The following is a 144,179-nucleotide window of genomic DNA, read 5'->3' on the forward strand; positions in this document are numbered from 1 at the left end:
CTAAGTGGAAGAAGCCAGTCTCAAAAAGGTTATATATTGTGGATTTCCACTTAGGTAACATTTTGGAAAAGACAAAACTGTAGTAATAGAAAACAGATCAGTGGTTGCCAGGGGTTAGAGATGGGGACAGAGATTGTTTAAAGAGTGTTAGAGTTGTTCTGTCACCTGTGGTGGTGGTTATAAGAATCTGTGCATTGTTAAAACTCATAGAACTATAAAAAAAATTAATCTTGTTGTATATAAATTTTAAAATAATAACTAAACTGAAATATATAAGTGGTTAGACTCTCATCTTGGGTCAAACTGAAGGTCTTTACAGCCTAGATTTCTGTGGCTAGTAGTTCCATAAAATAGGATGGTTGCTATCCTCTCTGGCCACATATACACCAGCATATTTTAATTGTCATCTTTGGTTATATTACTCATAATTGGCTTATTTTCACTATGTTGGTTTGAGTCTTTTGTGAACCCCAGAAAATTATTTTCTTATTTGAACCTATTGTGAACCCTTAATTAGATTAGATCAATTAAGGGCCATTTGAGTATATTGCTCCAGTAGAGTTTAGCCCAGGGTAGGTCTTAATCCTGTTACTGCAGTAATAAGAGCCACAGACACAGAAAAAAGCTACAGAGATAGAGAAGAACCCAGAAGCTGAGAGAGAAAAACCACAGTTGGAGTAGCCCAAGGCTGAAGTAATGAGGCCTGAGAGGAGGGGAGAGACAACCATGTACCTGATCACCATAGCTTGGGGAGAAAATGAGCTGGAGGAGAAGGCAGAGACTGACAGTCTCCACTGTGCCTTGCCACATGGCAGGAGTCCAGAATTGCCAGTAGCTGACCTTTGGGGAGAGAGCTTCACATGATGCCTTGATTTGGACACTCTTCTCAGCCTCAGAACTGTAAGCTTATAAGTAAATAAATCCCATTGTAGAAGCCAACTAATTTCTGGTATATAGCATTGAAAACTGAAACACTCACTTTGAAAATAACATTTATTTTACCCTTTTAAATATAAAAGTAGTCTACGATATATGTAACTGTAGCAGTTTGATATTATTGATGAATTCCAAAAAGAAATATTGCATTATGTTTGCAAACTGGTCTTTTCCTCTGGGCGTATCAGAGTGTATTGGATTTAGAAGTTTTACTTTCACTTGATTAAATAATGATTAAGGTTTTGATTGGGCCATGTCAGTAGGGGGTGGGGACTCACAGAGAAAATGACATGGCAAAATAGTTGGGGTTTTTGGGCTGGAGCCCAGTAAGTGAACACACAGGAGAACACAGAGGAATAGAGATGATTCCTTAGACATAGCAGAAGCTCTGGGGAGAAAGAAAGAGCTGTTGTTCACTTGATAGTCTATAGCAGGCCTTGTGGAGGGAGCACAGCAGCTGAGCCCAGAAAGAAACAGAGCCCAAGGAAGAAGGAACCCAAGAAGCCTGAACTCTTGGCAGATGTCAGCAGCCATCTTGCCCCAATATGTGGCAATAGACTTTGGTGAGGGAAGTAACTTATACTCTATTGCCCAATAACTGTAACCTTCCACCCCAAATAAATACCCTTTATAAAAGCCAACAGGTTTCTGGTATTTTGCATCAGTACCCCTTTGGCTGACTAATATAATGACTAACTACATAGATCTGCATAACCATATATCGAAGATCCTGTCCTATGCAATAACCCTTTTTGTTTGTGTTTTTTAAATAACATTTTTTAAAGTTGAAAGGAACAATAAAAAATGTCACAATTTGTAGGCATTAATAAAATTTAAAAATCCCAAATGGCTAAGCAACTGAATAATATTTTAGTTCTGGGTGCCAAAGCAAATACCTTGCAATGGGTTGGCTTAAAACAATGGGAATTTATTGGCTTACAGTTTTGAGGCCAGGAGAAGTCCAAAATCAAGCCACCGTCAAGACAATGCTTTCTCTGTGAAGACTGTGGTTTGTAGGACTGGCTGCCAGTGATCCCTGATCCTTGGCTTTTCTGTCACATAGCAATGCACATGGCTGCCTCTCCTGGCTTCTCTTTTCTCTTCCGGGTTCTGTTGACTTCCAACTTCTGGCTGCTCTTGTGTTTTTTCCTTTCTCTGTGGCTTTTCCTATTAATGCCTTCAGTAGTAGAATTAAGACCATTCTGAGTCAGTCGGGTCATACACTAATTGAAGTAACCTCATCAAAAGGTCCTATTTACAATGGGTTCACACACACAGGAATGGATTAAGTTTAAGAAGATGTTATCCTGGAGTACACACCTCCAAGTCACCACATTTTTAATACTAAAAAAAGAGTTCAATAAAGAGGTAGACCAGAAGATCAACATATACAAATGAATAATTTTCCTAAATACCAATCAGAAAAAAATAATAGAATAAAGGGGCCCATTAACAATAGCAATAAAATCTACAAATTTACTAAAAATAAGTAAAAACTAACAAGTAAAACTTATATGAAGAAAGCAGTGAAGTTTGACTAAAAGATATAAATGAATTAATATCATGTCCCAAATGAGGAATGTTAGGATTGTAAAGATTATCAAGTCTTCCAGTGTTAATTAAAAATGTCAAGGCAATCCCAATCAAAACTCCAGTTGTTTTTTTTATGGAACTTGAAAATTTGATTCTCAAACTGATTTGAAAAGTGGAAAAGAAAAGGTGTTAATAAAACTTGAAGGTAAAAAAATTGAAAAGAAAGATCTCAAAACAAACTAGAAGTTTTAATGATTTAAACCATTGGTATTGGTATGTCGATCTATTTGCCTTTTTTTCATAACAGTCAGCAACAGACCTATGTATGCAAAGGAATTTAGTTTGCAATAAAGGTAATTTTTCAAATAATTGGGGGAAAGATAAATGATCAGTAAGTGATGTTTGTTATCTATTTGGGGGAATATTTAAAGTAGATCTTGACCTCACACTCTATAGAAAAACAAATTCCAGGGACAAATGTGAAAAATAAAACTGGAGAGAAATGAGAAGAAAATATAGGAAAATATTTTCTAATATTGGATATAAAAAGGACTTTCTAAGAGACAAAATCCAACAGCTATGAAGGGAAAGTCTGACACATGGAAATTCAGAATGTCTACACGTAAATAAAACAAAACAAGGAATAAAGAGAAGCTATAGGCAGGAAAGCATATTGCAACATATTCAACAAAAAAATTAAAATAAAAACGGTATGAGGTGCTTCCACACATTATAAGAAAAAAGACAAAAAATACAATAGAAAAATCAGCAAAGGAAATGAACAGGTCATTCAAAAATGGGGAAATACAAATGGCCTAAAAGTTTGTGAAAAGATCTTCAGTCAGATATGTAATAAAAGAAATTTTAGATAATGAGTATCTCTTTTTCTTATCAGATTGGATTAAAAAAAGATTATTGATAATTCTGGAGATTGATAAGGTTTATTCATATACTGTTGGTGGAAGGTAAGTTGCTTGCCTTCCTCAAAGAAATCAAAACTGTCTTCAAAAACCTCCCCCAAATGAAAAGTCCAGGACCAGATGGTTCTACAGGTTAATTCTACCAATCATTTAAAGAAGATCTAATGCCAGTCTTGCCCATACTCTTCCAAAAACTTGAACAGGAACACTACCAGTCTCATTCTATGAAGCCAACATCATCCTATTACCAAAGCCAAATAAACCATATTATGAAAATAGAAAATTATAGAGCCATTTCTCTACTGAATATAGATGGAACAATCCTTAACAAAATACTTGCAAACCGAACCCAAAAGCCAAAAATTATACACTGTGATCAGTGGGTTTTATACCAGGTATGCAAGAGTGGTTCAACATAAGAAAATCAATCAGTGTAATACTGATTTATTACACACATTAATATCACATTAATAAATTGAAGAAGAAAAATATCATGATCACCTTGATTAATGCAGAAAATGCATTGGACAAAAAACCGCATCCTCTCTAGAAAAAACATTCTGAAAGATAGGAATAGAAGGAAACTTTCTCAGTATGATAAAGTACATATATGAAAAACCTACAACTGGCATTGCACTCAACAGTGAAAAACTAAAATCTTTTCCACTGAGATCAGGAACAAGATAATGATGTTCATTGTCTCCACTGTTATTCAATACTGTGCTAGAAGTTCTAGCTAGAACAATTAGGCAAGAAAAAGAAATAAAAGACACTCAAGAAGGAAAGGAAGAAGTAAAACTGTCACTATTCACTGATGATATGATCCTATACTTCGAAAATCCTGAAAAATCCTCAACAAAACTATTAGAACCAATAGATGATTTCAGCAAAGTGGTGGGAAAAGGATTAATATGCCAAAATCAATAGTGTTTCTATACACTAATAAGCAAACTGAGGAGGAAGTCAGAAAAAACTCCATTTACAATTGCAACTTAAAAAATCAAATATTTAGTTATGAACTTAACCAAGGACATAAAGAACCTGTATTCATAAAACTATAAAACATTGAAAAAAGAAACCAAGAAGACCTAAATAAATAGAAGGACATTCTGTATTCATGGGTTGGAAGACTAAATATCATTAAGATGTCATTTCTACCCAAACTGATCTACAGATTTAATGCAATCCCAATAAAAATTCCAATGGCCTTCTCTATAGAATTGGAAAAGCAAATGATCAAATTTATCTGAAAGGTAAGGGATCCCAAATTGTCAAAACATCCTAAAAAGAAGAGCAAAGTCAGAGGACTATTGCTTCCTGATCTTATAGCCAAAAATATCTTGAAAAAGAATAAAAAAGTTGGAGGACTCCTACTTCCTAACTTTAAAGCATATGATTTAGCTAGAATGATGGGGAAAAAAACAAACAGAAAAAACGCAGCATGATACTGGCATAAAGATAGACATCTTGACCAATGGAATCAAATTAAGAGTTTGGAAAGAGACCCTCACATCTATAGCCAAGTGAATTTTTACTTGGCTGCTAAGCCCATCCAGCTGGGTCAGAATAGTCTGTTCAACAAATGGTGTTATGGATGTGGTGATATCCATATCCAAAAGAAAGAGCACCCTTATCTCATGTCTTGTACAAATATTAACTCAAAATAGATCAAAAACCTAAATACAGAAAGCTAGAACCATTAAAAATCCTAAAAGAAAATGTAGGGAAACTTCAAGATCTTGTGGTAGGTGGCAGTTTCTTGAACCTTACATGGAAAACATGAGCAATGAAAGAAAAAAATAGATAAATGGGACTTTCTCACAATAAAATACTTTTGTGTTTCAAACAATTTTGTTAAGGTGAAAAAGCAGCCTACTAAATAGGGGAAAATCTTTGGAAACCACGTATCTGATAAGGGTTTGAATTTCCATGTTATAGAAAGATATCACACAACTCAAAAGACAAAAAGACAAGCAACCCAATTAAAAAATGTGCAAAAGACTTGAACAGACATCTCTCTAAAGAGGAAATACAAATGGCCAAAAAGCAGATGAAAAGATGCTCAACATCACTAGTTATTAGGGAAGTGCAGATCAAAACTACAATGAGGAAGCAGATTTGGCTCAACTGATAGAGTGCCCACCTACCATATAAGAGGTCCAGGGTCTCCTGACCTGTGTGGTGAACTGGCCCATGCACAGTGCTGATGCACACAAGGAGTGCTGTGCAATGCAGGGGTGTCTCCCGCATACGGGAGCCCCATGTGCAAAGAGTGCACCCTGCAAGGAGAAACGTCCCACGAGAACAAAGTGCAGCCTGCCCAGGAGTGGTGCCGTACACACAGAGAGCTGACATAGCAAGATGATGCAATGTGCTCCTGGTGCTGCTGACAGTAATGTGAGTGGACACAGAAGAACACACACAGCAAATGGACACAGAGAGCAGACAACGGGGAGTGGGGAGAGGTGAAGGGGAGAGAAATAAAAAAAAAAATCTTAAAAAAAATACAATGAGATATCATTTCACGCCTTATAGAATGACCAGTATTAAAACAAAACAAAACAAAAACAACAGAAAACTACAAGTGCTGGGGAGGATGTGAATATTCCTTCACTGTCAGTGGAAGTGTACAATGGTGCAGCCTCTGTGGAAAACAGCTTGGGGATTCAGCAGGAAGCTCAGTATAGAACTGCCATATGATCTGGCAATTTTGCTACTAGGAACATATTCAGAACTGAAAGGTAGGACATGAACAGATATTTGTATACCAGTTTTCGTAGCAGCATTATTCGCTATTGCTAAGAGATGGAAACCTCTGTCAACCAATGTGCTTATCAACTGATGAATGGATAAATAAAATGTGATATATATGTATGATGGAATACTATTCAGCTGTAATGTGATATATATGTATGATGGAATACTATTCAGCTGTAAGAAGAAACGAACTGGGGATGTACATCACAACATGGAAATAAGCCAGGCCGCAAAAGGACAAATATTGTATGGTCTCACTGACATGAGCTAAGTATGATGAGTAAACTTATGGAGTTAAACTACAGAGTATAGGTTACTAGGAGACAAAATGTGGGTTGAGAAGGGGGAGCTGATGCTGAATGTACATAGAATGTTTAATACGGTCAATTATAAATATGTGGTAATGGATAGCATTGATGGTAGCATAATGAGTATAACAAATATTGCTGACTAATAAATAAGATTGTGGCTGAAAAAGGTAGTCTAGGGAGGTTAATATCAATTGAGAGACAGCTAAAGGATAATCTAGGGACTGTATAAAAGGGATTTTCATGGTTTGATGAGGATTGTGGTCAATAATAAAAAAAAAGTTAGGAAAGGTATTAACCAACATGACCCATTTCAGTTTGGACAGTCTCATGGCAGAGTAGAAACAACTAAACAAACACATTTCAAGCTTTCAGTACATATACTCTGGTACATCATGTCCATTTATATATACCTGCCAAAGCAAACTGTGTGGAAAAGTATACTGTCTATTGGGAGGTACTGGAAGTCACATGGCTAAGGGTATGAATGTAATCATCTTATAGGGGAGAGAGCAGATAGTTGGGAATGATAATACTACCTACCAATGCTGACTATCCATGACCCAGCCATTGAGTAGATATCCCACAGTGTGTGTGGTATGAGAGATGTTTTCCATGTTTACTGTCAGAACCTGTATCTATGGCCCACCCATATGGGGAAAACATTATGGAACATTTGCTGTGAATCCCCAACCAAATAATGTTACTATGGAACCTCAACAGTGAGAGATAACTCCCAGTTTTTGAGGTACATATTTTTGGGTGATCACTAGACTCATTCTTGACTAAAATGTTTTGATCCTTCACAATATCCTAGATATCCAAAATACCTTAGTTTTTATTTTTTTTTAAATGTTTTATTTAATCCTTACAACTGCATTATAGGAAGCAATTAGTGTCCTCATTATAAATTAATACATGTCATGGGCCTCCCAGAAGCACTCTGTGAAACTGTGAAGGTGAATTGCACATACCAATTTTGGGCAGTTTTGAAGGTTGGAAATGAGGAAACTGTCTTGCATCAAAGCTGCAACTGTGCCTGTGGGAATGCAAATGTGCGCACAAGAAGTGTACCCATTATTAAACCTGAGGCCAAGTTTTGTGGGGTTAGGTCAAGATGGGCTCTGGGCTCTTGTCAACCAATGCAGGTGGAAAGTCACAGGGAATTCTTAGGATTGTAGGCTTTAGGTGGTATGATCACATTGTCTCAAGATATTTTAGTGCAGGCTGAGTTTGTTTTTTAAAAAAATTTATTGAAGTATATCACTTATATATAAACATACATGAACAATAAGTGTATAGTAAAAGTTGTGAACTAACAAAACAAACATATATAACACCATAAAGTGCTCTCATACCTCACCCTACCACCAATACCTTGCATCGTTGTTAAATATTTTTAAGCATTAAAGAGCATCCTTAAAATATTACTACTAACCAAAGTATTTTCTCCCAACCCACCCTGTTATTATTTTTATATCATTTACACATGAACATACATAAACAATAAGTATATAGTAAAAGTTGTGAACATTTTCTTCTAGAAGCTTTATGGTTCTTGCTTTTATATTTAGATTTTTTATTCATTTTGAGTTAGGGATCCTCTTTCCTTCTTTTGGCTATGGATATCCAGGTCTCTCAGCACCATTCGTTGAATGGACTGTTCTGCCCAAGTTGGGTGGGCTTGACAGGCTAGTCAAAAATCAGTTGACCATACATGCGAGGGTCTGCTTCTGAACCATCAACTCCATCAACTCCATTGGTCTATATGTCTGTCTTTATGCCAGTATCATGCTGTTGTTGTTTTTTTAGTCCCCCTGCCTTGTGGCTTTTTGTGTGCTGTCCGTTCTCTGTGTTAATTCACTGTATGTTCTTCTGTGTCTGTATTTATTTATTTCCCCTTCCCCTTGCTGCTTGCTTGTTGTCTGCTCTCTGTCCATTCACTGTGGGCTCTTCTGTGTTCTCGCTGTCTCCCTTCTTTTTATTGCATCACCTTGCTGAGTCGGCTCTCTGCAGCATCTGTAGTCGGGGGCACTCCATGGTGTCTGCGGGCTGGGCAGCACTCTGCAGCATATGAGCCTGCCTTCACAAGGAGCCTGCCTTCACAAGGTTCATGTCCCAAGGGCCTCCCATATGGTAGACAGGAGCTCATCTGATTGAGCCACAGCCACTTCCCTAGCATGCTGTTTTTACCACTGTAGCTAGGCAATGTGATTTAAAGTCTGGAAATGAGAGTCCTCCACCTTTGCTTTTTCCTTTTTAAGATGTTTCTGGCTATTCAGGACAACTTACCCTTCCAAATAAATTTGATAATCATGTTTTCCATTTACTTAAAAAAATGCTGGTGGAGTTTTTATCAGGATTGCATTGAATCTGTATATCAATTTGTTATGTATTGCTTTTCTCTTGCTGTTCTCAGAATTCTCTCTTGTCTTTGGCATTTGACATTCTGATTAGTATGTGTCTTGGAGTTGGTCTACTCAGATTTTTTTTTGGATGGGAGTATGTTGTGCTCCTTGGACATGGATATCTGTCCTTCAATAGGGCTAGGAAATTTTCTACCATTATTTCTTCAGATATTCCTTTTGCCCCTTTTTCCTTCTCTTCTCCTTCTGGGACACCCATGACATGTAGGTTTGCACACACTTTGCTGTCATTTAGTTCCCTGAGACCTTGTTCAATTTTTCCATTCTTCTCTTCATCTGTTCTTTTGTATGTTTCCTTTCAGAGGCCATTTTTTCAAGCTCACCAGTTCTTTCTTCTGCCTTCTCAAATATGCTATTATATGATTCAAGTGTACTTTTTATTTCATTAATTGCACCTTTCATTCTCATAAGATCTGATATTTTTTCTATGTATTCTTTCAAATTCGTCTTTGTGCTCATCCAATGTCTTCTTAATATTCTTAATCTCTTTAGCCATCTCATTGAATTTATTAAGAATATATGTTAGAATATTTACAATTAGTCGTCTCTAATCCTTTATGTTTTCAGGAGGCTTACCTTGTTTCTTTAACTGGGCCGTATCTTTTTATTTCTTGGTGTGGATTGTAATTGTTTGTTGGCTCTTGGCATCTGGCTTACTAGATTTTTTATTTTGGGTGCAATTTCTCTCTTTAATTTAGGAATTTCTTGTCCTTTCTCTCTTGCTGGTTGTGTAGTAGGAGCCAAGGATGTAGCTGATGCTTCCAGCTGTGGAGGCTTATGCTGCCCTCATTTCCCCTTGGACCAATGAAGCTTCTCCCACCTTTCTCATTTTCCAGGGGTAGGGACAGAGGCACAGATGTGTGGAATAATCCAAGTTGTGCAGGCTTAGACTATAGTTACCCAGAGAGACTGATGATGCTTCATGCCCTTTTCTCCCTTGTCTGGTGCTGGGAAGGAGCTGCAGGTGTGGGCAGCAATCTATGCAGTGTGGATCCAAGATGACCACAGTTGCCCCAGTAGACTTCCAATTATTCAGTCTGTGCCAGCCAAAGGTACCTACAGTTACCTGCATAGTCTGGTGTAGGGCACTCCAGCCTCCTCCTGATAGACATGACTGAAGCTAGGCTAGGGTTTCAGGTCAATCTGGGTGAAAGAAACTCGCCCCTACAGTCACTGTGATTTTTGATCAGCCTGGCCTCCCCTCATGCTGGAGCTGGAGTCAAAATGGTGGCTACTGGCCTCTTTCTGACTTGGACAGGTTCAAACTTCAGCTGTTCTTAGGGTTATTCTTTAGTCAGCTGAGTTTACTAATCAATAGCTAAAGTTGGTGGTCAACTGACTCTTCCTCCCCTGTTTTTGGAAAATGGAGTTTCCAACTCCAGCCTCAGAATAGCTCTTGAGGTGGCTTGCACTGCCAGAGTAGGATAATCACTGGTCTATGGGGTGTGCCTGTATTCTTCCAGAGAGGGTGCTATTGGTCCTCCCAGCTTCTCCATGCCAGACGTGAGGCTAGGGCTTAGGCTAGAGCTGCAATCTGACCTGGGTGGAAAGAAGCCAGTCCCCACCAGCACTGTGATTTTCAGTCCATCCCACTTCCCCTTATGCCAGGTGTGGAGTTAAGATAGTGGCTACTGGCCTCTTTCTGACGTGGACAGGTTCAAACTTTAGCTGTTCTTAGGATTATACTTTAACCCACAAATTTACTAATCTATAGCTGAATTTGGTGCCCAATTGTCCCTTACTATCCCATTTTTGGGAAGTGGAGTTTCCAATTCCAGCCACAGAATAGCTCCCAATGTGGCTTGTGCTTCCAGTGGAGGATGGACACTGGCCTCCTGGTGTGGAGTGCTCTGCAGATGGGCCGTCCCTGCTTCCATTCTTTCAAGGATGTTGCAGGATGCTCTTCTGGTCTCTGGAGTCCCCAAACAGGTGCTTTAGATACCTCTGGGTATAACAGGAGCTGATTCTAGGAGCTCCTTACTCTGCCACCATCTTGCTGGTTGTCCCAGGCTGAGTTTAAAGAAATATTTTGGCTTCATACTGTTTTATTATTGAGACATCTTGTTACTTTAGTGGAAATACTGAGAGATTAAATTCTAGAGTTGGCAAACTCAAAAGGTTTCAGGCACCCCCTGGGTAGACTGCACAACAGTTAGATAACTAGTTGGATTGCAGAAGTAATACACTGGTAGGTGGAGAATAACAATGCAATTGGGGAAACGGACTTGGCCCAGTGGTTAGGGCGTCTGTCTACCACATGGGAGGTCCGCAGTTCAAACCCCAGGCCTCCTTGTCCCGTGTGGGGCTGGCCCATGCGCAGTGCTGATGCGCGCAAGGAGTGCCCTGCCACGCAGGGGTGTCCCCGCGTACAGGAGCCCCACACGCAAGGAGTGTGCCCGTAAGGAGAGCCGCCCAGCGAGAAAGAAAGTGCAGCCTGCCCAGGAATGGCGCCGCCCACACTTCCCCTGCCGCTGACGACAACAGAAGCGGACAAAGAAACAAGACGCAGCAAATAGACACAGAGAACAGACAACCGGGGGGGGGGGGGAATTAAATAAATAAATCTTTAAAAAAAAACCAATGCAATTGCTTGTGACTAATATGCTGACAGGGCATGGCAGTCAATGGTGTCAAACAGAAAGGAAAACAAAGACTGTCCTGGTAAACAAAAGACATGCGGGTAAATTTTAGTGCATGGTTGCCAATTTACCATCTGGACTATGTGACCAAGACTTTTTTGGGAATATTCCAGTGTTAATAATCATACCTATGTTGTTAAAGGAGAGTGTCAATTTTCTAAAGTGTCTGTACAAGAGTCCTATAAAGCAGACTTACTTTGTTGCTATACTAAAATTTGCATAGTCTTTTAGTATTTTCTCTGTCTTTGTATGTTCTAAAGTTACTATGTGTTATTTGATACCAAAGATGCATCATTATATCAGAAGTCAAAATATAATTTTTCCTTTCTTGGAAAAAAGGAAATCCAAGTCTCCTTTATCCCAGTCTAGTGTTTATTCTACTCTAAAGCACTGACATAATCCTAAATTGTTCCAAATGTCCTAAATCCATATATTCAAGAAGGAGTACAGTACAAATATTAACCCATGGCTACATCTTTTACCTAAGCTCCACATCTGACTCATTAGCTGGCTCACAGATAGTGTCCTGCTGATTATATAGCAAGGCCACAATGACCAGGAATCACAGATTGTTGTTAAACTTTGCACGATCATATTTGCCGTGGTAGAGTTGGCACATGCTAAAGTCCACCACTGGCATGATTTGATTACCTTTAATCTAGTTGGGTTGCTGTTGACAGAGGATAATACTCTCTCTATGGAAGAAGAAAATGTGAAATTAATATGAATTCCATGATTATATAACCTGAGCAATGAATGAAAAAGGATTTGGGACTAGACTTTATTCTGGCTGTTAACACTGACTCATGAGAAAATACTGCCCAAGTTGCCTAAACTTTCTGTGCCTAAGTTTGCCCATCTGTAAAATGTCCTCTCTGTGCCTCAAGGTTATGAAAATCATAGGTCCTGGAACTTTACAGTTGCCCCACAGGCACGTCATCCAAACATTCAACAATACTGAGTGCATAGATATGCCATGAAAAAGGATATTCACTTATGTTATCACCTTAAATATAGTTATCAAATTCAAGAAATTTAAATTGAAATAAAGCTTACAGTCTATATTCCAGTTTTTTTGTAAGTCCCAATAATGTCTTTTTGGTCTTTTTCTCCTCCATTATTAGATCTTGTCAAGGATTATATATTGCATTAATTGTCATTTTCTCTTCAGTCATTCTTTTTTTAAACTGTGAGAACATATATACAATGTGAACTTTCCCATCCTAACCACTCCATAGTGGGATTAATCACTTTACAATGTTGTGCTACGATCATCACTCCTTTATCAGAACTTTCCCATCACTTGAAACTTATGCATGAACTCCCCATTTCTCCTTCCTCCCTGCAAAGAAGGCTATTGAACTGTTCATTGGGAGTGCATTAAATCTGTAAATTGCTTTGAGTAGTATTGATATCTTAATGGTATCAAGTCTTCCTATGCATGAATATGAAATGGCTTTCCATTTATTTAGGTTATTTAATTTCTTTCAGTAATGATTTGTAGTTTTCTGTGTACAAGTCCTTTACATCCTTGGTTAAATTTATTTCTAGAGATTTTATTCTTTTAGTGCTATTTTAAATGGAATTTTAATCTTAATTTCCTTTTCAGATTATTCATTTCTGGTTATAGAAACTACTGATTTTTGTGTATTGATCTTGTATTCCAGCACTTAGTTGAATCAAATGAGAATCACTGGGGAGCAGGTGTGACTCAAGCGATTGAGTGCCTGCTTCCCACACGGGAGGTTCCAGGTTAGGTTGTCACCTAAGAACAGCAACAACAAAAAGCAAACAACAAGCAAACAAATGAAAAAACCAACTCAGGGGATCCCATGTTGCTCAGTGGCTGAGTGCCAGCTTCCACATAGGAGATGCCAGGTTCAATCCCCAGTCTCGGTACCTCAAAAAAAAAAAAGAAAAGAAAAAAAAAGTGAATTATTGATGTTCATTAAACCTTCTCATTCCCAGTTTTCTTCCCCCCATAAATAGCAACTCCATTCTATCAATTGTTCAATCGAAATCCATAGAATCATCCTTTACTCCCTTTCTCTCACATGCTCACTCAGTGAACCATAAAGGCTCTACATTCTCAACATATCTAGTAGCTGACCAGTACTAACCACTCCACTGCCACCATGCTAGTTCAACGACCATCACTTGTTGCCCAGATTATGGCAATAGTCTCCTCCTTGGTCCCCCAGCTTCTGCTCTGTCCCCTTTACAGGCTTTTTTCCTATAGCATCCAGGATGAACCTTTTACATGTATCACCTCACCAACAGACTCGGAGTCTCTCAGTTATCTTTCTTACTGGTATTTTAGATGTCAGATTAACATACCAATAGTCAGCCTACAGCTAGGACCCTATCTCTGGTATTATGCTAAAACAAAAACACATTAAATTAAAAATAACGAGGGAGCCCATGTGGCTCAGTTGTTGAGGGCTGGCTTCCCACATATGAGGTCCTGGTTTCAACTGCTGACCCTGGTAACTCAAAACAAAAAAATAAACAAAAAAAAACAACACTCGTTTAAGTGACAGGTGATTGATAATGCGACTTTAGAGGATAAGTCCACCCACAGAGCTTCTAGGGTGGAAATAATTTAAATAGGCCTCTAGAGAAGTCAGTAAAGGATTCAAGTCTATCTTAAGGTTTTGATAAACACCTGAGTAGGAATGCTGCTGTACAAAGTCAGTGAATGACTGTTCTACTTTCATATTAACACCAGTCATTACCTGATTTTTGTTTGCTTGCTGCCTGTCTCCTCCCTGAGATTAGTGATCATTATTTCCAGTACCCTACAGAGTGTTTGGCACATACCCTACAGAGTGTTTGGCACATGTTCAACCAGTATTTATTGGATGACTTAAAACAAAATTTTAACTTCCTAAAACAGGTCCCTGAAAGAAATAAGGCCTGACGAAGACAGGACAGAGAAGCCATATGCTTAATTACCCAGAGCTGAGCTCCTGGAGAAAGTAAACCTAGTAGAAAAGGCAGAGCCACCATTGTCTTGCCACATGGCATGAGTCTAGGAACGCCAGGAGCCAACCTTTGGTGAGACAGTCTCTGATGATTTGCCCTACTTTGAACATTTTCACAGCCTCAGAATCATAAGCGTTAACCTAATAAATTCCCATTTTGTAAAAGCGAACCCATTTCTGCTATATTGCTCCCAGCAGCATTCAGCAAACAAAAACGTACTAATAAATCATGAAGAGAGTAAGTAAGGGGATTTCTGGGGTAAACCAAGTTATTTCCAGTGGAAAGTGAACTATCCCTTACAATCTTGCAGTGAATCGCTGGAGAGCAGGAACGGTGTTTCACTGAATTCTGTACCCCCAGAACACAGCAGAGGCCTGGCCCAGGACAGTCAATGATTAAATGAGGCACAAGCTGAGGCTCTCACGAGGATTTCAGGGAATCCCACGTCTTGAGCGCGCATAAGCACAACCAGCAGCACAAAAGAGTGAGAACCGAGATGCTTGAAGGGCACCCGGCGCTATAAGAAGTTCCTCACCTAGCAGCAGAGTAGCTCAGCGCCCCACGCGCGCACAGCCCTGGCCAGCAACCCGCGCACGTGGCGCCCTCTAGCGGCGGCTGCGCCCGCGGGGCCCGCCCCCAGGTTTCGCGGGCGAGCGGGTTGGGCAGAGCAGCGCGCAGGGCCGCGCGGGGCGGGGCCTCCCGAGGCCAAGGAGCGCGCGGGGCGGGGCCTCCCGAGACCATGGCGCGCGCGGGCGCTGGGGCCCGCGAGGGCGAGCTCCCCGGCTTCTTACTGGCTCTTGAGACTAAGTGCCGAGCCGAGGCGACTCGGTCGCGGGTGGAGGAGCAGGACTTACGGCAGTGGGGCCTGACAGGTCGGTGGCCAGGCGGGCAAACTCACTGGGATTGGCCTTTCCGGGCCCGGAAGCGCCGCGCCAGGACGCTCCTGTGGCGCCTCAGGTTGTCGCGTGGACCTACCTGACCTGCTGGAGCCTTTCCGCCCCGCGATGGGGCAGAGATGCGCGCGGGCCGAGGCCCGGCAGGGGAGGACTCAGGGTGGGGAGCGAGGCCCGGCCCTCGTCCCCGGGCGCCGGGGATGCCGGCCTGTGGGAGGGCGACTTCCTACAGCAGCGCCGAGTGCAGGCCCCTTAGGAAGAAGATGAGGCGCCCGAAGATGTGGGTTTAAAGCCCTGTTCCGGTCGCTTTGGCGGCCTGGTCTGGGGTTTTTCATTAGTTCTTTCTGTGAAACTGCCAAACTTATGTCCCGGCTTCGGTTTGCGTTCTTGGTTTACTAGGCACGCGCAATTCTTTGATAATTCCACACTGATTAACTCTCCCCCAATGCTGTATTTTGAAGTGTAACGAGCAAAGAATATTTGCTCGTTCCGCCACGTAAGTCTGTTTCATTTACACTAGCTCTTCCCTAGAGTCTGAAAGGCGAAACTTGCATTCCCCTGTTCTCTGCAGGTCCCGAGTCTGATCGTTTTTTCTGTTTTTCTAGAGAAACAGACTATTCCCCGAGTCTGCGCTTAATTCACCACTTGGCCTCCCTGAACCTAGTTTTTTTTTGTTTTTGTTTTTTTAAATCAACGTACTCACCTTTTTTTTTTCTTTTCTGGTTACAAAAGTAGTACATTTTCTTTGTAGAACACTTAGGGGAATATCATACACATAAAAGAAAAACATTTGTAGTCTCCATAATTCTGTTAGTTTAACACTCTATTATATATCCAGTCAGTCTTTGGTCTATGCACGTAAGTGTGTGTGTATATAATGTCCTTTTATTCTTTTTCTGGTGAGTGGTGGGACAGAAATGGGGTTTCACGTACATACTTTCTGGAACCAACTTTGTTTTTTCCTTACTGTCATTAGTTTTAATTCTTCTGGAGTATTTTAATGTTTTGATATACCATAATTCCTTTTAGATATTATTTTCTTACCTTTTTGCACTTACAAATAATAAATGACCTTGTTATCAAATATTTATTGTAGATATGAGTTTTTAATTTCTCAAAGGTAGCATTTCTTAAAGAATATACAAAAGTTTTTGCTCATTTCACCGTAGTTTTACCAACACTGGTATTTTCTAATATTAAAACCTAAAAAGTGCGTTTTTACTGTTTTTGTTTACTGGTGTTTGCTAAAAGCTGCCAATGCAATACACCAGAAATGGGTTGGCTTTTATAATAGGAATTTATTAGGGTAGAAACTTATATTTCCAAGGCTGTGAAAATGTCCAAATCAAGCCATCATCTAAGGATGCTGTCTCACTAAGTTGCAGCTGTGGCATACAGTGGCGTCATCTAACAGTAATTTTTCTCAGAGCTCGCTGTGGGTGATCAAGGATATGGCAGTGCATAAAGGCAACCAGCTTGTCTCCCCTCTCCTCTCTACCTGTAGCTAGTTCTGCTTCTGGCTGCCCTGCCTGTAGTTTCTCTCTGTGGGTTGTTCTGTCTTTCAGCTGCTGCAGGGAATCCTGGAGTCCTCTCTCACATAGTAGGGTAAAATGGCGGCTTTTCCTCTATCCTCTACTTCGTTTATATAGGACTCCAGTAAATGATTAACACCCAACCCGTTAGATGAGATGGGTCACATCTTAAGTTAGGATCCTATTTATAATTAGTCCATACCCACAGGATTAGATTAACTTTAAGAACATACTTTTCTGGGGTCCACACAAGATTAAACCAGCACATTTGGTTACTAGTATTGATAGATAATTAGATATTCAATTTTCTTTTGTTCTTTGCCTGTTTATGCTCCTTACCCATTTTTAAACTATAGTATTTGACTTTTCCATTGCTTTGTAGGATCTTCCTTGCACTGAAGGTATTAAATTTGTTACATGTATTGGGATTATGTTATTTCCTTTTTGATTTTGTGTGTGCGTATGTATTTCAGTGATGAAGTTTAAAAAATCTATGTCATCAAATCATCCAGACTTTTCCTGCGTTTTTTTAAACCTGCTTAAAAGGGATTTTACTTCTTTTGTTTTATAATTATTGGCCTAATATTTGTCTTCCAGGACAATTATAATTACCATATTTTATATTTAAATCTTTATTTCCCCAGGAATTTGTGAGGAAGAAATTTCATTCTCCAAAATATGGAACAAATTATCCACTTTTTGGAAACTGATGATTTAATTATTTTTTTCCACAGTATTTTTCCCAGTGATTAAAAAGCTTTCTGGTAGGTCTTCCTACTCTTAGTAGTGTCAGGGATGTGTCTATACATTCCAGTGAATTTCAGAAACTCAAAATACAATATATCATAAAGATATCTTAGGATTACTTTGCTTTTAGAATTTAAAGACCTATTACTTTTTGTTGCTTTTGCTTGTTCTTTCACTCCTGTCTTTACTTCTTGCTGTTTTTGCTTGTGCTTTCATTACTTGTCATCCAATCTAGGTATGACAATGACAATTCAAATATGAATATTGCAGATTACTGTCCTCAACTTTATTCAGTGTAAGTCTGAAGGGACATAAATACATTGACCTGAATAAAAATGAAAATACAATATATCAAAATTTGTGGGACAAAAAATAAGTCAAAGTAGATCTAGACTTAAATGAAAACTATAAAAACTTTCAGAGAAAAATCAAGAAAATCTTCAGGATCTAGGGGTAAGCAGTGAGTTCTCAATATGGGTTCAGCAACTATAACAAATGTACCATACTAATGAAGGATATTAATGGGAGAAAGTGTGGGAGGGGAAGGGGGGGGATATGGAAACCTCATAATTTTTATGTGACATTTACGTAATCTAGAGCTTCTTTAAAAATTACAAAAAGAAGAAAAAAAATATTAAAGGTTTGTTTTATGTTACAGGGTGTGGTTGCTTTTAGAATATGTTCCATGGCACTTGAAAAGAATATATTTCACAGTTGTGGGGTGGAGTGCTCAATAAATGTAGATTAGATGCTGTTGTTGAATGGTGTTGTTGGGTTCTTACATCCCTGCTGATTTTCTGTCTAACTCTTCTATCTGTTGTTGTGAGGTGGGTGTTGAATTCTTCAACAGTGATTGTGGATTTCTCTCCCTTTTTAAGTTCTACCAGTTTTTGCATCACATATTTTGCACATCTGTGTTTTGGTGCATTCACATTTAGGTTTGCTATGTTTTGGTGGATTGACACAGCATTATGTAATGGCCTTCTCTATCTGGTAATTTTTTTGCTTTGACCATCTACTTATCTGATATTGATATAGCCACTCCTGCTTTCCTTTAATTAATGTTTGCATTATCTATCCTTATCAGTCTTATTAGTTTTCTATTGCTGCCATAACAAATCACCATAAACTTAGCTTAAAATAAAACAAATTTATCATCTTATAGTTCTATAGGTCAAATGTTATGAGTCTCACTGGGATAATATCAAGTTATCAGCAGGGGTGTATTCGAGTCTCTAAGGGAGAATATGTGTCCAGCTTCTAGAAACTGCCCACATTTCTTGAATAATGGCCCCTTCTTCCATCTTCAACATCAGCGACATTGTATCTCTTTGACCCTTCTTCTGTAGTCATCTTCTTCTCTAACTAAAGTCAGGAAAGATTTTCCTCTTCTCAAGAATCATGTGATTAGATTGGCCCTACTTGGATAATCCAGGATAATAGCCCCATTTTAAGATCCTGTACCTTAATCTTATCTGCAAAGTCCCTTCTGTCAGATAAAGTAATATACTAATTAATTCCAGGGATCAGGACTTTGACGTTTTGGAGGGATCACAATTTTGCCCAGCACACAATCTTTTTACTTTTACCCTGCTGACATATGCATTTGAAATGAGTTTCTTATAGACCCATAGAATTGGTTCACGTGTTTTAATCCAGTCTGCCAATCTCTGTCTTTTAATTGATTATTCATATCATTTATGTTTAATATAATTATTACTGTTAGGGCTTAAGTCTACCATTTTATTTTATATTTTAGTGCTCTGGTTTTTTGTTTGTTTGTTTCTCTGTTTTCATTTTCCTGCCTTTCTGTGGGTTACTTGAACATGATTTAGAATTCCATTGTGATTTATTTATTTTGTTTTTTAGTATACCTCTTTGTAGAGCTTTTTTAAGGCACTGTATATTTTATATACATAACTTAATTACAGACTCCTGCAATTGTCAGTTTGAGTAAAGTAAAGAAACTTTATTTCTCTTCATGTCCCTTTACCTTCCTCTGTCTATAATGTAATTGTCTTAAATATTTCCTTTATATAATTTAAAACCACATCAAACAATTTTATAATTTTTGCTTCAACTGTCAAAATTTAGAAAACTTAAGAGCTGGAAGGAAAGCCTGTGGTATTTACTCTTGCTCTTTCTTTATTCCTTCTTGATGTTCCAAGGTCCTGTCTTTTATCAGTTGCTGTCTTTTTTCAACAGTTTCCTTTAGTCATTCTTATAGGGTAGGTTTGCTGATGACAAATTCTCTTCTTTTTCCTTCATCCGAGAATGTCTTAACTTCCCCTTCATTCCAGAAGAATATTTTGTAGGATATTTTGTAGGGTTCTGCGTTGACAGTTACTTTCTTTCAGTACTTGAAAAATGTATGCTACTTCCTTCTGGCCTCAAGAATTTCTGATGAGAATTCCCCTGTCATATGAATTGTTTTTCCCCTGTAGGTAAGGTGTTGTTTTTCTCTGGCTGCTTTCAACACATTTTCTTTGCCTTTAGTTTTCAGCAGTTTAATTATGATGTATCTTGGCATGGATTTCTTTAGGTTTATCTTGTTTGAACTTCACTTATTTTCTTGAATCTATAGGGTTATGTCTTTTGCCAAATTTGGGTTTTTTTTAAGCCATTATTTCTTCAAGTACTTTTTCAATTTCCCCACTTGTTAATCCTTTCTTTTATGGACTCCAGTGACACAAGTGTTATCTCTCTTGTTATAGTACCACAGTTCTCAAGGCTCTGTTTATTTTATTTCAGTCTGTTTTCTCTCTTTTGTTCTGATTGGGTAATTTCTATTGTTCTATCTTTCAGTTTACTGATTCTTTCCTGTTTTCCCTCCATTCTGCAGTTGAGTACATCCACTGAACTTTTTATTATGGTAATTGTATTTTTCAGTTTTAAAACTTCATTGGGTTCTTCTATATTCTCTTTCTTTGCTGAGGTCTTCTAGTTTTCTACTTGTTTCAAGGGTGTTCATAATTGCTCGTTAAAGTAGTTTTTATCTTTGCTGCTTTAAAATCTTTGTCAGATAATTCTACAATCTGTATCATCTTCTGTTGGCATCTATTCATTTTCTCATTGCTTGGAATCTTTCTGGGTTCTTGGTATGATGTATGTTTTTTAAAATGAAGCCTGGACATTATTGTATCATAAGTCTGGATTTTTATAAATATTCTGGTTTTTTTATGGTCTTATATATATTTTCCATTTTAAAAACAATTTACTAAAGTATGCCATTCATACATGAACATATATAAATAATAATTGTATAGTAAAAGCTGTGGAATTACAAAACAAACATGCATAACAACATACAGGACACGCATTCATCATTCTACCACAAATACCTTGCATTGTTATGAAACAGTTGTAACAAATTATAAAAGAGCATCCTCAAAGTATTACTGCTAACTATAGTCCATAACTTACATTTGGTATATTTACCCCCAACCCACACTATTATTATTTTTGTTCATAGACCAAATAATTTATCAAAAGCATACAAGTAATGGCATTTGGTATAATCATTGAGTTGCATGTTCATCACTTCAAACAATATTAAAGCATTTTCATTGTCCCCCCCACAAAAAAACCCACAGAAAAACAACAACAAAAACCACTATCACACCCATATGTTAGTGCTACTAATTACAAATTCTATGATGTGTTTTTATCATTTCTATTCATTTCCAAAAAACTTTTTACCAATTCTGCAGATTAAACCTCAGCTTTCCTTTCTCTAACTGTATTTTCTTTTTTGAGCTATATTCTAGCTATTAACTATGAGTTTGCTAATTATACTTAATTCATAATACCAAAATTATCCAATATTTGTCCTTGTATGTTTGGCTTGTTTCATTCTACATATGCCCTCCAGGTTCATCTATATTATTATATGCTTTATGACTTCATTTCTTCTTACAACTGAAGAATATTCCATTGTGTGTAAATATCACAGTTTATTTACCCATTTGCCAATTGATGGATACCTAGATTGTTTCCATCTTTTGGCAACATGAATAGTATTACTGTGAACATTAGTGTGCAGCTGTCTGTTCATGTCACTACCCTCGGTTCTTCTGGGTATATATACCTAGTAGTGGTATTGCCAGGTCACATGGTAGATCTATATCTAACTTCTTTAGGAACCACCAAACAGACTTCCACAGTGGCTGTACCTTTCTACATTCCCACCTACAGTGAATAAGCATTCCTATCTCTCCATATCCTCTCCAACACTTGTAGTTATGTGTTGTTAATAGGGGCCTCTTAACACTTGCAGTTATGTGTTGTTAATAGTAGGTGTGAAATGATAGCTCATTGTGGCTTTGATTTCCATTACTCCATAGGTCGTGGTGTCAAACTTTTTTTTTTTCATGTATTTTCTCACTATTCGTATTTCTTCTTTACAAAAATGTCTGTTCAGGTCTTTTGCCCATTTTTAAATTAGGTCATTTGTCTTTTTGTTGTTGAGTTGAAGGATTGCTTTATATGTCATAGATATTAGACCCTTGTCAGATATGTGATTTCCAAATATTTTTCCCATTGTGTAGGCTATCTTTTTATCCTATTCACAAAGTCTTTGAGGTGCCAAAGTGTTTAATTTTGAGACGGTCCCATACATCTTTTTTGCGCTTGTGTCGCTTGTGGTTTAGGTGTGAGGTTTAAGAGACTCTCATGTACTACAAGGTCTTGTAGATGTTTCCCTTCAATATCTTCTAGTTTTATTGTTCTGGCTTTTATGTTTAGGTCTTTGATCCATTTGAGTTGATTCTTGTATAGGGAGTGAGATAGGGTCCTTTTTCATTCTTTTGATTTTGGATATTCAGTTTTCCCAGGACCATTTGTTGAAAAGATGGGCTGTCCCAGAAAAGTGGACTTGGTAGGCTTATTGAAAATCACTTGACTATAGAGGGGATTGTCTATTTCTGAACTCTCAATTCAATTCCATTGATCGGTGTATTAGTCAGCCAAGGGGGTGCTGAGGCAAAATACCAGAAATTGGCTGACTTTTATAAAGGGTATTTATTTGGGATAGGAGCCCACAGATACCAGGACATTAGGCATAAGTTACTTCCCTCACCAAAGTCTATTTGGAACAAGATGGCTGCCAGCGTCTGCGAGGGTTCAGGCTTCCTGGGTTCCTACGTTCCTGGGGCTTGATTTACTCTGGCTTCAGGATTCCTTCCTTCCTGGTGCTGGCTTCTCTTTCCTCTGGGTGCTGACTTCCCAGGTCTTCAGCATCAAACTCTAACATCAGAAATCTCCAACTCTGTCCTTTGCCATGCCTTTTATCTATGAGTCCCCATCCACCAAGGGGTGGGGATGCAACACCCTAATCATAACTCAATTATGCGCAGGTCAGATCAGATTATAAGCATAATCCAGTATTTCTTTTTGGAATTCAATTATATCAAACTGCTACAATCAGTGTGTCTATCTTTATTACGATGCTGTTTTGACTACTGTAGCTTTATAATCCATTTCAAGGTCAGGGTGCTTGAGTCCTCCGACTTCTTTTTTAGGATATTTTCAGCTATTTGGGATCCCTTTCCCTTCGAAATTAATTTGGAGTTTGACTTTTCTATTTCTGTAAAGTAAGCTGTTGGAATTTTGATTTGTATCATGTGAATTTATAAATCAATTTGGCTAGAATTGAAGTCTTCATGATGTTTAGTTTTCCAATCCATGAACACAGTGTCCTTCCATTTCTTTAGGACTTTGATTGCTTATAGCAGTGTTTTGTAGTTTTCTTAATACAGGTCCTTTACATTCCTGTTTGAACTAATTCCTAGATATTTGAGTCTTTATTGCTATTGTAAATGGATTTTTTTCCCTTGATTTCCTCTTTAGTTTGCTCATTAGTAGTGTATAGAAATGCTACTAATTTTTGTGTGATAATCTTGTTTCCTGCCACTTTTCTGAACTCATCTATTAGCTCTAATATCTTTGTTGTAGATATTTCAGGGTTTTCTAAATGTAGGATCATGTCATCTGCAAATAGTGAGAGTTTTACTTCTTCTTTTCCAATTTGGATGCTTTTTATTTATTTATTTTATTGCCTAATTGCTCTTGCTAGAAATTCTAGCACAGTGTTGAATAACAGTGGTGACAGTGGACTTCCTTGTTCTTGTTCCTCATCTTAGAGGGAAATCTTTCAGTCTTCATCATTGAGTATTATGTTACCTGTGGGTTATGCATCCCTTATCACCTTTTTTGCATTCAGAGTCTGTTTGTCTGGCATCAGTATAGCTACTCCTGCTTTCTTTTGGTTACTATTTGTGTGAAATATCTTTTCCAACATTTCACTTTCAGTCTCTTGGCATTGTTGGGCCAAGGTGCATCTCCTGCCAATAGCATATGGATGGCTCATGTTTTCTTATCCATTCTGTCAGCTTATGTCTTTTGATTGGGAAGTTTACTCCATTGACATACACTGTTATTACTGTAAAGGCATTACTCTTCTCTTTTCTGGCTGCAGAGCTCCCTTTAGTGTTTCCTGCAGAGTTGGATTCTTGATTACAAATTCTCTTAGTTTCTGTTTATCTGTTAATATTGTTAGCTCACTGTTTTATATGAAGGACAGTTTTGCCAGGTAAAGAATTCTTGGCTGACAGTTTTTCTCTTTCATTACTTTAATTATATCATACCACTGCCATCTTGCCTCCATGGTTTCTGAAGAGAAATCTGCACTGTCTTACTGGATGTCCCTTGTATGTGATATCCTGCTTTTTCCCTTGCTGCTTTCACAATGTTCTCTTCATTTTTGGCATTTTGCAATCTGAATATTATGTGTCGTGGGGTGGATCTTTTTGGATTTAATTTACTTGGAGTACACTCTGCTTCCTAGACATGAATATTCATGTCTTTCATGAGAGTTGGGAAATTTTCAGTCATTTTTTCCTCAAATACTCCTTCATCCCCTTTTCTCGTCTCCTTCTAGAACTCACAAAACACGTATGTTGGTTTGCTTCATAGTATCATTCACCTTGCTGAGCCCTTGCTCAATTTTTTCCATTCTTTTCTCTCTCTGTTCTTTTCAATTTCAGTTGTCCTTTCTTCTGTGTCATTGAGTCTTTTCTCCATGATTTCAAATCTGCTGTCATGTGCCTCTTGTATTTTTAATCTCACTTACTATGTCTCTTTTTCCCTTAAGTTCTGTTATTTTTCTATCCAAAGCTTCAAATTTTTATTTGTGCTCATTCAGTATTTTTTTAATATCTATTATTTCTTTAGCCATGTTGTCCTTCAACTCCTTGATTTGATTTAGGGGATTTTATGAATCTCCTTGATTAGCTGTTTCAAGTTCTGTGTCTTGTCTGGAGCTTTGATTTGTTCCTTTGCCTCAGTCATAGCTTCCTTTTCCTTTGCATGGCTTGTAATTTTTGCTGATATTTAGGCAGCTGATTCTGATGCTGAATTTACTTTGATGTTCAGTTTCTCTCTCTTGCATAGGGATTTACTGTTAAGTAACTGCGTGCTACCCACTTTTGTTTGAGTTTTCTTTTCCATGCACTTTTTTGATCTGGCCAGCAGATGGCACCCTTTGGCAGCCCTCTCAGCTCAGACCCTAGGTGCTGGGGTGGAATGCATTCAGAGGAACTCTGGTGGGTAGGCCGTGCAGAAGCAGTGTCCTCAGAGCTGGCCAAGTCTCTTAAGCAGACTTTCTCAGAAGCTGTTCTCCACCCTTGGCCAGCCACACATTCCCTCCCTTTCTTTGCCGCCTCAGCCACCAGGCTGGGCAGTGGGAGGGTATTTGAGCAGGCAGCTTATCTTTAGCGCCCAGCCTGCTCTCAGTGCAAACAATGTCATGGCCAACCCACCTGGAAGTTTGTGACCCTGCAATTCAGCAGACCCGGTTGGCTGGCCAAAACTTGAATTTGCTTTATGCTGTGCTCCTCCCTCTCCCCTTTCTGGGGAAGGTGACCCCTGTAATTCCCAGGCCACAGCTGCTGCAGTCCTCAGACTGCCAGCTACTCTGTAGGTAGGGGGAATGGGTGCCTGCTGCACCTTTCCTTTTTCTCTCTTCTGGGTTCTGTCTCTCCTTCCCCTGGTGTCCTGAGCCCAGAGTAGCCCTCCAGACTGTCTCTGCCTGTCCTCTAGCTATTTTTTCTGGGAGAGAAGTGATCCCTCTGCCTGTCTACCCCTTCATCTTCCTGGAAGCCCCTCATTTTGTTTTAACTTTCTGCCTGACACTGTTCTGGCAGAGGGTTTGCCACCTTGCCACACTGCCAGGTGGAGTCCAGGCTTCCCTCTCAGACTCTTGAGACCTGTGGATGTGGAGGGGAATCCTCATTACTGCTGTGTGAGAGTGGGAGTTCTAGCTCCTTCTTTGGTCTCCATTGAGTCTGTGGTGTACCACTGGTGGATGGTAAAAGTACCAACTCTCCACAAGGCCTCCTGACACCATCCAAGGGTAGGGAGCAAAGAGGGGGCTTGTTACTACCAAGTAACAGGTGGAATTCCATGCTCCCCATGTGTCCTCCACTGACACTATGCCAACGAGTGGAGATGAAAATCCCTACTTTGGCCTTCTCCCATATCATCCCAAGGGAGGTGTTGGGGTGCCTCATTCTGACTTCATGACTTGAAAGTCTGCACTTCCACTTGGCCTTTGTGGGTCTGGGTGGAGCCACAGTTTTTGTTTTTATTTTTCCCTCTTTGATGTTTGGCTGGAATAGAGTGGTTATTGTCCAACAGTTACATGTCTTGGTAGACTGCCCCTTTCCTGGTACTTTTGCTTGTGCAAACAGGCTTTGCTGGTCTATGTTCATTGGCATTTCCGGATTCTTTAGTTCTATGTGTGGGATAAATGAAGCAAAAAGAAAATCCAAGGAATTTATCACCTTGTCATTTCCTTGGGTTCTGGGCTCTCCCTAGCTAGTTTGCCTTCTTTGTTCTACCCTCAGTCTTCCTATGTTTGTTTTACATGTAATGTCCAGGGGTTTTACTTATACTTAGTGGGTACGAGTAAATATGGAAAAGTACATCTACTCCTTTTTCATAAAAGTGGAGGTCTCTGAATGTCACATTTTAATCTTTTTTGATTATTTGAATTTTCTAATCTTTAATTTGGGGATAATATCTATCACATAGGACTTATGTGAAGATTAAATTAGATGATTTATGTAAATTGTTTACTACTTTCTTTGGTATATACTGAGTGCTAAATAAGTAGTAATGACTTAATTTTTCTAATGTTCTGCCTCTATGTGTTGTATAGTTCCTTTTTAAAGATCATGAGTCCAAACCAGAAAGTTACATTTTTCTTAGTAGTTTTTGTATAAAGTATGTTTGGAGGTGTCTTCTTCCCTAAGATATAGCTATTCTATAAAATTGTTTTTTTTTCCCCAAGGGAGAAAGGAAAGAGAGGCAGCAAAAGCTCCATGTGAATTTCAGACATCCTCTGCTGACCTTGTACTCTGTTAATACCCTTAATGTAGCATGATTTCAATTCTTAATGCTGCCTCTTTGTTGAAGCATTTTAGTTTCCTTCTGTCTCAATTTTTTCCTTTAGCCCAAATGACAGATTTAAACAAGCAGACATGCATACAAGTCAGGTTTGTTTGCTATGTTTCATCAGTAATGCTTCACTTCCTAGAATGGACACTGGAATGAGACTTAGGCAGTATGTAGACCAAATCCCAGGTTGACTTTTTCCCGCCATTTCTCCCCCTAGATTCCTATTTTGTGAGGTTTTTTTTTTCTTCATAGTTAATTTTTTTTTAGAGAAGTAGTATAGCAGTTTGATATGGTTCATGAATTGCAAAAATAGATATTGGATTATGTTTGTTTGTAAACTGATCTGTACCTGGGTGTGACTAAATTATGATTAGGGCTTTGATTGGGCCACATCAGTAGGGTGTTGAGTGGTGGGTGGGGACTCACAGATAAAAGACATGGCAAAGGACAGAGCTGAAGTTTTCATGTTGGAGTTTTGAGCTGGAGCCCCGGGAAGTAAGCACACAAAGGAGCTTGGTCGTGAGGAAAGAGAAAAGGCCCCGGGCTGCTTGCCTTATAGTTTGCAGCAGCAGAGACTAGAGAATGAGTAGCTGAGCCCATAGAGAGGCAAGCCACCGGAAGAGAGGAACCTAGAAAGCCTGAACCCATGCAGACATCGCCAGCCATCTTGCTCCCAACATGTGGCAGTAGACTGGTGAGGGAAGTAACTTACACTTTATGGCCTGGTAACTGTAAGCTTCTAGCCCAAATATCCTTTATAAAAGCCAACCAATATCTGGTATTTTGCATCAGCACCCTTTTGGCTGACTAATACAAATAGGTTTACATAAAAATCATTTAAAAATTGCAGCATTCCCATGTACTGCACCCCCCTTTTATTTTTTTAATAATAATCTTTTAAAAATTCACCAGGGCACTTTTTTGTTTGGTTGATTTTTTTGAGGTACTGGGGATTGAACCAAGGCCCTCATACAGAGGAAGCAGGTGCTCAACCACTGAACTACATCTGCTCCTCAATGAGAGCTGGTTTTATCACTTGCTGTTTGTTTTCAGGAGGTACCAGAGATCAAACCCTGGGCTTCATACATGGGAAACAGGTGCTCAATCACTTGAGCGCCCCCCCCCCTTTATTTTTAAATCTGCCGCCCCCCTTTTATTTTTAAAGAAGTTTTACTGAAACATGTTCACAAACCATACAGTCTATCTGAAGTGTACATTCAGTGGCTTTTGGAATAATCAATATGTAGTGCTTTGTGTCTGGTTTCTTTCACTTCACGTAATTCTTTTTCTTTTTTAATTGATGGAAAAATATTAAACTGTTACTATTCCCTACCCTTCATAGTTTGCTTTAGGTGTTTTTGCCCACATAAACATCCTATCATGAACATCTTGTAGTATTGATGTACATTTATTTGTGCTGTTTCATGGAAAACCATTTTATTTTATTTTTTTATTTTTTAAAGATTTATTTTTATTTCTCTCCCTTTCCCCTCCCCCCCCAACTTGTCTGCTCTCTGTGTCCACTCTCTGTGTGTTCTTCTGAAACTGCTTCTATTGTTACCAGTGGCACCGGGAATCTGTGTTTCTTTTGTTGCGTAATCTTGTTGTGTCAGCTCTCCGTGTGTGCAGCGCCATTCTTGGGCAGGCTGCACTTTCTTTTGCGCTGGGCGGCTCTCCTTACGGGGTGCACTCCTTGCGTGTGGGCTCCCCTACGTGGGGGACACCCCTGCGTGGCAGGGCACTCCTTGTGCACATCAGCACTGTGCATGGGCCAGCTCCACATCGGTCAAGGAGGCCTGGGGTTTGAACTGTGGACTTCCCATGTGGTAGGTGGACACCCTATCCATTGGGCCAAGTCCGCTTCCCAAAAACCGTTTTATATTTGTACTATTAGCCACACTCATTGTTCACAAGAGGGTTCACTATGTTATACAGTCCCATGTTTCATTCTTTAACTTTCCTTCTAGGGACATACATAACCTTAAACTTTTCTTTTCAGCCACTGTGATACTCAAATATTAGTGCCACTAGTCACAATCACTGTAATATACTATTATTGCCTCTGTCCATTTCCAAACATTTACAATCAACCTTATTACAAATTCTGTACATATTAAGCATCAGCTCCCCATTCTTTATGCTCATTTAATCTTCTGGTGACCTATATTCTAGCTATTAATGCTATGAGTTTGTTCATACAGTATTTGTCCTGTTGTGTCTGGCTTGCTTCACTCAACATAATGTCCTCTAGGTTCATCCATGTCGTCATATGCTTCACAACTTCATTTCTTCTTACAGCTGAATACTATTCCATCATATGTGTATACCACAATTTGTTTATCCATACATCAGTTGATGGATGCATGGGTGTTTCCATCATTTGGCAACTGTGAATAATGCTGTTATGAACATCAGTGTGCAGGTGTCTGTTCATGCCCCTGCTTTCAGTTCTTCTGGGTACATACCTAGTAGTGGGATTGCCAGATCATATGGCAGATCTATATTTAACATCCTTAGGAACCACCAAAAAGTCCTACACAGTGGCTGCAATTTCCCACCAATTAATAAGCATTCCTATTTCTCCATATCCTCTCCAATACTTGTAGTTTTCTTTTTTTTTTTTTTTTTTTTGATAGTTAGGCCATTCTAATAGGTGTGAAATGTTATCTCATTGTAGTTTTTTTTTTTTTTTTTAGATTTATTTACTTTTTAAAAAAAAATCCCCCTCTCCCAGATGGGTCTCTTGTCTGTCTGCTCATTCAATCTTCTGGTTCCAGGAGGCACTGGGAACCAAACCTAGGACCTTCTCCGTGGGAGGCAAATACCCAATGGCCTGAGCCACATCCCTTCTCCGCGGGCTGTGGTGTCTGCTGGCCGTGGCATCTGCTCATAGCAGCAGGTGCTGTGTCTGCTCATCTTCTTTAGGAAGCTCCTGTTGGTAGGCAGTCACCCAACTGGTCGAGTCACATCTGCATCCCTCTCATTGTAGTTTTTTTTTTTTTTAAGATTTATTTATTTATTTAATCCCCCTCCCTCCCCTGGTTGTCTGTTCTCTGTGTCTATTTGCTGCGTTGTTTCTTTGTCCGTTTCTGTTGTCGTCAGCGGCACAGGAAGTGCAGGCTGCACTTTCCTTCGCGCTGGGCGGCTCTCCTTACGGGGCGCACTCCTTGCGCATGGGGCTCCCCCACGCGGGGGACACCCCTGTGTGGCAGGGCACTCCTTGCGCGCATCAGCACTGCACGTGGGCCAGCGCCACACAGGTCAAGGAGGCTGGGATTTGAACCCTGGACCTCCCATGTGGTAGACGGACGCCCTAACCACTGGGCCAAGTCCGTTTCCCCTCATTGTAGTTTTGATTTGCATTTCCCTAATAGCTAGTAATGTTGAACATCTTTTCATGTATGTTTGTTTTTTGTTTTGATTTTTTGCCATTTGTATGTCTTCTTTGGAAAAATGTTTATTCAAGTCTTTTGCCCATTTTTAAAAATTGGGTCATTTGTCTTCTAATTTGTTGAGTTGTAGGATCTCCTTATATATCATGGATATTAAACCCTTATCAGATATCCCACCCCCCATTTATTAATACTGTGTATTAGTGTGGTATCTTTGTTACAATTAATGAAATAATATTATGATTGCACTATTAACTATAGTCCATAATTTAAATAGGGTATTTTTTTTCAATATACCACCCTATTATTAACACCTTGATTAGATTGGTATATTTTTTATAATTCATAAAAGAACATTTAAAAAGTTGTACTATTAACTATAGTCCATCGTTTACAGTAGGGTTCACTTTTTCATCTGTCAAGTGGATCTACTAACACTGACAGGCATTTTAGGGCTTTGAGTATAATGGTAACTAAGCCTGCTCAAAAAGTAGCTTGGAAGTCAGGAAATGTTGATATACCTGTAATTTCCTAGCAAAGAACATGGTCAGTTGTTCCTTGGATTGGGTTCTGGGAATTTAGGCTAGGTTCTTCCTTTGAGGTATTAGAACATGGTTGATGTGTGTGCTAAAATGCCTTCTCTTTGGATTTACTGTATATTTTTTATTTGAAGGTATTCATCTACGCTCTTATCAACTGGAGGGTGTCACCTGGCTAGCACAGCGCTTCCACTGTCAGAATGGCTGTATCCTGGGAGATGAAATGGGTCTGGGTAAGACCTGCCAGGTACGTTACTGTAGAGTGACCACTGTTTACCTCCACTGAAATACCATCTTAAAAATCACTACCATCTTTAGCTGCTTGCTCCTAGTATACATTTTTAGAGATGTGGAGTGGTTCAACCTTTGATGAGTTTGTGACCTTGAAGTTGATTTTCTGGTCATGGAGATGGTTTTAAACTGAGTCCCTACCCTTATTGTACCTGGTCTTTGACATCTCTGAGTTAGAATTGTAATTCATGAGTCTGGACATAAGGTTTTCTCTATGTAAAGCAAATATACTTCTCTGGGGATCCAAGTCACTCATGACCTCCTCCTTAGCAATACTTTATCTAGTGAAGTTAAATCTCCCTTCCTCAATGGGTATTGGGGCTATTTTCCATTTCTCTGACGTGCTTTAGAAGTGCAAAGGAAGGATCAGTAGTGATTTCAAGTTTGAGAATGTTGGAGCTGATCAAGAAAAAGATTTGATTACAGGATGGCAGTAATGCACAAGCTGTTATTGACTTTGACAGATTGCAGTAAGAGGGGAAATTTCTGTCAGCAGGACCCTTTCAGAGGCTGCAGGCAGGGGAATACTCAGAGGAGTGAAGGGAAAGGAGGATGGGTCCCTTATGTTTTCAGGTTATGTCACAGAGTCAGCATGATAAGGAACCTCTGGGCCACAGGACTCCAAGGGGCAGAAGTGGCTTGGGGTGTTAAAACTGTATGTTGTATCTTATCTGTGGCTAAAAGTTGTTGGGCAGAGTTTTGTGGAGAATACAAAACAGGTCAGCATCAAATGCTAAAAATTGCTTATTTGGACTCTATTTAAAGCAGTTAGATCTATTAGCATTTGAGTTTGGAGCTGGCAGGCTTTTGGACCAACTAACAGACCCAGGCTGCTGTGAAGTAAACAAAACACAGGGCTAATACACAGAGGCCTACTTTGACTCATTTATATAACAATACCTTGTGCTTTCCAAAATGCCTTGGCCATCTGATGTCCTTAGTGGGACCTAGGACAGAGTCTGTAGAGATCTAGAGAATCAGAGGCAGCCTCTTTGGGCACTGATAAGCAGGTGGTATCTGTCTTGAAATTGATGGGTGCTTTGTGACAGATGTCAGTGGTAGGCTTGGATTACTGGAAAGCCTAGACACAAACACCCCTTGGGTTAATCATATATGGTTTGCTTACCTAAAGGTATCAAAGAACATCCGTGCAGTCAGGATACACAGCAGAGAGGTAACTAGATCAGAAAACATGGTGGTAAAATTTTCCTGATCCCAAAAAGATTTCACCGGTAAACTCACAGAATGAGCGAAGCTCTTATCAGTTCTTTTAGAAGCTCAACTGCATCCTTCAGGTATAACTTTTGATTACATAAACTGCAAGCTGGAGCAGTTCTGCACATAGGCTAATCTGGATATGTGTTGTAGACCACTTTAGAACAGGTATATCAGTGAGGTATAAACGCAGTCCTCATTTATCACCCTTAGTTTTCTCAGGCAAACCATCCTAGTCTTAGTACATTCCTGAACTGAGAGGTGTAGAATTAGAACAAAAAGTCAGTTTTCCAGATGCCAGTCTGGAACCAGGTGAAGGGCCCTCCCTGCTTTCTCCTTTGCCTCCTACAGTGAAATTGCCCTCCTGGAGTCAAATTCAGCTTGTCCTTTACCTTTCCCCAGGATGTTCATATAACTCGACTTTTAGTTTCCTAAAAATATACTACCTCCAAATTTGTTTTGTTAAACTTTGGTTTAGAATTTATGCATCAATATTCATGAAGGATGTTGGTCTACAGTTTTCTTTTTTTGTAATATTTTGGTCTGATTGTTAAGTATTGGAGTCAAACTGGCCTCATAGAATGAATTGAGAAATATTCTTTCCTTTTCAATTTTCTGGAAGAGTTTATGTAGAAATGGTTTTATTTTTTCCTTAAATGTTTAGTGAAATTCACAGTAAATCCAAACTTGTTTTGTAAACATACTTGGTTCATGGCAATGAAAGACGAATTTTCTCTAAATAGTATCTTGAGCAAAAACTAAACAGAATGATTTTAATCCATTAAGTACTTATTCCCAGTCTGGGCTGGGAAGCCATGGGAAATAAAATTATTTCTATTATTTATATAATTAATGTAAGCACATAAAAAAGTAACTAATACTCCAAAACCAGAGCCCTCCACTCATAGCAATATATGTTTTACATGGTTGAAATTATAGTGCACATATAGTTTGTTTTTTATTAATCTAATGTAATTTTCCATTTTATTATATTCTTCACTATCATAATTTTTTCTGGCTGCACAATATTCTATCAATTTAAATTACGTAAATGTTCTACAGAATGACAAGCCCTGTCCCCTCTTTGATGCTATATATAACCTTGAAATGAACATCTTTGGCGTATATCTTTCTCAGGATTTTGGATGATATCATTAGGATAGATTTTCTTGAAAATGGCTCAGTGTTATGTTGTTGGGGGTGGGGAACACCCCTTTTTTGTTTCTCTGTGTATCATAGCAACCTTTAAAAGCAACTTTTCCAGTCAAAAGTATGTATGGGCAAATCCTAAAGTATGCTGTTCATCTTTATAAAGATTTTCATTTAATTCCTCTACTTAAGCTTATGAGGCAATTTTTTATTACATTTTCCCCACTAGACTAGGATGTATGCTCCAGGAGGGCTAGAAGGGTTGTCTGTCTTGTACACTGCTATATCCCCAGAGCTTAGAACAGAGCCTAGCCAAAAGAAGGTACTCTAAGTGACTGGAGAAGAAAGGGAAAAAGTAGGGAAGGAAGACAGCCTCACTTAGGAAGCCAGGCAAGCCGCTGAGTGCCACCTTGTGGTTATATCCTGGCATTTCTTGCTTCATACAGAGTATTCCTAATCTTCTATAATCTTTGCATTGTTTTCATTAGTCTTTGTTGATATTTTTCTTTGCTTTAAAAGTTCATTTACATAAATATTGAGTATCATTGGTTGTTAACTACTGAAGTAATTGAGTACCATGAATTTCTTTGGCAGTCGTAATTTTTGAGACTTACATGATTTTATTCTAGGACCTAATTAATTACTCTTCTAATATGTGGATGAATATATTATTTATTTTATAAGAGTTTATGTTCCCTGCAGAGTTATGGGAACTTTGTGGTTGTTTTCTCATGTAGAAATGGAATCAAAACTGCCTTCTTTTTCTGTGTTCCAGACTATTGCTCTCTTCATTTATTTGGCAGGAAGATTAAATGATGAAGGACCATTTCTGATTCTTTGTCCCTTGTCTGTTTTGAATAACTGGAAAGAAGAGATTGAGAGGTACAGATTATATGGTAGCTGAAATTTTAATCTTTAAATTGATTAATGCCCTCTCTATTCTAGAAAAAAGTAATTTTCGATATTTTAAGATGTTTTGTAACTTTGAGATTTTTGTTTTCTAGATAATATGTAAAACATGTTAAAGCATCATATTGTGGCAAGCAGTAAGTTTATTTCTTGCACAAAATTTCAAATTGAGGCAATGTAGATGGAGACTGAGGATCTAATAGTAGGAGAGTTCAATGGATATTGCACCAATTGGCAACTTGAAGTTTATAACTCATTTTTAATAAATTTTGCTGACTTTATGGGAATCATATATTCAGGGTGACATAGTACGTAACCAACATGTAGAAAAACAGTTTGTTTTTTTAAGAATGAGTGCAGGACCCTTTTAGATGTTCATCTGGCTCTTGTACTTGTTCACACAGGGACTTGCCCTGAGGTTGAACTATTATTCTAGATAACATTAATCATATTATGCATGTTACATAATTTAGAAGATACTATTATTCTAGATAACATTAATCATATTATGCACGTTACATAATTTAGAGATACTGTGCTCTATAAGTAATTAACTACTGGATAGTGCTCTGCAGTCCTTGTTACCAGTTCCCAGGGCTCTTTTCTGTTTGCAGGGCATCATGAGGTCTTCACATCTGCAGTACTTCCATGAGATCTCATTTGTTCATTTACCTATTTTCTTGGGTTCAGATTTGCTCCAGGTATTTCCTGTGTAACCTACGCAGGTGACAAGGAGGAGAGAGCTCACTTACAGCAAGACCTAACCCAGGAGTCATGTTTTCATGTGCTGCTAACTACCTATGAGGTACCCCATTTGTTTCTCTACAGCAGGGACTATTATTCTGGGACTTTAGAAGTTTAGAATTTTCTGAAATTGTATTGAATATTTTTAAGTATACACATTCTTCTAAGATGGTTTGCTTTTATTAGATTGTAAGAAAGGGGCTCTGACCCAAAGAAGTTAAGGACCATCATGCTCCAAATTAGTTAGACCCCTCTTCCTGTCTTCCCTGATGGATCAGTGGGAAGGCTTTCTAGGGACGTGGCACTTGAGCTGCATCTTAGTCGATGAACAGCAGCAGGCAGAGAGGCAAGCAGGGGAAAGGGATTTCTACACTGAGGCATCATGTCTGTTACTGGAGGATGTAATGAAGACCACTTAGTTCATTTCCTATTTAAAAAAAAACAAAACTTTTTAGTCTGAATACTTTCAAACTTATAGACAGTTGCAAAAATAATACAAAATAATGAGAGCTCTAACATACCCCCCCACCTGGACACTCAGATCCATCAGCTTAGAACATTTTTCCACATTTGCCCACATTTCCTTTCCCTCCTTCCCTCCCTCCATACATTCTTTCCTTCTTTCCTATCTAATCATCTGTTTTCTAAACATTTGAGAGTAAGTTGTATACTTCATTCTCCTTGAAAAGTTATTATTTCCATGTACATTTTCTAAGAACAAGGATAGTCACTTCTATAACCACCTTAAGTGCAGTTATTAAGTTCAAGAAATTTAACATTGGTATAAAGCTTACAGTTTGTATTCCAATATTTTCATATTGTCCTTTTGGGCCTTTTCTCCTCCATTATGATATCCAGTCTGGGATTATATATTGCATTTAGTTGTCATTGTCCCCTCTGTCTCTTTTTTAAAACTGTGTAAACATATATACAAACAAAGTTTCCCATCTCCCCCTTGCCCTTCCACTGGTAGTTTGTACTCTACTTCTTGTGACAGTGAATTAGTTCTAGTCTCATTTTAAGTCCTTATTCTTCAACTAAGGCTGTCTGGGTCACCATAAGCAAGGTCTTCCACTTGTTCATGCTACCCTTCTGTTCATTTATATGATAATACTACTTAGAAATTATGCTAGAAATTTTTTTTAACTTAGTAAATGGATAAGACTTAGATAAATCCTGTAATTTAGGAGTGTTACAGAGAAATAATAATGGGATAATGATACAAGCTTATTAATATTAAAATTATATCAGGGAAGCGGACTTGGCCCAGTGGATAGGGCATCCATCTACCACATGGGAGGTCCGCAGTTCAAACCCCGGGCCTCCTTGACCCATGTGGAGCTGGCCCACAAGCAGTGCTGATGCACTCAAGGAGTGCCGTGCCACGCAGGAGTGTCCCCCGCATAGGGGAGCCCCACGTGCAAGGAGTGCACCCCGTGAGGAGAGCCGCCCAGTGTGAAAGAAGTGCAGGCTGCCCAAGAACGGCTTCGCACACATGGAGAGCTGACACACAAGATGACGCAACAAAAAAACCCACAGATTTCCAGTGCCACTGACAACAACAGAAGCGGACAAAGAAGAACACGCAGCAAACAGACACCGAGAGCAGACAATGGGGGGTTGAGGAAGGGAAGAGAAATAAATAAAAAGTTAAAAAGTTATATGAATACCAGCCTTTATAATGTCTCTTTCTTAATTTTTCAGATTTGCTTGAAAGATGCATCATTTCTAAAACCGTGAGTAGTTTGTACTACTTTAGAAACTTGAATGTGTCACGAAAGACATGCTTTTCTTTCATATTTTAGTATTTTCCCTCAATCATGGATAGGCAGTGTGGTGGGAATCCAACATTCTATTCTAGCTTCCTACTAGCTATGTGTCCTATATTCTAGTTGTGTGTCCTTGCGTTAGTTACCTAACCTCCATGAAGTTAGCTTTTTCATCTGTAAAATGGTGAAAATTAAATCTCTTACTTTGGAAGGCTGTTGTGAACGTTAAATGAGAAAATGTGTCCATGGTGAGTGGTTAATAGTTATTTAGGTTCTTTGCAACTTACACTAGACACTTTCCAGGACTGCCTTGGAAATTTTCTACAATGTAGGAAATGAATAATTTCAGCCTCTTCCTGGAAATAAATAAGGAATCAAGTACTAGTCAGTGCTATAGAATTATCTTTTTAGAAAGGGAGTTTTACATATACTTCTAATTATTTAGTTTTCAGGTCTCATGTTAGCTCATGATGTATGAGAGACTTTGATTTAACTCTTGTTACCACCTGATAACAGGAATGACATGTTGCATTATGTGATCATGTCAAGGTGACAGGTATAATGTAAATTAAACAGTTACTGCAATTTAGGTTGTGTAATAAAAATAGATATGTTATATCTACTTTTCATTCTCCATAGCATGGGTAGTTTTACACAAGTAGGTGGGGTTTCTAAAATCTTAATATTCAGACATGTTTTCAAAGTGCTTTATCAGTATTAAAAATATTTTTTTCTCACCCAGATTCTTGTGATTTGGTTTTCTATTATCATTTTATTTTGAATTACTAATGTCTCAGTCATAGATTTCATGACTTCCATCCAGTGTTCTGTTTCATTTAAGTGAGCATATTATCTTACTTTTCTTAAAAAGAGGATATGCTGTTCCTCACTTATCCTTTTGTTAGTAATTTTCAACTTAATATTTGTTGAAAGTCTCTCATCTGGAAAGGCACTGTTCTGGGAACTGTTGGCATTATAATAAAACTAACCTAAAAGAACATAAACTACTACTAGTAGCGGGATAAGATGTATACAAATATCTACAATACAAAGCAACATAAGGGAAGTCTCAAAAGATGAGAATAATGGGACATAAATGTTGTTGGGTAGTTTATATATATATAATTATCACATTTAAGTCTTCATGAACATTCTACTGGGCAAGTTTTGTTATCCATTTTACACATGAGAAAATTAGAAGATTAGGTAATCTGAACAAGGCTATTTTGCTAGGAGCTAGTGAAACAGGCATTTGTATTCAAACCCAATACTCAATGCTTTGGGTCTCTTTATGAGAGATTCTGAATGTATCTAGGTGCACTGGAATTTCACATTATTCAGCACAAATATTATCTTTTTTCTATAAGATAATCTGTTTTGGATGCATTTTACATGGATTTAAGATCCTAAATCACAAAAGGACATTTATGATGTGGACTTAGTATGAATTCCAAAAACATCAATGTATTTTTTAAATGTATTTGCCTAAGTTATGTTGTGTATTACCATATTGGACTGAGAATAGCAGAGAACTATAATTAAATCTCTGCCCTGACAGGTTTATTATGGAGAGTTAGATTGGGCCTGTTAACAATATGAAAAATAGACTTGTAACATCTTGAATCAAGAGAATTAGAAGTTACCTCGTCCGCTCTCTGTGCAGTGGTGGAATTCCCTCCACTTCAGCCTCTCCAGTGAGTGTCCTTTAGTGTAACTTTGGATGAACGGCAGACTTGTTACCTTTTCCTGAGGCAAAATTCACCTCCCTGTGTAGCCTGTTTCATTGAACAAGCATTTATTGAATGCCTGCTAAATATCCCATCCTTCACAAGAGAATAGGACTTCATCTGTTCGGAATGCTAATCCTAGGCCAGGCTCTGTACTCAGGCCAATTTCATACCTTACCTCATAATCATGGTCCAGCTGCAGCTGTACCCTAATTCCTAGTAATCCTTTAATGCAGTCCCTGACCATGCTGCCCAGCAGAAATGATCCCAGTTCCTTGACTCTCCATGGACCCCTTGTTCTTCCACCTGCACTACTCTCAGTAGATTAACAGTCCCAGGTACCTCTGTTTCTGACCCCATCCTTTGGTTACACATCATTAGCCTCACAGGAAGAGGGCTTCCTCCTTACAAAGCCAACCTCTGCTCAAGATCTTTCTCTAATTTTTGAAGGCCTTTTTTTTCCTTATTCACTGTCTTTCCAATAGTATATACATTTAGATTTTAAGTATAAAAATAATTTAATGGCCTATAACTTCGGCATTGCATAAAGTTTTACAAGCAAAATAAAAAGTTGAAAATCTTTTAATTTCCACTTTATCATCTTTTGTATGTTTTTCACATAAAGATATAGACTTTATATCTTTTTTAGTTATCATAGAGACCTATTTTCATTATAACATAATTATCATATTTATCTTTTTAAATGCTACATGATATTCATCACTTGTTATTGGACATTTAGGCTATTTTCTTTGTTGTGTTGTTGTTTTAGTAATGCAAATTGAACCATATTCGTGCATACTTCTTTTTCCATATTTTTAATTGTTATAGGTACAGCTTCCCAGCAGTATTAGTCATAGGATATAATACTTTTATGACTGAATCTTCTTGAGAAATCTTTGTTATAAGCTGCTTATGAAAAGTGCTTTGACAACAACTACTAATGGCCTCTGTAATAATAAATCCAATGGATGTGTCTTCCTGGATGTTTCTGCATCATTTGATTCTATCGGCCACTTCCCCTCTTTTAAAATTCTACTCTTTTAAGTCCTACAATACAATTGTGCCTTGATTTTTCTTCTGGATTTGAATGTCACCTCTACCTCATATTAGCTTTATGACCTTGACCAAGTCACCTAACCTTTCCTCATTGGTAAATTGAGCATGATAAAGTCTACTCAGTGTAGTTTGGAGGAGTACATAACATATAGAGAGCCCCAGACTTAATTGTTTGGAATATGGTAGGTGATCATAAATGTTTCCTTTTCCTTTCTGCCTCTGACTCCTTCCCAACTGCCTTCAATAAAAAGGTCTTTCCCATCTTGGAAAACATATTCCTTTAATTTAATTATCTTCTGCAAATATTTGTCTTATATGCATAATAGGCCTTCAGATAGGAAGTTAATTTGTTTATGTATATAATGGAGTGTGCTATTATTAATCTTTCCAACAATAATCATGGTTTTGTAGTAAGGCTTTAGATTGTGAGATATATATTTGCGTTACAGAAAACTGGAGGTTTGAATTTTCTCCCACAGCTTCCCTTGGAGTGTTCTCGTTGTGGATGAAGCTCACAGGTTGAAAAACCAAAGCTCCCTGCTCCATAAGACACTATCAGAGGTAAACTCACAGGAAGTCTTAGTTTTTATTAACTCCTTTAAAAAAAATTTTTTTAGGCCCATATAGAGTCAATGATATGGATTGAAACATTTTTACAGTCAGATTTCTGCAGGACTAAATTAATAATTTGTTAGTGACAGCAGTGGTATGTAATATGGCCTAACCTCTCCCCCTTGTCTATATATAGGAGATAATGTTTACTAAAATCTGCTTGTCAAATGAGTAAGACTACTCAATAAAATACATTGTAATTTTGGAAATGTTATAACTCTGTTTTGATCTTCTAAGGGACAATTTCTTTAAAAATGATCTTATCATTTTTCTGTCTGAAATAGTAACTATACCTGACATATGGTACCCTCTCCTACGATTTACCCGCTTAACGTTTATGACAGTTCACATGAAGTCGTGAAGAGATCAATGTTTGCCATTGAGTATTATTTCCAATCTCTCTTTTCTTTGTCACACTTTTGTCTCTGTCCTCACTTCCTTCTTTTCATCTCTTATATCCCTCTGGCAAAGTAGATGAGAAATATCATTGTAGCCATAATTTGCCCTTTTTTCTACGGATCTTGTGAATGTAAAGTGCCCTTCTCTGTTGATCTATTAAAGGCTTGTTCATTCATGAGACTACATGTACTAAGTTCTGTAATGATCACTGAAGTTTGGTCTCTGTCCTATAATAAGACAATTAATAAATTTTGAAATCATTTCAAGGAAAGTCTTAGATCTGAAATCTATATTTATTGACCTAAAACTTGCAGATTTTAGAGCTTTAATACAGATATAGTCACTGTCTCTTTATTTGTCCAAGCTCAAAGATTGCTATCTCCTAATGGGGTTGCCTGTGTTCTGTGGCATCCTTTGCCTTTTTATACTGACTCTTAACAAGTCTCTTTCCCAAGAGGTATCATATCTTGGTGCCTAATCCTATAAGAGTCTACTTCATAAACTACCATGCCAGTTTACTAATTTACAGTGAGAAAGAGGAAGCAGGTGTAGGAAGAGGAACCAGGTGTAGGAAGAGGAACCCTAGATTTGGAGTAGGAAAACTAGATCTACTGCTGGCCCTAGTGCCTTTTCTTGTTATTAAGGAAGCTAAGAGTTAGAGTAACTAAGTGAAGAAATTATTCTAAGTTATCTAAGCATTCCTTTTAGGTGAGGTTTTTGGATTATAAACAGTTAATTGGTTGGAAAAAACTACTCATATTTTTTGATTGACATGTAAGGTGGGGAGAGCATGCTGCCTTTTTTTCTTATTAATATTGTTTTCAGATATTTGATCAGCGCTTGTCTGTAAAAGTTGGGAGCACCCTAAATATTGAACATAGGAAATTGGTTATACAACTTATGATAAACTCATACAGAGCATTTGCAAAGTACGGCTGCCATGAAAATTACGAAGAAGATTTAATAACTTGGGAAGATTGCAAAATATTTTCTATGAAAAAAGTTTACAGAATCCCATGTATAAAATACATATATACACACAAACATTTATACGCACACACACCTACACACAGATTGTCTATGGATCTTTTTCACCCAGCTCTAAGTTTTAATGGTAAAATAGGGATTATTTTGAATAAAAATGTTAATTCATATGATAGTATGCATTGAATGTAGTTTTTTTTTTTTTTTTTAAAGATTTATTTTTATTTATTTAATTCCCCTCCCCTTCCCCGGTTGTCTGTTTTCTGTGTCTTTTTGCTGCGTCTTGTTTCTTTGTCCGCTGCTGTTGTCGTCAGCGGCACGGGAAGTGTGGGCGGCGCCATTCCTCGGCAGGCTGCTCCCTCCTTCGTGCTGGGTGGCTCTCCTTATGGGTGCACTCCTTGCGCGTGGGGCTCCCATACGCGGGGGACACCCCTGTGTAGCACAGCACTCCTTGCACACATCAGCTCTGCGCATGGGCCAGCTCCACACGGGTCAAGGAGGCCCGGGGCTTGAACCGCGGACCTCCCATGTGGTAGACGGAAGCCCTAACCACTGGGCCAAAGTCCATTTCCCTGAATGTAGTTATTTTTGTGACTTCAGATTCTTTTGTCACCTCAGCTCTTAGTGAACACATATTATAAAAATGTGAATTAGATATTGGAAACATTTATTTTTTGACCAGTTCCCATACTGAAAATATGAAAACATTGCCCAATGACCATCTGAAAAAGGGGGATTATAAGGGGAAAAAATGGAATTATTTTCAAATCTGTTTTGACTATGTTAATTCACTTATTACCATTTCTCATTACAAAAACAGTGTCTTCTTATGACCCCCTTCCAAATTAAAATATAGTCAAAAAGAAAAATAAAAACATGAATAATCCTTCTTACCTGTATATCTTAGGACTTTGGTATATGGCCTCCCATATACTTTGCATGAATATACACCTCCAAACTTATAAAGTTGAATATATATTATTTTAAAAATCAAAATGTATTTTACTTTAAATATAAAAATACGATGTGTGCGTATAGGTCTTTCCCATAGAAAAGAAATTATCTTAATTTTACTGTTTTATCCAGATATTGTCTTATGTAGATGGTAAGCTCTCAGATAAGAAGGCAGTTTGACTATGTTTATAATACATGTATATATTATATATATACTCACATGCATACTGTATTTTGATATTTAAAATAGTGAACATACATAAGATCTGACTTTCCCATTTTGCTGTATTACTTAACTCTAAGGACTGTAGGGAGTATAAGTTCTTGTTAATGTCAGTTGAGAGATTGTCCTTTGACCTCGTTTCTGTTTTTGTTTTTAATCACCTTTAACCTCATTAATCTCTTATGTTGGTGTTCTTATCTGTCATGAAAAATTAAAGATTTCTTTCCATTTTGGGCTGTATGTGACCCCGTTTCCAGACACATCCGGAATCTTGATGTCTAGAATCTGATCCAGTATAAAATTTTACAAAAGGACATTCTTTTAATACAGATTTCCTTGCTTGTAGCAGTGGGGTCTGATGCTATAGTTTTGCATTTCTTAAACAGGGTATATTCTTATGGTTGAAACTAAATAGGTGCCATTTCTTATATCAAACAGCTAGTTTAAAACTTGAACTTGAGTCTTCTGATTTCATGTCCCCTTGATCACTCCATTAAAGCATGCTTCTCTTTGTATGAATAAAGGTTGTGATGACTATCTTGCTCTTGCTTTTCAATGTTAACAGATTTTTTACTTTATTTATGTATTTTAGTTCTCAGTAGTCTTCCGTCTCCTGTTGACTGGAACTCCCATCCAGAACAACCTTCAAGAGCTCTACTCACTTCTTAATTTTGTGGAGCCTGATCTCTTTTCCAAGGAGCAGGCAGAAGATTTTGTTAAACGTTACCAGGATATTGAGAAAGAATATGAGTCAGGCAAGTTCCCATCCTACAAAACATGTCCACGAAGTCTGGACCCAGAAAATGTAGCATAATTTCAACTTAGATTAGTCTTTGAGGTTCACAATACCTCGGGAAGGAATGAAGGATTCAGGGTTAAAAGAGCCATATTTGAATGCTAACAACATTAGTCTAGCTGTGTGACTGGATAAGTTACTTAATTTCTCTAATCCTTACTTAACTTGGTTATAAAAATGGGAACAATATTATTTACTCACCTCACCTTTCCACACTGTTAACACTGATCAGTGATCGTATATGCAAAAGTGCACTGAATATGAAGCCAACACTACTCTAATATCAAAGCCAGATAAAGATACTATGAAAAAAAGAAAATTACGGACCAGTTTCTCTCATGAATATAGATGTAAAAATCCTCAACAAAATACTGGTTAATCAAATAAAATAGCATTTTAAGAGAATTATACACAGTGATCAAGTGAGTTTATCCAGTGTATGTAAGGGTAGTTCAAAACAAGAAAATCAATTAGTGTAATACACCATATTAATAAATAGAAGGAGAAAAATCACATGATCCTCTCAATTGATGCAGAAAAGGAACTGGACAAAATACCATCCTTTCTTGATAAAAACATTCTGAAAGATAGAAATAGAAGGAAACTTTCTCAACATGATAAAGGGCACATATGAAAAACCCAATAGCTAATATTGTACTCAGTGGTGAAAAACTTTCCTGTTGACCGTGAGAACAAGACAAGGATGCCTATTGTCACCACTGTTATTCAACATGGTGCCAGAACAATTAGGTAAGAAAAAGAAAAGGCATCCAAACTGGAAAGGGAGAAGTAAAACTTTTGCTATCTGTAGATGATATGATTCTATATCTAGAACGTGCTGAAGAATTTACACCAAAACTATTAGAGCTAACAAACAAGTTCAGCAAAGTGGCAAGGTACAAGAGTAATACTCAAAAATCAGTAGTGTTCCTGTATGTTAGTACTGAGCAATTTGAAAAGGAAATCAGGAAATATTCCATTTATAATAGTGATTAAAAGAATAAAATATTTAGGAATAAACTTAACCAAGGACATAAAGAAACTGTATTCAGAAAACTATGAAACATTTTTAATGAAGAACAAGGTTGGAGAACTCACATTACTTGACTTTAAAGCTACAGTGAGGGAAGCAGATGTGGCTCAAGCAATTGGACTCTCATCTACCATATAGGACATTCAGTGTTCAATGCCAAATGCCTCCTTGTGAAGGCAAGCTGACCCATGTGGTGAGCTGGCCCACACGGAGTGCTTGCCTGCACAGAGTACTGCCCCATGCAGGAGTGCTGCCCCATGCAGAAGTGCTGCCCCATGCAGGAGTGCTGGCCCACATGGAGAGCTGGTATAGCAAGATGATGCAACAAAAAGAGACACAGAGGAGAGATAATAAGAGACGCAGGAGATCAGGAAGCTGAGGTGGCACAAAAGAATGATCGCTTCTCTTGCACTTCGGAAGGTCCCAGAATCGGTTCTCAGAGCTGCCTAATGAGAATACAAGGAGACACAGAAGAATACACAGTGAATGGACACAGAAAGCAGACTATGGAGGGAGGGGGGAGAAATAAGTAAATAAGTCTTTTTTTTAAAAAAAGCTACTGTGATAAAAACAACACAGTACAGGCATAGAAATAGACATTGACCGATAGAATCAAACTGAAAGTTCAGAAATAGACCCTCACATTTATGATCAATTGATTTTTATTCTTTTAAAAATTTAAATATATCATGCATATATGAATATACATAAACAATAAGCTTATAGTAAAAGTTGTGAACGTACCCAAAAAATTGTATAACATCATACAGAGTTCCCATACATTACCCTACCACCAACACCTTGCATTGTTGTGAAATATCTGTTACAAATTGTGAAAGAGCATCCTCAAAATATTACTAACTATAGTACTTATCTTACATTTGGTGTATTTCCCCAATGCACCCTACTATTAACACTCTTTATTAGTAGTATATATTTATTATACTTCATGAGAGAATGTTCTCATATTCTGTTAACCACAGTCCATCTTCTACCCCAGGATTCCCTGTGTTATACATTCCCATGCCTTGTACAGTCCGTTGGAAGTGTACACTTAGTGGTTCTCATCTTCATCACAGAGCTGTGCTATCATCACCTCAGTCAGTTTTAGAACATTTTCATTACTCGAAAAGGAAAAATCCCATACCACCTCATGCCCCCCAGTTGTTGACCATTAGAATTCATAGATCTTCTTTGCCATTGCTGCAAAATATTGTAATATTACTGTTAATATCATTTATAAATTACCTTAATCAATTTTTCCCTGTGTATCACCATATTCTGAACACTTTGGAAAAGAACATTCTTAAATTTATAGTATTAATCACAATTTTAATCTGAGTCTCTTATGCTATCAAAGGCCCTTTTGAATGAAGGGTAAGCCCAGTGCAGAAGGCAGAGAGCAGAGCCCTTAATGATGCAAAGGCAAACCAGAAAAGCTTTACAAAACTAAAGGTCTGAAAAATAGCCAAGTAGTAGAAAAAATGAATGACCTTTTCTTTTTTTTTAAAATGAGAATGACTTCCTGCCTCTCGTTTGATATATAGTAAGATGACAGGAGGTGGATATTATATTTGTGGAAATAAATACCATTTATAATAGTAAAGAAGGAAAGACAAGCTCCAGTTATGGTCAATTGATTTTCGACAAGGCTGGCAAGTCCACCCAGCTAGGTTGGAATAGTCTATTCAACAAAATGGTCCTGGGAGAACTAGATTTTCATATCCAAAAGAAAGAAATAGGACTCCTATCTCATACTTTATACAAAAATTAACTCAGAATAGAGCAAAGACCTTAACATAAAACTTAGAACCATAAAGCTCCTCGAATAAAATGTGGGGAAACACTTCAAGACCTTGTGATAGGAGATAGGTTCTTAAACTTTACACCCAAAACATGAGCATTGAAAGAAAAAAATAGGTAAATGGGACCTCCTCAAAATTTAATATTTTTGTGCTTCCACTGACTTTGTCAAAAAGGTTAAAAGGCAGCCTAGTCATTGGAAACCACATGTCTGATAAGGGATTGAGTCCCATGATATATAAAGAGATCATGCAACTCAATAATAAAGAGGCAAGCAACCCAAAATTTAAAAGTGGGCAACAGATTTGAACAGACATTTTTCCAAAGAGAAATACAAATAGTCAAAAAAGCACATGAAAAGATATTCAATATCACTAGCTTTTAGGGAAATGTAAATTAAAACTACAAGATGTCATTTTACACTTCCTAGAATGGCCACTATTAAAACAGAAAACTACAAGTGTTAGGATGTTGAGAAAAGAACTCTCCTTCACTGTTGGTGGGAATGCAGAATGGTGCAACCTCTGTGGAAGACATTGGTGATTTCTAGGAAGCTAAATATAGAACTGCCATATGACATAGAAGAACACATATTGTACATTTTCACTAATATGAGCTAAATAAGATGAATAAACTCATGGAATTAAAAGTATAGGTTCCTAGGAGGGTTGTAAAGGGGGAGGTGATGCTTAATGTCTGAAGAATTTTTAATAAAGTTGTTTGGAAATGGATAGATGGTAACACATTATAGTGAGTTTAACACTTCTGACTTATAGATGTGATAGTAGCTGAACAGGGTCGTTGAGTGTAATGTCAGTAGAAAGCTAGAGTATAAACTTGGGACTAAATAACATAGTGAACATGGTGGTGGATGAGGAATGTGGTTAATAGTACAAATACAAGAATGTTCTTCCATGAACTAGAAAAAATGTATGTCACTATTACAAGATGTTAAAAATAAAGAGATATATGGAAAAATACAACTAATAGAACTTACGGTCTCTAGTTAACTGTAATACTGTAATATTTTTTCATCAGTTACAGTGAAGACTATATTTTAATATTCTTTCCTCAGTTGTAACAGAAGTGCCACATTGGTGGAAAGTGTCAACAATGGGGTAGATGAGAACATTTTATTTTTTGTGTGACTTCTATAAACCTACACCTTTTCTAATAAAACATAAAACAAGGGACTGTATGACAGAGAATTATGTTGTGGATGATGATGCTGTTTAGTAGTACAAACATAAGAATGTTCTTTCATGAACTAGAACAGTTGTACGTCACTATTACACAGTGTAAACAATATGATGGTATATGGGAAAATACAACTAATGTAGACTTTGGACTGTAGTTAAAAGTAATATTTTAATCTTTCATCAGTTGTAACAAAGTTACCACTCTAGTGCTAAATGTCAATAATGGGTATAAGAGCTACGGGGTTTTCCTTTTTGGGGTAATGAATGTGTTCTGAAGTAGTGTGTGGTAATGAATGTACACCTTTGTGATTATAATGAAGCCATTGATTGTACACTCTAGATGGATTATATGGCATGTGAATATATTTCATTGAAACTACTTAGTTTTTTTTTTAAGTGCACTGGAGACAGGAACTCCTTGTAAATGAGAATATTAGTAAGAATCAAGGGTTTTGAGTATTCCTAGTTTTTGGGTTAGGAGCCAGTAATGATGTCAGATGGAGTTGGGAAAAAGGGACTCAAGAAGTAAGAAATACTATGCAACAGTGTAAACTATAATCCAGGATTAGTGGCAGTGCTCCAAAATGTGTTCATCAGTTGTAACAAATGTACCACACTAATGAAGGATGTTGTTAATGTGGGAAAATGTGAGAGGGGTAGGGAGCGGGGCTTGTAGGAATCCCTTCTATTTTTTATGTAATATTTATATAATCTAAGTATTTTTTTTAAAGAGTGTATGTATGTATATATATATGTGTATGTGTGTGTATGTGTATATATAATCGGGTGGGTTGGGAGAAAATACACCAAATGTAAGATGCAGGCTATAGTTATTAGTAATGTTTTGATAGTGCTATTTCATAGTTTGTAACAAATATTTCACAACAATGCAAGGTGTAGGTGTTGGGATGATTTATTGGAGCCCTCTATGATCATATGCATGTTTGTTTTATAAGTTCACAACTTCTGTTATACACTTATTGTCTGTGTATGTTCATGTGCGAATGAAATACTTCAATAAAGTTTTGTTTAAGAAAATACTATGTAAATTGTCATTCTGGCTTAGAACTCAGAAGGGCATTAAAATGAGAAACAAAAATAAATTGATGCATGTTCAATGCCTCGGTCCTACTTTTGTCTCAGATTTCTTTTTTTTTCTCCTTCCTTACATAGCAAGTGAACTACACAAACTCTTGCAGCCATTTCTGCTGAGGCGTGTGAAAGCCGAAGTAGCTGCAGAACTTCCCAAGAAGACGGAAGTAGTGATATACCATGGCATGTCGGCATTGCAGAAAAAATATTACAAAGCCATTTTGATGAAAGACTTAGGTAATCAGAGGGCATTTGTCCTTTCAGAAACTAAACGAGGATGTGATTTTCATGCTTTTTTTAATCACACGCATTCTGTGTAGCAAGTATATGGTATTAAATTTTATATTCTGAATAATATTCAGATCATCTGCAGTGATTTTGTGGCAGATTATCTTTAATATAACTCAGATTTATTGATTGTTGCAGTTGTGAAATTTCTTTTTTTCCCCCTCACTCAGTTTTCCTTATTGCCTGTAGTTAAGTAAGGTGTCTCAGTCATGTCTATCATTGTCTTACCTGGTCAAATATTATACACACTGTAAAATTTTTTGTTGAATCAAATTCACTGGGAGGAAGGGAGAAATGGAAATGGAACAAGTTCTCAATTTTCAGTTTTCATTTTCTGTCTCTTGGCTTTACAACAACTGTTAAAGAAGGAAATTTAGAATTTTGCAAAGAAGTATCAGTGTTCTTATGCTCAATTTATAGTTTAAACTTCCATCTTAAAATAAAATGGTGGTTAAGAAAATTTCATATGGATATGCTGTTACTTCTCAGTGCAATTTGATGAAACTTGGAAGATTGGTATAGGCTTGAAAGGTATAGGATTGTTAATGAAGTGAGTAAGATTGTTTATGGAAACTTGTTTTTTTTTTATTGTTTGGTGTTCCATCTATTTCTTTTTAAAATTTCAGATGCATTTGAAAATGAAATGGCAAAGAAAGTTAAACTTCAAAACATCTTATCCCAGCTTCGAAAGTGTGTGGATCATCCATATTTATTTGATGGTGAGGCAGTGCTCTTTTATCCCAAATTACTTTTTTATCACTTGAGACATCTGCATTTGTAGGGGTTTTGAGAAACAGTGGAATGAGCGATATAAAACAGGGGAGACAGACCAGGCACTTCAAATGACCCTCCAATACTACTTGGTTTGTGCCCACTTTGTCATAATCCTTCTCCATGGCAGCTAGATCCTCAGGTCTCAGAGAAGTCTCCTTCCTGTATTCTCCTTCCCACATATCAGTGCATAAATTCCTGTTTGGCATACATCAGGTCAAACTTGTGGTTGAGGCAGGCTTAGCATGCAGACTGCTCCACTGCTCCTTGACCAATTTTCCCCCAGGCACCCCGGTGAGAGGCTGGTAGTTAATGCCAACCTTGAAACCCGTGGGACACCAGTCTGTAAACTGAATGGTACACTGGGTCTTAATTGTGACAACAGCAGTACTCACATCCTTGGTCACTGTTTTAGTTTCCAAGGCTGCTTAAAGCAGATACTATGAAGGTACAATTCAGGTGTTCCAGGGTGATATAGATGGTCAGTGTTGAGTTGTAGGGTTCCACAACTGCTATGGACACTAGGGGGATGGGTAGATGTCAAGCTCCAACTTGGAGTTCTTGTCATAGTCAACAGAAAGCTGCTCCATGAGCTGGGAGGTGAAGCCTGATCCAGTGCCACCCCCAGAGCTATGGAACATCAAGAAACCCTGTAGCCTGGTGCACTGGTCTGTCAGATTTTGTATTCCCTCTAGCACCAAACAAATCCAATCTCCTTTCCCACACTGTAGTGGCCATGGGCATAGATAATCAGCTGTGGAGGGTGGAAGAGCCAGTTCTTACCCCTCTGTGTGGCTCTAGGTCTGGGAACATGCCTGCCAGCTCCTGTCTCATAGAAGAAGGTGTTGAAGGAGCCGTCCCTGCTCCCTAGGGTCTTTTTTCATTTTTTATTTTTTGTATTTATTTCTCTCCTCTCCCCAGTTGTCTGCTCTCTGTGTCCATTCACTCTGTGTTCTTCTGTGTCCGCTTCTATTCTTGTCAGCGGCACCGGGAATCTGTGCCTCTTTTTGTTGCGTCATCTTGCTGTGTCAGCTTTCCGTGTGTGCGGCACCACTCCTGGGCAGGCTGCACTTTTTTCGTACTGGGCATCTCTCCTTATGGGGTGTGCTCCTTGTGCATGGGGCTCCCCTATGTGGGGGACACCCCTGCATGGCACGGCACTCCTTGCGCGCATTAGCACTGCGCGTGGGCCAGCTCCACACGGGTCAAGGAGGCCCGGAGTTTGAATCCTGGACCTCCCATGTGATAGGCAGACACTCTATCTGTTGAGCCAAATCCGCTTCCCTCCCTAGGGTCTTATTGCTGAGCATGGTACCATTGGGCTGAGTGCGATGACCCAAACAGTAGAGCCCCCAGCAGGCTTGCCCTTCTGCACTCTGGCCTGGTCCACACAGGTGGAGGTACACTCACACATGGTGGTTCCAATCCGTGAAGTTTATGGAGGGTTGTCTGCATGTGTGCTCTGAGCACTACCACTCCCGTTGCTTTTTGATACTATTTCTTTGGCCAGCATCATAGCAGAATTTCTCAAAAGACTTGCCTGTATTTACTGTGTCTATTTCGTATTTTGCCATTTTCTCTTAATTTTTTATATTGATATTGTCTAATATATTGATCATATTCAAATTCCTTCATTTGTCCCCCTAGTATCCCTTAAGACTGTTTTTCTTTCTTTTTTTAATCCAAGATTCAGTCATAGATCTTGCATTGCATTTGTCATACTCTTTAGTCTCCTGTAATCTAGAAAAGTTCCTCAGCTCCTTTTTGCTGTTTTTTGTTTCATGACATTGACAAATTTTAAGAATTGAGGCAAGTAGTTTTGTGGGATGTCTCATAAACTGGGTTTATCTGATCATTTCTCTCGTCTTGAGCTCACTCCAGTCAGTCAGCCTCTTATTAGCTCTGTTCCAGGTTCACTGTCTTCTCCATGTTGCCCAACCAATGATTATTTCTCAGTTCACATTTTAATTCACCTCTCAGAAGGTGAAGTTGGTCATCTTCTTTTTCTTGAAACTCTTTTTCACTTGGCTTCTGAGACAGTTTCTCTTGGTTCTCTACCTGCCTTACTGTCCACTCCTCAGTCTCCTTTGCTGGTTCTTGTAAACCTTATGGACATCTATAAATTTTCCTCTAAGCACTTCTCTAGCTGCATCTTACAAATTTTGATATGTACTGTTTTCATTTTCATTCAAACTGGAGCTTTTTTGATTCCTCTGATTGGTAGCCCTGGGAGCAATTCCAGGACTTTGGTAGCCACAGAAACTAGTATGGAGAGGATCAGGGGTCTCTAGGATGGTTTCATGCAGAGAGTCAATTGAAGGAAGTCTTTGCCAAGTAGCACTATGAACTGTTTAAAAATTTCACAGACTCTTTTTTTTTTAAAGGTTTATTTATTTATTCCCCCCCCCCCCCCGCCAGTTGTCTGCTCTCTGTGTTCGCTCACTGTGTGCTCTTCTGTGACCGCTTCTATCCTTATCAGTGGCACCCGGAATCTGTGTATCTTTTTGTTGTGTCATCTTGTTGTGTCAGCTCTCCATGTGTGTGGTGCCATTCTTGGGCAGGCTGCACTTTCTTTCACGCTGGGCGGCTCTCCTTATGGGGCGCACTCCTTGTGCATGGGGCTTCCCTATGCCGGGGACACCCCTGCGTGGCAGGGCACTCCTTGCGCACATCAGCACTGTGCATGGGCCAGCTCCACACAGGTCAAAGAGGCCCGGGGTTTGAACCGTGGACCTTCCATGTGGTAGGTGGACGCCCTATCCATTGGGCCAAGTCTGCTTCCCTCCCACAGACTCTTAATTAGATTCATATCAGAACTTTTTCTGGAGAGCATCAGAAACATGTAGATTATGTAAGAAGCTCTCCAGGTTACTCCGACTTCTACCTCCCACCTAGAGAATCACTGGTTCATACATCCAAGTCTATTTCTTGATTCATTTTCTAGATTTCAATTTTGGGTCCCTTTCACCTTTAGCGCCTCCCTGTGCCTCAGTTTCCTAAAGCATGGATTGTTCCTTGAATAGAAACTTACTAGGTATTTTGGATGTGCCAGGCTCTGTGATTGTGGTAAGCATACTGAAATCATCATGCAAACAAATAATTATAAAATTACTCAAAGAGAAAAGACACATGTAACCATTATTCATTAGAGGAACTTGGCCTCTTGCTGTAGGCTGGCCATTGACTTCTCTACTCAGGACTCTGCCTTGACAGTAGTTGCTGGAAGTAGGTTCTTTCTTTTCTAGGTGTGGAGCCAGAGCCTTTTGAAATTGGAGACCACCTGATTGAGGCTAGTGGAAAACTTCATCTGCTGGATAAGTTGCTGGCATTCCTGTACTCTAGGTAGGTAGGAGGTTCACATTTTCTGTTTTGAGCTAGTGACTGTTAAGACCTAAATAGTAAGGAATTCACTGATTTCTTAGACTGGTTTCATTTTTCCCTTTTTCAGGACTGTGATTCAGGTTCTACCTCCTCTACAATTTTACCCCTATCCCACCTAACCCTAGCCCCTCCACAATCATCCTTTCCTTTCTTGAACTATAGCATTTACAATGTGAATCCAGCATTTGGCCATGTTCTACCTTGATCTACTGCCAGGTTGATTGGAATGTGTTACAGTTATCATTCCAGATATATTGTTTGACTCCATAAGAACAGAGACAGCATCAAGCATTTCTTTTATAATTGCCTGCTGGAATTTTGCATATAATTTGTATATAACAAGGGCCAAGTAAATGTTCGTTTTTGCTAATCTACTGGGTTTAGTTTGGACTTGGTGTGTACTTGGAGGAGTCTTCCCCAGAGACATAAATTGACCATTAGAAGACCTCTAAAGGTTCTGTTAGTGTTTGGTGATCAGGTGTCCAGCCAGTTCCTAATATTTCTAATGCTCCTAGGGGAGTTTAGAAAAAACCCAACTTCCCAAGGATTTCAAAATTGTCTTTTTGGGACAACTGCCTCAGATACAGCCTGAGCTAACCTAAAACCTCAGATTTGGCAAAACCTATCAAGCTTTGGAATGTGCAAATTTAATAATTTCATGTCTCCATGGCATGAAATTGACTCTAAAATATTTAGGGTATATTAGTTGGAGAAGGACCCAACTATCTTGGGTCCTTCTATCCAACCTCTTTATTTCATAAGTGATGAAAGAGGCCCAGATTACTTTTTTGATTTGTCCATGGCCATGCAGCCAGCCAAGTGGCAGAGTTGGAAACTGAGGTCCTCAATTTCAAGTTCTGTATATTTTTCCTCCCCATTTGGGGCTAGAGGCAAAAGGAATTCTCTATAGTTATTCTTCTTACATCCTTTGGAAGCTCAGGTTAAATTAGTTTACTACAGTGCTTTTTTACTTATACAACTTAAAATAATGACTGATGATGTGGGGCTCTGAGCTTAAATTTCTTCCTATTTCATCCATCATTTTCCTACCTTCTGTCCCCTCTCCTTTCCCTACATGTTAATTTTCTCGCATGTCCAATGAGATATCATCTACTGCTTACTTCTCTAAAGTGAAGCTTCTCAGACTCAACTAACATAACTTTAGATGAAAAGATAGTGATTTTGCACCCTCAGGTAAGGGATAATTGTAGGCTGTAGGTGACTGAGCACATGCTCTTCAGGGTCTCCAGTGTTTGTTTGTTTGTTTTTAATGCATTTGCATTTTACTCTTCACATATCTACATTTATTTACTGCTAAAAATAAAAGTTTGTTTCTTTATGCTCAATAAATTGACATTCCAGAAAGAGACTCCTTGATTTTCCTAAGGCTTCTTATATCCCTGGTGTGTTGATATCCTTACTCCAGGCTGAGAACTACTGCTCTGACAGATCATGGTTACGTGGGGTTGTATGTCCTTATATAAAACATTTAGAGTTTATGAGGAGGTCTCTGTAAATGATTATGACATTTATATTTTTGTGCTGGTATTTCATTTATGTGTAACCTTGTATTCATTGGTAAATTTTGCCTGAAGGAAACCCTTCTTAAATTCTAATAGAATTGGCAGTTTTTCCTTTTCTTTTTCTTGCCAGGGGCCATCGAGTTTTACTTTTCTCCCAGATGACCCAAATGTTGGATATTCTCCAAGATTACATGGATTACAGAGGTGACTCCCTTTAACCACTATAAGTTTTTTAAGACTTTACAGACCAGATAGACCATGAGGAGTAATCTGGAGGATCACCCATGACATGTGGGAATGTTAGAGAGGAAAACATTATTCAGAACATAAAGAAGGTCAAAAGTAAGAGAGGAGTATGGAAGGCAAGGACTGACAGCAGGGTAGAAACACCTGAGCAGAAATAAACACACGGGTTCCCATCACAAATGTGATTTAAAATTATGGGCACAAACCTTGCAAAAAGGATCCTTGAGTGTTTTGTTTTGTTTAATTAAATTTTTTAAAAAAATCTTAGTTGTGTTTTTATGCTTCCCAGGTTATCTTGGAAACAATCTTTTCTGATATATATCCAAATGAATTTTAGATTACAGTTATCTCAAGGTACACAGAAATTACTTATATCCTCCTATAAATGAAATGCTGATAAAAGTTTGTCATATGTGTGATTTGCAAATATTTTCTTCTTTTGGCTTGTTTTTTTATTACCTTAACATGGTTTTCTGAAGAGCAGAAGTTCTTAATTTAGATGTAGTTCAATTTATCAGATACTTCTTGTGGATTGTGCTTTTTATTTAGTAGCTAATAAACCTTTGTATAATACAAAGTAAAAAAAAAAAAAGAACACCTAATATATTATTTAAGGACTTCAATGTAATAGAATGTTCTTTCTCCAGCTTTTGAAAATATTTCTTCTCACCTAAGCCAATATATATTTGACATTTGGGTTATATGTGCATATAAAAACAGATCCATTTGTCAAAGTGAGCATAAGATAAAACATCACTCAGTGTCCTTTCTGGATATAATTAAATTTTCAGAGGCAAAGTGGTCCAAATGGTAGGGAAAAAAGCAGACTTCCTTATGAAATAGACTAAACTAAACACAAAAATTAAGAATAATCAAAGATGCAAACGTTTAATTCCATAAATCATTCTCTCTTGCCTATATTTTCATAAAATAAACTTTTTTTAAAAAAAAGTTTTAGATTACAGAAAAGTTACATCGAAAGTATAGGGATTCCCATAAACCTCCCCATTTCCCCCTCCCACATTTTCCCCTATTAATAACATCTTACATTAGTGTGGTACATTTGTTACAATTGATGAACAGATATCGAAGCATTGCTGCTAACCAAGGTCTCTAGTTTACATTATGTTTTACACTTTGCACCGTACAATTTTAGTAGGTTTTGACAAAATGTATAATTGCCTATATCCTCCATTGCAATAACATGCAGAACAGTTCCAACACCCTAAAAGTGTTCCACCTATTCTTCCCTCCCCCCTCCCTTCAACACCTCTGGCAACCACTATCTTTATATCAGTGTTACAACTTCTTCCATTACAACAATAATAGTAAGTCTACTTTAGTCCATGGTTGCATTCCCCGCTTAAGTTTGTTCATTCCTCAATCTTGAGGATTTGGGGATGATCATCCTTGCTCTACTTCAGATTGGGGTTGGGGACTTAGATCTTATGGGGCAGATGGAAGGAACTGTTTTCCCTGCAGCTATAGATACTCTTTGTTTTTTGATATGGGGGCTGTCCATCATCATTTTGTTATTGTCCTGGGCAAGTCAGATGAACTGGAGATTAGGTGTTTGCTGCATCTCAGCTGAGATTCAGGGCTCAACCAGTAAACAGGCCAAAGATTTAAGTCTCTGGGTCATATATTTAATGAGTATAGTACTAATTACAGGTTCAAATAAAGGGGGTAGAAGAATTATGTGTAGGGAGATTATAAATGAGTCTAACTCTGTTACATTGGGGAAATAATTTATCATATATTCCAAGGTAAGGCCCACCGATGGGGTACTGATTTCATGGAGTTGTGTACCTTGCCATAGTGTCCTGATGTCTCTAGAGCCCTTGGGAGCACCCCTGCTTGAGGCTTTGTTTTCTTTCCTATCCTTTTAACATGGAAGTATGCACTATAGGTGCATGTGAAGAATACTTCCAGTCACGATTGTGAACTTCTTTGACTAGGGATTGTAATTCAATAAAATGTCCCGGGGTAAAAAGATGAGAGGTAGTAGAGGTGACTAGAGGACATTTGCCCATCAAGTTATCCATATCAACTTACTAAAGAGGTAGATTATTTAAAAGTCTCAATGGGCTCAGATATTGACTTGGGCCTAATGGGATGTTTTATTTCATTATTTATTAAGATCATGGTTAAGCATATTAGAATGCTAGTTGTCATTGAATTATCACCTTAAGGTTAAAAACACTGGTAAGAAATTACTGAGTAACAAAACATTTTATTTTTTGGTTCTACTATTTGTTTGCCCTATTTTTGTAATTGGGGCAAAGTAAGAGGTCTGATTTGTTTAACAATATTTAATGTACCCCAAAAGCTGTCTGAATCAAAGATTTTTTATTCTTTTGCCAAACACAAGACTGATTTCCATCACAGTTATTTCTAAGGTAAATAGTAAGTCATTTAAAATATAGTTGCGGACTTGAGCTATGAAACATTATACTTTAATATGCTTATTGATTGATAAACCTAGAACATCCCTGTAGAGATGTTAATAATTGTTGGTCTTCAGCAATAAATGGATGCACCTTTACTGTAACTTCTCCAAAAATGTTTTGCAGCCCCTAACATACTGCTATACATTCTCAAAGTCAGAGTCTTAGGGATGTTTGATAATAAGTTGTTTTTGTGGATCCAAATAGTTCAATTTTAGCTTTTCAGTTTTTACCTTGATTACTTTTTCTATTCAAATCTCTCAGATTGCTTTGATCTATACATAGTATATGTATTAGACTGCCAAAGGAGTGCCAGAGTAACAGAAATCTGTGGACTTTTACAAAGGGGGTTTATTGGTGTAAAAGCTTACAGTTCCAAGAATGTAAAAATCCAACTCAAGGCACTGTAAGAAGTACTTTCCACCAGTCATTTGCCACATGTTAAAGCAAATGGCAGGCGATTTCTGGCAGGTTTCTGCCTTTCCCCCAGGCTTCCTCTTCCTCTTGAGCTGCATGGGCCCAGCCTCTTGAGGCTTCATGCTTAAGCCATCCTGTAGTCATCTCCTGGTATAGGGCTAGTTCCTTTCCAAGTCTCCTATTTCAGTCTGGGTCTCCTTTCTCAGTCTCGGCTGTTCTGCGTTCTTCCCAATTTCAGCTGTAAGCTATCAGACAGAATGGCTCATCTCTCCCTGGGGCCTCAGCTGTTTGAGCCTTCTTTTTTCTGTTACATGACAGGATCAAAAATGACAGAGTGCTCTCTTCTTGTGTCTGTCTGAGTGAAGGCAGGGACTCAACCTGAGTCACACCCACTGATGTCAAATCAAAAGCCCTAAATCAATCTTAACAGATAATCTGGTCAAAGTCCTCTCAAATGAATTTAACACAATCAAAGAATATCACACTCAGAGGAATAGATTAGCTTACAAACAAAATTCTTATTTTTTTGGGATTCATAAAATCATTTCAGACTGCCACAATATATAATGAAATGTGGCAGTGTGATTCATTTGAGCACTTAGGATCAGTAGAAAGGAAGAATATTGAAATTATGGAGACCACAAATATTAGTCAGGGGAAAGATAAGAACAATTTTTTCTATATAGACAGTAAAGAACATAGGTTCTTTCTTAGGACACTATTTAAAATATAATAAAATTTATGTGGGACAATAGGAAAAGTCTACACATTGGTCCATCTTGAGCCTATTGGTGAAGAAATATCAACACCAGACCTTACTACTTAGAAATTGAGACCAGAGTGAGTTTCTCAGATCCAGCTGATATTCCCCAAGTACTGAAATATACCCGATTGATTGGGCACTGGAAGTAAATGCCCATTGATGCTTTAAGGAACACCTAAATTCACAAACATGGCTTGAACATATAATTTTCCTTCTCAGCATGGGTACATGGTGACAGGTAGAGAAGGCTTCACTGAAAGACAGATGCTAAAGCTAGCAGGCAGGCACAGTCACCTGTTCCCAAGAGCTTGTTTTACTGTTTGCGTAATTGAGAATTTTGTCTCAGCAGAATTAAAACTAGCATGAGGTGTAGGTGTTCAGGGTTACTTGGGAAAACTCAAAACTGAATATTAAGTCCATGAACGCCAAATACATTAGCTACTATGGTGAGTGTGTTTGTAAAATGAATAGTGACTTGAATTTAGATTTTTTTCCTATGAGATTTGCTTTATATATATGTATATAAATATATATATATACATGGAAAGGGACAGAATAGGCTGTTTTGGAGCTAATTTAATTGTTTATTCCCCAAAGAGTACTTGAAAAGGATAAAGATTTCTCTGGTTTTTGTTTTTTTTTTCCCCCTTGATGGAAAGGCTATAGCTATGAGCGTGTGGATGGTTCCGTGAGAGGAGAAGAGAGACACCTGGCCATTAAGAACTTTGGACAACAACCCATTTTTATTTTTCTCCTGAGTACCAGGGCAGGTAGGACACATTGGCATTGACTAAAGTGGACAGATAAGGGGTCTTATAGTACTTTTAAATCTCAATCATTAGTACGGTTTTGCTTAATACTGCGAAAGGGGAGGTCATTAATGAGTGTTAAAAAAGGGAAATTGAAGTAGTTGACATATGTTTACCAAGGTATTAGACTTCTAACATGGTGCTATTTTCTATCCAACTTGAACTGTCATCTCATAAAAGAAGTAAGGCTGAAACCCAGGGTTGTTGGAAAGAAATTCTAATTTGCTTTGACCTCTGAGCTTGGGATTGTTCTGAATTACTTATGTAATTCTGTAGAAAGCTTTATTCACTTTCTCCTCTCCAACTATGAGAGATGAGATAAGTTAACTGTCAGTTACCTTTCTAAATACCTTTGAAAGTGTTAAAAAAGCTAAAAAATCTAGTTTAAAAAAAAACTAATTATAATGAAACTGCCAGCAATTTAGGATTATTTATGACATTGCTTATATATGACTAAACTTATAAATATTATATGTGACATTTGTCATGCTATAGCAGTTATAAAATGTTTTCATATACTAGTAAATAATTTAAAATCAGTTCTTGGAGATGAAATTATTCTTTTATGTGCATGTCCTGGAACAAGCAGACTTTAAATTAGTTTTGAACTTCAAGAGTTTTAGTTTTGTTATATTTTGTGGAGTTGAGTCATGATGGACTAGATGCAGGAACACTAAAAGGAAGTACGCCCTCCAATAGAGAGAGATCAGTATCTTTATAGAGAGTTAAGTCTTTTGTAGAAAGCATTTATTAAGTGCCTAGTATTGTAAGGGTACATAAAAGAAGCATTAGCCATAATCTTGACCATAAGATTGCTTCACCTCTGAATGTCTTATCTCCCTAATAAAATTAATAATAGAAATTATAATCAGATATATTTGGCCTCATTCTCTTCCTTGATCATTGACTGCACCCCAAATCTTAGCTATTTATTCATGTGATCAGTTTTTCTCGGGTGAGTCTTATGAGAAAATGGAAGGATAGTGCCAGTGTATCGTTAGCGCTGGGAAAACAACTCCATTGATACTTTTTAAAATTTCTTCATCTTCATGAGGGGAATATTATGTTTGAAATATCTAAAATTAAGAAAAAAAGAGATTTTTGCTTTTCAGCTAATCTCCTTGGAGTACTCAGCATCATTCAAACCAGGGTAGGTCTTTTAGGGGCTGAAGCAGACTTAAACCATAGCCTTTTCTAAACACAAATAGTCATGTTTGCTATCACTATAGTTTTTTGACATCATTTTTTTTTTACTTTCTTTTTTTTCTTCTTTATTTTCTTTTAAATGTTACATTAAAAAAATATGAGGTCCCCATATGCCCTCCACTTCCCTCACCCCACTCCTCCCACATCAACAACCTCTTCCGTCATCGTGGCACATTCACTGCACCTGGCGAACACATTTTGGAACACTGATGCCCCATATGGACAGTGGTCTACATTGTAGTCTATACTCTCCCCTAGTCCACCCAGTGAGCCATGGCAGGACACACAATGTCCAGCATCTGTCCTTGCAGTACCACCCAGGACAACTCTAAGTCCTGAAAATGCCCCACATCATATCTCTTCTTCCCTTTTCCTACCATCAGCAACTACCATGGCAACTTTCTCCACATCAATGCTACAATTTCTTCCATTACTAATCACAATAGTTCCACAGCAGAACACTGGTAAGTCCACTCTAATCTATACTCTATTCCTCCATCCTGTGGATCCTGGGATGGTTATGTCCAATCCCCCTCTACATTAAGAGGGGGCTTAGATTCCACATGAATGATGGATGCAATTCTCCTACTTGCAGTTGTGGCACTCTTGGCTCCCTGGTGTGGTGATTTACCTTCTTCATCTCTCTGTTAGCTGGCCAGGGTAATTCCAATAAACCAGACAGTAGGAGTTGCAAGTCTGCTGAGGCTCAGGGTCTGGCTGTCACATGGACAGTCCAGAGATTCAGATCTCCTGAGTATACACCAGCTGCAATACCAACCACAGGTCCAGTAAAAGTAACAGAAGAGGCATGTGTAGAAAGGTCATATCTGAGTCCAACTTCATCACACTGAGGAACACAAACTCCAAAGTAGGGCCAACTGACATGACACTGAACTCCAGAGTCATCTGCCATGACCATAGAACCTGTGGGTCTCTGTAGCCATCAGGAGAACCAGAACCTAGGTTTCTATCTACTTTGGCTATCTCTGGTACCCTGCTGAGGTGTGGGTAAGTGCGACCCCTCTGATGACCTCCCGACTCTTTTTTGGAGACTCATAGCCATATAAACTCACCATTTTTTAACAGATTTCCCTCTGTATTTCAAATAGTTGTCTTTGAGTCATATTGCCACCAGATGGCGATGATAACTCATGAGTGCGCTTCTCCTCCCCCCCAAATAAGGGCATAGCTTATTTATAAAATTATCACCCTTAATTAAGAAGACCTGAATTTGCACACCATTAACCCAAGAAGAAGATAATTTTTATGGAGCACACTTTTTAATGAAATAAATGCCTGGGAGGTGTTACAGCGTAGTAGATAAAAGCACAGTTTCTGGAGCCAGGCCATGTGGAACAAACTCCTGGCCCTTTCACCTTCTTACTATATAACTTAGGATAAGGTCCTTAACTTCTCTTGGCCATTTTGACATCTATAAAATGGGGATAATAATGGTAACTACTTATAGGGTTGTTGTGAGGATTAAAGGAATTAATATATGTTAAGTGCTTAGAACTATGCTTGGCATGTAGCAAGCACAAGATAAGTGTTAGCTGTCACTGTTTTTAGGTATAATTTAGCATCTTTTAGTAATCAGTCTTTATTATCTCCTTATTCCAACTTTAATTTTATGTGAAGACTTTAATTAGGGTCTTCCTGCTTGACTTACCTTGAGATCCACCTTATAGTCAGTGGTCCCTCTCAAAAGTTAGTCCATAATTCAGGTTTTTGGCACAACACCCTTTCAGACTTCTTATATTTCATCAACGAGCTCCAGCGACCCTGGCAAGAGGGAGTACATTCTGTACTTGTTTCCACATTAATCAAAGAGAAGGCTGTAATTGCCTTCATAGTTCTCTTAATTGACTCCTGTAGTCCAAGGAGCTTTCTTAGCCCTTTTCCTGCACCCTGAAAGCCCAGAATATTGTTCCATGGAATGTTAGTCTTGGTATGGTTTTGGTATCTTCTCTTTGATTAAGGGGGAAACAAGTACAGAAAAGACTCACTAAAGTTTTCTCCAATCAGAGGGAGGTATTACAGTTTCCCATTCTGCTTAGGAGTGTAATATCATCTGCATGTCTCCTTAGCTTTCATTAGGGGTCCTGCTATTTAGTTGTGACTTGAAACTGATGAGCTTTTCTCTTAAAGTGCTACAGTAGAACCATCTCATGTTTAGTGCTGTTTCCTGGAAGAGCAAGTATCCTTTTCTATAGATTATTCTAAACAAAATCCATTCCAGATTTTTAAGCAGAAGAGATTTAAAATGGCTTCATGGCACTGACCTAAGTATCTACTTGTGCTACTTAACCCCTGTTACCCTCATCCTGTCACATTTGGTAATTAGTTTTCCCAAGTCAGGTAATATGAGCTCAGGTAGCGCTTTGAAGCACTCCAAGGCCCTGGATTGGAGATGGGGTATCAATTTGAAGGAAGAAGCCAATTGTTCTAGTTGGTTCCAAATTATTAGTCTAACCCAGTCTAGACTGTCTGTTTTCTAGTTCGTAGTCTACTAATCACATTCCTTCTTGCATTGTTTTCAGGTGGAGTTGGCATGAACTTAACTGCAGCAGATACTGTTATTTTTGTGGACAGCGATTTTAATCCTCAGAATGACTTGCAAGCAGCTGCTAGGGCTCACCGAATTGGCCAGAACAAGTGAGAGATTTAAGCAATCAATGTTTTCATCTTCCTTGGCTTGCTCATCAGCTGTTCTAGGTTGGGGAGGAAGGTGAAGAAAGTAATCCTGGTGACAGTTCCAGATTAGGAGTTGAGGATCCCAGCTTTGCCCTTGACTCTTAGTGTTGGGTGGGTCACTTTAACAGTTCAAACTTACTTTGTTAAAAAGAACAAAATCAAATTGTGAAAGGATTAGAAGGTGCCTTTAGAAGTTATTTAACAGAGGTCATACTCAGTGGAAAAAAACGAGATATAGGGTAATGGAGCTAAGCTAAAAAGATAGATGTTACTTTTGACCTGGGAATAATTTAGATCTATCTAGAAGTTTTCCTTGGTCACTGATAAGGAATCCCAATTGTGGTTACCTCATCAACCCTCCTTTGGATATTTTAGAATGGTTCAGAGAGAATTTGGATATTTTAGAATGGTTCAGATCTCTCTAATGAAAGCTCAGGTCCAAGTAAAACAGTCTCCCTTTAATTATACCCTGAATGGGGCATTTTGGTTTTATTTCCTTGCATGCTTTTGCACCTTTTCAGACTCTTACCCTGCACTACTGTCATTTGACTTATGTACAGGTCTGTTAAAGTTATTCGGCTGATTGGCCGAGACACTGTGGAAGAAATAGTCTACAGGAGAGCAGCTTCCAAACTGCAGCTCACCAACATGATCATAGAAGGAGGTCATTTTACTCTGAAGGCCCAGAAACCTTCGACCAATGGTGACCTTCAGGTATAATACATTGTTTGTCAGTTTAGAATATGTCATGATTTATAGTCAGTACTTTATGGATGAGAATATAAATGAAAAGACTAGCATTAACTACCCACTCTCCCTAACTACACATTTGTTCCCTGGCCAGACTCACACCTGTCATAGTATCTACTGCATGCAGAATGCTATAGGAGCTAAAAGTAAATAGTATACATAAAGGCAGCAGAATATAGAATAAAGGTCATAGCCTTTGGATACATCTGACTTGTATTCCAATCCAGTTTCATCACTTATTGACTGTGTGGCTTTAAGCAAATATCTTAACCTCTTGGATCTATCTCCGTTTGCTTTTCTAAGAATGAGGATACCACTAGTTACATCAGAAGGCTGTTCAGAAAAGTAAGATAATAAGCAGCATTATCAGTAACAATAATTGCCATAGCCCTTTCTTAACCCCGAACTGTAGTCAATGTTTACATTACTTATTTCATATTCAAAGGAGAACAAACAATAACATAAATTCAAAATTATGTCATATGATAAATGAAAGAACTAAAGATAATTTGCTTGAAGAAGGGCTTATTGGGTGGGAGACAAAAGCTGACTTGGAAGATTTTTGAAGAGAGCCCCGGTAATAGAGGGCCTAGTGTGTTCAATATAGCAGCCCTTGGGTAAGATTAGAACCCATATTGTAGTACATCCAGGTTTTTCCATTTTGCCCCATCTTGAGACTCTGCCACATTCCAGATCTAATCACATCCTATCTCACCTGGATCACTGCATTGGGTTAGGTGGAACCTCATAGGCTTATTTTGAGATTTAAATTAATGTAATACCTGTGTAACTCTAGGACAGTGCTTGTTACCCAGTAATTGCTCAACAAATCTTATCCATATACAATAGATCCCAACTAGTCTCTCCACAATTCCCCTTTTGTCCTCCTCCAGTCCACTTTCCTCATAGTAACCAGACTAATCCTAAAAAGGAAATTGACTAGCATTATACCCCTCCTCAGGACTTCTCAGTGTCTTAAGAAAAAATTCCCATCCCTTAATGGCCTGTAAGACCTTGTGTGGGCTCTATCTCCAAATTCATCTCATCTTTTTCCCTGTGTTGCTTTTTGGGTCCTCTTAGCAGCCAAGTTATTTCCTTCTTCAGAGCCACTGCAGACGCTGTCCTCTCAACCTGGTGGCTCTTTCTCCCAGGTTTCACTTGGCTAACTCCTGTGTATCTTTTGTATTTTAGCTTAAATGTCACATCTTCAAAGAAGCCTTCTGTGACTCACCAGTCCTAGTGTTATCTCTGTCATGTACCCCCGTTCCTTTCATTTATAGGATCCTCCACAATTATAAACTATAGATTTATTTATAGGAATTATTTATATAATTTCTATTTATTCTTCTATCCTCTAACCATCATAAAGGTGAGAGACCATATTATTTTTTGCCATATACTGCATTTCATGTGCCTGATACTTGCGGAAAGACAGACTGAACTACTAAAGATGGGAACTGAGTTGCCTTTGTAATGAGGTAGTAAGTTTACTGTCTTGAGGTGGTCAAACAAAGGCTAACTATGCAGTGGGTTGAGCTATAGGCTGGAAAGATATGTGGAATACCTCTAACATTCTTTTTAACCTGAAGATTCTAGAATCTTCCAGGTGCCCTGGAAGGAAATAAGAAACAGTAAAGATACAATACAAAAGTAAGAGTTCTTTAGTAAATTCGGGGCTCTCAAGACTGAAAAGCTAATGAGATTTTATGATGCTTGCCCTAACAAACCAAAGGTAAAATTAGATATAATCATTTATCACTTAAATGACATTTAACTTGTCAGTTGAGATGAGGTATGGGGGCTTATAGAGATCTTCTTAGTTGGAGAAGCCTACTCTATCCTTCTGTATATTTTAATTCTTTAATGAAAAGCATGAGTTAGTGTTCATGTCACCATTTTATAGATCCAAAAACTGTAGAAGATCACGTAGAAATTCAAGGACAGAATGGCCTAATAAGAGAGATATTGTATATCTCATTAGGTTATAGAGAGAGGGTAGAAACCCTATGGCAGAACATGGCTAAAACCAGTACAATCAAATCCTCATCTCATGAATGGCTACAACTGATTGGCTTCTAGGTCCAAGCCTTAGGTTGCTATTACTTAGCCTAAATAGCATGCTACAGATTTGGGCTCACTTCAACCACTAACTTGTGATCCTTTGGCTAGCTTTAGTTTTCTCTTATATAAAATAAATATATTCATGCATTCAACTATATTGACTCAAGAATTTTTATTGAATACCTATAGGAGCTTAGGGAATCCCTAAAGTAAAACAGGATGCAGTCCCTTCTTTTAAAGGTCTTCTAAGAGAAAAATGAAAAACAGGAAAAAAATGTATACAAGTGACTGTAATACCAGGCAATATATAGAGAGTTTTAAAAGAGTGGGCAATATGAAGCTTTAGAAGTTCTGATCAGAAGAGACCATATAGCTAGGATGAGATTTGTTACAGATCTGTACATGTCTGGCTGTTAGATTGTATACCGCAATGTATGTATGTAGGCATGTCACTTACTTAGCTTGAGCATGTAGGCACAGGGGCAGTGAGGACACATGAAAGATACCGGCTACCAGAGAAACCTACAAGTCTTTTTAGTTGGATTAGTTTGAGCAGTCCCAAGGGGCCTGAAAGGCAACTCTCCTCTCACATCCCATAGAAGTAACCAGGTCTATACAGCTATATTTCTAGGTGTAAGACACATATAATCCTTGTCTACATAATTGGGCACATCTGCAGAGATCTAACTTTAACAAGATACCTCTTCAACTCTAACAGAGCATAATCTGAGCACATTATTTTATACATGGGGAGGTCTGCCTTGTATACATTCCACATGAATACCTTCAAGCCTCCCCAAACATACTAAACCCCACTACATGATGAAGAAAGTGGTACTTGAGTTGATTGTTGAACACAGATAATAGAATGAGCAAAAACAATTGAGGTCACAGAATGCTTTGCATATAGGAAAATCATATGTGGGCTCTTTGGACCAAAGAGAATGCCTTTGGGGCAATAGTGAGAGAGAAGTCTGTAAACATAGGTTCTGGAGACCCTTACGCATACAACTTTTTGCACAGGAGAGTAATAAAGTTCTGTTATAGGAAGCTTAATTTGGCCCTGCAATGCCAGAACCATTAGAGGGATGAGGGGCTGGTGTCAGAGGCAGTGAAAAAAGAAGAAACCTCAGGAATCCACTACTGTTTAGAGGTGGGTAGCTAGAAGGATGGAGAATTCAAAGATGACTTAAACCTGGATGATGAGGAGAAAAGAAATTAAAAAGACTGGAGGAAGGGCAGAAATTTAGGAAGATGATGATGATAGTTTAGGTTTTAGTCAACAGGGTTCATAGTATAAATAAAATATAAAATTGTTAGAGGAAGGTTTAGACACAAAAGAAAAGAATTTTATTTGCAAAAAGGTTTACAAGAGAAAGCAGGCTTTAAACTAGTTCATTAAATAAAAAACAGTAGGTATTTATGGGGGGAAAAACACAATATTACAAGCAGAATTATTGAGTTTGCAATTAGTCTGATCAAGGGATTAGAAAGTAGCTATTTATCTTGCCTATTTATCATTTCTGCAAAGGCCAATGCATATCTAGATTACAGCATTACAAAAGACAGGAATTGAGTTGTTTTTGTTAGGGGATCAACAACTTACCAGGCTTAAGGTTTCAATTTCTTGGGTCAAGAACTAAAAAGAGTCATTCTGAGTTTTTTGTTTGCTTCCTTGCTTGCTTTTTGTTTATCCCAGGGTGCAAAGTATTTTGATTTTTGCTTTTGTTTTTCTGTTTTTCCTTTTGTTTCTGATTCTGGAGTGTCATGTACATGTTTATTCTATACCAGTGGCAAGGCAGACTGTACATTTTATTTTCACATTCTGTAAGAAGCAATTATAAATGTAAGATTAAAGCTTTTGTGAGAGGTAGGGGCAGACTGCAGAAACACTTACATGCAGTATTCTTTGTAGAACCTTAATAGAGACTAGGTCACCCTTGTATATGGTGAAGAGGGTAAATGACGGAGCCTGGGGATGCCCACATGCTGGGTGTTGGAGGAGGAAAGTTGTCAGTGAGGTGCTGGCACTCTCCCAGTGGAGGAGGAGCTCCTAGTTCAATCAGAAGTGTCCCTGTAAAGTGGGTTGCTGGGCACATGGGTGTGATTCACACAGACATAACTCTGAGCACAGGGCCAGACCTGGTGGGGACATAGACCACTAGTTTGAGAAGGGCGCTCTCAGACTTCTTGCTTAGCATATTCTTATGGGATGGTTATGTTCTGGCCCTGATGTCTGATATTTCTCTCCCCATCTCTCCCCATCTAGAATATACAAGTCATTGCTTTGGTTGTGAAAATCCAATATCCTTCTCTCAGAACAAAGCAGGGGTTTTTATTTTTTTTAAAGAAAAAGTATCTGTTAATTAATGATGTAGTTCTAGTTTGGCAAATTTGAGAGTTGTAGGATTCTGAAGTCCGAAAAGAGGGAAACAGGTTTATTATTCTGTAGGGAAAACACAGTAGAAGCAGAGAAAGGTAGATGTAGTGAACCTTTACTGAATTCTTACTGTATGCTATGTATCATGAGGTGCTTTTTACTAGTTTCAATGAATATGAATAGCAATAGAATTTTATCCCCTTTTAAGAAATTTGCAGAAGGTCAGTCAGAGTTTGGACTCTAATCCAAGTACTCTCTAACCTCCAAGCACATGCCCTTAATTACTGTAATGTATTTCTTCTCATAACAACGCATATAATCCCTTAATAGCTTAAACTCATCACAAGTGAGTAATATCAAGTGAAATCAGGAAGCAAGCCTAAATACAAGGTGGGCTTAAGGGAGAACTAATCCTCATCTATTTTTGGTGACAGCTGCCAAAGCCAGTCACTTTGGTGATGTATACTAGGTTTAAATATAAATGTATCCAGGAGTATTCATGCTTAGGAGAGCTGAGTTTTTTTATTCAAGCTATTACAAGACACTATAAGATTTCCAGGTTACTCACAAAATAGATGATCTGGAGACAACTGATCCAATCTGAAAAGGACATGATGAGAATAAGGAGCCAAGATGTGAAGCCCAGATGGTTCAGAATCTCATTTAGTGCTTAGAGAGGTGCAAAGTTGGAAGTAGGAAGCTAAAGCCAGGAAAAATTATATGAGCTTTTTGGGTGGTTCCTACAGCCATAGGGAATAGACTGAGGGTGCGTTAGTGAGAGATATGGGAAGTGAAACACAGGATAGTGTGGTGCTAGAAGGGAATCCAGGAAGACTGGAATTGAGAAAGAATCTTTGGGTCTGATGAAAAGAAATTGATACTGGTCTTTACAAAGGTGGTTTCCAGGAATCCTAATTGCCAAAAGAAAGAGAATAGTAGAGGTAAAAGTAGCCTGTGTAGCTCTCTCTTTCCAAGAACTTTTGGCAGTCAAAACAAGTAGGTGGTAGTGTAGCTAACAGGGTCTCACAACTTCTTAGGCAGCTGACAGGAATGACTGAAAAAGTCAGTAAAAGGTGCTATAGAAATGTAGGAAATTTTGAAGGAGTTTCAGAATTTTTTTGTTTTGGAGAATTGTCAAAGTCAACATCTCTAATCACCATTTGTTACCCTCTTTGCTTACCCGTTGTTAAATATTAGACAAGGTATTATTTATGAGAGTTTATTTGAACTGTTTATAATTCATGAATTGGATAGCATCCAATTCACATGTGGAAAGGAGCTCCACTGAGGGAGTGTGAAGGAGGAGCTTATGTAGGGCAATCACAGGAGCAAGCAAAGAAATATTATGATTGGCTCGCATTATGTTTCCATTTTACATAGGGAGGGTCTTAGAAAGTGAGGAACAGATATATGTTGATTAGTATGGTATGCTTGTCCATTTTGATAAGGTATCTACTCGACTGATTTATGACCAAGTGTTACTCATATGCAATTCTGTTGAGTGTATTCCATTGTTCCATTTCCTTGGAAAGCCCTCGCAGGTCAGTTGTTTTTAATCTTCTGGAAAGTCCTTTCTTAGAAAGGGGTCCCTTCCAACAACGTCCAGTGCAGGTGGCCATTTTATATTACTTAACACTATCATCCAACTATTAAACAGTTCTGCTTGGTGTCATCTGTGATGGGTAGAGAAGAAAGGCTATCTGTCAGGGAAGGAATGTGCCTGGTGTCTTTAAGCACCTTAGGCATATCACTAATATTGCAGTGTTTGTCTTCATGAGAACTGACTGGACTTGTTTGTTTTCTCCATTCAAGTTGAGTGAGATACTCAAATTTGGTTTGGATAAACTGCTGTCCTTCGAGGGGAGCACCATGGATGAAATAGATCTGGAGTCTATCCTGGGAGAAACAACAGATGGCCAATGGATCTCTGATGCCTTGCCTACAGCAGAAGAAGGAAGCAGAGAGCAAGAGGAAGGAAGTAAGTTAGAGAGGAGAGCAGAACAAATGGCACAGTCACCCCAGACTAGAAATGACTGGCTGGTCCCAAAGGAAAGTCCAGTATTCGCCTTTTCATCTTTTTCCTATCCAGCCCTATTCTCATTTTGGGCACACTCTTTAAGACTTGCCTGGTCCAAAAACTCTTTCCAGGCTAACAGAAAATTAGTCTGGCTGTTCCCTTGTAACTAAATGTTGAAGCAAATTGACTCCATGAATATTAATGCAATCTCATGGATTTTAATATATATTTTTCCTCCGTGGTTGCAAGCACCTTCTCTTTTGTTTATTAGTAACTGCCATCCTTAGTATGGTGCTAGACACACAGTGATTCCCTTTCTGAATAATAGAGTGATTTTGTCTTTTTAAACAACAGCTAATGCTGACTGAGCATTTATTGTGTGCTAGACACTGTCATGTGCTTTACATCTACATTTTTATTTAACCATCACAATACCCATGACATGTAACTACCATTAATTTTAATTTTTTAGTGAAAGAATACATATAAATATTCTTAAATGTCAAATATTTATAGAGAGACATAGTAGTCCTCTGTCCTACCCCTTCCCAGGGATAACTACTCTCAACTCTTCTGTTTCTCCTGTTTCTTACCTTCATATATCTAAACTATATATTTATGCTTCTATTTTTTTATTTATCAGTTTTCATTTATCGATTTCCCACTGTGATAGATAAGTACCTAGCTCTCCTACAGTATTCTCTCCACAATTTCTAGTATAAATATAACAGAGTATTTAGTTAACTCAGTAATCAGTATTTACATTAATATGACTGTGTGCATCTTAGTTGATGAACTGACTTTTGCCATGAAGGTAATAGTTGCTAAGTGTTCTGACCTCTGTCACATTCCTGATGTTATTTCCTATACAATCAAATGTCTCAATTCCATTATTTTTTCTGGGAAATTTTCTTCCCAGAGCCCTTGGTTTTCTTTCCAGACTGATTGCTGACTAGGCAGCTGTTGTTCTAGGACCTTACTTTGCCATTTTCCTATATTGGATCTTCCTTCAAGGACCCAGTGATTTTTTTCTCTTACTGTCTCCCACCCCAAATTTACTAGGGCTCATCTTCCAGTAGCTTCCTAAGAAGAAAGAGTGCATGAGAGAAATTTTGTTTCTTTGATTACCTGAAAATACCTTGACCAAACTCTTGAATTTTATTGATAATTTACCTGAGTAAAGACTCTGGATAGATTGTGATTTCACCCCAGAATTTTGAAGACCTAGCTCCATTGTGTTTTGTATTCTTCCTGATCTCACTCTCTCTTTTGAAGGTTGCTAGCATCTTCTTTTCATCCCTCGTGTTTTGAAATTTTATGCTGAAGTCCGTTTGTATGGGTCTTAATCACTGGGATGGTTGCTTACTGATTCTTTTTAATCAAAAAACATGTCTCTCAGTTCTTAGAAAGACTTCTGTATTATTTCCTTGATATTTCCCTCCGTTTTCTCTCTTCTCTTAAATGTGGGGTATTTCCCTTCCTAATTTTTTAATCCCCTGGGAGATTTCCTTGACTTTTTAATTCTATTTTATTGAAGTGTATCATTCATACATTGAACATACATAAACAATAAGTATATAGTAAAAGTTGTGAACTTACAAAACAAACATGCATAACATCATACAGGGGTCCCATATATCAACCTACCACCAACACCTTGCATTGTTGTGAAACATTTGCTGCAAATTATCAAAGAATATTGTCAAAATCTTACTACTAACTGTAGTCCATATCTTAAACATTTGGTGCATTCCCTCCCCAACTGACTCTGTTAATATTCGTTAAAATATATTTTTATTACAGAAGTTGTGAACTTACGAAAGTCATGCTTATGTGTAGAATTCCCATACTATACCTCTTCATCAAAACACCATATGGTGGTAGAACATTTGTTACAAATCATGAGATAATATCATCAGACTATTACCACCAACCACGGTCCATAGCATACATTTGGCACACTTTTTCCATACACCTCCATTATCAACACAACATCTTTGCCGTAGATGCATGAATATTACAGTAATGCTGTTAATCCTGGTCCATAGGTCACACCACTTATAGTTTTCCCATGCTTCTCCACATGCCCACCACCTTGCAATAGTGATGTACATCTGCTCTAGCTCACAGAAAGACACTCTTAACGTCTGTACCATCAACCACAGTACTCATCCACCATGCAGTATTTGTCCTTTTGTGTCTGGCTTACCTCACTTAGCATAATGTCTTCAAGATTCATCCATGTTATCATATGTGTCCCACTTTCATTTCTTCTTACTGTAGCATAGTATTCCATCATATGTATGTACCACATTTCGCTTATCTTTTCATTGGGTTGATGGAAATTGGGTTGTTTCCATCTTTTAGCAACTGTGAATAATGCCACAGTGAACATCAGTGTGCAGATTTCTGTTAATGTCACAGTGTTCAGTTCTTCTGGATATATTCCTAGTAGAGGAATTGCTGGATCTTATGGCAGTTCTATATTTAGCTTTCTGAGGAACTACGAAACTGTCTTCCACAAAGGCTGCACCATTTTAAAATCCCACAAACAGTGAAGAAGCATTCCTATTTCTCCACATCATTGCCAGCACTTACTGTTTTGTTTTTCTTTAATAATGGCCATTCTGTGCAGCCTGAGATATCTTATTGTCGTTTTTATACCTGCATTTCCCCAATAGCCATGGCTCAGCTTTTTAACCATTTGTATTTCCTCTTTGGAGAAATGTCTATTCAGATCCCTTGCCCATTTTTAAATTGGATTGCTTGCTCTTTTATTGTTGAGTTATATGATCTCTTCACATGCAATGGAAATCAAACCCCTATCGGATATTTGGTTTCCAAACATTCTTTCCCATTAAGTAGGCTACCCCCCTCACCCTCTAGACAAAGTCCCCTGAATCACAAAAATGTTTTAAGTTTGAGGAGGTCCATCCATTTGTTCATATTTTCTTTCATGACTCATGCTTTTGGTGCAAGATTTAAGAAACCACCATTTACCACCAGGTGTTGAAGATGTTTTCCTACATTTTTTTCTAGGAGCTCAATTTTCTTAATTTTTAAAAAGTTTTACTTTAAACCTACAGAAAAGTTAAAAGAATAGTGAAATGAACACTCATACTCTAGATTCAACAGTTTTTAACATTTTATAACATTTGCTTTATCTGTTCGAGTGCATACCTTTCTCCCACTGACCCATTTTAAAGTAAAGTAAATGACATTTCATGCCTAAAATACTTCAACATGCATCTCCTAAGAACAAGGGTATTCTCCTCCATAATCCTAATGCCATTATTGTATTGATTTAATAATATTAGTTAATATGCATGCTTGTTCTTGTTTCCCCTGTTGTCCCAAAACAATGTCCTTTATAATTCTCTTTTTTTTTCCTACCTAGAGTCCAGTAGAGGATCACACATTGTATTTAGTTGTCATGTCTCTTTAGTCTCCATTAATAAACCAGTACAGCCTCCTAGTCTTTTTTTTTTGTCTTTCATGTTGTTGACGTTTTTGTAGAGTTTAGGTAGGTTATCTTCTTAAACTTCCCCCCCAATTTGGATTTGTCTGATTGTTTCCTCATGACTAGATTTGGGATAAACATATTTTCTATAATACTATGTTACATAAATAATGTTGTGTACTTCCTATTGCATAAATCAGGAGGCATATATTGTCAGTTTGCTTCATTTTGATGATATTAAGTTTGATCTCTTGGATAAGATGGTATCTACCAAATTTCCCCAATTTAAAGGTGTCTTTTCTTTTCCTTTGTAATTATCAAATGATCTCTCAGCTGGTATTTTGAGATCTTATGAATATCCTGCTTCCCAAGAACCTTTCACCTAACGACTTTTTTAAAAAAAATGATCATTTGTTTCAGTCATTTGTGAGATGGATAATTGGTGAAGTGAATATTTACTATCATACATTCTTCATTTAAGAAACATTTTTAAGAAACATACTTTTTTCTATTATAGCAGCTTGTTCTTTTGTATTTAAAATTTTATTTTTCTATATCAATGTTACAAGTTACTCAGTTAACATAAGATAATGACTACAGCAACAATAAATGCACTTTAGTCAGTGCATATTTCCCTTGCCCCTTGTTTTCATTCATTTCTCAATCTTGAGGGACTGCATCAGGTGGAGGAGGGACATAGATATTATGGGGTGGAGGAATGGAATTGTTCTGCTTGCAGTTGAAGATACTTCTTGCTTTTGCGATGGGACTGGTCATCATAATTTTGTTAGTTGTCTTGGATGAACCCAAAGAACTGGAGATATGGCTGCATATCTGCTGGGTTTCAGGGCTTAATCAGCATAGGAACAGAGAGAAGGATTTAAATCTCTAAGAAATAAACTTGCTTCTCATGTAAAATTCTTTTTTCTTCTTCTGAAGATGGAGCTTTGATCTGCAACTAGCTGCATGTATTTTCAGAGAAGCCTCAGAGTAAAACAGTATAACTAACAAGGACATTTGGTTGTTTCTGTGAGATGTAACATTTTTCTAAGAATAAAAAACAGAGCATTCCCATGTAGCTCCCTATTGTTAACACTTAATATTGGTGTGGTACCACTGTTAAAATTGATGCAAGAATGTTAAAATATTACTGTTAACTATAGTCCATATTTTACTTTAGGTGTATTTTTCTCCATATACCACCCTACTATTAACACCTTGTATTAGTGACATACTTTTGTTATAGATCCTAAAAGAGCAATCTTATATTTGTATTATTAACTACAATCCTCATCTACCACAGGTTCACTGTGTTATACAAACCCATGTTTTACCTTCTACCTTTCCTTCTAGTAACATAAATAACCCAAAACTTCCTCTTTCATCCATGTTCACACACATATTTCAGTGATATTAATTATACTAATAATATACTACCATCTCCTCTATCCATTTCCAAACAATTACAATCAACCTAATTATAAATTTTGCACAGATTAAGCATCAGCCCTCCATTCTTTACTCCCATTCTATCTCCTAGTAACGTATCTTCTAGATTCTACCCCTATGAGTCTGTGTATTATATTTAGATCATATTAGTAAGATCATACAAATATTTGTCCTTTTGTGTTTGGCTTTTTTCACTTAACATAAAGTCCTTGAGGTTCAGCCATGTTGTTGCATGCATCAGTACTTCATTCCTTCTTACAGCTGAATAATATTCCATCGTCTATATACACGACATTTTGTTTATCCATTCATTAGTTGATGGACACTTGGGTTGCTTCCATATTTTGGCAATTGTGAATAATGCCGTTATGAACGTTGGTTTGCATATATCTGTTCATGTCCCTGCAATTCTTCTGGGTATATACCTAGTAGTACAATTGCCAGATCATATGGCAATTCTATATTTAACATCCTGACTATCAAAATATCTTCCTCAGTAGCTGCACCATTCTTCATTCCCACCAGCAGTGAATGTGTGTTCTATTTTTCCACATCCTCTTCAACCCTTATAGTTTCTGTTTTTTCTTCAATAGTGGCCAGTCTAGTAGGTTTAAAATGATACCTCATTGTGGTTTCGATCTGCATGTCCCTAATAGCTAGTGATGTTGAGCATCTTTCATGTGCTTTTTAAGTCATTTGTATTTCTTCATTGGAAAAATATCTTTTCAAGTCTTTTGCCCATCTTTTTTTTATTTTATTTTATTTTATTTTATTTTTTTATTTTTTATTGACTTTGTAATAATATTACATTAAAAATATATATGTGAGGTCCCATTCAACCCCAACCCCCCACCCCCCCTCTCCCCCACCCCCAACAACACTCGTTCCCATCATCATGACACATCCATTGGATTTGGTAAGTACATCTTTGGGCACCTCTACACCTCATAGACAATGGTTCACATCATGGCCCATACTCTCCTCCATTCCATCCAGTGGGCCCTGTGAGGATTTACAATGTCCGGTGATTACCTCTGAAGCACCATCCAGGGCAGCTCCATGTCCCAAAGACGCCTCCACCTCTCATCTCTTCCTGCCTTTCCCCATACCCATCGTCCACCATGTCCACTTTTCCCAATCCAATGCCACCTCTTCTATGTGGACATTGGATTGGTTGTGTCCATTGCACCTCTATGTCAAGAGGAGGCTCAGATTCCACATGGATGCTGGATGCAATCCTCCCACTTTCAGTTGTAATCACTCTAGGCTCCATGGTGTGGTGGTTATCCTTCTTCAACTCCATCTTAGCTGAGTGTGGTAAGTCCAATAGATCAGATTGTAGGTGCTGGAGTCTGTTGAGGCTCAGGACCTGGCTATCACATTGTCAGTCCAGAGATTCAAATCCCCTAAATATATCTTAAACCCCAACATTAACTGCACCTCCAGCATATTAGCATGAAAGTCTTATGAAGGGAGATCCCATCTGAGTCCAGATTCATCACATATAAACACCATTTCCAAAGAGGGGCCATCTGCCCTGGTAGTTAACCCCATCTGCCATGACCACAGCACCCATGGGTCTCGTTAGCCCTCAAAGGAACCAATACCTGGGGGTTGTATCTACTTTATCTGTCTCTTAGACTCTGCTCAGTTGTGCATAAGGGCAATCCTTCTGACAGCCTCCAGACTCTTTTTTAGAGACTCATAGCCATATAAACTCATTTCTCCTTTCCATTTCCCTCTTACATTAGCTCTAACAGCATTTTAAAGTCATGTTATTTTATGTAGACAGGGATATTCTGCTGATCCACATTGAACCTTCCATTCAAGGTCATTTTCCAGTTGCATCATCAGTTGGTAGTTGATAGTGATCCCTCGGTGCCAGGGAGGCTCATCCCTGGGTGTCATGTCCCACACTGGGGGGAAGGCATTGGATTTACATGCTGAGTTTGGCTTCGAGACCGGCCACATTTGAGTAACATGAAGGCTGTCAGGAGGAAATTCCCAGGCACAATGCTGCTCTAGGCCTTGTTCTTATTTCAGGCATATCAGCTCACAAGCATAGTCATTAGCGTCAGGGGCTCACTGTTGGACCCTCATTCCTTCCCGGTCCTTGCCGCTGCACCTGGGAGACTGTCGCTGCTCCCCTAGGGACCACGACAGAGCACCACCGGCCAGGAACCCAGTACCCCCCCCCCCAGCTGTAGTTTTTAATTGTTGCCACTATGAGTATATCCAAACATTACCATGCACCCTGGGCATATGTCCTGTATAGCTCCCTGTCAGCCATATAACACCTGTCAATAGTATCCTATACCAGTATTCCTCCGTTGCCATTGTTGAACCACTCTGTGATCCAGAACTTCCTGAAAATTGAAGCCCAATATAATGTCAGGATCCCTTACTAGCAAAATGGCATATAGCAATGGGTTTAAAGGTTAGATATAGAATACGTGTTGACTTGGAAAAAATTCTACATCCTATCTTTTTCTTTTTTTTTTTTCCCCTAATTATTAAACTTCTCTTCACAAGATCCCTAGACCACAGCAATTCATATATATAATATACAGCACTCCCACACATCTACTACAAAACCTTTTCCCTTCCACAGCAATACTCTTACACCCTATTCACATGATATTTACTTAAAGTGATGTACAGAGTCTGAGACAATAGGTTTCAAACAAGGTGACATCTGTGCTTACATTGTGGTGCATACTTTAGGATACACAGTTTTCTAAATTTTTAGTTATCCTATGTTTTACATTATGGTTTACATTATCAGTCTGTCGTCTCCTATATGTTATGGTGTAGTATTACATGTTTTATATCCATCCTTGTGTACACTCGCGAAACTCCTCTCTTACCCCCCATTTACCTTGGTTCCACACATTTAACATCCGTTTTCCCATCCACCTTGGTGCCCACAGTGACAGCCAACCTCCGTTTCCTGAGGAGCCCCATCCAGAGATAGTTGGAATAGTGTTCAGGGCCTAACTTGTTCAACTGCCCCAATACCCTGGGAGCCACCCTTTCTCTCGAGAAATACAGTTCCCTCTATTTGATGGCATTAGTCCTCCCCAGGATGTGGGTCCACCCCCACTCTCACTACTTGGGTCTCTACCCAATGGTGCCACCCACTCTGGCAAAATGAGCATTCAGACATTCCTCAGGAGCCCGTCCCGCATCAGACCATCCCCTCTGAGCATTCTAAACATGTAACCCTCTTAATTATATTTTAATACGATTTTCTCGACATTTTACTCTCCACCAACACCTGACGCTCTCCTATGTTTGTATGCTACCCCTGCCTCCCCCCACTTTTGGGCAATATTACCCATCCGCCCATCCCCAGCCACCCTCAAACCTGCAAAGCCCCACCCAAAGGCAACCCCTTGCCCCCATTTTATCTCTTCTTTGTGTTCATACTTACCGCCAGCTCGTTATAAATTCCACCCCTGCAGACGTCGGCTCACATCCTTCCTCCACCCCCCGATTTCCTGTAAGCCTATCGTTCAGTCTCTTGCTCTCTGAGACAGCTTGCTTATTTCATATCATTGAGGTCATGTAGTATTTGTCCTTCAATGCCTAGGTTGCTTCACTCAACATAAGGTTCTCAAGATTCATCCATGTTATCACGTGTGTTTGTAGTGTATTTGTTCTTAAAGCCGAGTAGTATTCCATTGTGTGTATATACCACATTTTATTGATCCACTCATCTGTTGATGGGCATTTGGGTTGATTCCAACTTTTGGCAATAGTGAACAATGCTGCTATGAACATTGGTGTACATATATCGATTTGTGTCCTTGTTTTCAGTTCTGCTGGGTATATACCCAGCAGTGGTATTGCTGGGTCATATGGCAAATCTATGGCTAGTTTTTTGAGAAACCGCCATACTGTCCTCCAGAATGGTTGGATCCTTCTGCATTCCCACCAGCAGTGGATGAGTGTTCCCCTTTCTTCACATCCTCTCCAGCATTTGTATTCTTCTGTTTTTTTCATAGCTGCCAATCTTATGGGAGTAAGATGGTATCTCATTGTAGTTTTGATTTCCATTTCCCAGATAGCTAGAGATTTGGAGCATTTTTTCATGTGCTTTTTAGCCATTTGTATTTTTTCTTTGGAGAAGTGTCTGTTTAAATCTTTTTCCCATTTTTTTAAATGGGTTGTTTATCTTTTTATTTTCAAGATATAGGAGTTCTTTATATATGCAAGTTATAACTTTCTTATCAGATATATGGTTGCCAAATATTTTCTCCCACTGTGTGGGCTCCTTTTTTACTTTCTTGACAAACTCCTTTGAGGTGCAGAAGGCTTTAATTTTGAGGAAGTCCCATTTATCTATTAGTTCTTTTGCTGCTCGTGCTTTTGGTGTGATATTCATGAATCCATTTCCTATTACAAGGTCCTGTAGATGTTTCCCTACACTGCTTTCTAAGGTTTTTATGGTCTTGGCTCTTATATTTAGGTCTTTGATCCATCTTGAGTTGATCTTTGTATAAGGTGTGAGATGGTAATCCTCTTTCATTCTTCTACATGTGGCTATCCAGTTCTCCAGACACCATTTATTGAATAGGCCACTTTCTTCCAGTTGAGAGGGTTTGGTGGCTTTATCAAATATTATGTGGCTATATATGTGAGGTTCTATATCAGAGCTTTCAATTCGATTCCATTGGTCTGTGTGTCTCTCCTTATGCCAATACCATGCTGTTTTCACCACCGTAGCTTTGTAGTATGTTTTGAAGTCAGGTAGTGTGATTCTTCCAATTTCGTTTTTCTTTTTCAGTATGTCTTTGGCTATTCGGGGTCTCTTTCCTTTCCAAATAAATTTCATAGTTAGTTTTTCTAGTTCCTTAAAGAAGGCTGTGTTGATTTTTATTGGGATTGCATTGAATGTGTAGATCAGTTTTGGTAGGATAGACATCTTAATAATATTCAGTCTTCCTTTCCATGAACAGGGAATATTCTTCCATTTATTTAGGTCTTCTTTGATTTCCTTGAACAGTCTTGTATAGTTCTCGGTGTATAAGTTTTTTATCTCTTTAGTTAAATTTATTCCTAAGTATTTGATTTTTTTATTTACTATTGTGAATGGTATTTGTTTCTTGATTTCCTCCTGATCTTGCTCATTATTGGTGTACAGAAATGCTACTGATTTTTGCGCATTGATTTTATAACCTCTGACTTTACTAAACTCATTTATGAGTTCTAGAAGCTTTGTTGTAGATCTCTCAGGGTTTTCTATGTATAGGATCATGTCATCTGCAAATAATGAAATTTTGACTTCTTCCTTTCGAATTTGAATGCCTGTTATTTCTGGTTCTTGCCTCAGTGCTCGAGCAAGTACTTCTAAGACAATGTTAAATAGGAGCAGAGACAATGGGCATCCTTGTCTTGTTCCTGAGTTTAGAGGGAAGGATTCTAGGATTTCTCCATTGTAAACAATGTTGGCTTTAGTGTTTTCATATATACTCTTTATCATGTTCAAAAAATTTCCTTGTATTCCAATCTTTTGGAGTGTTTTTATCAAGAAAGGGTGCTGTATTTTGTCAAATGCTTTTTCTGCATCTATAGATATAATCATGTGATTTTTTTCCTTCAATCTGTTTATATGGTTTATTACATTGATTGATTTTCTTATGTTGAACCATCCTTGCATACCTGGGATGAATCCCACTTGGTCGTGGTGTATAATTCATTTAATGTGTTGTTGAATACGATTAGCAAGTATTTTGTTAAGTATTTTTGCGTCTAGGTTCATTAGAGAAATTGGTCTGTAATTTTCCTTTCTTGTGGTGTCTTTGTTTGGCTTTGGTACTAGGGTAATGTTGGCATCATAGAAGGAGTTCAGCAATGTTCTTTCTGTTTCGATTTTTTGGAATGGTTTCAGCAGGATTGGTGTTAGTTCTTTCCGGAATGTTTTGTAGAATTCACCTGTGAAGCCATCTGGCCCTGGGCTCTTCTTAGTTGGGAGATTTTTAATAACTGATTCTATCTCTCTGCTTGTGATTAGTTTGTTAAGATCATCAATTTCTTCTTTTGTCAATATGGGCTGCTTATGTGTTTCTAGGAATTTGTCCATTTCCTCTAGATTGTCATTTTTGTTGGAATATAGTTTTTCAAAGTATTCTCTTATGATAGTCTTTATTTCTGTGGGGTCAGTGGTGATATTGCCTTTCTCATTTCTTATTTTGTGTATTTGCATCTTCTCTCTTTTTTTCTTTGTTAGTGTCACTAAAGGTTTGTCAATTTTGTTGATCTTCTCAAAAAACCAGCTCTTGGTCTTGTTTACCTTTTCAAGTGCTTTCTTATTTTCTATTTCATTTAGTTCTGCTCTTATCTTTGTTATTTCCTTCCTTCTTCTTCCTGTTGGGTTACTTTGTTGTTGTTTTTCTAATTCCTTCAAATGTGCAGTTAGTTCTTCAATTTTCCCCCTTCATTTTGATATATGAATTTATGGCTATAAATTTCCCTCTCAGTACTGCTTTTGCTGCATCCCATAAATTTTGGTATGTTGTGTTATCATTATCATTTGCTTCAAGGTAGTCATTGATTTCTTTTGAGATTTCCTCTTTGACCCACTGTTTTTCTAAGAGTGTGCTGTTTAATTTCCAAATCGTGGTGTGAAATCTGGGCTTCTGTCCCTTGCAAATTTCCAGTTGACTCCACTGTGGTCAGAGATAATGTTTTGTATGATTTCAATCTTTCTGAATTCATTCAGCCTTTCTTTGTGGCCTAGCATATGGTCTATCTTGGAGAATGATCCATGTGCGCTTGAGAAAAATGTATATCCTGCTGTGTTTGGGTGTAATGATCTATATATGTCTATTAGATCCAGCTCCTCTAATATACTGTTCAAATGTTTTGTTTCTTTAGTGATTCTCTTTTGAAATGTTCTGTCCAGAGTTGATAGTGGTGTATTAAAATCCCCCACTATAACTGTAGATGCATCTATTGTTTCACTTAGTTTTTCCAGCGTTTGCCTCACGTATTTAGAGGCACCCTTGTTAGGAGCATAAATATTTATGATTGTTCGATCTTCTTAACAGATTTTCCCTTTCACTAAAATGTAGTATCCTTCTTTGTCTCTCACAGTTGTTTCACATTTAAAGTCTATTTTGTCTGATATTAATATAGCTACTCCTGCCTTTTTGTGGTTATTGTTTGCTTGTATGATTGTTTTCCAGCCATTCACTTTCAATCTCCATGCGTCTCTCGGTCTAAGATGTGTCTCTTGTAGACAGCACACGGATGGGTCATATTTCCTTATCCAATGTCCCAGTCTGAATCTTTTGATAGGTGAGTTTAATCCATTGACATTCAGTGTTATTATTTTCAAGGAATTATTTGTGTTAGCCATATTTTGATTGGATTTGTGTTTGTCATATTTTGTTTGTATTTTTTTTCCCTTCTCTTTTTGTCTTTTTTGTTGTTGTTGTTGCTCTTATACTCTCCTCCAACTTTGCCTGTCCTGTTTTTTCCTTTCTTCCTGCAGAACTCTCTTTAGAATATCTTGAAGGGGAGGTTTCTTGTTGGTATACTCTTTCAGTTTCTGTTTATCTGCGAATATTTTGAACTCTCCATCATGTTTGAATGCTAGTTTAGCTGGATAGAGTATTCTTGGTTGGAAATTTTTTTCCTTTAGTACCTTGACTATATCATACTACTGCCTTCTTGCCTCCATGGTTTCAGATGAGAAATTCGCACTTAATCTAATGGAGCTTCCCTTGTATGTGATGGTTTTCTTTTCTCTTGCTGCTTTTAGGATTTTCTCTTTGTCTTGAGCATTGGATAATTTGACAAGTATATGTCTTGGGGTGGGCCTGTTGGGGTTTATGACTAGTGGAGTGCGCTGTGTTTCTTGGATATGTACATCTGTCTCTTTCAGTAGATTTGAGAAGTTTTCAGCCATTATTTCCTGCAACACTCCTTCTGACCCCTTTCCCTTCTCTTCTCCTTCTGGAATGCCTATAATATATATGTTTGGGCGTTTTGCATTGTCATTCAGGTCCCTAAGTCCTAGCTGGATTTTTTCTATCTTTTTATCGACCCCTTCTACTATCTGTTTGATTTCTGATGTACTGTCTTCCACATCACTAATTCTCTGCTCTGCCTCTTCTAGTCTGCTGATATTTGCTGCAAGTGTATTTTTGATTTCTTGAACTGTGGTGTTCATTCCCATCATATCTGTTATCTTTCTGTATATGTCTGCAATTTCCCCTCCAAGTGATGTCTTCATGTTGTTAACCTCTTTCATTACTTCATCAAATTTGTCGGTGATAAATGTTCTGAGATCTTTCATTGCTTGTGTAAAGTTTTGCTCCCCTTCCTGATTTTTGGTTTGTTGATTGGATTCAGCCATGTTTTCCTGATTACCGGTTTGTTGTGTAGATTTTTGTTGCTTTCTGGTCATTTTATCTTGACGGATTTAATCAGTTCCTTAGCTTCTTTGTCTACTCTTGGAGATTAGTTAGCTGTTGTTTTTGCGTAAGTGTTGTATCTTCTCTTTGTCACTTTGTTCTTCTTATTCTAATTTCTTATTGTTGGTTAAGTTCACTTTAAAGGAAAATATTAGTGCTGGGGAAAGGCAATTGTGTAAGCAAGGGAAAAGTGTAAAGTAGTATTGGTGATATATGTTAACAAAGCAAGAATATGAGTTCTGGGAGGATGGAGGTTAGATTCATGTAAATTGTGTAGAGTTATAGCAGTAGGTAGAGTACCTATTATGAGGTAGATGGTTGAATATGGGAGGAATATGGTATGAGCTAAAAAGCTATTGTTTTCGTGAGAGAGGGAAAGAGAAAAGAAAGGTAATAGTTTCAAAAGTGGATAACAGACAGAAAACAAAACAAAGGTATTAGAAATTAAGACTTAGACACTTCATGGATCAAAGAAAGGGAGGTGGGTGGTGGAATATAGGAGAGACAGTAGATGATGGCGGATATCAAGAATATAGGAGAGACAGTAGATGATGGCGGATATCAAGATGTAGGGGAAAGAGGATAGTGTAGGTAGCCTAAATCAGTTCACACAGAAATGAGGCAGTGGAGGATGAGAAAACCCAGCAAATGTGAGGTGTTTCCTGCCGCACCTATTGTATAATTGAGTTAAAATAAAATAAGTAGAAAATGAGGGACAAGAGGGAGAGAGAAGACAGAAAAAGAAAAAAAAAGGGGGGGAGAGAGAAGAAAGGAAGAAAGGAAAAGGGGATTGGCAAAGGGTGGGGAACAGGTAGGGGAAAGAAAAAAAAACAGATATACACGCACCACAATTAAAACACCAACTACACAACAACAACCACAAAAAAAACCCTAAATAACTGAATAAAAAAAAAACTTTGGGGGATACGCTGTGAGAAAAGACTAGGGGATAATGTGATATTAGCAATCAGGACATTAAAAAAAGTGAAAAATAAGACAAAATGAAAATAAAACCAAACAAAATTAAACGATAAAGAAAAAATGCCAACGTTGAAGGCTAGGGCATTCAAGGACCTCAGATGGACCTCAGGGCGTGATGGATTCAGGGGTGGAAAGTCTTAGATATTGAAGACTCAAGAGGTGTGAATCTCTGGGGTGTGGGCCACCAGAGTTTAGGGGATTCAGACCTGGCAACCTCCAATCTGGTCAACAGGAAGCCTAGGAGCCCTGCAGTGTAACACAGCCCTCAGGGATCCCCACAGCTGGGTGCCAGCCCTATGGGGGAAACTCTATATTATGTCTAAACCCTGAAATTCACTTACTTAGTAGGGCTCATTAATGTGGGTATATCGTCACTTCAGCTTTTGGACAGCTCCCGCCCTGTTATTCCACAACACTGCCACTTGAGGACGCCTCTACACTGCAGCCACTTTAGTGGCACAGATCCGAAGCCCGGCCTGTGACGCCGAAAACAGATTCCAAAACCGGAATTCCCAAGCTTCACAGAATATTCCCTAATCGGCTTCCAGACATGTCCCCCTCCCTCGCCGCACCCTGAAACAACTTCCCAATTACGTCCCTTTATTACCTACAGCCTAATTTGGTTGCAGATCGGCGGCGGGGCTTCAGGCGGAAGCGCTATTATTTGTGTCCGCAATCAAAAATTTTCCCTGCTTCACAACAAAACAACGTCTATCTCCCCAAATCGATCCGCAAAGGCGACCTGTCGCATCAACCCGCCAACAGCCCGCCTAGGACTTGCGAACTCCCCAGCACCGCAGAACCACCAAAAAGCGGAGCCGCTGCGGCACCGTGGCTCCACCCACCCCCAAGAGGGAGGAACCCGTGTGCAGGTCTCACCTCCGGGCAATAGAACCCAAATTATATCTTATAGACCAATCCTCTCCGTTACCTTTCCACCAAATCGATGTCCAGACACTTCCTGCCCTGCAAAAATCCTGAAAAAACCCCGCCTCGGAGCACCTCCAGCCGCACCCAGCCGTCTCTTCCCAGGAGAGACCGCAAGGCAAGTTCACTCAGCGACCATCTTGCTTCTTCCCTCGATCTATAATTTTCTTAAAGCATCTTTATCTGGCTTTGCTATTAGGGTGACAGCTTCACAGAATGAGTTAGGTAAAGTTGGCTCCTCTTCAATTTTTTGGAAGAGTTTGAGCAGGATTGGTATAAGTTCTTGGAATGATTGGCAGAATATATCTTTGAAACCATCTGATCTTATGCTTTTCTTTGTTGGGAGGCTTTTGATGACTGATTCAAACTCTTTACTTATGATTGGTCTGTCGATGTCTTCTGTTTCTTCTAGAGTCAGTGTACGTTGTTTTTATGTTTCTAGGAATCCATTTAATTGAAGTTGTCTAATGGCATACTGTTGTTTATAGTATCTATCCTCTTATGGTCCTTTTTATTTCTGGGGTCTGCGGTGATATCCCCTCTCTTGTTTCTGATTTTATTTATTTGCATCTTCTCTCTTTTTTTCTTTGTCAGAATAGCTAAGTGTTTGCCAATTTTAAATCAAAGAACCAACTTTTGGTTAATTCTCTCTACTGTTTTTGTATTCTCAGTATATTTGATTTCTGCTCTAATCTCCTTCTGCTTGCTTTGGGATTAGTTTGCTGTTCTTTTTTTAGTTCTTCCAGGTGTGCAGTTAGGCCTTTGATTTTAGTTCTTCTTTTTTAATGTAGGCATTAATGGCCATAAATTTCCCTCTCAGGACTGCCTTCACTGTATCCCATAAGTTTTGATATGTTGTATTCTCATTTTCATTTGCTTCAAGATATTTACTGCTTTTCTCTCCAGTTTCCTGCTTAACCCACTGATTGAGTGTATTGTTTAACTTCCACATGTTTGTGACTTTTCTAGTTCTCAACCCATTATTGAATTTCATTATGTTTTAGTCAGAGAAAGTGCTTTGTATAATTTCAGTCTTTCTAAATTCATTGAGACTTGTTCTGTGACCTAACATGTGGTCTGTTCTGGAGAATGATCCATGAGCACTTGAGAAGAGTGTATATCCTTTTGTTTGGGGGTAAAATGTTTTGTATATGTTAGGTCTAGTTCATTTATCATATTAGTCAAGATCTTTTGTTTCTGTATTGATCCTCCGTCTAGATGTTCTATTTATTGCTGAGAGTGGTGTATTGAAGTCTCTCATTATTGTAGAGACATTTATTTCTCCCTTTAATTTTGCCAGTGTTCATGTCATGTATTTTGGGTCATCCTAGTAAGGTGCATAAATATTTATAATTGTTTGTATTAATAAAAGGGACAGTCTGCCAAGAAGAACATAGTGTCCTTCTTTGTCTCTTATAACAGTTTTGCACTTAAATTCTTTTTTGTCCAATATTTGTATAGCTACCTCAGCTCTTTTTTGATCAGTGTTTATGTGGAATATCATTTTCCAACTTTTCACTTTCAGTTTATTGTGTCCTGGAGTCTAAGGTGAACCTCTTATGGACAGCATATAGATGGATTATATTTCTTTATATCAATTGTGTCTCCTGATTTGGGAGTTTTATCCATTAACATTCATGTTATTACTGTAAATGTAGTACTTCAACCTTTTTTTTTTAAGGATTTACTTATTTATTTATTTCTCTCCCCTTCCCCCGCCCCGACCCTGGTTGTCTGTTCTCTGTGTCTATTTGCTGCATCTTCTTTGTCCGCTTCTGTTGTTGTCAGCAGCATGGGAATCTGTGTTTCTTTTTTTTGTTGCGTCATCTTGTTGTGTCAGCTCTCCATGCATGCAGCACCATTCCTGGGCAGGCTGCACTTTCTTTCACGCTGGGCAGCTCTCCTTACGGGGTGCACTCCTTGCGCGTGGGGCTCCCCTAAGCGGGGGACACCCCTGCGTGGCACGGCATTCCTTGCACGCATCAGCACTACGCATTGGCCAGCTCCACACGGGTCAAGGAGGCCCGGGATTTGAACCGCGGACCTCCCATGTGGTAGACGGATGCCCTAACCACAGGGCCAAGTCTGCCACCCTTACTTCAACCATTTTATCCTTAGGCTTTCATATGTCATATCTTATTTTTTCTCTTAGTTACCCTTACTAATAATCTTCATTTCTATACTCTCCTCCAAACCTCTCTCTTCTGTCTCTTTCTTTTTTTTTTTTTTTTTATTGACTTTGTAATAATATTACATTAAAAAAATATATATATGTGAGGTCCCATTCAACCCCACCCCCCCACCCCCCCTCTCCCCCCCCCAACAACACTAGTTCCCATCATCATGACACATCCATTGGATTTGGTAAGTACATCTTCGGGCACCTCTGCACCTCATAGACAATGGTCCACATCATGGCCCATACTCTCCTCCATTCCATCCAGTGGGCCCTGTGAGGATTTACAATGTCCGGTGATTACCTCTGAGGCACCATCCAGGGCAGCTCCATGTCCCAAAGACACCTCCACCTCTCATCTCTTCCTGCCTTTCCCCATACCCATCGTCCACCATGTCCACTTTTCCCAATCCAATGCCACCTCTTCTATGTGGACATTGGATTGGTTGTGTCCATTGCACCTCTATGTCAAGAGGAGGCTCAGATTCCACATGGATGCTGGATGCAATCCTCCCATTTTCAGTTGTAGTCACTCTAGGCTCCATGGTGTGGTGATTGTCCTTCTTCAACTCCATCTTAGCTGAGTGTGGTAAGTCCAATAAATCAGATTGTAGGTGCTGGAGTCTGTTGAGGCTCAGGACCTGGCTATCACATTGTCAGTCCAGAGATTCAAATCCCCTAAATATATCTTAAACCCCAACATTAACTGCACCTCCAGCACATTAGCATGAAAGTCTTATGAAGGGAGATCCCATCTGAGTCCAGATTCATCACACATAAACACCATTTCCAAAGAGGGGCCATCTGCCCTGGTAGTTAACCCCATCGGCCATGACCATAACTCTCATGGGTCTCTTTAGCCTTCAAAGGAACCAATATCTGGGGGTTGTATCTGCTTTATCTGTCTCTCTGACTCTGCTCAGTTGTGTATGAGGGCAATCCTTCTGCCAGCCTCCAGACTCTTTTTTAGAAACTCGTAGCCATATAAACTCATTTCTCCTTTCCATTTCCCCCTTTCTTTAGGTCAAACAGCATTTTAAAGTCATGTTATTTTATGTAGACATGGATATTCTGCTGATCCGCATTGAACCTTCCGTATAAGGTCCTTTTCCAGTTGCATCATCAGTTGGTAGTTGATAGTGGTCCCTCGTTGCCAGGGAGGCTCATCCCCGGGTGTCATGTCCCATGCTGGAGGGAAGGCATTGCATTTACATGCTGAGTTTGGCTTCGAGACTGGCCACATTTGAGTAACATGAAGGCTGACAGGAGGAAATTCCCAGGCACAATGTTGCTCTATGCCTTGTTCTTATTTTAGGTTTATCAGCTCACAAGCATAGTCATTAGCATCAGGGGCTCACTGTTGAACCCTCACTCCCTCCCGGTCCCCGCCGCTGTACCTGGGAGACTGTCGCTGCTCCCCTAGGGACCACGACAGAGCACCACTGGCCAGGAACCCAGTACCTCCCCTGCTGTGGTTTTTAATTGTTGCCACTATGAGTATATCCAATCATTACCATGCACCCTGGACATATGTTCTGTACAGCTCCCTGTCAGCCATATATCACCTGTCATTGGTATCCCATACCAGTATCCCTCCATTGCCATTGTTGAAACACTCTGTGATCCAGAACTCCCCAAAATTTGAAGCCCAATATAATGTCATGGTCCCTTACTAGGGAATGGCATATAGCGATGGGTTTAAAGGATAGATAAAGAACTTGGATAAAGTTAGATAAAGAACTTAGATAAAGAATGTTGATTTGAAAAAATTCCACATCCTATCCTTTTTTTTTTTTTTTTTTTTTCCCCCTAATTATTCAGCATTTCTTCACAGGAGTCCTAGACCACAGCAATGCATATATATAATATACAGCACTCCCACACATCCACCAGAAAACCTTTTCCCTTCCACAGTGATACTCTTACGCCCTATTTATATCATATTTACTTAAGGTGATGTACAGAGTCTGAGATATTAGCTTTCTAACAAGGCAACATCTGTGCTTACATTATGGTGCATACTTTAGGATACACAGTTCTTTACATTTTTAGTTATCCTATGTTTTACATTATGGTTTACATTAGCAGTCTGTCATCTCCTTTATGTTATGGTGTAATATTACATGTTTTATATCAATCCTTGTGTACTCTCAAGAAACTCCTCTCTTGCCCCCCATTTACTTTGGTTCCACACATTTAACGTCCATTTTCCCTTCCGCCTTGGTGCCCACAGTGACAGCCAACCTCCGTTTCCTGAGGAGCCATTTCCAGAGATAGATGGAATAGTGTTCAGGGCCTAACTTGCTCATCTGCCCCAATGCCCTGGGAGCCACCCTTTCTCTCGAGAAATACAGTTCCCTCTATTTGATGGCATTAGTCCTCCCCAGGATGTGGGTCCACCCCCACTCTCACTACTTGGGATTCCACCCCATGGTGTCACCCACTCTGGCAGAATGAGCATTTAGACATTCCCCAGGAGCCCGTCCTGCATCAGACCCTCCCCTCCGAGCATTCCTAAACAGGTAACCCTCTTTATTATATTTTGATATGATTATCTCGGCATTTTACTCTCCACCACCTCCTGACCCTCTCCTGTGTTCGTATGCTACCCCTCCCTCCCCCCACTTTTGGGCAACGTTACCCATCCGTCCCTCCCCAGCCACCCTCAAACCCGCAAAGCCCCAACCAAAGGCAACCCCTTGCCCCCCTTTTATCTCTTCTTTGTGTTCATACTTACCACCATCTCGTCTTAAATTCCACCCCTGCAGACATCGGCTCATATCCTTCCTCCACCCTCCGATTTCCTGTAAGCCTATCGTTCAGTCTCTTGCTATCTAGGTCAGCTTGTTTATTTCATATCATTGAGGTCATGTAGTATTTGTCCTTCAATGTCTGGGTTGCTTCACTCAACATAAGGTTCTCAAGATTCATCCATGTTATCACATGTGTTTGTAGTGTGTTTGTTCTTACAACCGAGTCTTATTCCATTGTGTGTATATACCACATTTTATTGATCCACTCATCTGTTGATGGGCATTTGGGTTGATTCCAACTTTTGGCAATAGTGAACAATGCTGCTATGAACATTGGTGTACATATATCGATTTGTGTCCTTGTTTTCAGTTCTGCTGGGTATATACCCAGCAGTGGTATTGCTGGGTCATATGGCAAATCTATGGCTAGTTTTTTGAGAAACCGCCATACTGTCCTCCAGAATGGTTGGAGCCTTCTGCATTCCCACCAGCAGTGGATGAGTGTTCCCCTTCCTTCACATCCTCTCCAGCACTTGTATTCTTCTGTTTTTTTCATAGCTGCCAATCTTATGGGTGTAAGATGGTATCTCATTGTAGTTTTGATTTGCATTTCCCTGATAGCTAGAGATTTGGAACATTTTTTCATGTGCTTTCTTGCCATTTGTATTTCTTCTTCGGAGAAGTGTCTGTTTAAGTCTTTTTCCCATTTTTTAAATGGGTTGTTTATCTTTTTATTTTCAAGATATAGGAGTTCTTTATATATGCAAGTTATAAGTTTCTTATCAGATATATGATTGCCAAATATTTTCTCCCACTGTGTGGGCTCCCTTTTTACTTTCTTGACAAACTCCTTTGAGGTGCAGAAGGCTTTAATTTTGAGGAAGTCCCATTTATCTATTAGTTCTTTTGCTGCTCGTGCTTTTGGTGAGATATTCATAAATCCATTTCCTATTACAAGGTCCTGTAGATGTTTCCCTACACTGCTTTCTAAGGTTTTTATTCTTGGCTCTTATATTTAGGTCTTTGATCCATCTTGAGTTGATCTTTGTATAAGGTGTGAGATGGTAATCCTCTTTCATTCTTCTACATATGGCTATCCAGTTCTCCAGACACCATTTGTTGAATAGGCCACTCTCTCCCAGTTGAGAGGGTTTGGTGGCTTTATCGAATATTATGTGGCTGTATATGTGAGGTTCTATATCAGAGCTTTCAATTCGATTCCATTGGTCTATGTGTCTCTCCTTATGCCAATACCATGCTGTTTTCACCACCGTAGCTTTATAGTATGTTTTGAAGTCAGGTAGTGTGATTCCTCCAATTTCGTTTTCCTTTTTCAGTATGTCTTTGGCTATTCGGGGTCTCTTTCCTTTCCAAGTAAATTTCATAGTTAGTTTTTCTAGTTCTTTAAAGAAGGCTGTGTTGATTTTTATTGGGATTGCATTGAATGTGTATATCAGTTTTGGTAGGATAGACATCTTAATAATGTTCAGTCTTCCTATCCATGAACAAGGAATAGTCTTCCATTTATTTAGGTCTTCTTTGATTTCCTTGAACAATCTTGTATAGTTCTCGTTGTATAAGTTCTTTACCTCTTTAGTTAAATTTATTCCTAAGTATTTGATTTTTTTATTTACTATTGTGAATGGTATTTGTTTCTTGATTTCCTCCTGATCTTGCTCATTATTAGTGTACAGAAATGCTACTGATTTTTGCGCATTGATCTTATACCCTGCAACTTTACTAAACTCATTTATGAGTTCTAGAATCTTTGTTGTAGATCTCTCAGGGTTTTCTATGTATAGGATCATGTCATCTGCAAATAATGAAATTTTGACTTCTTCCTTTCGAATTTGAATGCCTTTTATTTCTTGTTCTTGCCTCAGTGCTCGTGCAAGTACTTATAAGACAATGTTAAATAGGAGCGGAGACAGTGGGCATCCTTGTCTTGTTCCTGAGTTTAGAGGGAAGGAGTCTAGGATTTCTCCATTGTAAACAATATTGGCTTTAGGTTTTTCATATATACTCTTTATCATGTTCAAAAAATTTCCTTGTATTCCAATCTTTTGGAGTGTTTTTATCAAGAAAGGGTGCTGTATTTTGTCAAATGCTTTTTCTGCATCGATAGATATAATCATGTGATTTTTTTCCTTCAATCTGTTTATATGGTGTATTACGTTGATTGATTTTCTTATGTTGAACCATCCTTGCATACCTGGGATGAATCCCACTTGGTCGTGGTGTATAATACGTTTAATGTGTTGTTGAATACGATTAGCAAGTATTTTGTTAAGTATTTTTGTGTCTAGGTTCATTAGAGAAATTGGTCTGTAATTTTCCTTTCTTGTGATGTCTTTGTTTGGCTTTGGTACTAGGGTAATGTTGGCATCATAGAAGGAGTTGGGTAATGTTCTTTCTGTTTCGATGTTTTGGAATAGTTTCAGCAGGATTGGTGTCAGTTCTTTCCGGAATGTTTTGTAGAATTCACCTGTGAAGCCGTCTGGCCCTGGGCTCTTCTTAGTTGGGAGATTTTTGATAACTGATTCTATCTCTCTGCTTGTGATTGGTTTGTTAAGATCATCAATTTCTTCTTTCGTCAATATGGGCTGCTTATGTGTTTCTAGGAATTTGTCCATTTCCTCTAGATTGTCATTTTTGTTGGAATATAGTTTTTCAAAATATCCTCTTATGATAGTCTTTATTTCTGTGGGGTCAGTGGTGATATCGCCTTTCTCATTTCTTATTTTGTGTATTTGCATCTTCTCTCTTTTTTTCTTTGTTAGTGTTGCTAAAGGTTTGTCAATTTTGTTAATCTTCTCAAAAAACCAGCTCTTGGTCTTGTTTATCTGTTCAAGTGCTTTCTTATTTTCTATTTCATTTAGTTCTGCTCTTTGTTATTTCCTTCCTTCTTCTTCCTGTTGGGTTACTTTGTTGTTGTTTTTCTAATTCCTTCAAATGTGCAGTTAGTTCTTCAATTTTTGCTCTTCCTTCTTTTTTGATATGTGAATTTATGGCTATAAACTTCCCTCTCAGTACTGCTTTTGCTGCATCCCATAAATTTTGGTATGTTGTGTTATCATTATCATTTGCTTCAAGGTAGTCATTGATTTCTTTTGAGATTTCCTCTTTGACCCACTGTTTTTCTAAGAGTGTGCTGTTTAATTTCCAAATCGTGGTGTGAAATCTGGGCTTCTGTCCCTTGCAAATCTCCAGCTTGACTCCACTGTGGTCAGAGATAATGTTTTGTATGATTTCAATCTTTCTGAATTCGTTCAGCCTTTCTTTGTGGCCTAGCATATGATCTATCTTGGAGAATGATCCATGTGCGCTTGAGAAAAATGTATATCCTGCTGTGTTTGGGTGTAGCGATCTATATATGTCTATTAGATCGAGCTCCTCTAATATACTATTCAGATGTTTTGTTTCTTTGGTGATTCTCTTTTGAGATGTTCTGTCCAGAGTTGATAGTGGTGTATTAAAATCCCCCACTATAATTGTAGATGTATCTATTCTTTCACTTAGTTTTTCCAGCGTTTGCCTGACGTATTTAGAGGCACCCTTGTTAGGGGCATAGATATTTATGATTGTTTGATCTTCTTGACAGATTTTCCCTTTCACTAAAATGTAGTATCCTTCTTTGTCTCTCACAATTGTTTCACATTTAAAGTCTATTTTGTCTGATATTAATATAGCTACTCCTGCCTTTTTTTGGTTATTGTTAGCTTGTATGATTGTTTTCCAGCCATTCACTTTCAATCTCCATGCGTCTCTGGGTCTAAGATGTGTCTCTTGTAGACAGCATATGGATGGGTCATATTTCCTTATCCAATGTCCCAGTCTGAATCTTTTGATAGGTGAGTTTAATCCGTTGACATTCAGTGTTATTACTATCAAGGAATTATTTGTGTTAGCCATATTTTGATTGGATTTGTGTTTGTCATATTTTGTTTGTTTATTTTTTTTTTGTCTTTTTTGTTGTTGTTGTTGTTGGTCTTATACTCTCCTCCAACTTTGCCTTTCCTGTTTTTTCCTTTCTTCCTGCAGAACTCCCTTTAGAATTTCTTGAAGGGGAGGTTTCTTGTTGGTATACTCTTTCAGTTTCTGTTTGTCTGTGAATATTTTGAACTCTCCATCATGTTTGAATGCTAGTTTAGCTGGATAGAGTATTCTTGGTTGGAAGTTTTTTTCCTTTAGTACCTTGACTATATCATACCACTGTCTTCTTGCCTCCATGGTTTCTTCTGTCTCTTTCTTAAAGGTTGCAGAACTCTTTTTAGTGTTTCTTGTAGGACAGGTCTCTTGTTGATGAATTCTCTCAGTTTCTGTTTATCTGTGAATATTTTAATTGCTCCCTCATTTTTGTAGGACATTATTGCCAGATACAACATTCTTGGCTGGCGGTTTTTCTCTTTCAGTACCATAAATATTTCATACCACTGTGCTTCCATGGTTTCTGATGAGAAAACAGCACTTAATCTTCTTGAGTATCCCTTATAATGTGATGAATTGCTTTTCTCTTGCAGCTCTCAGGATTCTCTTTTTATCTTTGGCATTTGGAAATCTGATTAGTATGTGTCTTGGAGTACTTCTGTTAGGCTTTATTCTGGTTGGAGTATGTTGTACTTCCTGAACATATATATCCATGTCCTTCATAAGAGGTGGGAAATTTTCAGCCATTGTTTCTTCAAACATTCCTTCTGCCCGTTTTCCCTTCTCTTCTCCCTCTGGGGCATCCATGACACATTTGTTTTTGTGCTTCATGCTGTCATTCAATTTTCTGAGACTCTGCTCTATTTTTTCCATTTTTTTCTCTATCTTTTCTTTAAGATTTCAGATGTCCTATCGTATAATTCACTAATCCTCTCTTCTGCCTGTTCAAATATGCTGGTTTTTGATTCTAGTGTATTTTTAATCTCTTCCGTTGTGCCTTTATTTACCTTAAGTTCTGTTATTTATCTTTGTATGTTTCCAATTATTCTTTATGTTCATTCAGTGTCTTAATATCCTTTATCTCTTCCTTCATCTCCTTGTATTGATTTAAGAGAGTTGTTTGGACGTTTTTGATTAGTTGTTCCAAATTCTGTGTCCCCTCTGATTTTTTTATTTATTCCTTTGACAAGACCATATCTTCCTGTTTCTGAGTATGGCTTTTAATTTTTTGCTGGTGTCTAGGCATCTGATTATCTTGATGGTTTACTCTGATGGTTAGTTTCTCTCTCTTGCCTAGGTTTTTATTGTTGATTGACTTTCTGTGACAGCTCTTCTTTGACACTTGGTTCAACTTTAAATCTTTAGAATTTCCTGTGTTTAACTGATCAAAACCAGACCAAGGATCCATGAAGGGGACACAGACCAGTTCCAAATAGCGTGAGGAGAGGATGGAGAAAGGCTTTTTTTCTCTTTTCTTGTTGGCTCCTTGAAAGTGTCCCTTCCTGCCCAACAGGTAGCCCTCTTTGGCCATCTGTTCACCACATCCTTAGGGAGAGGGGTGCTTTTGTTTCTTTATTTTATTTTCCCTACTCAAGTTCCACTTCTGTTGGGGGCAGTGTTGAAAACAATGGTGGGAGGAGCCCTGACCTGGCCAGCTGGAACTGTGATTCAGCCAGGACCCAGCATACCAGACACTCTGATCAGGAACCTTGCTTGGCCCTTGGCCCTGCCCCCCACCACTCCCCTACCCTTGTTCCAGAAGAGGAAGGCTTCTCCACCCCTTTCCTTTGCGTGGGGAGGCTGCTTATCTCCAGGCCAGTGCCAAAGAGCAAGTTGACTCAGTTCCTCTGCCATGGACGCTCTCAGACTCCCAGTCCTGCTGCTTCCTAGATGTTGTCCTGTGGCCCCCTGGTGTCTGGAGTCTGAGTACCACCATCTCACTTTCCCCTGCCCCTGCTTGCACCCGGCAAGACCTCCCTCACAAGCTACCTGCGTCACTTCCCCTAATGACTTTTCAGCATATATTGATGATCCTTGCCTGAATCAGTCATTATTGGTTACAAAAAGATGATTTTCTAATTCTGTAATTCCTTCTTTATATATTAGTTTATATTTTTCTGCAAAGAAGAGCTTTCCCTTTTTTTTTTTTGTATCACTGTGGAATCATAGTTTCTTTTTTAAATTGTTGTGTTAAAACCTATTGCCTTTATTATTTATTTTGATGCTCAGAAAAGTCCCAAATTTGTTAGAGGGAGCCCCTTCAAGTTGGTTCCTGTGTCCTTTAGAAATGTCCTCGTTAGGCTTAGCACTACTTCCTTTCTGGCAAAAGATATTCTAGGCTCATTTGTACATTCCCTCCTTTAGATCTGAATGAAATCAGCCATTTTTCCCAAAGATCTTGATTCCTTTTTTGTGGGAAATAATATTTAGAAACCAAGATCTTCGCACTAGGTATGTCAGATGTCACTAGGATGCACTGATGCTAGATCCTTTCAGTAGACAGAGGAAAGAAACAACTAATTTAGTATGTGGATGGATGGGTGGATAGGTAGGTAGGTAACTAGGAAGTTTGTTTTGTTTTTATTGAATCATGTTGCCCTTAATCCAAATCTAATATCTCTTGAGTTCTTTCTCACTTTCCCTTAACCTACATATCCCAAAGTGAAGCCTGTGTGCCCAATAACATCCATATGTTTACTCAGTTGTCCTGCCTTATGATATATACTAATTTCAGAATTAGTATATCCATACTACAGCAAACTTATTAGTAACCAACTTATTAAAGGAAATTCAAGTTTTCTTTGTAATTGGCTGATCCTTTGAATATATTTCACTAGGCCTACGGTATCCAATTTTCTCTTGGCTGCAGAGTGAAGACAGGAAGTACTATTAAAAATAATATAAAGAGTAATAATTAAAGCAGCCCCAATCAAAATAAAAAACATAGTTGCATTATTGTGAATCCCAGGGTTTTAAAAAATGAATTTATAAATTGAGAATTGCATGCATTATGAAGCTACATATGTTGATTATATTTGACACTTCTCAGCTCTTTATTTTTTTCCCACTTGTTGATAGAGCACCTCATTGAAAGCCCCTGCTGATTTAATTAGCAAATGCCAATTAGAATTACAGCTGGTTGGATTTGGGTACAAGTGTGAAGCAATTGCTCTCTTGAGGACGAAAATGTTTTGCTTTCATACTCTCCAGAGAAAACATACTTATAGCTGATCTTGGTAATGCTGTGAAATACATTCTTATGGTAATATGTGTTATTAAATATGCTTTACTTTAGAATCATTATCTTACCTATCCGTGGCTGCTAGTCTTGGCTCTTCATGACTTCTCTTTATAACTTGATTCATGATCTTGGCAGATAACTCAACCTCTTTGAGCCTTTGCTTCCTCATTTGTAGAATAGTGATATTAGTGTTGCAGAAATCAAATGTGATAATAGCTATGAAAGTGCTCTAATAGCATAAAGTGCTATTCAAGATTATACTATTATTATTGTTATTAATTATTGTTTGCTGGCCTATTATCTTTTCACCCTTTAATAGACACAATGATATAATGAAAAGAGTACCACAGGCCTTTAGAGTCAGGAATTCCTGCTTCTTCATTTATTAGCAGTGAGAACTGGGAAGTCTCTTAATCCCTGTCAAAGCCTCACATTCCCTTTTTTAAAATGGGTTAATAGGGAAATGGATGTGGCTCAACCAATTGGGCTCCCATCTACCATAAAGGAGGTCCAGGGTTTGATGCCCAGGGGCTCCTGGTAAGGGCAGGCTGGCCTATGCAGTGAGCTGGCCCATACAGGAATGCAGCCCCATGCAGGAGTGCTGTCCTGCGTGCGAATGCTGCCCCATGCAGGAAAGCCAGCCCGCACAGGAATGTCGGCTGATGTGGAGAGCTGGCACAGTAAAATGATGCAACAAGAGACACAGAGGAGAGAAAATAAGAAGACGTAGCAGAACGGGGAGCTGAGGTGGCCCAAGAGAGTAATCGCCTCTCTCCCACTCTGGAAGGTCCCAGGATCAGTTCCCAGAGCCACCTAATGAGAATACAAGCAGATACAGAACACACAGCGAATGGACACAAAGAGCAGACAATGGGGGAAACGGGGGTCGGGGGAGAGAAAAAAACCACAAAACTTTATAAATAAATAAATAGGTTAATACCAGCATTGTAATTAGGATCATGCAAATGTTCTGTACAATATTACAAATCCAAGGGATTATTTTTTTGATTTTTCATTTTCTTTTAGATTTGCCACCTTCTTCCTTTTAATAATACAGAAAAGAGGATAAAGCACTGAATTATATATTTGAATGTGGTTAAAAGGGGAAATGTTAGGTTGTATGTATGGTACTAGAATAAAAATTAAAAAAAAAAAAAACTCCATGGAATTGCACAACACAGTGAACTGTAAGTTAAACCGTGGACTCTAGTTTATAGTACAATTGTCAAAATGTGCTTTCATCAATTGTAAAAAATGTATTACACCAATGCAAGATGTTATTGTGTATTTTATACATAATTGTTCTCTAATTTTTAAAAAAGTATTTAATATTAAAAATGTATTAGGGATAGAAAAGTGTGTTCTCAGCTTTCACTAGATAATCTTAATGTCATTAAGATTTATGCTAAGGACTGTTTAGAATGAATAAGTGATGCATGATCTAACTAGGGCTAGACTGGAAGGGCTTTGATAAGAATGTATGAGAATTCATGTAGTACCCAAACCAGTCATTGTCACGGAGATCAGAAATGAAACACTCTCATACTAATCTTAGCCTCTTTAGAATATGGCTAGATTTTCTTGCTCACCCATGTTATTTTTTTAATAGAATTAATCCATTTTTCTTTAATATCTGACATTTTTCTCTTTGTGTCTTATGTTCTTAGAAAACCATATGTACTTATTTGAAGGTAAGGACTATTCTAAAGAGCCTAGTAAGGAAGACAGAAAATCATTTGAACAACTGGTGAATCTTCAGAAAACCCTCTTGGAGGAAACTAGTCAAGAGGGCCGGTCACTTCGAAATAAAAGCAGTGTAAGAACTATTAATTTATGTAAAGGACTAAATTTTTCCAAATTGTCATCCTAAGAGAACCAAAAAAAGATGCTGGGAGTGATTTGTTAAGAAATAAGTATATAAGTGGTTTATTGAAATGTAACTACAATTAACTGTACTGTAGTATAAAAACTATGGAGAAACTTAGCATAAAGAACATGAACAAGGAGATTATATTTTACTATTTAAAGTGGGTGAGGGAAGCGGACTTGGCCCAATGGATAGGGCATCCACCTACCATATAGGAGGTCCGCTGTTTAAACCCCGGGCCTCCTTGACACGTGTGGAGCTGGCCCATGCTCAGTGCTGATGCATGCAAGGAGTGCCGTGCCGCGCAGGGGTGTGCCCCACGCGCAAGGAGTGTGCCCTGTAAGGAAAGCCGCTCAGCACGAAAGAAAGTGCATCCTGCCCAAGAATGGTGCCGGACACATGGAGAGCTAACACAACAAGATCACGCAACAAAAAGAAACACAGATTCCCAGTGCCGCTGATAAGGATAGAAGCAGTCACAGAAGAACACACAGCGAATGGACACAGAGAGCAGACAGCTTGCGGGGAAGGGATGGGGACAGATATATATAAAAAAAAATTTTTTAATTAAAAAAAAAAAAATTGCTAATTCTATTTAAAAAATAAAAAAATTTTAAAAAGCAAGTGAGAGCAGCCCTGTCCACCTAAGCCACCCCCGCCGAGAAACACTACATATGCAAAAGTACCATGCCCTGCTGTTGATAATTATGGGCACTATGTCATGAACAGAGGATGTCAATTTTAAGTGTTACAGTAATGTGCACAGTGTTGGGTAAATACCATGAACTCATTAAAGACTTCCTATCATTAAGAGAATCATGATGTTGAAATATTGTGTTTAAGAAAGAAGTATAATACACTGTAGGAAGATATCCATTAAAAATGGTTAAACTTAAAATGGCATCCTGCAGAGTATGCTTTCAATTAAGAAAAAATTTACCTTTCTGAACTGCCTTATTTCTAATGAAATGAATCATAATGACGCACTGGCTGTTCCATCTTTGGTTGAGTTTAGCACACAATATCCTGGTCACGATGCCTATGAGGAGTGTAATAGGAACAGTAAACTGAAGTGTCTTGTCACCACTTCCCACCACACAGCATGGCTTGGAGATGCAGTGTTTTGTGAAATATTAAGTATGTTGCTTCCATTCAGAGAGTGCTAAAATCTGGAGGAACAGGCCATTGCAGGCCTTCCTGGTTAGGGATCTTGTTCTTCTTACAGGTTGTCATCCCAGGCCTTGTGGAGGGGTCTACCAAAAGGAAGCGAATCCTGAGCCCAGAAGAGCTGGAAGACAGGAGGAAGAAAAGACAAGAAGCAGCAGCCAAAAGAAAGAGACTGATAGAGGAGAAGAGGAAGGAAAAGGAAGAGGCTGAACATAAGAAAAAGTATGTCTGTTTCACTGATCAAGCTGAGGGGCACAGTTGATAAAGGATCATTATCACTTAATGATCCCACAGTTTAGCATTACTTTAAAATTGCTGAAAACTCCTTTTAAGCTTATTAATAGTTCCCCTTGGTGATAAAGCACTTTCCTAAAGATTAAAATTTAACCTTAGCCCTTAGCCTACTTAAGTGGAAAGTCCTGAGTGCTTAAGGGAGAGAGGATACATTCTGTTGAAACAAGAAAATTCTTAAGATTTTATCGAGGCTGTCTGGTAAAAAGTAGTTTACTTGAACATTCCCTTGTAGTGATATTTCTAAAAACAAGGCATTCATTGGATGCTTAGCACTCTTGAAATGTAGTCATGAAGTTGGGCTAATCAGTAAGACTTCTTGTTTATTTACAAAAGAGGAGAAAATCTCAATCAGTGCAAGTTTCTAATTTCATTTCCCCTTGGCACTTATTGTTCTTGAATAGCATTGTGAAATGCGCTCCAAGAGTAACTGTGATGGGTCTGGTTAATTGCCTATTCTTCCTGGCCTCTTGCAGGATGGCCTGGTGGGAGTCCAATAATTACCAGTCATTCTGCCTGTCTTCCGAGGAGAGCGAAGCAGAGGAGCCAGAGGATGGGGAAGATGAGAGCTCTGTTGAACTGAATTACAAAGACCCAGACTTGACCTCAATCAAGTATGTTAGTGGTGACGTCACCCACCCTCAGGCTGGGGCAGAAGATGCTCTCATTGTTCACTGCGTAGGTATGAGAAGTGGTACTGGGCAGTGGGGTGTTAGAAATCTTTGTGTTGCCAGGGACTGGTAAGGATGAAACAGATTCATGACTTATAGGTGATGGTTGAGTTAGTATTGTCTGATCAAAAATGCATGGAGTATAGAGTCAAGGGAGTTGGAATTGACTCTTGACTCTTTCATTTAACTGATTGAGTACTTAACCTCCCGAGCCTCAACTTTATCTGTAAAATGGGTAAAATGGGGTAATGTCTCTATCCCCTTTCCTGCCTTCTTTTACTTTATTACATATATCACTACCTATCATTATTAAATATTTATTTGACTGCCTCAAGCTTCATAGGAGCAAGGATTTTTTTTTTAATCCACTGCTGTATCCCTGGTACAGTCCCTGATACACAATACTTGCTAGCAAATATTTGTAGAATGATTGAATGAATGAAAAACTAAATACAAGGTACTAACCAGCTATGTTGGTGCCAGTGTAGATAAGTCACTTAACCTTTCCTTTTTTCTTACCTGTAAAATGTGAGTTGTGTACTGTTGTATTACCAATGCTTCACTTTACTGTCTTTATTATATCTACTCTCCTTCCTTCCTCAGTAATCTCTCAGGATGCACCATAGAGATTTTGTTCCTGCAGAATACTAATTTTTGAGATGTTTTCCTCTTATGATGGCCAGGTGTATCTCCCAGAAAACCTAAGCATATTTGGAAAGTCCAACTCATGATATTCCTAGATCAGATATTTGTTCTTGCCTTTGAAAACTAAGTCTTAAAACAAGCCTATTTGGTGTATCTTTATATTTTGTTTGTTTGCTTTTTTAAATTGTGAACTGGCCTTCACTTTCTGCGGATGAAATTTATTTTTTTCCTGTTAGATGACTCTGGCCGTTGGGGAAGAGGTGGTTTATTCACAGCTCTGGAAACACGGTCAGCTGAGCCAAGAAAAATATATGAGTTGGCTGGGAAAATGAAAGGTAAGAGGTAAAGCAGAGGAAAGGGTTAGGGATAGAATAAGAGAGGAGAGGACGCTTAAGACAGCACTAGATAAGGAGTCAGAAGAGCTGAATTGGGTCTGAATCCTGTAATCAGTTAGCTAGTTGTCATGTGACCCTGAGGTAGTCCTTTACCTTCAAGATGCCAGTTTTCTCATCTTTCATTGTTGAGTGATACTTGTTCTACCTATCTCATGGGACAATAGTGAGGATAATGAAAGTGCAAATATTTTGAAAATGTCAATCCTTGTATACATGTCACAGTATTAGAATGATAGTCATTTCACTGTTTACTGAACTCATCTTGTTTTTGTAAGGGAATATCTCATGAAAATGTAAGAGACCTGTGGGAGAGAGATCAAAATCACCATTAATATGCTAATAAGAACTCAGCTCTGGTGCCAAGGGGAAGAAGGTTATATTGTGAATTGAGCACAGTCTGGGGCATTATACTCCCTGGAGACAGAAGTAAAGCTGTTTGGGACCAAGGGAACTTGGAAGGCTGAATGGTATTCTTGCTTGGCATAGAGAACAGAAAAGGGCATCTCCTGTAAGTGCAGAAATCAAAATAGCAAAAGGAGTAAAATTATTATGATGATTATTTCCTGGGGGACTTGAGATACCAAGGACCTTGTCCAGTAGAGAAGGTCCCTTCAGATTTTTTAGAGATTGTCTTTTCCTAGTTCTTCAGCCTAGTTCTTTAGGGTGGAAAGGAATGTAAAGACTTAGATTAGACACTCTTTCTTGTAAAACAAATTACTAAAAAGAAGAGTTTAATATATTTTGAAATATTCACCCCAGACATGGATATTGATTGAGCAGATAGAAAAGCAGAGAACCCAGTAGAGGTCAGAGCTAGAGATGGAGTCTTAGGAGTCCCTGTTTGGGGTCCTTGTTTGAAATCATGAGTGAGAGATGACAAAGTAATGAGAGGGCAGAGAACAGGATTTGGAAAACACCTTTACTTGGGAGCTGAGGGAAGAAGAGAAGATAGAATTGGGAGAAAAATAAGAAAACCTTGAGCATGAAATATTTTGAGGGAGGAGAGTATATGAGGAACACAAGGTGGTCTGCAGTGTCAGACTCTGAAGTGAGGGTGAGAATTGGGAAAGGCCATTGGAATTGACCTGAGGGCAGTCATGTGACCTCATTGTACCTTGAATAGAGTATGAGGGCTAAAGCCTGAATGTAGAGAGTTAAGGTATAAGTGGCTAGTAAGTAAACAGATGGGAGTGTGCACTCTCCTCTGAAGAAGGATTAGATGAAATTGCTTTTGTAGGTTAGAATGGGATGGAGGTCACTGTGAGCTAGAGTTACCAGAGAAAGTGTCATGGAAGTGGAAAGATGGGTTAAATTTGCATAGGTAAAGAGAAGTAGCAAGGGGATCCCTAACTGTCTTTTCTTTTGGATATCCCCATGATACCTGCAATTGCCAATACATGGGTATTGGATGACCCAGGCAATTAACAGTTAGTGTGTTGGGTGAATGGTGCATAGGCCAGGCAGACCAGAGTAGAGCGTTTGGGCTGAGGAATAGTGGAGGAGAGTATGATCATAAAGGGAAGCTTGGGCCATCCATACATGGCCATCTGAGGAAACGCCATTCTAAGCAGAACCTTATCTAATGGGTAATTGCTATTCTTTAGGAGATTTTAGCAGGATGACATAGCAGAGCCAGTGTTTTGGAATGACTTAAAAGATTTGGGTATGCAAGATGGATTGACAGAGAAAATGGTTCAAATTGGGGTACGCAAAGCCATAGAATTAAATTAGCACTTTTTTCTGGAGCATCCATTGACTTAGATGGGGTAGGGGCATTTATGAACAAATAAAGATAGAATGCGGTATTTGAATGGTTTAAGACAAAATATGAAACTTCCTAAGGAATTTCAAGCTCGTAGGACCTCCACCCATACTCCCAGAATCCTCTGTGCTTTGCATTCACTCTCTGAGAAGCATTGAACTAGGAGATCATAAAAATTTAGGACTGAAGCAGATGAGTACCTCAGCTAAGGTGATAACTGAGGCCAGAACAGTAAGAAAAGGCAGAGTGAGAACATTTGGAAGGAAGAAAAAGGGTGTGGTTTGAAAGCTAATTTGATTTGGAGAAGGCAAGAGATAAGGAGGATTCAGTACAGTCCCCCTTGGTGGTCTCTGACTTTAGTGAACTTAATGTGCTTTCTGTTGACGCTTTTTATTTTACCTCAGACTTGAATCTGGGAGGTGTCCTTTTATTTCCTATTGATGATAAAGAATCAAGAAACAAAGGGCAAGATTTGGTAAGTAAAAAACTTCTCTTTCCATAGCTTGTTTTTTTTTTTTTTTTTAAGAAACCTGGAGATAGCAGGATTGGCTTCCCAAAATTTGGCTATCACTGTCTCTTGAGACCTCTTCCTGCCCTTGCTTGACACTCCAGCAGGTTGGACCTCACACACCACTGCACCTGTGGTTCCTTGACACTCCGGCTATGCTTCACATAGGTTGGCACAGGCTGGGAGATATTTGGCATTTTATCCTCACAGAAATTGTTTGTGCAGAGATTGAATGACTGCTTGTCCTAGGGATTGTAGAGCTTACTTAGACATCAGTGAGAGGGCTGGAGTATAATAACCTTTCAAGTCCTTTCTACTCTTACTTTTTTAAAAAATTCTTTCTTTACCCTTCAGAGCATTTGGAAAGCACAATTTATATTGGGCTTTGGTTTTAATTTATCTTGAAAGGAGGAAGATAAGCCTATATAATGTTACCACAAAATAAGATAAAACAATTATAATGGGGCATGAGATTATGTATTTGGCAGGATGTGGCTCTTCAGCCAGACATCCAATAGAGATGGACCCCAAACCCAGAGTGGCCAGTAGAGGGCTATGCCTGTGGGGGACTGCTCACTCCCCTTCCATGGGCAGGTTGCTTAGTTGACAGCAAAGCTATTTAATGTCATGTCAGCCATTTCATGATTGTTCTTCCTAGTTGGCCTTGATTGTGGCTCAGCACCGTGATCGCTCCAATGTCCTGTCTGGCATTAAGATGGCAGCCCTAGAAGAGGGCTTGAAGAAGATCTTTTTAGCAGCAAAGAAAAAAAAAGGTAAGCTCTTCCATCTGGGCTCAGGAATAGATGTGTTTCTTTTCCAGACATATGATGTGATTGTATGAAGGGAGGTGAAAAGGTCAAGACTCCCTTCATAGTAAAGGTAAACTCTGGTGTCAGAGACCACAGGAGCAGTGGCTACATCTTGTATTTGTGTAGCCTTTTTCCTTTCCAACGTTCCTTTATCTCTGTGGCCCATCTCCATCCACTGAGTTATTGTATTAGGATATTATAGATGAGGAAGCAGAGGATAGAGATGAAGTAACCTGGATATATGCAATTGGGAAGTATTTTTTATAATAAATATCCCCTCTTAGAGTGTCATAGTCCATATTAGCAGACAGTTCTCTGCAAAAAAGCCTCACAAAAAAAAACCAGTTTATTTTTGTCTCCAAACCCAGTGTATCTCAGAGTTAGTTGAATTGATTGACCTACTAAAGAGTCTTTGTTTATTTCCATTATACCTACTTATTTCCAGAGCCTGTGGGTCCTTATGTTCAACAGAATTCTTTAATTTTTCGTATTATAATCCTTCCCCAGAATATTTTTTTGACGTTGTAATTGGATGTTTGGTGGGAGAATCCATAATTTTATATATGTATATTGTCCATTGGGAACCACAAAGTGACTCTGAAAACATAGGTTATTTCTTCCTGTCTATATTTTATATCCGTCAACCAATTTTTGATGAATGAAGACATCATCATCTATTCTCTTTTAAATAGCAAGTGTCCATCTTCCACGCATTGGACATGCCACGAAAGGCTTTAACTGGTATGGAACTGAGCGTCTTATTCGGAAACATTTAGCCACAAGAGGCATCCCGACTTACATGTATCCTTTTGTTATTTTATTAGAGTGCTCTCCCCAGCTAAAAAGGGAAAGTGTGTTGCATTTTATGGTTACACTAGTTAATCCAAGGCCAGGTCTTCTCCTGCCACTCTTTCCACTCTGCCACTCTTCAATGAGACAAAAACCAAGAAATTCTTTCTAACGTGTATATATATCCAAGGAGATAAATACACCCAAACATTGCTGGATGCCAGTAGCCAAATTAAAAGTTATAAGGAGGGAAGAATTAATTGAACTATTGGAATTTGATGATATATTGAGTCTTCTATATATCACTTTTTTAGAGATTCTTGAGGTAGACCAAGGCCTAAGTGTAAGAAGTTTACTCTGTTCACTAAAAAAAACAGTACAAGCAAATGGTTCACATGTAGTGTAGTTCACATGTAGTGAACCATTTTATTTCTGAACTTACTTGATACATTCTTAAGGGGCAATGTGAAATTCATTTTTACCATTAGGTCACATCTAGTTCTGCTATACTAATATTTTCTACTGATGACTTCCTCACTGTTTGTGTTCACATTTTCTGAACTCTTATACTGAGTCTAAAATCACTAGAAGCAGCTGAATTGACTCCAAGTACTATAATCATACAGAAATGCCATCTTTTTACTTATTAGTGTCTTCAAGAATTTTTAAATCACTACTGAAAACTTAGAGCAGCCATATTTTATATATTTGCACAATTTAAGCTGTATCAAAAAAGTTTTGGTCTGTAGGATAATGGCATCAGTAGTAAGTACTAACAACATTGAAAGGATTTATGATATAGTGAAAGGGAATTAAGGCATACTATCTAGGGAGAGGTTCTTCCAATAATGAATAAACTAGAGAACTAGTTGTTCTGATAAAGTTGATTTTAAAATGATAAAATATCTTCCTTAACCATCCTTATCAGATACTATTTTCCTAGAAGCAAGGCTGCTGTCCCTCATTCACAGTCATCTTCCACCTCAAGACAGATGGTGCCTTAACTACTGGCCCAGCATCAGATCCACTTTTTACCAACCAGCTGATAAGATATGACTTGCCGAGAGCTGTTATAATAGAGTATTTTAAAAAGGAATTGTGATCTGTTGGGCCTCTTAGATACTTTTTTTTAACTATGATTTTGTTCTACTGGATGTATTACTCTGATTTTGTACCTGACATACAGGAATGTACGGCTTACTTGGGAAGCCTTTTTGACAAACTGCCAGAGCCTTAGTTAATTGTATAATAAATTTCCTATTTTAATGGTTTCATTTCTTTTTTCCACTCAATCTAGTTTTCTTCCCATCTGCCAGACTGACTTTTTCTTTGCAGAGGGAAAGGCTAAATGAAGCAAAGAGAAATTGAAAGGTAGTAGGAGAGTAGGGTGGCTCTGGAAGAGAGATGCCCCTTCTGCCAGTCCATGCCTTAGAAAAGAGGACTCTGAGGGGCAGAGGCTAAGAAGTAAGATTCTTGATCCAGACTAGTGGAGCCCCTCCCCTGTCCCTCTTTTCTTGCTGTTCAGCATCAAGACTGGAAGAAAACACAGTCCAGAGGCCAGTCAAATGTGACTTCAGAAAAATCAGAGGATCTCCTTTCTAGTGCCCACTAAACCCAGTTCAGCGTCAAGAATTAAGGCAATCATGAAAATGGCAAAAAGCCAACCCAGAGTGACTAGTGGTAGGGGTGAGGGTACAAGGCTGAGAATCACTGAAGAAGTCATAGGGGGAAGATCCTAGAGCTGGTAGCTTTTCACCCTTCTATACAGGAAGTCTCAGTCTTGGCTATCCTCGACTAGCCTGATTTCTGGGGCCCTGTTATTTGCACACCCAAAGTGTTTCAGGGAAAGAGAAGCCTCAACCCTGGGCCGTAGATTCAGAGAACCCTGTCCATCAAGGGACTGAGAGCCAGGACCATAGCCTTCTAAGGAAAGTGGTACCTTTAGCACCCAGGTTATACTGTTCCATTTTACACTACCCCCACAATTAGCATCTGTGCTGAAACCTTATTAGACCCTACATTCATGGTTCTCTAATTTCTCTCCTAAAATTTGCATCCATTTTCACTGCCTCCTCTCTACTACACTTACCACCAGCCCTTAACACTATCTACTTAGGTTCTTAGGATAAACTTAATCAGCCAAAGTAAATAGAGTTTTACCAAACTGCAATGAAGACTTGATTGTACACTGTGCCCAAGCTGTGTACCCTCCTTAAAAGCTGTACTCACTTCTGACAGCAGACTGCACAGGGCTAGCTGTGGATGTTTCTGAACATCTGAGAGAAGCAGCAGTGCAGGGACCTTATGCCCAAAGGGAGCTTAGATGATCTCTTCAGTAGAACAGATTTTTTGGGGGGAGAGGAACTTTTTTTCCCACTATACTCTGGCCACCATGCCCCAGACACAGGTGCTTTTTCTCTGACCTGTGAACCTTTGTCTCATAGTAAAATGGACAAGACCACTGAGAAGGAAGTCAGAAAACTCATTATAATATAATATTTCAAAACTGCTATCTTGACATAGTGTTGACATAGTATTGTCCCCCGCTCCCTTCCCCCCCATATGGCTCCCTCGTCTGTTTTTGCTTGTTTTTTGTTTTTTTTTTTTTCCTCATCTGTTTCTGTTTTTTCTTTAGGAAGAACTGGGAACCAAACCCAGGACCTCCTATGTGGGAGGTAGGCATGCAACTGCTTGAGCCACATCTACACCCGTTGACAAAGTTTTGAGGACATGACTAAAACTTCTCAATTCTTCTTTTACAGTACCCACAACCCAACTACCTCTCTTACTGGGTTTTAACACTCCTGGCCTGCAACAGAAACCACAGATGTCAAACATCTATGAACAACCTCTTCTCTGTAGAGCCTGCATAATTGTCCAAAATACCCATTCCACAGAAAATCCCATGAAACTTAACTAACTCCACCCCACTTGTAATACCTAAGCCACCTCCTACAGTTCCAGCTTGCTGTTCCCCTTTCTCTGGGTACCCTCTGTGTGGCCCTGAATTATAGCCTTCTCTTGTTAAGAACTGTAACAGAGATCTGCTTGTCATCTATTTGAGTGTCTTTATATCCCATCATCCAGAGAACCTGTAATCATACCAGAATACTGTATAGTTGTAAAACACCCATGTAGCATATCCTCCCTTCAACCTGGTGTCACTTCTTAGAGGCAGACCACTGTTTTGCTTGTATAACCGTCTTAGCTCTTCAGAGTCAAAAACACTACTATATCTCCATAAATTTTTCCTATCTTTTATAATCCCCCCATTCTTCCTTTCAAAGGGCTGTCATTATCTGGAAAGGAAGAATGAGAGAACCTACTTACTCCCTTTATCTCCAGGGTTGTGTTCTTTTTTTCTTCCACAGCATATCTTTGATGCCATCTAGCGCTCCACTCTGAGGACACTAAGAAAGGGTCAAGAGGACAAGAAAAGATTTTATTCACTGAAAGAGCTTTTGTGGAATAGCTCATGCCATAAACTTCAATATAAAAAGGACCTGCTTATCAAGACAGTGAGGAACTTAAGTCTATTGGAAGTTTTCTTTATGTAAAACCTCATTTTTCTCGATTTTTAAGTTTCCTTTACCCTGTAGCAAGCCTACAACTTCTTGTTTATTTTTTACCCTATCAATCCAACCTACATGCTTTATTTAGTAAACTGTCTTCAAGTCAGCCATTTTAAAGCCCCAAAGCCAATGTATTTTCTGTGTTTTACTGTCTGCTAACAAGTATAGGCTCACTTAACATTCACTCGCCTTCCATCATAGTGTTAAACTAATCTACTTTCTTATTTCCCAAGATATCTTGCAGTTTTTTATTTAGTCCTTTGCTCCTGCTGGTCTCTGCCTAGACTCCCTTACTCTTCTAAACTTTCCCATCTCCATTACCCTGTTGTTCCCCATCAAATCTGGTCCTCTTCTACATCCAAAAAAAGTATTTCCTACATTACCACAAAAAGAAAAGTAATCTCCCTGTGCTTGAATTACCAAGATAATTGGGTTATGACACTTTGTTGCTCCTCATATTATACTCAACTGGTGTATTGACTTAACACTTGTCAATTACTAAGTCCTTTGAGAAAGACAGTATTTCTCATTTACTTTTCATTTCACACAAAGCAAGTAGTAGGCACTCAAATATTTGTTGAATTGAAATGATATGGGAATAACTGGCTGGCAATTTGTGGGAGTATCAGATTTCTACCATATTTCATACACTCCAGATGGCTTAAGTATTTAAATATAAAATTTGAGAATACAGAAAGAAACTTGTCATTTTTATAGTGTTTTACTACTAACTGTCCTTTGAAGCTTCTCCCAACTTCTCACTAGAATACTCTGGCATTAAGATGAAGACTCACAATAATACTGAAAATAGACAACCAGTCAATCAAATGTCAGAATTTGAAAGTAATTGACACTAGTTAAAAGGCAGAGTGGAACTGAGATTTCCTTGTAGGAAGCAAAGATTACTTAAAAACCTAGAACCTTCACCAGCCAGAAAATGAGCATTCCTCTTTACACCTGAAGTTTTACTCTGAAGTTATCCCATTTCATTACACAGTTTTTCTTCCCTTCAGTTAAAAAAGTTCAGCATTGCACTATATCCCCTCTGGTCTTCTCAGGAATGTTATTCTACCAATTACTGCTCTTATATATTCATCTTCTTCCTTTAAATTGGAACCTTCTTATTGATTTATAAACAAGGTCAAGTCACTCCCATTTAAAAAGAAAATCCCTCAATTCCTCATCCCCTTCCCTGTCACAGCCAAACCTCAAAAGAGTAGTCCATAGTCGTCCTGTTTTTCATCAGCACCCCCCTTTCACTCCTTAACTCACACCATTCTGACTTTCTGCACTATCAGCCCACCAAGACAGTTCATGTTTAGAATAGCAGTGACCTCCAAGTTACTAAATCCAGAGGACATTTTCAGTCCTTATCTTGATCTCTCAACAGAATTAAACACTGATGACCACTTTCCACTTCTTTAAACACTCTTGTCTTGGCTTGTGGGACAAGATACTCATATGACAAAATATTCTCCAGAAGCTTACCTTCTGTTATCTTTACAGTTTTCTTTTTACCTAGCTGTTAAAACTGTTGGCCTCAAGGCTCATTTTCAGGCCACCCTTTCCTCCTCCCAATCTGAAGTCTCCCCCAAGGCTATTTCACTTATAAATGTGTAAGTCATTTTATATCTCCAGCCCAGCTGTCTTCCCAGAACTACAGGCCTGTATACTCAGCTGTCTACTTGACATTTCTTCTGGATATTTCAAAGTCATGTCAAATTTATATACCTAAAGTTGAATTAATGATCATTTCCTTCCTATTCTCCCAAGTAAAATTATTCATTGTTATTTAAGTCCATAATTTTAAGTTAGCTCTGATGTTTCTCTCATCCCCCATAAATTGAAAATCATCAAGCTTCAGCAATTTTACTTCCTAATATCTCTTGAATTTGTCCACTTTGCTCTCCACTATCACCTTAGTGTAGCCCACCATAAGCACCATTATCACTTGGAGCTTCCTGTTTTCTCTTATTTGTTCTCCAAATTGCAGGCAGTTTGTAGAGTTTTCAAAATAAAATCTGATCATGTCACCACCCATCGTGAAACCTTCAGTGGCTTCTCACTGCTCTTATGATAAAGATCAAAACCCTTAACATGACTTATTTTTTGCATATATCAGCTGTAAGTTCCAACCAATTTGAACCAGATATAGAAGGTATACTATATTCAAGATGTCAAATTAACTTATATTCCTAAATCAACCCTGGAGAAACTAAAAATAGAAGCATGGAATCCAGAAAATAACACAAACATGAAAGTCCCTGGGAAAATGGAAGGTGTTTTGAACTAGTATAGGAATAGTATGTGGGTGGATGTTGAAGAAGATCTGTTTTAATAGTGCCTCTCCCCATCTTTCCCTTGGATCCATTATTGCTTGCCACCTTTCTGCAGAAAGTGAAGGCAATAGCTAAGATTTCCACAGGGATAAAATCAGGGCATCACAAACCTCCTTTGGGAATACATACTGGAAATGAAAAGCCCCAGGTATCTACTCCTCTTCACAACTCTAGCTTTCTTCTTCAAATCCACAAGGCTTGTAAATGACAATCTAGGGAGTGCCACCTCCCAACACTGCTTTTGTATTTGTGTATTCTAAACTGAAGACAAGATTTAAGGAGTTGTTGAATAGGTTGATTAAAAAAGGGGGTGGGGGGATGGGAATGACTGTGTTATCTGAGGCTCCCTACCCTGGGGCTCATCCCTTTCCTCTGTTCTTAGGCACTCAACTGCTGGCCATCTGCTGGCAGACTGGGAAAGTGAAGGGAATAAAAAGACTTGGCAATCTTTCCTGTCCCTGTCCTCAGGTCCCCCTGGATCTGGTCTGAGCCACATTACTGGGTCCTTGGCCCTGTTTTCATAACTTAAACACAGACAGTTTTAAAGATATAGAATAAGTTGAATCAAGAATCAAAGAAAAGCGTAAAAACAAACAAACTAAAATCTTAGGCAAGAGAGGATAATTGACTATCAGTAAACTCACCAACATAATCAGATGCCTAGACATCAGCAAAATGTTATAAGCCATACTTAAATATAGAAAGATATAATGAAAGAACAAATTAAAAATCCTGATGAACCAGACTGGCCAGCTAACAAATAGGTGAAGAAGGTGAACCACTACACCAGAGAGCCAAGAGTGCCTACAACTGCAAGCAGGAGAATTGCATCCATCATCCATGTGGAATCTAAGCCCCCTCTTGATATAGAGGGGGAGTGGACATAACCATCCCAAGGTCCACAGGATGGAGGAATAGAGTATGAATTAGAGTGGACTTACTGATATTCTACTATGGAACTATTGTGATTAGTAATGGAAGAAATTGTAGCATTGGTGTGAAGAAAGTTGCCATGGTAGCTGCTGATGGTAGGGAGAGGGAAGATGAGATATGATGTGGGGGCGTTTTCAGGACTTGGAGTTGTCCTGGGTGGTACTGCAGGGATAGATGCTGGACATTGTGTGTCCTACCATGGCCCACTGGGTGGACTGGGGGAGAGTGTAAACTATAATGTAAACTATTATGCATGTGATGTAGAAATGCTCCAAAGTGTATTCACCAAATGCAATGAATGTTCCACGATGATGCAAGAGGTTATTGATGTGGGAGCAGTGGGGTGAGGGGGGTGGGGGGTATATGAGGATCTCATACTTTTTGAATGTAACATTTTTTTTAAAAATAGAAAAGAAAAATCCTGATGAGACACAGGATTTAAAACAACTAATTTATGATGTTCAGACAAATCTGAATCAGTTCAAGGAATTGAAGTAAGTTATGGCTAAAGAGAGCCAAAATGAAAATGAGGATATGACTACTGATGATGCAGAAATTAAAAGGATTATAAGAGAATACTATGAACAATTGTACACCAAAAATTTATATAGAGGAAATGGAAAAATTCCTAGAAACACACAATTTGCCTAAACTGACTCAGGAAGAAATAGAAGATCTCAACAAACTTATAACAAGTAAAGAAAGATTGAATCCATAATAAAAAAAATTAAAATTAAAAAAAAAAAAACTCCCAACAAAGAAAAGCCTAAGTCCAAATGGCTTCACTGGTAAATTCTACCAAATATTCAAAGAATGAACACCAATTTTTCTCATATTCCTCCAAAAAAATGAAAGGGAGGGAACTCTTACTAATTCATTTTATGAGGTTAACATTATTCTAATAACAAAGCTAGATAAATACATCATAAGAAAAGAAAATCACAGGCTAGTTTCCCTTATGAACATAGATGCAAAACCCTCAACAAAATAATAGCAAATCAAATCCAACAACACATTAAGAATTACACACCGGGAATTGGACTTGGCCCAATGGATAGGACGTCCACCTAACACATGGGCAGTCTGCGGTTCAAACCCCAGGCCTCCTTGGCCCATGTGGAGCTGGCCCATGCACAGTGCTGATGCGTGCAAGGAGTGCCATACCACGCAGAGGTGTCCCCCACTTAGGGGAGCCCCACACACAAGGAGTGCACCCCATAAGGAGAGCCGCCCAGCGCAAACAAAAGTGCAGCCTGCCCAAGAATGGCGCCGCACACATGGAGAGCTGACACAACAAGATGATACAACAAAAAGAAAAACAGATTCCCATGCCGCTGATAAAGATAGAAGCAGTCACAGAAGAACACAGTGAATGGACACAGAGCACAGACAATGAGGGTGGGAGGGAGGGGAGAGAAATTTAAAAAAAAACAAAACAGAATTACACACCATTGAAGCCGGCTAGTAAAATAGGGAATCAATAGACGGATCTGGAACCTGGCAAGAAGTCCATGTGGCCATCAATAACCCCAAGATGGCTGCTGGAAGACCCTCCCCAAGATTCTGCCACTCAGAAAAAGACTTCTTCCAGAAGCCAAGAGAAGCCCCAGATATTCCCCAAGGACTTTATCATTGAGACCTCTTGGGAAATTGATGGGAGAGATAATCAAAATGGTAAACAGCTGGAACTCCTCCCCTGCCATTAGCAAAGGAGTGGGATAATTAACAGTTCAAAAAGCAGGCACAAGACCTGTGGACCCCTGTCCTGCCCTCTGTGTACCACTCTTGCAATTTTTTCCCTGCCATGTGGCCACACAAATAAAACCTGGGCATTTATAACCTCTAATGGGGAATTGTAGTCTGTAAATCAGCCCCCTTTGTCACTTTTCAGCCCCTTCCTCTCTACCTGGGACCCCGATCTGTTATTTTCTCCCATTTTTCATCCCTTCCTACTTGAATAAATTACTGGCCTAACTCACCTGACATGCTTTTGAAATTCATTTCTGTAGCATAGTCAAGAACCTAAACAAAATCCAGTAACATGACCAAGTAGGATTTATTCTAGGAATTAAGGGTAATACAACATAACAAAATTAATCAATGTAATATACCATATTAACAAAATGAAGGGGGAAAAAATCACATTATTATCTCCATTGAAGATGGAGACAGAAAAGGCTTGAGACAAAATCCAAAACCCTTCCCTGATTTAAAAAAAAAAAAAACTGATAAAAATATGAATAGAAGGCTAGAAGGAATGAAGAAAGTCCCATCATGATAAAGTGCAGATATGCAAAACTGGCAGCTAATGTTACACTCAATGGTCTTCCGCCTTGAGGTCAGGAACAAAAGGATGCTTGATTTTACCACTACCATTCAACAAGTTCTAGCCAAAGCAATTAGGCCAGAGAAATGAAAGGCCTCCAAATTGGAGAGGAAGAAGTAAAACTCACTCATAGGTGACATCATTCTTTATATACAAAACCCCAAAGAATCCATACGAAAAGCACTAAGGCTAATAAGTGAATTCAGCAAAGTTGCAGGCAACAAGATTAACATGCAAAAATCAGCAGTGTTTTTATATACCAGCAAACAAGCCAAAAAGGAAATTTTAAGGAATTTCATGCACAATAGCATTAAAAAAATTTTTTTAAATACCTAGAAATAAATTTAACCAAGGAGGTGAAGGACTTACACACTGCAAACCATAAAACACTGCTAAAAGAAATTAAAGAAGACCTAAATCAATGGCATGACATCCATCCCATGTTTACCATTAAGATGTCAGTACTACCCAAACCAATCTACATATTCAACGTAATCCCTATCAAAACTCCAGCAGCCTTTTATGCAGAAATGGAAAGGCTGATCCTGAAATTCATATGGCATTACAAGGGGCCATGAATAGCCAAATCATTAGTGAAAAAGAACAAAGTTGGTCTTAGACTTCCTTTTTTAAAAACTTACTACAAAGCAACGTAATCAAAACAGTTGGTACTGATATAAAGATAGGCATATTGATTAATGGAATAGACTGAAGTGTTCAGAGATAAACCCATATACCTACTACCAACTGATTTTTTTTAGGAGGTACCAGGAATTGAACCCAGGACATTCTATATGCAAAGCAGATGCTCAACTCTAAGCTACACCCACTCCTTTACCAAGTGATTTTTTTAAAGGTTTATTTATCCACAGCCCACCCCCATTTTTTGCATTCATTTCTGCTCTCTGTGTCTGTTCATTGTGTGCTCTCTGTGTCTGCTCTTCTTCTTTTAGGAGACATCAGGAACCGAACTCAGGACCTCCCATGTGGGAGGAGGCACCCAATTGCTTGAACCACATCCACCCTGTGCTTATTGCGTCTCTTTTTTATCTCCTCATTGCATAATCTTGTTGCATCATCTCATTGCATCAGTTTGCTATGCCAGCTCATTGTGTCAGCTCTTTGTCTTACTCGTCTTCTTTAGGAAGCACCAGGAACCAAACCCCGTACCTCTCATTTGGGAGGTGGGTGCCCAGTGCTTGAAGCCACATCCACTCCCCGCAACTGATTTTTGACAAGGGGCTAGATTTGTTAACTGGGGAAAGAATGATCTTTTCACCAAGTGGTGCTGGAAAAACTGGATATACACATGCAAAAGAATGAAGTTATACTCCTACCTCATATCATACTCAAAAATTAACTCTAACTGGATCAAGGACCTAAACTTAAGAGCTAAAACTTTAAAACTTTTAGAAGAAAACATAGGGAGAAACCTTCATAACTTTGGATTTAGCAGTGATTTCTTAGATATGACACCAAAAGCATGAGCAAAAAAGAAAAAAAAAATAGATAAAATTAACTTCCTTAAAATTAAAAACTTTTGCATTATCAGGGAAATGAAAAGACAGTGTTTTAGTTTTAGTTTGCTAAAGGCTGCCAATGCAATATACCAGAAATGGGTTGGCTTTTACAATGGGTATTTATTATGTTAAAAGCTTACAGTTCTGAAATTGTAAAAGCATCCAAAATGAGGCATTGTCAAAGACTGGCTGCTGGTGGTCCTAGATTCCTTTCACATGGCAGGGCACAATGGCAGTGTATGCCTTCTCCTCCGGGCCTTGTTGCTTTCAACTCTGGGCTGCTCTGTGTGTGACTTTTCTTTCTCCTTTGTTCATCAACTTCCAGAGGCTTTTCTGTCTCTACAGCTTTTTCTGTGTCTGCAGCTTTTTATTCCTCCATCTATAAAGGGCTCCAGTAAGAGGATTAAGACCCAACTTGGTTCACAAAATCTAATCAAAGCCCCTTAACTGAAGTAATTTAATTTAAAAAGTCCCACCTACAATAGGTTTACATGCACAGGAATGGGTTAGCTCTAAGGACATTATCTTCTGGGATCCACCCAACTTGAAACTTTCACAACAACCTGCAGGATGGGAGAAAAGAATTGCTAAACATCTAACTGATAAAGGGTTTAATACCCAGAATGTATAAAGAACTTCTACAACTCAACAATTAAAAGACAAATTACCCAATTAGAAATTGGGCAAAGGTCTTGAATACACATTTCTACAAATAAAAGATACAAATGGCCAGTAAACACATGAGAAGATGCTCAACACAATTGGTCATCAGAGAAATTGAAATCAAAACCACAATGCAAAACTGCTCCACACACACTAGAATGGCTATTATTTTAAAACATGGAAAAAGAACAAGTGTTGGTGAGGATGCAGACAAATTATAATTCATATACACTGTTGGTGGGATTGTAAAATGGTGCAGACACTGTGGAAATCAGTTTGGTGGTTCCTCAGAAAGTTGAACATACAATTACCATATGACCTGACAATCCCACTTTTTGATGTATACCCCAAAGAATTGAAACCATGGACTCAAACAGCTATTTATACACCAATTTTCATAGCAATGTAATTCACAATAGCCAAAAGGTGAAAGCAACCCAAATGTCCTTCAATAGAAGAATGTATAAACAAAATGTAGTATATATACACAGTGGAATATTACTTAGCTGTAAAGTAATTATACTTTGATACGTGCTTACAACATGGATTGACCTTGAAGACATCATATTGAATGAAATATGCCAAACACAGAAAGACAAATAGTATGATGTTGTTTATATGAAATACCTAGAATAAACAAATTTATAAAGACAGACAGTAGGTCATCAAGAGACAGAGGGTATGAAGAATGAAGAGTTACTGCTTAATGGATGCAGACATTTCTTTTTGAGGGGATGAAAATGTTTGGGTAATGGATGTTGATGTTGGTAACACAATATTGTGAATGTAATTAATACCACTGAACTGTACAATTAAAAATGGTTAAAATGAGAAAACTTGTGTTGTGTGTATATACTATAAAAAGCTAAAAAATAAATGAGGTTAAAATCAATAGAACTTCAGGGAGAAACAGACAAATCCACTATTTTAGTTGAAGACTTCTACATCCCTCTGTCAGGACTAACAGATCCAGCAGACAGAAAGTCAGTAAGAATGTAGTTGAACTGAGCAGCACCACCAGTCAACTGGATCTAAAACTGGGCAGTTTTAGAATACTTCATCCAATAACAACAGAATAACAACATTCTTCTCAAGCTCACATGGAACTTTCACCAATATAGATCACATTCTGGACCATCAAATACATCTTAACAAATATAAAAGAATATAAATCACATAAAGTATGCTCTCAAACCACAATGGAATTAAACTAGAAACAAACAACAGTAAGACAGCTAGAAAATCCTAAAATACTTGGAGATTAAACAACCCATTTCTAAATAACATGTGGGTCAAAGGAATCTCAAAGGAAATTTTAAAATATTTTTAATTAAATGAAAATACAACAAATCCAAATTTGTGGCATGCAACAAAAGCAATACTTAGAGGAAAATGCACATATTAGAAAAGAGGAAAAATCTAAAATCAATAACCTAAGCATCCACCTTGGGAAACTAGAAAAAGAAGATCCAATTAAATCCAAAGTAAGCAGAAAAAAAGAAATAAAAATTAGAACAGAAGTCGTTGAAATTGAAAACAGGAAAACAATAGAGAAAATCAAGACCAAAAACCAATTCTATGAAAGATCAATAAAATTTATAAACCCCTATCCAGACTAACTAAGAATAAGAGAGAAGATACAAATTACTATTATCAGAAATGAAAGCAGCAGACCCAGATGGTTTTACTGGTGAATTCTACCAAACATTTAAAGAAGTTATAATACCAATTCTCTACAATTTCATCTGGAAAATAGAAGCAAAATGAACATTTCCTTAGCCATTTTATGATGCCAGTATTACCTTAATAATAAAACCAGATAAAGACTTCACAAGAAATAAAAATTACAGAACAATACCTCTCATGAACATATATGCAAAAAGCCTCAGCGAATAATAACAATAGAATCCAACAATGTATAAAAAGAATTAAACACCATGACCAAGTGGAATTTATTCTAGGTATGCAAGGCTGGTTCAAAACTCAAAAACCAATCAATGTAATCCATCACATCAACAGATGGAAGAAAATCATATGATCCTATCAATAGATGCAGAAAAAACATTTGACAAAATCCAACACCCATTCGTGATAAAAACTGAGCAAACAAATATACAAGACTTCCTCAAATTTATAAAGAACATCTATAAAAAATCCTACAGCCAATATCATATTTGAGGGTGATAAACTAGATGCTTTCATCCTAAGATGAAGAGGAAGATAAAGTATTTCCTCTTTTAACAGTCCTATACAATATTGTATTGGAAGTCCTTCCTAATGCAGTACAAGAAGAAAAGGAAATAAAAGGTATACAGATAAGGAAGCGGACTTGGCCCAATGGATAGGGCATCCGTCTACCACATGGGAGGTCTGTGGTTCAAACCCTGGGCCTCCTTGACCTGTGCGGAGCTGGCCAATGTGCAGTGCTGATGCGCGCAAGGAGTGCTGTGCCACTCAGGGGTGTCCCCCACATAGGGGAGCCCCACGCACAAGGAGTGCACCCCATAAGGAGAGCCACCCAGTGCAAAAGAAAGTGCAGCCTGCCCAAGAATGGCACCACATACATGGAGAGCTGACACAACAAAAAAGAAACACAGATTCCCGGTGCCGCTGATAAGTATAGAAGCGGTCACAGAAGAACATATAGTGAAAGGACACAGAGAGCAGACAATTGGGGAGGGGGGAGGGGAGGGGAGAGAAATAAATAAATCTTTTTTAAAAAATAAAAGGTATACAGATAGGGAAGAAAAAATAAAACTCTTTGAAGATATATGCTTGTCTATACAGAAAATCTGAAGAATTGACAAAAGTAATGTCTGCAACTAATAAAGAATTATTGTAAGGTTGTAGATACAAGGTTAATATAAAATAGTTGATTGCTTTTCTGTTTACTAGGAATGAACAATTGGAATTTGAAGTTGAAAACACATTATTTACATTCACACTAGAAGGGAGGGGGGTAGGAGGGAGGGGCAGGGGAAAAATACTTAGGTATAAATCTAACAAAATATACACAAGATCTATATGAGGGGGAAGTGGATGTGGCTCAAGTGATAGAGCTTCCACCTACCATATGGGAGGACCCCGGTTCAATCCCTGGGGCCTTCTGGTGAAAAAGAAGAAGAAAAAGCATGCCCACTCAGTGAGCCAGTGCCCACATGGTGAAAGAGTGCCTGCGTGGTGAGTGCAAGGGCCCACATGAGTGCCTGCATGGTAAGCCAGTGCCTGCTCAAGTGAGTCATGCAGCAAGATGATGATGCATCAAAAAGAGACAAGGGGAGAGTCAAGGTGAAGCACAGCAGAAACCAGGAACTGAGGTGGCACAATTGACAGGGAATCTCTCTCTACACCAGGGGTCTCCAGAATCAAATCTTGGTGAATCCTAGAGGAGAGAAAATGAGAAGACAACACAGACAGCAAAAAGAGCAAGGCGGGAGGAGGGAAAGGGGAAAAACAAGTAAATAAATAAACCTTTTTTAAAAAAGATCTATATGAGGAAAACAACAAAACTCTAGTGAAAGAAATTAAAGAAGATAAAAATAGATATTGCATATTCATGGATAGGAAGATTCAATATTATTAAGGTGCCAATTTTTCCTAATTTGATTTATAGATTCCATGCAATCCCAGTATAAACCCCAGCAAGTTATTTGGGATAACATATAAGCTAATATGGAAGGACAAAAAACCTATAATAGTCAACACAATACTGGAGAAGAACAAAGTTGAAGATTTATACTATGCAGCTTTAAGAGTTGCCATCAAAGCAATTAAAATAATAAAATATCTAGGAATAAATTTAACTAGAGATGTAAAGGACTTGTACACAGAAAATACACAACAATTGTTGAAGGAAATCAATAAGTAGTTATGAAATTTATTTGAAAGGGCAAGGGGCCCTGAAAAGCCAAAAACATTGGAAGAATCATGCTACCTGACTTAAAGTATACTACAAAATACAATAGTCAAAACTGCGTGATATTGGCATATGGATAGACATATTGACCCATGGTAACAAACTGAGAGTTCTGATAAAATTCTCACATACATGCTCAACTGGTATTTGACAAGGCCATCAAGGCCCCTCAACTGGACATTTGTCTTCAACAAATGGTGCTAGAAGAACTGGATATCCATTTCCAAAAGTATGAAAGAGGATCACCATCTCACACCCTATACAAAAATTAACTAAAGATGGATCAAAGACCTAAATATAAGAGCCAAGACTATAAAGCTCCTAGAAGATAATGTTGGGAAGCATCTATGAGATCTTGTAGCAGGAAATGTTTTTATAAACTTTACTCCCAAAGCATGAGCAATGAAAGATAAAATAGATAAATGGGACCTCCTCAAAACTGAAAACTTTTGTGCTTCAAAAAAGTCAAAAAAATGAAAAGGCAGCCTACTCATTAGGAGAAAATATTTGGTAACCATGTATCCAAGAAGGGCCTAATATCCAGCATATATAAAGAACTTCTACATCTAGAAATAAAAAGACAACCTATTTTAAAAATGGGCAAGAGGGAAGTCGATGTGGCTCAACTGATAGAGTGTCTGCCTACCAAATAGGAGGTCCAGGGTTCAAACCCAGGGCCTCCCAACCTGTGTGGTGAGCTGGTCCACACGCAGCACTGCTGCATGCAAGGAGTGCCATGCCACATAGGGGGACCCCCATGTGCAAGGAGTGTGCCCCACAAGGAGAGATGCCCCACATGAAAAAAAGTGCAACCTGCCCCGGAGTGGTGCCTCACACCTGGAGAGCTGATGCAGCAAGATGATGCAACAAAAAGAGACACAGATTCCCGGTGCTGCTGACAAGAATGCAAGCAGACGCAGAAGAACACACAGTGAATGGACACAGAGAGCAGACAAGGTGGGGGGAAGGGGAGAGAAAAAATTTTTTTAATGGGCAAGAGATTTGAATAGACACTTTTCCAAAGAAGATATATAAATGGTTAAAACGTACATAAAAAGATGCTCAACATCACTAGCTATTAGGAAATGCAAATCAAAACTACAATGAGATATCATCTTATACCCATTAAACTGGCAGCTATTAAAAAAACAGAAGACTCTAAGTGTTAGAGAGGATGTGGAGGAATGGAGACCCTTGTCCACTGCTGGTGGGAATGTAGACTAGTAAAGCCATTGTGGAGAATGGTTTTGCAGTTCCTCAGAAAGCTAACTGTAGAATTTCCACATCATCCAGCAATCCCACTGCTGGGTGTGTACTCAAAAGAATTGAAAGCAGGGACATGAACAGATATATGCAAACCAATGTTCATAGTGGCATTATTTACAATTGCCAAAAGTTGGAAGCAACCCAAGTGTCCATTGACAGAAGAATGAATAAGCAAAATGTGATATATATAAACAATGAAATATTACTCAGCTGTAAGAAGGAATGAAGCATTGACACACGTGACAATATGGATAAATCTTGAAGACCTTATGTTGAGTGAAGTAAGCCAATCACTAAAGGACAAATATTGCATGATCTCACTGATATGACCTATGCATATTGAGCAACTCACATAGCTAGTGTCTGGAAGATAGGTTATAAGGAGACGGAAAGGGAGTAGAGTGTGGTGAGCTGATACTCAATATGGGCAAAACTTATATAAGATGGAAGGGGGTGGTTTGGCAATGGAAGGAGGTAATGGTCATGCAAAGATGTGAGTGGGGTGCAAGGGTGAGAGGGTGAGCAAGGTAGAGGGATTGGGTTGGACTATCCATGGAACTGGGGGAAAGGCTGAAGGAAGGAACAGATGAACTCTGGGGCTTTGAAGGTCTGTGGTTGAAACTATAATGGTGGGAATGTTTTTCTGGCAAATATGGCAGGGGAAGGTCACTGGTGCAGGGTGTCAGTGGTGGGGGGATATGTGGGAAAGTGTGCACCTGGGGCATACTTCTATGAAATATGAATGTGTTCATCTTGTCATAGAATGTTATTTCAGTGGGTGAAGACCTACACAATAAAAAAGAAAATATTAAACCCCTATCCTATATATCCTAAAATAGAGGGGCAAGAATCTCTTGAGTACATAGGCAGTGCTAAGTAAAAGAAAACAGGCCAGTATGTCAAGCCCTCAAAATTAATGCATGTAACTACGAGTCCTATTCTTTCAAAATTGAAACTTAGTGGTTACCATAGGTTCTGAAGGGAAGAGAAGAGAAGAATAGGTGGAACAGAGGGTATTTTTAGGGCATTTGAAGTGTTCTGCATGATCTTGCAAAGGTGGATACTGGTCATTATACATTTTGTCAAAATCTATAAAATGGTACTGTGCAAAATGTAAATCATAATATTTATAAACCATTGACCATGGTTAGTAGCAATGCTTCACTATTAGTTCATCAATTTTAACAAATATACCATACTCATGTAAGATGTTATTAATAAGGGGAAATGTGAGAGGGGGAAGGAGTAGGGTATATGAGAATTCCCTAATATACACACTACATATATTTCTAAGAGGCTTAAAACTTTGGATTGTTCATATGCCAATTGAGCCCTAAATCCAAGCAGAGTTGCAGCCAATTCTTACACGTCAGTTCTTTGGGCTTGCTCTGGATAACCAACAAAACAAATGATGATGGACAAGTGTCATCCCAAAAAACAAGGAGTATCTTTGTTTTTGAAAGCAAAGCAATTCCTTCCATCTGCCCCATAATATCTAATTCCCCTCTCAGCCTGAAGCAATCAGAGCAGACATCCCAAATCTCTTCAGATTGAGGAATGAACAAACATAAGGGGAGAGTGTAACCACAGACCAAAGTAGATTTATTGTTTTTGTAGTTATTATCTTGTGTTAACAGAAGAATTTGTAACATTGTTAGAAAGATACTGGATGCCAGAACTTCAGAAGGGAGGGGGGTGGATGAATAGGTGGAATGCAGGGTATTTTTAGGACAGTGAGATTCTTCTGCAAGATACTGCAGTAACAGACACATGACATTCATTTATCAAAGCCTGTAAAATTGTACAGCACAAAGTGTAAACAAAAACATAAGCTATAGACTTTGATTAGTAGCAATGCTTCAATATTGGTTCATCCATTGTAACAAATGTACCACACTAAAGTAAGATGTTGATAATAGGGGAAACAAAGAAGAAAAAAATAAAATAAAATAAATATGTTAACTGAAAAAAAAATAGCGGAAACTGTGTAGATGTGTGTATGGGTAGGTGGGTTATATGGGAATTCCCTAAACTATCTGTTTACTTTTTCTGTAAATCTAAAACTTCTCTAAAAATACAATTTATTATCACACACACAAAAAATGGTAATAATGGATTATACCCCATTTAATAAAATAAATCCTAAATTCTTTATTATTAAAGAAACAGAAGAAAAAAACTTAGTAAAATTCAGAAATAATACCAGAGTTAAAGAAATCACCATTTTGCAAATATTGTAGAAATAATTGAAGCAAATATCATCAGGGGAACAGGATAAGTGCATAGTCACAAAGTATCTCACCACAAATTACTTATTAACTACAAAGGAGGAAATTTTAGCCTTACGATAAAGGAATCTGGCAGACATCTGATTCCATCATGGTTCAACCAATAAGCAAATGAGCTGAAGAGTTGCTGAAATTGAGGGTAGAGTCCTTTCTACACTGGAGGCAAGGAAAACTAAAGGAAAGCTGGAACAGAGAGGCTTCTTCATGGTATCTTGATTGCCTATTGACCCTCAGAGACAGAAACCCTGTCTACCCCTGTGAGTCTGCCACCACTCAAGGCAGGTGAACATAAAGCCTTTTTAAGGAGGCAAAGAGAAATAACAGTACAGATAGGAGGGACCAGCAGCCAGAGAGGCATAAATTAAAAGACGTTTATGAACCCAATAACAGTTTAAAGCTACATTAAGCAAGATTTGGAATAAGCCCTTTACTAACTACAACTGCTGAAAGAGACAGACAACTAGAACATAAAAATAATTAGAGCATCCCAAAATATTTCCTGGGAATAAAAGCATGTTTTTTTTAAAATTAAAGACGTTGTATAGGTTTCCAGGAAAGTCATTCAAAAAATACAGAATTCCCATGTAACACCCTTTATTAATACCTTGCATTAGCGTTGGTATATTTGTTATAATTCATGAAAGAACATTTTTATAATTGTACTATTAACTATAGTTCATCATTTACAACAGGGCTCACTGTGTTGTACAGTCTTCAGTTTTTTTTTAAATTTTATTCTAGTAACATATATACAACACATTTTCCCTTTAACCATATTCATATTCACATATATAAACCAGTGACGTTATTGTCATTCATAATGTTATGCTACCATCACCATCATATATTATCAAAACTTTACAATCAATCTAAATAGAAATTCTATACAACTCAAGCATTAACTTCCCATACCCTTACCTAACCAAGCCCCTGGCAATCTATACTATACTCCCTTCTGACTCTATGGGTTTGCTTATTTCAATTACTTTTGTATCGATGAGATCATATAATATTTGTCCTTTTGTCTGGATTATTTCACTCAACATGGTTCATCCATGTTGAAGTATGTTTCAGAACTTAATTCCTTTTTATAACTGAATAATATTCCATTGTATATATATATACACCATATTTTATTTATTCATTTATCCATTGGTGGATACTTGGGTTGCTTCCATCTTTTGGCAATTGTGAATAATGCTCTGTGAACATCAGCATGCAAATATCTGAGTCCCTGCTTTCAATTCTTTGGGGATATATACCTAGAAGTGGCATTGCTGGATCATATGGTGATTCTATACTTAACTTTCTGAGAAACAGCAAAGCTGTTTTCCACAACAGCTACTGCATTTTACAATCCCACCAACAATGGTAAGCCAGACAAAAAAAGACAAATATTGTATGATCTATATGAATGAATGTCCCCATTTCTCTACATCTCCAAAACTTGCAATTTTCTGTTTTGTGTTTTTTTAATAGGAGCCATCCTAGTGGATGTGAAATGGTATCTCACTGTGGTTTTGATTTGCATTCCCCTAATAGCTAGTGAGCATCTTTTCATGTGCTTTTTGGCTATTTGTATATCCTCATTAGAGAAATGTCTATTCGAGTCTTTTGCCCATTTTAAAATTGGGTTGTCTTTTTTTTAAACAACTCAATTTTATTAATATATATTAATAAAACCTATATTCATCCCAAGTGTACAATGAATGATATTTGGTATAATCACATAGCTATGCATTCATCACTTCAGTCATTATTAGAGCAACAACAAAAAGACTCATCACCTCTCAATCTCTCTATGCTTCCCCCTCCATACATAGCTATTTGTTTCCATCTCTCTAGTTTCTTTGTATTTATATATTTTTAAAAATCATATATATGCAATATTACCCATATTCATATTTCATGTGAGGTTTCACTGTGTTATACAGTCAAGCTAGAATTTCACTAGCTTTCTTTCTTGTAATATGCGTGTCCTTAGATTTTCCTTTTCAATCACTGTCATACCCATATAATAGCACTGCTAGTTACAAACATTATGTTCTGTTTCACCTTTTCTATTCATTTCCAAAGATTAACACAACATTTTTAGCCAGTTCTGCACAGGTTAACCCTCAACTCTCCATTCTTTAACCTCATTCTATTTTCTCATGACCTATATTCTAGTTATTAATTCCATGAGATTACACAATATATTTAGTTCATAAAAGGGCAATCATACAGATGGAGATATAGGAACACTTATTCACTGTTGGTGGGAATGTAGAATGGTACAGCCACTGTGGAGGCCTGTATGGCATTTCCAAAGGAAGTTGCATATCAACTTGCCATGTAACCTGGCAGTACCACTACTAGGTATATATCCAGACATCTGCACACCAATGTTCATAGCGGCGTTATTCATATTGCCAAAATATGGAAACAACCCAGGTGTCCATCAACCACTGAATGGATAAATAAATCATGGTGTATACACATGATGGAATATTATGCAGTTGTAAGAAGAAATGAAGTTGTGATCCATTTGACAACATGGATGAAATTCAAGGACATTATGTTGGGTGGTTCATCTTTTTATTGTTAAGTTATAAGGTTTATATATATATTCTGGGATATTAAGTCCTTATCAGATATGTGATTTCCAAATTATTTTTCTCCCATTGAGTTGGTTGTCTTTTCACTTTCATTAAAATTCCTTTGATACACAAAATATTTAATTTTGATGAGGTCCAATTTATCTGTTTCTTTTATTGCTTGTGCTTTGGGTGTAAAGTCTAAGAAACCATTGCCTAACACACGAGCATGAAGATGCTTCCCTATTTTCTTCCAGGAGTTTTATATTCCTGGTCCTTATATAGGTCTTTAATTCATTTTGAGCTAATTTTTGTATGTGGTGTGAGAAAGGATCCTCTTTTATTCTTTTGCATATGGATACCCAATTCTGCCAGCACCATTGTTGAAGAGACTATTCTGTCACAGTTGAATGGACTTGGCAGCCTTGTCAAAAATCAATTGGCCATAGATATGAGGGTCTATTTCTGAACTCTCAATTTGATTTCATTGGTCAATGTATCTATCCTTATGTCATTACCATGCTGTTTTAACCACTGTAATTTTGTAATATACTTTAAAGTCAGGAAATGTGAGTACTCCAACTTCATTCTTCTTTTAAAAGAGGATTTTGGCTATTTGGGGCCCTTTACCCTTCCAAAAAAATTTGATAATTGGCTTCTCCTTTTCTGCCGAGTAGGCTATTGATTTTTATTGGGGTCGTATTGAATCTATAAATCATTTTGGGTAGAATTGACATCTTAACAATATTAAATCTTCCAATCCTTGAGCATGGAATGTCCTTCCATTTATTTAGCTCTTCTTTGATTTTTTTTAGCAAAGTTTTGTAGTTTTCCATCTATAAATCCTTTATATCTTTGGTTAAGTTTATTACTAGATATTCAATTATTTTAGTTGCTACTGTAAATGGAATTTTTTTCATTGAATTTGCTTATTTGCTCTAGTAGCTTTGTTAATTTTTCAGGACTTTATATAGAATCATGTCAGCTGCAAATAGTGAAAATTTTACTTTTACCTTTCCCATTTGGATTCCTTTTATTTCTTTGTATTGTCTATCTGTTCTGGCTAGAACTTCCAGTACAATGTTGAATAACAGGGGCAACAGTGGGCATCCTTGTCTTGTCCCAGATCTTAGAGGGAAAGCTTTGTATCTTTCACCACTGAGTACAAAGTTAGCTGAGGGTTTTTCTTTTATGTCCTTTATCATGTTGAGGATCTTTCCTTCTATTCCTATTTTTTAAGTGTTTTTATCAAGAACAATGCTAGATTTTATAAAAGTCTTTTCGGCATCAATTGAGATGATCATGTAGTTTTTCCCCCTTTTTTCTGGTATTGTGATGTACTGCATTAATTGATTTTCTTGGTTGAAACACCCTTGCATACTTGGGATAAATCTCACTTGATCATGGTGTATAATGCTTTTACTGTGTTATTAGATTCAATTTGCAAGTATTTTGTTGAGTATTTTTGCATCTATGTTCATATGAGAAATTGACCTATACTTTTCTTGTAGTATTTTTATTTGACTTTGGTATTAGGGTGATGTTGGCCTCAGAATTAGTTAGGGAGTCTTTCCTTCACTTCAAATTGGAAGAGTTTGAATAGGATTGGTACGAATTCTTCTTAGAATGTTTGGTAGAATTAATCTGTGAACTACCTGGTCTGAGCTTTTCTTTGTTGGGTAACTTTGGATGACTGATTCTATCTCATTACTTGCAATTAGATGATTGAGATCTCTTTCTTTTAGAGTCGGTGAACACTGTTTGCATATTTCTAGGAATTTGTCCATTTCATCTAGGTTGTCTAATTGGTTGGGAAATTATTTGCATTTGCATTAGATTTTATTTGGTTCCTCTCACTTTTTTTCTTTGTCAGTCTAGCTAAGGGTTTGTGAATTTCATTGATCCTTTGAAAGAACCAACTTTTGTTTTGTTAAGGCTCTCTTTAACAGTCTACCAATGGGCTGCTGATGCAAAGTACCAAAAATCTTTTGGCTTTTGTAAAGGATATTTATTTGGGATAAAAGTTTACAGTTACAAGGCCATAAAAAGTCCAACTTAAGTTTGCTTTCTCACCAAAGTCAGTTGCCATGTGTTGAAGAAAGATGGCTGGTGATCTCTGGCTGGCCTTTGCCTTCCCCTTTGGACTTCCTCTTCCTCTTGAGGCTCTGTGGGCCCAGTCTCTTTTGGTTTCATACCTAAGTGAAATCCTCTCTTTCCTGGCATAGGGCTTATTTCTTTCTGAGCCTCCTTTACCAGTCTCGGCTCTCTTTCCAATCTCAGCTCTAAGCTATTCAGGCAAAATGGTTCATCTCTCCCCAGGGTTTTAGCTGTTTGAGGCTTCTCTTTTCTGTCACATGGCAGGATCAAAAAATGACAGTGCTTTCTCTTCTGTGTGTCTTCTTGAGTGAGTATCCATTTATATCAGACCCAGCAAGGGGGCAGGGACTCAACCTTAGCCACACCCTCAGATGTAGCTAAATCAAAAACCCTAAATTGATATTATCAAGTAATCTTAATTAAAGGCCCTTCAACTGAATTTAATACAATTAAAGGATATCATACCCAGAGGAACAGATTAGTTTACAAACACAATCTTTCTCTTTTGGAGATTCATAAATAATCTCAAACTGCCACACTCTACCCTCTGAATCTCGAAAAGACATTACAATTAAAAAAAAAACACCCTTAAATCATTTCAGTAACAAAGTTTAGTACAAAATCACAACAAAATCAGTTATAGGAATACAGTTTATCTTGGGTCAAAAGTCCCCTCTGGCTATAGACCTGTGAAACTTACAAAACAAGTTATCTGCTTTCAATATACAGAGGGACAGACATAGGAAAATCATTTTGCATTACCAGAAGGAGAATCTGGGAGGAAAACATCCATTCTGGGTCACCAGCAATTCCAGAGATCTGCAGGGCATATTCCATTAGATTTCAAAGTCTGAAAGTCATCCTTAAAATGATGGTTTCTTCTTCTCCTTGGGGCCCCATGAGGACCCACCCTTTCCACAGGCTTGCCCCATAGCCATTTTCTCTTCCACCCTCATCAAGCATCTAGGTGGTGACTGAGCTCTAGATCTTACCCTCCAAGCATGCTGGGGTGATGGCCACACTTTTCCCAATCTCCAGGGTACAGTCTCAACCCCTTAAGTATAGTTAGGTGCTGGCAACATCTCCCCAAACTATGGGGAACAGGCCCACCCACCTCATAGCAGTAGGGTAATAACCTCACTCCCCCCAACCATGGGGAACAGGCTCACACCCCTCAGAGCAGTGGGTTGGCAACCTAATTCTCCCCAACCACTGGGGAACAGATCCACCCCCTTCAAAGAAGTGTGCTGGTGATCTAATTCTCTCCAATCATTGGGGAATATACTCCACCCTCTCTGTAGCCTTGAGTGGCCAAACTCTCCCTGAACAGTGGGTTGGAACATCCATCCCCTTCAAATGCTGGGGCAAACTCACCTTCTCTGTATACATGGGTGGTGTTCCTCTCTTGGCCTAAGGAGATGTCTTAATTCCAAACCTCAGCTTCTGTTGTTTTCCTCTGAAAGCCATTTTCTCTTCCATCTCTCCCCTCCCTGTTCCTTTTTGTCCAGGCTGACAGTGGTTTTGTTCATATATATTTCTCAAAGCATGTTGCTTTAGCATGCAGGAAGCAGGGGTTCAAGCCATCAGATAGTAAGACTTTGCACAAGTCTTTACTGCATAACTGCATTTTCAATCCTGACTTAACAAATTCCAAGTTTAGTTAACTCCTCAAATGGGGCATATTGTGTACTTCTTTGTCTCTTGTAATAGCTTCTGACTTAAAATCTATTTTGTCTGACATTAGCATAGCTAACCCCAGCTCTCTTTTACTTGCAATTTCCATGGATTTTCTTTTTCCAGTCATTCACTTTCAACCTCTTTGAGTCTAAGTCGAGTGTCTTTTAAGCAACGTATAGTTGGATTGTGTTTTTTTATCCATTCTTCCAATCTGTATCTTTCAGTTGGGGAGTTTAATCCATTAATATTCAGTGTTATTACTCTAAAGGAGTACTTACTTCATCTATTTTTGTCCTTTGGCTTTTATATGTCATATCTTTTTTTCGCTTTTTTCCTTTACTGCAGCTCCTTTTCTGTTTAGTTGATCTTTTGTAATGTATCTCACAGATCCATTTCTCATCTGTTTCTGTATATTTTTAAAATACTTCCTTTGCAGTTACCCTCAGGTTTGTATTACACGTATAATTCACTAAATGTGAAAATATTCCAACTTAACTTCATTAGCATACATGTTCTCTGATCCCATATCCCTCCATTTTCCCTCTTTATGTTGTTTATGTCCCACATTACTTCTTTATATTTTGTGTGTCCATTACTAGAAAATATGAGTTTTTCTTATTCAATTTTATTCTCTTATGGGAATTAAAGATTAGAGTTGTATATTGATAATACAGTACTACTGGGTTTTGCATAAGTCCATTTAGTTACCTTTATTGAACATCTTCACTTCCTCACACTGCTTTAAGCCATTTTCTCCTGCCTTTTCCTTTCAAATGGAAAGACTCCCTTTAGTAATTCTTGTAGGGCAGGTTTTTTAGTGACAAACTTTCAGTTTCTGTTTATTTGTGAATGTTTTAAACTCTCCCTCATTTCTGAAAGTTTTGCTGGATAAAGAATTTTTGGCTGGCAGTTTTTCTCTTTCAGTACCTTAAATACATCATACCACTCTTCCATGTTTTCTGATGAGAGGTCAGCACTTAATCTCATTAAGGATGCCTTGTGTATAATGAATCAATTTTCCCTTGCTGTGTTCAGAATTCTCTCTTTGTCTTTGGCATTTAACATTCTGATTAGTATATGTCTAATAGGGTTTATTCTGTTTGGAGTATGTTGCACTCCTTGGACACGTGTAGTTATATCTTTCATAATTTTTTGGAAATTTTGGGAAATTTTCAGTCTTTATTTCCTCAAAAATACTTTCTTTCCCCTTTCCTCTCTTTTCTTCTTCTGGGATACCCATGATGTATATATTTGTATGTTTCATGCTGTCACTCAAGTTCCACAGACACTGCTCAGTTTTTCTATTCTTTTCTCTATCTGTTCTTCTGACTCTTTGATTTCAATTGTCCAGTCTTGTAATCTGCTGATTCTTTCTTTTGCTAATATATGTGTCTAGTGTATTTTAAAATTCCATTATTGTGGCTTTCATCCTCATAATTTCTGTTATGTTTCTTTTTAAACTTTAAAATTCTTCTTTTTGGCCATACATTGTCTTCTTAGGGACTGTTATCACTATTTACCAAAAATTTATTATTTACCTAAAATGTATTTATTTACCAATATTTTCCTTCATCTCCTTGAATTGATTTAGGAGATTTGCTTAAATATCTTTGATTAGTTGTTCAAAAATGTTTCAAAGTCTGTGACTTGTCTGAAGTTTAACGATTTCCCTTGATTGAGCCATATCTTCCTGTTTCTTACTATGGCTTGTAATGTTTTTGCTGATGTCTGGGCATCTGATTATTTTGATGTGCTAACTCTGAAGGTCAATCTTTCCCTTTTGCCTAGGGTTTTACCTAGGGTTTTATTGTAGTTTGGCTATGTATTAAGTCTCCTCTTTGATGCTTGGTTTAACTTACACTGGACATTTCAAGTAGCAGTGTTTAATTATTCAGATTTTATCAGGTCTTCTGCACCTGATTCTGATTCATACTCTGGATATGAAGTAGAAATTTTAAGATTTCCCTTTATGCCTGTATTGTTTCACCTCCAGGAGAAAGCTTACATTCCTTTATTACTTCTCTGGAAATCTTGATCTGTTCTGTGTGTGTGTGTGTGTACATGTGTGTGGAATTTTCTCCCCACCTTCTATCATTTGTTTAGCTTCTCTGCCTCACTCAGTGCACCCTTTTTATTACACTTTCCAATTCTGGGACCAATCATACTTTACAGCATCTCAGTCCCACCCGCCTCCCAACTTTTTCCCCATGACGCTTTTCTGTCCCCCCAGTTACTTCCTCATTAAGGTGTCCCGATATTTTTAAAAGTCTACTTTTTATTCATTTAGTCATTGTTGTTTAGTTTATCAAGCAACACTGGGCTGAGTTTGTACACTTTTTGCCAAGGGTTCTGCTGTGGTCTTTTATTCCTGGGTCCTTTTTGTCTGTACATGCCAGCTGTCTTCTTGTACTCCACTCTGGTCTCTGTGGACTTGAGTCTCTGTGCCTGGATATGTGTACATTTCTAACTCACTGCTGTGAGTGGCTCTGTAGTCTGCATCTGTGGCAGGAGGTTCCCAGTCTGTGCTGATTCTGTATAGAAACAAATAAGGGGGAAGGGTCCAGAATGGAGAGTCTGGGTTGTAGATCCCCTACCTTTTTTGATATTTTTTTCCTTTTTCTTTGACCCAGAATTTATGGAGTCCTTCTTCAGTCTCTATTGCCTGCTAAACTTCCAAACAAGTGGGATTTGTCCTTTTATTAGCTATTTCTGAGGGGAGACTTTTCCAGGACATATCTTACATTGCCATGTTTATGACATCAACATGATTTTTTTCTAATTAAAAAATATAATAAGCAAATTTTAGAATAGGCTGAGACTATAGGATTGGGTGGGCTGAAGGAACAAGTGGAAAAAATATCCCAAAGTTCAAAGGAAAAATATTTTAAAATGGTATTGAGAGAGCAAAACTTAAGTAAAATGGGGATAGCTTCAGGAAATCCCATATGCAAATAAAAAGAATTCCAGAAAGAGAAATAGGAATGGATGGAGGCAATGCATCAGTAACTAATAATAAATAAAAATTTTCTGGATGGAATAAAATGTTGAGTCTGTGAATTTAAATTATGCTCTGAGTCCAGACAAAACTGATTTAAAAAGATACCATTTACTCACATTCTAGTAAACTTTTTTGAACTCCAGGGATACAGATAAATCTTATAAACTATCCAAGAGAAATATTAAGTTATTCTCACTGGGAAAAGAAAGCTACTTGTATCAGACTTCTCATTTAATACTGGAAGCTAGAAAGCAGTTGAAAAACATCTAAGAGATAATTGTGACTTAAGAATCTTAAACCTAGCCAAGAGGTCATTTATCAGAGAGACTGAAAGATTTGCAAATATGCAATCATTCAAAGATCATATCACCCACATAGCAAATTTAATGAAAATACTTGAGAAAGGGCTCTATACCAAAGGACAAATGAATCAGAGACCTTAGAATATGATGAAGATGAAGAAGAAGGAAAAGAGTACACAATAAATTTTTATCTCTGTCAGTTGCCAATACATGTATATTTAATTCTAAATGGATTGTGACAGTATCTGAGAATGTACAGAAAAAGTGCTAAATGAGGATATTTGAAGCCACCTCAGCAAGGAGTTGGGGGTGGGAGTATTGGTTTGATGAGAGAGGGTGGCAGTAAAAGAATTTGTCTCATATTATTTGGATGTAGAGTGGGAGAACAGTGGAAAATCAAATATCTTAGCAGGGAAAATATTTCGTTCTCTTGTTTAAATGTAAAAGCAGAACAATATGTTTTTGATTATTAGTGCTGGGAAAGATAGGGTAACCATTGAATTAAAAAAGAAAAACAAAACAAAACAAAAACCAATTAACCAGAACTAAAGAGAATAAATAGCAATTTGATAAAACTGGCAAACATAAGGAAGAGGATAGAGAAAAAAGATACAGTATATTAACTATTAAGTATAAAAGGAAAGAATGTAATCAACTGTATCAGTCCTTATGCTAAATGAGAATGGACTGACTTTTCCCATTAAAAGATATATAAGTACCCAATTATACAGTTTAAAACTACATGAAGCAAACACTGAGATTACTTTCATGAGAAATAGACGAACGCACAATCATATTTGGGGATTTCACCTCTCCTCTCTCAATAATTGATAGAACAAGTAGGAAAAAAGTTATTGGACACAAATATATCATCTCTATCATCACTATTATTTGACCTGAATTCACACAACAAAAACAGAATACTTCTTCTTTAGAAATGAACATGGAACCACCAAGGTAGACCATATGCTGGGCCATAAAATAAATCTTGAATATTTGAAAGGATTGAAATCATGCCAAGCATGTTGTATGTCTATGTCCATAAAGGAATTTAAAATCAATGATATAAAGACAACTGAAAATTCTCTAAATTTTTAGAAATCAAACAAAACACTTATGAAAAAAAAAATCCATGGGTCAAAAAAAAGGAAGCATGAGGATCATTAGAGAGTAACCGAATGAAAATAAAAATACAAAATTTCAAAAAGTATGGAATGTAGAAATAGCAGTATTCAGACAGAAATGTATAGCTTTGAATGGGTATATTAGAAGTTCTAAAACGAATGAGCTAATCTTTTAACTAAAAAGCTAGAAGAAAAAAGTTAAAGGGCAAAGCCTTTACTGGTGAAGTCTACCAAATACTTAAGGAAGAAATAACCAATCCTACACAATGAGGCCAGCATTATCTTGACACTAAAACCAGACAAAGGCAAAAAGTAGGGGGGTGGGGTGGGGAAGTAAATCCAATCTAAGAGGAAAGAGAATTATAGAAATAAGAGCAGAAATCCATGAAATAGAAAACAAAACAAAACAAATGGAGAAAAAAAAGGAAACTAAAGCTGTTTCTTTGAAAGAATCAATTAAAAAGAGAGACAGAGAAAGAAACAACACTAATGACAAATACCAGGGATAAAAGGAGAGATATAGCTACAGACCCACATATATTAGAAGGATAATAAGGAAATATTAATAATTTTATGCCAGTGAATTATCAATTTAGAGGAACTAGATAAATTTTTTGAAAGACATTAATTACCAGACACAAAGAAAGGGAATATCTAAATAGCCCTATATCAATTTTTAAAATTAAATTTGTATTTAATAACCTTCCCACAAAGAAAACTACAGGCCCAGAAGACTTTGTTGATGAATTTGACCTAATATTTACACAAATTCTTTTTAGAAAATAGAGAAGGAGAAGACACTTATTAACTCAGTTTATATACAATGAAGCCAACATTACCTTGACACCAAAATCAGACAGACAAAAAAAAAAAAAAAAAAAAATAGGCCATTGGTTCTCAAACCTTACTATACACAGGAATCAATTGGAGGGTTTGTTATAAAAGATATTGCTGGGTACCACCACCAGAGTTACTGTTTCAGTAGGTGTGAATGGACCTGAAATTTGCATTTCTTACAAAATGGCACAGTAAATATTGATCTGTAGACCAATATCCCTCATAACATAGATGCAAAAAAAGTTCTAGCAATATTTAAGTAAATTGAGTCCAACAATAACAATATAAAGTATAACACATCATCACATAGTTTATTTTAGAAATGGGCTTGACAAATGAAAATAAAATTTTGTAATTCATTATATTAGCAGAATAAAAGAAAACCCATATGATAACTCAGTATTTTCAGAAAATACATTTTTCAAATTCAATAAAAATTTAACAGAATTCAGTGCCCATTCATAGGAAGAAAAGAGGACTTTCTCAAACTGGTATGTTATGCTTAATGGTGAAATCAACATTATATTTAATGGTAAAAGAATGACTGCTTCCCCTCTACAATAAGGAAAAAGACAAATATACTTACCACTTCTATTTGTTATTGCCATTTACAATGTAATAAGGCATGAAAATACAAAGAGGACTTTCTCAAACTGGTATGTTATGCTTAATGGTGAATGACTGCTTCCCCTCTACAATAAGGAAAAAAACAAATATACCCACACTTACCACGTCTATTTGTTATTGCCCTATACAATGTAATAAGGCATGAAAATACATAAAAGGCATATATTAGAAAGAAAGAAATAATACTATCTTTACTACAGATGGCATGTTTGTATATGTAGAAATTCTAAAGAATCAAGGAAAAAGCTACTAGAATTAAGATTGCATCTTGCCATGTGACAAGATACAAGACCAATATACAAAATTCAACTCCATTTCTGCATAGTAGTAAACAAGTGAACTTCAAAATTAATAAAACAATTCCATTTACAATGGCATCAAAAACATGAGATAGGGAAACATTTAACAAAATATATTTAAAGCTATATAATGAAAATTACAAAACTTTGCCAGAAGAATTAAAAGAAATCTAAATAAATAATGAGGGATACCCTGTTTATGTATTAGAGGACTCAATACTGTTAAGATGTTAATTTTCCCCAAATTGATTTATAGATTCAACATAAACCCAGTCAAAATTTCAGCAAAGCTTTTTTGTAGCAGTCAATAAGCTAACTCTAAAATTTATATGAAAATGCAAAAGGCCTAAAATACTAAAAGAAAAATAAAGTTGGAAAAATTATAGTACCTGGTTTAAGGCTGTTATGTGGATGTAAGGGCAGACATATAAATCAAAGGAATACAATAAAGAATTTCACAGTAGACTTTACACAATTGATTTTTAACAAAGGGGCCAAAATAATTAAAGGGGGAAAAGGTAAAGCTTTCAACAAATAATGTTAGAAGTACTGAATAGTCTCATGTGGGAAAAATGAACTTCCAACTTCACTACTCATCATATCCAAAAACTAACTCAAAATAGGTCATAGGCCTACCATAAGAGCTAAAACTGTAAAAATTCTAGAAGAGGGAAGTGGATGTGGCTCAAGTGATAAGGCCTCTGCCTACCATATGGGAAGACCTGAGTTCAATCTCTGGGGCCTCCTGGCAAAAAGGAAGAAGAGAAAGTGTGCCTGCATGGTGAGCCTGTGCTCGCATGGTGAACTGAGTGCCTAACAGTGAGCCGAGTGCCTGCGCAAGTGCCCACATGGTGAGCTGAGTGCCCGTGCGAGTGCCTGCGTAGCAAGCCAAGTGCCTGCATGGTGAGCCAGTGCCCACACAGTGAGCTAAGTGCCCACGTGGTGAGCCAAGTGTGCGCACAGCAAATCAAGTGCATGCGGTGAGCCGGTGCCTGTGCAAGTGAGTCATGCAGCAAGACAACAGAACAAAATAGAGACAAGGAGAGAGCCAAGGTGAAGTGCAGAAGGACCAGGAACTGAGGTGGCGCAATTGACAGGGAACCTCTCTCCACATCAGAGGTTCCCAGGATGGAATCCAGGTGAATCCTAGAGGGGAAGGAAGAGAGGAGAAGACAAAAGAGAAATAGATACAGAAGATCACACAGCAAATGGACACAGACAGAAAAAAAAACAGCAGGGTATGGGAGGAGAAAAAAAAATTCTAGAAGAAAACTGGAGAAAAATCTTTATGACCTTGACATAGGCAAAATTTTCTTAGATAAGACAGAAATAGTATGAAATTTTTAAAAAAATTAATAAATGGGTTTCATTATAATTTAAATTTTCAGTTCTTTGAAAGATATTGTTTAGAAAATAAAAAGGCAAGCCACAGACTAGTACTAAATATTCATAATTCATAAAAATACCTGACAAATGTCTTATATTCAAAATGTTTGGAGAACTCTTCTTTGAAAGTTTCCTAAAAAGTAAGTAATATTTTTATCGCATGTCACACAATTCTACTTCTAGGTATTTACCCAAGAGAATGAAAACACATGTCCACAAATCTTTATAGCCCCAAACTGGAAGCCATTTAAATGTCCATCACTAGGTGAATGGAAAACAAGTTGGATATATTCATACAGTTGAATATTACTCAATGATAAAAAGGAACAAACTAAAACAAATAACAACATTGATAAATTTTGGAAACATTTTAATGAGTGAAAGTGCCAGACATGAAGAAATATATATTGCATGATTCCATTTCTATGAAAGAAAAATATACTGTATAATGGCAGATCATAATACATCAGTGGTTGCTGGGATTGGGGGTTGAGTGGAGATTGATTGGCTTGGGAGCACTTAGGAACTTCTGGAGTGATGGAAACACTCTATATCTTTATCCTGGTCATGCTTACACAGATGTATAAATTTATAGAACTCTTTGAAATATAAACTCAAAATGGGCACATTTCATTGTATCTGAATTAAATCTCAAAGAATTTGATTTTCAGGAAGTAAGAGACCGGGGGCTGTGTAGTGTATGACATTTCTGGCAGAATATTTTGCCTTTCCTCCTTTCTTATTCCTGCCTCTGACTTGATTGTGATTGACAGAAACTGGAGCCACCAGGCAATCATACGGCAACCTTAAGGAAGGAAACCATGTCATAAAGATGACTGAACACAAAGACAGAGTGTAGAACATTGGTGACATTACCTAGACTTATTTTCCTTGGTTAAGTCAGTTTTTTTCATCTCTGTTAGTAGAAACCAAACAAAATTTCTAAAGTTTAATTCCATTTTTACTTTAAAATTAAAAAACACTGAAAATCCTTTGTGTATGCTTATATAATTGTGTATGTATGTACATTTACATGTGTACATAATTATAAGAGCCTGTAAAACATATAGAAATTATATACCAGATTGTTAATATTCTTTACCTGGAGGTGGCAGAGGGTGAGTGAGAGGTAAGCAAAAAAACAAAACAGTAAAGCACTACTAAACGGAAGAGATAAAACTGGCCATATTCACACACAAAGGCCATTTTAGATTGGGGTAAAAAAAATTAACTTAGAAATATCAGAACTATGAAAACATTTCAATAATTTTTCCATACATAATTGACATTTAAACTGTATCTTTTTTCTACCCATGATAACCAAATATAAACTGTGGGGGAAAATATTCCATTCACATTATCATCAAAAAGTATGAGGTGCCTAAAAATAAACCTCACCATAAATGTGCAAGACTTATATGAAGAAAATTATGAAACTATACCAAAGGACATAAAAGATGATGACTTAAGTAAACATAGACACACACTATGTTTCTGGACAGGAAGAACCAATAAGATAAAGATATTAATTCTCCCCAAACTAATCTACAAACCCAATGTAATCTCAGTCAAAATCTCAGTAGAATGTCTCATGGACCTTAAGAAGCTGATATTCAAGTTCATTTGAAAGAGAAAGGAACAATCTAAACAGAGTTGAAGGTATTCAGAGAAAAGATTTCTAATAATAATGACTAATTTTTATTAGTCTATCACCATGTGTGCTGTTTGAAGCATTTTATATGTACTAACTTGTTTAATATTTACAAATAGCCCCATGGAAAAGTTCCACTTTATGCCAATTTTATAGGTGAGGAAACGAACTTGTTTGAGGATATGTCACTAGTAAGTGAAAGAAGTGGAATTTAAGCCTACACAGTCTCCTCTAAATGCCATGCTTTTAATCACAATACAATTTGCTTCTCTTTCAACATAGAAACGCTGGTGTCTGGGCTGATTAGGGAGGAAGTGAGAGTATTGGAATTACATCACTTAGGGTAATGAAAAGTTCCAAGATGGCACTGATAATACATTGCTAAAGTGAGAGTATTACCATGTAACGTAAGAACACCACCATCAGGGAAACGGATTTGGCTCAACGGATAGAGAAAACGCCTACCACATGGGAGACTAACCTGTGTGGTGAGCTGGCCCAGGCACAGTGCTAATGCACGCAAGGAGTGCCCTGCCACTCAGGGGTGTCCCCTGCATAGGGGAGCCCACATGTAAGGAGTGCACCCCGCAAGGAGAGCCTCCCCACGTGAAAAACTGCAGCCTGGAGTGGTGTGCACACACGGAGAGCTGACGCAGCAAGAAGACGCAACATAAAGAGGCACAGATTCCCCGTGCTGCTGACAAGAATCCGAGTGGACACAGAAGAACACACAGCAACTGGGCACAGACAGCAGACAATGGGGGGTGGGGGGAAGGGGAGAGAAATAAAAAAAGAAAAGAACACCACCACCAAAAGCAGCGGTGGGGCTGGAGTGTAGGTCATCGTAGCGGAAGCTGAAGCCTCCCAGTATTGAGGCAGTGACTGGGGAGGAGAGGAAGGTACCAAAGCTCTCCGTGAATGTAGTGGAGTCACCTGTTTTCACAGAGGCTTTTGCTAACTCTACCATATTAGAATAAAGATGTCTTGTCCAACGTGCCTTGAGATGAGTCACCTCTCTTTGTTGTTTGATTTCCTGCCATAAAAATCCCTAACTAACTTCCATACTAAGTGGTATATCCACGAAGTTTGAGCTTAAAGGAGCTTTTAGGGGAATGGAGGCAGACTGAGTGTGAGGGAGAAATAGTGAGGAACAAGGTGCCTCTTAAGGAACTGAACTCACTCAGCTACTCTTCTGTCATCCCTGGGAAGCAGGAATCATTACTCCTATTCCGTATTTTATGAAAACTGCTAGCATCCAGTCCTCTCTCACACATCCCAGCACTTGCTCTATGGATTCCCCTCTCCTCTGCCCACCTTAGTTCACTGGTATCCACTTCCTGGCCTTCTGACGATTCCATCTCGGTTCTGGTGGAAAATGGAGCATCATTCTTCAGAACTGTGAACTGCGCACCTTTCCTTGGTCTTAGCAGACCAGGCATGTAATGATAAAGATCCAGCAAGCCCCTGGAAGGAAATGGCTGGAATCTCCAGCGATCGTGTTTTCCTCCTCCTTTCTGGGTCCTGCTCAGAGCTGTCTTGTTGGCAGGCAGCCGCCTGTGAAATGTGCACATTTCAAAGCAAATGGCTCCAGGAGCTCATAATTGCTGCCAAACGTGTGTGGATTTTAATAGCCCATTTTCATTAGCTTTCTGTGAAATCACCTGTCTCTGTGTTGTTACCCAACTTAATTGTCAATTATGGTGATTAAGCTTGGCTTTCACTACCATCGCTGGTAATCATTAGTATTATCTCTGAGGCTGAACGAAGGAGAAAAAAATCATGCCAGAAAACAATTTATTTTGTAGATGAAGGTGGATATTTTGGTGTTAATGAATGAAGTACCATTCTCCCTTATTTGGGATGAACCAAACTTAAGTCTGTTACTGTTCTGCCATTTACGTATCTTAGGACAGGTCACCTCTATTTTGTCACTTGGTTTCCTGTCATAAAAGAGGGCTTCTTCATAAACATTCCCTGCTAATTCCCCAGAGATGTGTCCTTAGTTAAGCAAGACAGTAAGCCAGATAATACTTTTAATGTGCTTTCAATAATTTTGATGATTCTAAGTATAATAGGTGGTGCCAGAAATGTCTGGGGGAGAAGCACAGAGTGTTGACAATGGGAGATTAGATTACAATTGCTGATTTTTTTTCGCTTTTGTCAGCCCCCTTAAATTTTTTTTTTAAGATTTATTTTTTATTTATTTCTCTCCCCTTCCCCACCCGCCCTGCCCCCCCCCCCCGCCCCCAGTGGTCTGCTCTCTGTGTCCATTTGCTGTGTGTTCTTCTGTGTCCACATATTTTTGTCAGCAGCAGCGGGAATCTGTGTCTCTTTTTGTTGCGTCTTCTTGCTGCGTCAGCTCTCCGTGTGTGTGTGTGACCCCACTCATGGGCAGGCCGCACTTTATTCTTGCTGGGTGACTCTCTTTATGGGGCACACTTCTTGTGCGTGGAACTCCCCTACACAGGGGACACCCCTGCATGGCACAGCACTCCTTGCGCGCATCAGCACTGCACGTGGGCCAGCTCACCACATGGGTCAAGAGGCCCTGGGTTTGAATCCTGGACCTCCCTTGTGGTTGGTGGACACACTATCCATTGAGCCAAATCCTCTTCCCAGCTCCCTTAAATTTTAAAAACTTTGTCTTGGCTTCCATTTTATGGAGTCATCTAATTGTGAGGTTTTTTTTTTTTTTTTAAAGATTTATTTATTTAATTCCTCCCCCTCCCCCTCCCTGTCCTCGTGTTGTCTGTTCTCTGTGTCTATT

The 144,179-nt window shown here is 38.1% G+C and overlaps 1 protein-coding gene across 3 annotated transcripts; it reads left to right on the top strand.

The window, feature by feature from the left end:
• Positions 1–15,201: 15,201 nt before the first annotated feature.
• Positions 15,202–112,625, top strand: CHD1L (chromodomain helicase DNA binding protein 1 like). Of its 3 annotated transcripts, none has more exons than XM_058309580.1 (23): positions 15,202–15,376; positions 31,198–31,310; positions 34,494–34,600; positions 35,318–35,432; positions 37,076–37,107; positions 40,406–40,487; positions 43,691–43,853; positions 49,103–49,258; positions 49,936–50,028; positions 53,326–53,422; positions 55,115–55,188; positions 59,517–59,627; positions 63,413–63,527; positions 64,127–64,280; positions 70,570–70,735; positions 99,779–99,927; positions 101,204–101,367; positions 101,913–102,118; positions 102,989–103,087; positions 105,314–105,384; positions 106,076–106,190; positions 109,651–109,690; positions 110,387–112,625. In XM_058309580.1, exons 1-23 carry the CDS (start codon positions 15,244–15,246, stop codon positions 110,418–110,420), a joined length of 2,589 nt encoding a protein of 862 aa, XP_058165563.1. In that variant the 5' UTR covers positions 15,202–15,243; the 3' UTR covers positions 110,421–112,625. The 3 variants fall into 3 exon arrangements, with proteins under 3 accessions (XP_058165563.1, XP_004469020.1, XP_071063478.1); XM_004468963.4 differs by lacking the exons at positions 109,651–109,690; positions 110,387–112,625 and adding exons at positions 106,919–107,027; positions 107,944–108,286; XM_071207377.1 differs by lacking the exon at positions 109,651–109,690.
• The last annotated feature ends 31,554 nt before the right edge of the window (positions 112,626–144,179 follow it).

The sequence above is a fragment of the Dasypus novemcinctus genome, chromosome 13 (genome assembly GCF_030445035.2).
Source record: "Dasypus novemcinctus isolate mDasNov1 chromosome 13, mDasNov1.1.hap2, whole genome shotgun sequence".
In the NCBI taxonomy this organism is placed as follows: Eukaryota; Metazoa; Chordata; class Mammalia; order Cingulata; family Dasypodidae; genus Dasypus; species Dasypus novemcinctus.

Coding starts and splice junctions, on each gene's coding strand:
- CHD1L (XM_004468963.4), top strand. CDS start 15,244: ATGGCGCGCGCGGGCGCTGGGGCCCGCGAGGGCGAGCTCCCCGGCTTC. Junction 59,628..63,412: donor TCTCCTGAGTACCAGGGCAG/GTAGGACACATT, acceptor CATTGTTTTCAG/GTGGAGTTGGCATGAACTTA. Junction 101,368..101,912: donor GAGGCTGAACATAAGAAAAA/GTATGTCTGTTT, acceptor GGCCTCTTGCAG/GATGGCCTGGTGGGAGTCCA.